The following is a 144,179-nucleotide window of genomic DNA, read 5'->3' on the forward strand; positions in this document are numbered from 1 at the left end:
AATAACTACATATCTATGAACAATTACTTTAAATGTAAATGGATTAAATGCTCCAAACAAAAGACACAGGGTGGTTGAATGGGTAAGAAAACAAAACCCTACATACTCGTATGCTGCCTACAAGAGACTCACTTCAGATCAAAAGACAGACTCAAAGTAAAGGGATGGAAAAAGATATTTCATGGAAATAATAAAAAAAAAAGGCTGGGGTAGCAATACTCATACCAGACAAAATAGACTTTAAAACAAAAGCTGTAACAAGAAACAAAGGACCCAGTAATCCCACTTCTGGGTATTTAGCCAAAGAAACCCCAAACACTATTTCAACAGGATGTGTGCGTCCATATGCTCATTGCAGCATTATTACAACAGCCAAGATATGGAGACAACCTGAGCATCCATCAATGGATAAATGAATAAATAAGAGGTGATACATGTATACTTGAAAGATTCTTCAACCATAAAAAAGGATGAAATCTTGCCATCTGCAAAAACATGGATGGATTGTGCTGAGGGTTCTTGTGCTGAGTGGAGTGAGACAGAGAAAGACAAATGCCGTATGATTTCACTTACATGTGGAATCTAAAGAACAAAATAAATGAACAAACAAAAGAGACTCATAGAGAATGTTTTGATGGTTGCCAGATGGGAGCGGTTTTTTTGGGGGGGGGTGAAAAAGGGGAAGGGATACAGAAGTACAAATTGGTAATTACGAAGTAATCATGGGGATGGAAAGTATAGCATAAGGAATATATTGCAATAACTATGTGTGGTGTCAGATGGGGAACTAGATTTATCAGGGTGATCATTTCATAAGTCACATAAATGTCTAATCACTATGTGGTACACCTGAAACTAATATAATATTGTTTGTCAATTGTAATTGGAAAATTAAAAATTATTTTAAAAAATAACCAGAAAATCAACCAATTTTTTAAAAAGCATGAGACCAGTTGTATAACAAAACAGACAATTCTGATTAAATAAAACCCTGTTTAGTTATGGTTTTACAACATAAAATAGATTTAGTATTGAAATGACACAAACTTGGAATCATTAACTTTATTTGTGACTCTATAGACATTGGTCCACTTCCACATGAAAAGTAGGGAGCATCTACTTTCACTTAATATTCTACAGCATGATGTACCACAAACCATAGTAACTTACACAGGGGGGAAAGTTATTGAAATAAAAAGATTTTTATATCCATGCCCCAAATATTTGTTTTTGTGTGTATAGTTATGAGCATCTACAACTCCACAAAGCTAGTTTCTTCTTAGATCACTGTAGTCTTTTTACACTAGACCATTAGACCAATAGTCACACTAGACCATTTCAGATCACCCAACTTTCAGAACAGGTTAGAAAAGAGCTATCCTCTGTCAATCAGATGCAGTGCCAATCTAAGCGACTGTATATGCACATTCATATTTTAGGGCTGTTCTAAGTTAAAAACCTTTTGTTTCAGAGATATTTACAACAAATTAAGACATTTACAAATGGTTAATAGTACATAACAGCTCAAATATCATTTTAGCCTATCCTGTGTAGGAAATTAAGCATTCATATGTTTCTCTAATAAATTCAGTGCATTTTCCCAACATAAATAACACAAGCTATTCTAAATGTTTTACATTTATTTCAGTGCATTATTTTCAAATATTAAATGGAATGAAATTATATTAAATGGTTATATCATAATACTTGAGCATATTATGGAATCTACATCACACAAATCAATTACTGTCAATAGTATAATTTACTCTAAAACAACTTCACAGGCACACACAAAATAGAGAACAAACTTTACTTTTTTAAAAAAATTTAAAGTATACTATTTACTTTAAACTACACTAAAAGTTTTATTTTAACAAAACGGCCAATTTCCAAACCCCTTTTCTAAGTTAGGCATAAGGAAAATTCAATCCATTCGAATCTTCTGGTTTGTCATCCTATAAATGATGCTATCATATCCAGGATCCATGTTCCAAATATTGTAAGAGGTGATAATCACAGCCAAGGCCAAGGCGATCATTATCCAAAGTACCATGTTGAAAATCACTGGATACTCCAAATTATACTTATATGCAAGGTTATAGGGATTTGGTGGGTTCTTCTATAATGAAGAAAAGGAAGAAAATCAAGAGGGAAGAATTTTAAGGTAGGAAATCATTCCAATGTAGTAGCTATGATTCATTTATCTATAGCTATGATTCATTTATCTAACAGACACTTATTCATAAGTGGCATAAGAGCTTTTATTGGGAGGAATCGAGAAGGGCAGCCTTCATGGAGAAGATAATGGGTACTGCTGGTGAAGTATAAACCAGTTCAACTGCTTGACAGAATGTGGCAATACCAGTAAAGCTGAAGCTGTGTAGTGTGCATATCCTATGACCCAGGAGGTTCATACCGTAGGGGAAACTTCCGTATGTGTATCATGAGACATGGTCAAGGATATATGTACAACAGAACGGATCGCTGTGGCATATCCACACAATAGAACACATAGCTGTAAAATGACTGAGCTACAGATATGTTTATCAGTCTGCAGGACTCTTACAAAGAATACTGAGCAAAGAACACAAAAAATGCATATAGTGTGATTCCATTGATATAAAATTCAAGTAACATGCAAAACCAAACAACACTGTTTAGGGATAAATACTTTATGTAGTCCAACTGTAAAGAATAGCAAGCGAATGATTAACAATATTCAGGACAGCAATTATCTCTAGACAGTGAGAGTAGAGGGAGAAGACAGAGCTTCAGAGGAACAAGTATTCTCTTCATCTATATAGTGTTCAAATTCTTTTTACTCTTTAACTAGTATTACATGTTATACAGTCATGTGCTGCCTAATGACATTTCACTCGACAATGGACCGCATATACGGTGGTGGTCCCGTAAGACTGTAATGGTGCTGAAAAAAATCCTATTGCCTAGTGACCTCATGGCCGTCTTAACGTCAGAGCACAACACATTACAACAGCCTACAGTATCCAGTACAGTAACGTGCCGTACAGGCTTGCAGCCTAGGAGCAGCAGGCTGTACCATCCAGGTCTGTAGAGCGCACTCCATGACGTTCGCACAATGCCAAAACCACCTAATGACGCATTTCTCAGGACGCATCGTCGTCAAGTGGCGCATGAGTGTATTTATGTATGATCTACTTAAAATTGTTTTTTCTTTCATTTTAAAAAGGGAAACAGGCCAAGACATGGAAACAACCAAAATGTCCTTCGATATATGAATGGATAAAGAAGTTGTGGTATGTATACACAATGGAATACTATTCGGCGGTAAGAAAAGATGATATAGGAACATTTGTGACAACGTGGATGGATCTTGAGAGTATAATGCTAAGCGAAGTAAGTCAGACAGAAAAAGCAGAGAACCATATGATTTCACTGATATGTGGCATATAAACCAAAAACAACAAAAGAACAAGACAAACAAATGAGAAACAAGAACTCATCGACACAGACAATAGTTTAGTGGTTACCAGAGGGTAAGGGGGTGGGGGGTGGGAGATGAGGGTAAGGGGGATCAAATATATGGTGATGGAAGGAGAACTGACTCTGGGTGGTGAACACACAATGGGATTTATAGATGATGTCATACAGAATTGTACACCTGAAATCTATGTCATTTTACTAACAGTTGTCACCCCAATAAATTGAAAAAAAAAAAAAAGATTTGCCCCACTTGAAACTAATACAAAGTAAAAATAAGAAAGATTAAGAAAAAAAAAAAAAAAAAGGGAAACAAATGATGGCTCCGTTAACCCCATCTCTGTTTTGAAAAGCCATGTGCTGGGCCTTGGGGGAAGTGCAGCTGATTCCAGGCCGTGCAAAGGCATTGAGAAATGTAATCCTTTCTGGCAAAGGCAGTGTTTGAGAAACTTAGTTCATTCAAGTAAAAACAAGTAGGAAAATAGCAGGAGCTGAAGCTAGAGGCCGGGAAGCTATGGAGAACCTGGCCTTCAGTCTATGGGCAACAGGAAGCTATTGACCACGTTTCAATCAGGAAGTAACACGATCAGGTTTGTCTTAAGAAAACTTGGATGATCGTGTGCAGGAAGGATCTGGAAGGGCAGGCTGGAAAGCAGGGAGCTGAGTTAGTGAGGTGAGAGAAATGAGGGCAGCGAGTATGAAGAAGAGACTGTAACCCCACAGCCCCAGCGCCTGGCATGCTGCAGGCACTTCCTGTTTCCCTTTAAACTAAAGGAAGACAGTGATTTCAAGTGGAGAGGACAGCTACACAGACGTGTGTGTTTATATGCGGGGAGCTAAAGACACTCATGAAAGAGGACGTCCACTACTGCTTCAGAAAGTGGCAAGAACGATGGGTTAGAAGCGAGGGGAGTGTTTTGAGGGGGATTAATGGCAATGTGTCTTTCACTGTAACAAACTTTTTTACTTAAACATTCACTATGTTCTTTGATCACATCTCATACAATAATTTCAGAAATTTTCTAATAAACTCAACTTATCCATTAAAGCCGCTGATTCATAAATTCAACCTGACGCCCCTGAGAAGACCAACTAATTCAGCTCTGCAAAACTGGTCTGTCAAACTCCCAGAACAAGGGTACCTTCTCCGGATGGCTGCACTTCCCTCTGGAGTCACTTCACATAAACTACCAGCCCTAACACGGTCAATGGTGAAACAATCTACTATTAACATTTAAAAGTATCCTGTTAAATTCAAATCTGTATCTTGTTCTTTTTCCTCATTTGACTCCGTTTTAATTTCTTAAATCGGTTTAAATGATTATTTTATGTCCTGTACCCATATTCTATTACTTGAACTTCTTGGGGGTCTAATTCTACCATTTGATGCTTTAGCTACCACACGTGGTAGTTGGCTCCACCTGTGTTTTACAATGTTCTGAGCTCACATTTGGGGAGACTGTGGGGGTCCCCTCTCCACTATGGCTTGTGTGGAGGGTTGAGGGTTTTGGCTTGTGTGGAGCCAAAGAGGTTTTATGTTTACTTCTGGGCACCACAGGTCTTACCAGCCTGGGACCAGGGTTGGAGGATATGTGTTTAATTTCTTGGCCTGGGACTTGCAGGAAATACAAAATTGGGCCCCAAACCCACACAAAGGTGGTCCTGTGGTTAAGAATTTCCTGGGAGACATTCCCACCCCCAGTACCTACTGTGACTACACAGAGCCCACGCTGCCTGTCTCCCTTTGCTGGTGGGCAGGTTATTTTCTTACTGAGGGCACACTCCTTTCAGGGTCCCAGCTTTATATGGAGGTGTCAGTTCCAAATCCCTCACCACCACCACATTCAAGGACCAAAGACCTTGTTTCCAGTTATTTGATAACCCAAAGAGAAATGTCCCTAGGGCTGCCTTATTACTACAGTTTTCAAGTTCCTCAAGAATTTCCCTTACTTTCTAGAGAGATAAACTATGCACTCAAAAGGATATTTATTTTTATCCAGCATTTCTGGATGCTCTATAGTAGGAAAAATTTTCAGGTTGTCTAGCCTGACATGGTCCTTCCACTCCAATTGAGAACGAAACAATCTCAAACTAGTCATGCCTAGATTATCCTGAGCAGGCATTACCTTTGACAGTCTCATTCTAAGTCCCACACCGCAATCAGTAAACCTGGGCAGGGTGAGGGCTGCAAATGGATCCAAAGGGGAGTGTGTATAAATGATTGGGAATCTGCTCTAAGAGATGAGGCCAACTATAAATAATGTTCTTTGTTTGCCTCAAGATGTTTTAGGGTATCTACACTGCCGCTCTTGTGTATGTGCATGTGTACACACACACACACTCATGTTGAACCATGGTTAGCACCCTTGCTTATAATCCTCTAAATGCTTAAAATCAAAGAAAGATCCAGGCCAAAAAATTGTAGAAGTAAATCAAATGATAGAGTGCACACGGTGGAGTTTGGAAATTGAGGGGCTGTACGCAGAGACAGAGGAGCTCCGTCCTGGGAAAGCAGATCTGCAGGCCGCGAGAGCGCACCGCCCCGTCACATTCACGGCGGACGGCGGCTTGTAATACCAATATCTGAATTGCATTATCGGCTCCGACAGATTTGCTTTCATCCGAACTCGAAACTCTTGCATTACCTGATTGCAGCCCCACGGAGCGAGCATCACTGGCAAAACACACACACACCTACGTGACCAGGAAAGCTTGTTTTAACTGACACTGTTTTGCAGAGTCCCTGACTGCTCATTCATGCTGCCCATATGTGACATAGGACTCACTGGGTTTTTAAAAAGTTAATTTTCACAATTTTAAAGCAAGATCGACAAATGTGCTCACCTGGTCCTTTGCCTCGAGGATGGTCCTTGTTTTCCTCACCAGGGACGTGTCAAATGATCTGACCGTCACCAGCTCTACCACGGCGTTCCCACCATAAAGACTATACATGTCATCTGCAAACTGAAGGGACTGGCATTACTATGAATTGCAAATGCCTATTTATTGAAATTATTTGGAAAGCTTCTGTGCACCTACAAGAACGACCTACACTTCCCTGCTGACTCATGAACTACGCTGTCTTAAAATAGGCCAGTCTTAAAGGTTTTGATTAAAATACTCAGAAAACTGTTAAGCTTCAACATACATTGAAATGTTCAACATAGAATTACTCTCAGAAGAGCCTGGATTTGTTGGCATATAAATTGGGAGATGGGAAGTAGGAAAGGGAAACGGAACTTCCCAAGTAGTCTCTGGCTAATCACAAACATCTACAAAGATTTAACTGTAAGTCCTCACTGAAGAGTTGCAGGTCAGAACCTCAAAGACAGGAGAAAATCATCATTTATTACGTATCTGCTAAATGTCTGGTACTGTGCTAGGTGTTCCCCTTTGGTTATTTTATCGTGTTTAAGGGGGACAGAGTTTCAGTTATAGAAGATGAAAGTTCTAGCAATAGATGGTGGTGATAGCTGCACAAAAACATCAATGTACATAATGCCACAGAACTATACACTTAAAAATGGTTAAAATGTAAGTTTTATGTTATATATATTTTACCATGATAAAAAGAAAAAAAGTATTGTGCTGGAGTTATCCATCATTTCCTGTGCTGCCTCTGCCAGCACTAGACATGCCAACATCCGTCACTGGCCGACTTCATTCTTGGTCACTAAAATCACAGGTCCTCCAAAGCAGTGAGCAAGACTTCCATCAATAGTATTTCACTAAGTAGATTTTTCCATTAAGAGGCTAAAAGTGAAATGGTCATACTCTAACCTTTCATAACCCATTGATAATTTACCTTTTGCAGAACATCAACAAGGATCTTAGAAGCATCTCTGAGTTGTTCAGAGTCTTCCCCATAATGTTTTCCAATTTCATCCAAACCCGCCAGCTCCAGTGAATATAAATCAGGAGAATGATCCTTGGCTAGATGCTTATGTCGAGACAACTTAAGAGAACAAACAAAAGGAAGTAAACCATGTCAAACGCAGCTGGCTGAAGTATGATGCCTCAGTAAAGTAGGATGAGCAGAGCCACACCAGTGCGCCACAATACACAAATAGTCTACAAATGGTGGCAAATGCAAGTTTCCAATACAACAAATGCAATATCGATTTCATTTTTAAGAGCCCTGATAGGACTCCCTGAATATTTACTAAAAGCTTTTTAAAAAATTCCTTAGTTTAAAAACTTCAGATAAAGGCCAGGGTAAGAAAGAACAGATGGTTGGACCAGTCTGATCGCAGGAGAACATGAGCCATTGCTGCTCAGAGAGCAGACCCCTTCCACACGCCCCCCTGGAGCACTTCGCCTTTCCCCAGCACTGCGCTACCAGACTTCCAAACCAACCCCACTGAAAAAGTTGGGAAACAACTTTAGTAGAGAGCAAACTGGTAAGCTTTTCTATTTCAGTCACAGGAGGATTTTTTAAAAAAAATAATTCACCAGAAAAAAAAAACCCACAAAAAAACCCTTCAGGCAGATTTATTCCCTTCCTGACTTGGTCAATAGCATTATTAGTTCAAACTGTTATTTCTATTTTAGATATAGGAGTTAAGTCTTAATGTCTGATAGGAAATGAACAGCCAAGTTGGGGCTACAGCTAGGGTGGCCCACCCAAGGCCTGAATTCTTGGAGGATATACTTACTGTTTCCTAAGAGTAGAAATGCAAAGTAATTTCTACTTCAAATGAGTTCAAAATTCCCAACACCATCACTAATTCCTGAACTTTCATGGGATCATAAATCTAGGGCATACCTGATCAAACTTTTCAGTTGGTTTCACTATCATTCAAAGATTCTCTAGAAATGTCTTCTGGAACCAAAATAAATAGAACTGAAAAATTAGAGCAGCCTACTTACCAAACTTGAAATATCATGTAGAACTTGCAGTTCAGAAAGAAAGAGCAGATCAACCTGCAGAGAGTGGAAAGAAACGAGCATTACTTTATATATGCACCAGAGATCTGTATCTGCCATGTATCAAGTAAGGCAAAGGTATTACAAATGTTAAGCACGTAAGTGAAGTTATGCCACAACTGTCCTCCACTTGGTAGGTTCATTTCAATTGGAAATGCATATAAAACATTCTTTCCTAAAAGGTGATGGTCATTCCCCAGCAGTGACTACCACTCAACAGCCACATTCCCGGTAAGGCTATGATAAAACATCCAAACTCTACAGTGGTTTTTCCTCAGGGCATCAGAATATTCTAGCACACTGCAGTGAGCTTGTCAATGGCCTAGTTTGCTCACATCCCTTGAACATGTTCCACATCGGAGAATAAAAGACAGTGGTCCTAGACAACCATAGTAGGTAGAAGGGAGGGTGCCAGAAAGGTGGCATGCCATGTGGTTAAGAGGGTGCATGAGTAAGGTGGTGAAGATGCCAGAGTCAAAAGTAAGGGTGGCTTCCTCCACTGTACTGTCAAAGATGAACGAGAAAAATGAGGCAACACATCAGAAGTGGCGGTGAACGACAGCTCCCACACCATTATTAGGTTGGTGCAAAAGTAACTGCGTTTTAAATGGTTAAATTGCAAAAACTGCATTTACTTTTGCACCAATGTAATAGATCAACACAGCTCCACCAGCCACTAAATAAATGCTGTGATTTCTGGTTTGTCCTGATTAACTGGTGGCAACGCTCATGTCAGGATGTAATATTATCTACACTACTATAGCTCAACTCACAGAGAGTCAATTCATTCAAGAGACTCACAGGAAAATTACACTAAGGGAAAAAAGAATCTACTCCAGGAATAAAGCTGTAAAACTTGTCATCTTCTAAAACACAAGTTTGCTCTAAAGTCAGGAACACAAGAAATGGGAAACTAGTAATATTAATGTATTCATTCAATAACTGTACTTACTTCATTGTTCCTACTCAGAGAATTGAGGGGAAGAGAACTGAGCACAGAGTTTTCTTGAAATAGGCGATTGCGGAGCTGTCGTAACGTTACTGAAAGATCTTCAAAAACTGAGTTTGCCTTCCCCACCATATACACTCTCTGCAAGAAGAATCCAAAATTATAAGTTATGTTCTACAGATTAATTCCAATATACAGAGGTCTGACAGCATTTTTCATATAACTGGTTTTAAATTTTCATTAAATAATGAAAGCTTATTTTCAAAGCATCTTAAATAAAAACTGTATCACTTACTTCCTCACTGGGAGCCAACTGCAAAACCACAGGAGTTTCTTCAGAAAATAAGGAGTGAATGGAATTTGCAACGCTGTCAAGACTAAAAGGAACTGCCTAAAATTTAAGAGTAAGACCTTAGTTATTACCTGAACCAAGTGGGAAGAAAAATCATTCAGATAGTATTTAAAAAGGAGCCTTAAAAAAAAAAAAAAAGGCACCAGCATTTTCTATAGACATTCAAAAGACCCAAATCATATCCAAACACAAAGAGCCCTCTTGAGGGCACAGAAGATGAAACAGCCTCCTAGCAGTCCAACTGAGTGTGAGTCTCCCAACGTGCCTACCTAGGAAATAAGTCGCAAACATGAAGGACACAATACTACCTTGCACAAGCCATCATTTTCTGGTGGTCATTCGTGCATTTTAAGCAGCAGTACATTTGGTTTCAATATTAAACATGCCACAATGAATGGACATTCTACAATAAAGTATTAACTTGCATGTAAGAGGTCAGAAGAATTTGAAAAATTAAATTTAACTGAAACAGATCTCAGTTTTCATTTTAAAATTTAAAAATGTCTAATAAGATTTAGGGTTTGTCTTCAAATAGGCTGAAGACTCTTAGACACGGCATAAAATACGTCACAGAATTTTGAAGCCTTTATCTTAGGACCACATGATATTACTAAACTGAAATTACCGATTGTGCTAAATCTATTTTTTTCCTGGAATCTTTTTATTCAAGTGTAACATACAAATCTTGGCGTAACAGCTCAAGGAATGTGGACAAATGGAGACACTCATATAAGCCATCCAGACCAAGACAGAATATTATCAGAACCCTAGAAATCACCCCATCCACTCCCTCTACCCCTAAGGTAACCAAAATTCTGATTTCTATCCCCATTGATCTGTTTTTGCCCCACATTATTTTTAACAATAAATTATGGTAATTTTTCTCCTCAAAAATTATTTTATTCTCAATATTGTATTAAAATAAGCAGTATAGTAATGGTTGTAACAGAGATTTCTTAGAGATTTTTTCCCCCCAGTAATTCCCTTTACTATTAAAAGGTTCATGTTTATAAGTAGCAATTAATGCTAACATGGTACAGGCAGAAATTAATGTGATTATATAAATCTTACTGATGAAATACCACCATCAAAATTAAAGTTTCTCAATTTCATGATACTATGAAATTAAACCAATTTCCTTCTCTTACTCAAAATGCATATTAACTCTTCCCAAAATTCTCTTAAAATGAGTTAATGAGTGAAGAAGGGGAAAGAGCTCAAACTTGCAAAATAATATACAATCAGTATCATATGAAAAAACAAACCTGTCACCAGCTTCCTGAGTCAGCCACAAGACTCCGTTTGCAATTATACAGTTCACCTCCTCAGGCTTTGGAGGGAATAGGAGAACATGTAACACAAACTCTCCAGCCTCATTTCAGCTAGTGAAATGGCACTCATTGCAGGCAAGTTGAAGATTAAAGGTAACACTTCCCTAGCAATCAAACTGGAGAAGCGACTGAGTCAGATGAGCACCAAACTATAATACGAAGGAAAAGAAAAAAATTCTATAGACCGCTAAGCTCAAAAACGAAAAAGCTCAGCTGCTTAAAATCTAGTGATTGGTTTTTTTCCCACTGTATTATAAGGATACGCATTGTTTGTCCTGGAGAAAATGGAATTTCTGTATCTGTGTGACTTGAAATTATAATGAAAACAGCTAGCTAATCAAACAGAAGCTTCACTAAGTGGAATTCTAAGACATTCTATTTTTTTTATATTTTGGGTTTTTTGCCCTCTGAGCCTTTTATCTCACTTACCACCTACTGCCAGGAAAAGTATTAGGAGCAGTCAATCAGAGTCAAGCTATAACAACATGAGCCCTTTTCACAGCTTCTACTCAGGTAAAATGAGGCTAGTCTGTTTTAAAATGTTTAGTTTTGGATTGTATGCTAATGAAAATCTTAACATTTTGGAATTTTATATTCTTATTTTAAAGGTAACTTCGACAGTGATTTTCACAGAAATCACACAATCACATACTTAATAATCCTTGTGAAAATTTTAAAAAATAATTTTTTTAAACCTGTCTTGCTCCTTTCCTTCCATTTATTCTGAATTCTTCTGGTTTCTTCAGTTCATAAATTTCCACCTTTTAAATTATCTAACATGTACACTAAAGGCTATAAATTTCCGTTTTCTTACCACTTTAGCTACACCCCACAATTTTTTTAATATATATATATATAGTACATTCATTGATATTCAGGTCCAAATCATTTTGAAACTTCCACTGTGATTTTCTCCTCAACCCATTAATTACTTAGGAGTGCATCGATTTCAAATATCTTTCCGAAAAATTTTTTCAAGAGTTACATAGAAAAAAAGTTAATATATACACATGGTTTAAGGAGACAAATAGTTCTATAAGACTTTTTATACCTGAAACTAATAAAAAAAAGGCTTTTTTATAAAAAAGTAAGTTTGTCCCTCCTCTCAATTCCTGGTCCTCACTTTCAAATCCTTTGTTTCCTTTTCCTTTTACCACCATCTCTATGGTTATATTACTAAATCTTGATTTTTCAATTTTAGGCATTATCTATGTATCTCCAATTATAGAAAACGAGGATTTAGCTCTCCCACAGCTCCATACACGCACTCCACTTCTCTATCCACCCTCCCAACAGTTGTCATAATTTTCACCAGATCAATATTATTTCTATATTATGACTATGTAAACAGTATTCTCAGCCTTGCCTTATACTATACAAATTACTGCTTTTCTGTTCTTGCTTTTCTAGTCTTTTAATGGCAACAGATAAGAAATCTGCTATCATTCTACTCTCATTCCTTTGTAATGACAAATGTCTTTTCTCTAAAAGCTTTTAAGATTTTCAGTGTCCTTGATGGTTCTTTAATTTCAATATGGCTAGGTGTTGATTTGGCCATAGCCTATAGGGTGTTCAGTGTGCTTTAAACCTGAAAGAAAAGTCCTTTTTTTTTTTTTTTTAACCATTTCCTAACACACTGTTAAGCTATTGTTTCTTATTGTTTTCAGATTTAACTGCATGGTTGTCAGAGACGGTGGTTTATATGATATTGATTGTATATTATTTGTTGAGATATACCTTGTGGCCTAGTACATGGTCATTTTTTGTAAGCATGTCATGTGTGCTTGGAAATAATCTATACTAGATCACAGGAAAGTTTGAAAAAAATCCCCCAAAAATCAGCATCATACAGACCACAGTTTTACAATGCAATGAAATTAGAAATTGAAAAATTAAAAGATTTTAAAAGAACCCACACTTTTAACACCTCTAAATAACTCACGGGTTAAAGAAATCACAATATAAATTATGAAATATTTACGAGGGAATATCAATGAAAGCACCATATATCAAAATGCCTCAGTTTCTATCCCTTCCTTTAACTCTCACAATTTATTTATTTATTTATTTTTCCCCCCACAATTTTAACGTATGTATTTTCAAATCTCTTTGAGACTAGTCTGTTACCTGTAGTTCTAGGGGGCATGAATTGTTTGATGCACCTGCCGACTCTTGTGGCAGTTTTTCCTCCAAGTGCTTTGTAAATTTGACTCATCTTCAGTTTTCTTACCAAAGGAACCCTGGGCTGTGGAGGTATCCATATGGGGTGGGTCGCGTAAACTTGGAGCACAGCACAAGCCTGTAGTTCCGATTCCTCTAGGGGAAACTAAGGGTCCCACAGCCAACGGTGCAGCCAGCTCCTCTCTGGTAACCCTGGGGCAGCTGGCGTTTTACTAGTCCTCCTTTCAAGAATAAGACAGCATTCTGCAGACCCTGGCTTTCTGCAGGGAACACAATTCCAGCTTCTGTTCCTGCTTACCACTGTGGCTTTTGAGTTCTCTATTCAAATCTGGCCCTTGTGTATATCCCTTCTTTGCCTTTGTTGAGTTATGCATATAAAAATGTTTTGCTGACTGCTATCCGCGTGCAGGGAAGGGGGGCCTCTCACAGTCACTCTGTCAGCCTTATTGCTTGAAGGGCTAGTGAAGCAGTAAGTGAGCCAGCCAGACAGCCTTCAGTCTTCTTCTTCCACAAAAATGACATAAAATTCTGAAGGGAAAGTAAGAATATAATGCCCAGGAAAGTGTCAGCTGAATACACTCTCAACTGGTTTCTCTTTATCGATCCTCTGACTATTCTGAAAGTGGGGCAATTTCTCCACCTCTTACCTTAGAAAGTACTCCCATCCGTAGGAAATGGACAAGTCTCAATAAATTGACAACTACATTTTTTTTTAATTGTTTTACTTATCAATCAGTGCATCAAAAAAAAAATACAGGAGAAGTGTGCTTAGAACATAATTCACAATGACAGCTGACAAAACAAAATTTAAAATGCACCCCTTCAATTTCTTATAATAAATACTCACATTCTCCAAAGGGTATGAAATGACACTGCCTGGGGGCAGAGCGAGCTTGTCCACTCCCTTCACCATTACCATAATGGTAGCCCGAGGACGATGGAACAGGTTACCCACCGCAAGTCCTGGCCAAGAAAGGTCCTAAATATGGAAAAACAGGAAATGGTGCTGAATTATCAATTCAGGAACTCATACCCCAAGAACACCTAATATAGCAGAGTTAAGGAGTTCTGGGATGACACTGGCAATGAAAATTCACAGGGAGAGCAAATGTTTTACTTAAGGCCGTAGTTGCAATCTCCTCATCAAGGATGCAGATTTCTACCTTCTTCTTTTTCTTAAGCTTCTACAGATTTGAATAACAAAGCTTAATAGTAAGTCATCGCATACCTTTGATGGAAAAAAGCAGGCAAGTAAACATAAAATATAGGAACTTTTCAAATCCCAGATTACCAACACTCTCGTCTTCTTGTACCCGGGACACCTTCTCCCCCATCGTTTGCCCTGATTTACAGCGTCACTTTTCTCTCTCAGTGACATGGCAAGACTGTCACTAAAACCTTCTCTTTACACTAAGCTCTTTATAACTAAAACAAAATTCCTGCTGAAAGTAACTCATATTAGTTTACTAATAATTATTTCTAAAGGTTATTTTAACAGCCATTTGCAGTTAAATTGAAGTCTGTAAAGAACGAAGCACAAATTTCCTCCTTAAATGTAAAGAACCAGTCATGTTCACGCCAGGAGCTCAGGGGCTCCTCCAATCGGCCCAACAGAGACAGTTCCCCGGCACTGCTTCTGGTTTCAAGGGCATCAGGACCTCGGAGGAAAATTCCTTGGAGTGACTGATATCTAGAGACCATATCAAAAGCACCAAATTTGTAAAACGGGAGGAGATAATGATAGGAAGACAGAGCAAACTGCATCCCCCTTCTTCTAACCTTTAGCTTTAGCGCTCCCACATACTGACTGGATCTAGCCTTCTTCTGCTCCGTCACATAAGCAGCCAGTTAACTACCGTACAACAGGTTACAGCTTAACTGCAGGAAACCAAGGTGCTAGGCGATCCCATAGCTACTGACCACACTATCTTCCTAAACTCAGGCAAGATGCATATACATTTTCTCATTTACAACAAATTGTAATGGACTGAACGTTTGTGTGTCCCCCCTCCCAATTCATACGTTGCAATCCTAACCCCCAATGTGATGGTATTAGGAGATGGGGGTCCTAGGAAGGTCATTAGGTCCCGAGGATGGACTCCTCACGAATGGGGTCAGTGCCTTTATAAAAGGGATTCTAGAGAGCTCTTGCCCTCTCTCCACCAGTGAGCACACGAGAAGTTGACAGTGTGTAACCCGGAAGAGGGCCCTCACTAGAACCCGCCCAAGCTGGCACCCTGATTTCAGACTGCCAGTCTCCAGAATGGTGAGAAATACATGTCTGTTGTGTATAAGCCACCCAGTCTATGGTACTTTGTAATAGCAGCCTGAACTAAGACACAAATCTAGCATGTGTAAATGAAAAAAAAAAACACGCCAAAATTATACATCCTATTAAAAAAGGACAAATGCATTCTCTTATATACAAAGGACTTCACTACTATAAATAAACTATTACACGGTTAATGATTTATAAGGATTTGGTTTCATAGCCAAGCTTGAAGCACTTATCCAAAATCTCCCAACTACAAATGAGCATTTTTTACTTTTGTAATCTGTACCAGATACACCTGTACCAGATATACCTAGTTTGCTTGTTGCTTTCTTGGGCTATTAGCAGAAATCATCACAACTACTTTCAGAAGCAGCCCCAAATATTATTTTCAAAAATATACGTACTTCTTTCACAGAGAAGCCCATGGATAATGCAGCCACGTCTGGGATTCGCTCTCCTGGTATAGGCCAATTTCCATCCCGGAAAACAACAGACCCTGGTGATCTTAATACACTAAACTCGTTCCCCAAAACACCTGAGAAGAAAACAGATTAGTAAGTAAATGATCAGCATCAAAAATCTTTTGCATCCACGTTGAAAATTATGAACTACAATGTTTCCCGATTCCCACTGATTAGCATACTAAATTATGATTGGACAAAACGCTGAATCCTAAATACACATCAATGAATTCTTTTTCAAGGTACCACTCTTCAAGAATTTAAGTCCATACCTTCTGCTGTAACAAAGGTATAACCATGAAACAGAATTCTCCCAATGATCTAGTTGCCTTCCTACGAAAGGCCCTTAAACAGAGGCATGTGGCAATTTGTCAAGAATTAGAAATCAGTGGCATTTCTCCAGAATTTAAAAACCAAAACCCTGTCAGACTATAAAAAGGAAGAAATTTAAACTCTCTAAATTATTTCTGCCATCGACCCTCTCTTCAAAATACAAATTCATAAAATTCCTAGTATTTCACTTCAAAACTTTAGCAGGTTAGTGTACAACGTGTGATCAAACAATATGGTGAATGTTTAAATTAAAAAAAATGTATTACAGTAAAAGACTGTAATACAATGATGCCCTGAATCATTTTCACTTTAGGGAAGAGCCAGAAGTCACACGGTGTGAGATCCAGTGAATGAGGAGGATGAGGACACACTGTAATGTTTTTATTTGACAGAAATTGCTGTACCAGAAGCGATGTGTGACAGGGAGTGTTGTCATGATGGAGGATGATTTACAGCACAATTTAAAACACACCTTATCTCAACTGTAGCTCCACCCAACTGATTGCACTGAACAAGCTGAAACTTGTCACACACTGTTACTAAGGTTCGATGTGCCACTTCCCATATTGAAAATCCCTGCCTTTCTATTGGATGGCACTCGGCAGCAGCACTCACTGTATTTTGTGATCACAAAGGAAAAGCTCCGTGTCAGACATCGCTTCTTGTACGGCAATTTCTGTCGAAAACACTATGATGTGTCCTCATCCACCTTATTTACAAGATCTAGCATTATGCAACTTCTGGCTCGTCCCCAAAATAAAAATGACCATGAAAGGTAAATGTTTTGAATCGATTCAGGACATCGAGGCAGCCACGACAGCACAACTGAAGACACTCATGAAAGAGGACTTCCAGAACTGCTTCAGAAAGTGGCAAGAATGATGGGATAAGTGTGTTCGAAGCGAGGGGGAGTATTTTGAGGGGGATTAATGGCAATGTGTCTTTTACTATAATAAATCTTTTTTTTTAAAACTTCACCGGATTTTTTAATCACACCTTGTATCTTAGGGTTGATCATATCTTTCCTTAAATCCCACAAGCAAACCTAGGGACATGAGGACTGTCAACCGGATACATGTTACCAGTCAGAATACAAAACATTTCAGACTTTAGAAACGAAATCCAGGAAATGGTATTTCCAATGGACATATCAAGAGGGTAAGAAAAGGTATTCTGTAATAATAAAGTCTACTAGTCTAGGGGCATGGGGCCTGGGATTAAAAAGTGAAGGATGAGAATAAGGGGACTATTTTATGGGCCCTCCAAGGCTATGGATGAGCTATCTGGCCTCTTCACCCATCATGTGTTAACCCAATGATGTCTACACGAGGACAACCAACTAATGGAAACTTTCCGGGTTCCTATGGAAAGATAAGCTCCAAGTCAAAACAAATCTTGTTCATGCCTAGTATGGGAAATTAGACTTTAATAAAGCATCACTGTTATTCTCCTGACCTAAGGAAAGTACCACTTACTGAGTATGGGAATAAAGTTAGAAGCAACAGTAAATGTTTTGGTGTTGCAGTATTGACAGTAAATAAAAGGCCTCAGGATGGTGCTGATACAACATGAAGAGTTATGAGTTTCAATTCAGCACAGCCACCAGAGCAGGAATTTCCACATTGTTCTAGCTGAAGGCAGACCAAAAAAAATTAGCAGAATGGAATGGCCGTTTGTAACTGATAGACGTCTTGGCTCACTAAAGTAGTAGTTATTGCAAACTCTGAGGAAAACGGGGTGGCAAGAGACACATACTTCCCAAGTATCATACACATTTAAAGAACCATATGTGGATCTGGAGACAGCCCTGTTTTGAGACATGGCCCTGCTCACTCAACCCCAGCAAAGTTATACTAAATTACTTTGCCCCCAACTTTATAGTTCGATTCCACTTCCGTGCCTGCACAAGTCCTTCAGGAGTCTAGAGCTTTAGAAAAGCTTACAGACGTGGACTCCTATACCAAGAAACTGCTGCTTAATGCAGGTGTTCCTGGCAGACAGTCACCCATCCTTTACCTGAACGGGGACACCAGCAAAGGGGGACACCACCTCAACTTACGAACACTACGTTTGCCAGCAATCATCTCCACTGTCCAAACACTGTAGTCCTTTGAACAAAGTTTCCCCTTGTAGTGAACTGAAATGGGCTTCCTTATTTTTTTCAACTTCCTGTTTTATCACTCCTGACTCAGTCTCACCAGATAACCTGCTTCAAGAGAAAACAGAGGAATTCCTCCAGCTACCTGCTTCCTCTCCCCACCACAATTATCTATCTGCACCACCCCTAGCCTTATCGCCTCTCCCTCCAGATGTTGGCAGAGGTGCCCCTCCTCCAGTCTAAAACAATCCCCTGGCTCGGCCTTCTTAGGGACATTCATTCATTCACCTATTAAATTATGCATTTAATGCTTACCAAGCCACTGTTCTGGGACAGACAACGTTATCAAGAATTAGGTGCCTACATGGTTGTAGGCATACAAAGCTAGCCCTGCAGAACATAAGCTCCGAGAGGGCAGGGATTTCACTTTGTCTTGTTCACATAAGACACAAGCCCTGGGATGTCGCAGGGCTGGAGAGCAATCAGTGACACACTGGTACTCAATAAATACTTGTCGACCTAATGAATGAATGAAGCCACACCTTGTACTAACAATTTTCCACTCAACTGGCTCTTTCACTTCAGCATAAAAATACGGTTAGGGTGCTCCCATTCTAAACGTATCGCCACAGAAAACCTTCTTTGGTCCTCCCAACCTCCACCAGCCTCTGCTTCCCTTCTTAAGAAGACTCCTGGCTGAGCAGTCGGCCACATTTGCTTCTCTACATCTTCATCTCACATTTACCACCTACCTCGTAGCTTCTGACCCCACCAGGCCATTGAAACGACCCACCAAATCCAAAAGACAATTTTCAGCCCTTACCTTACTTACCCTCCCAAAGCGTCTGATACTGGCAACTCCCTCCTTGAAAACCTCCTGCCTTGGCCTTCCTGAGGCCAGCCCTCTGGTTTTCCTTCTAATCCCCTTGGCTGCTTCTCCTCAGTTTCTTTCCCCTCCCGTCCTGGAAATCCGTGATGTCCCGACTTTTTAGATTTCAACTCTTTCAGTACAAAATTTGAAAGTAGTCCCACTATACATATAGTTATTTATAAAGTATACACTTGTACGAGTATACTTGTATACACTTGTAGTATAATCGATTATATATTCGTGATATATTACAAAGCACACAAAATAGACAGTTTTAAAAAGGATGAGATACCTGTGTAGTATTCTTCCCAATTTAATCATGAGAAAATATCAGACAAACCCAAATTGAGGAACATTACCATACAAAAAAAAAAAAAAAGAGAGAGATTAAAAAATAGATAGAGGGGGGTGGGGGGTGGGAGATGAGGGTAAGGGGGATCAAATATATGGTGATGGAAGGAGAACTGACTCCGGGTGGTGAACACACAATGGAATTTATAGATGATGTGATACAGAATTGTACACCTGAAATCTATGTAATTTTATTAACAATTGTCACCCCAATAAATTAAAAAAAAAAAAAAAAAAGATAGACATGGAGGTTCTAACGCCTTCTTCCGCAGCCCAGCAGACCACCTAGCACACGCCACACTACGGCCACCTAAGGGCTCGATCCCTGGGCCGCACTGCTTTCCTTGCCTACGACTCTCTCCCTGGCTGGGCCCACCTACTCCTAAGGCTGCAAACACCAAAAACACACTGATGGCTCCGAGATTTTTATTTTCAGCCTAGATTTCCCTTGAGCCTTAGACCTATATGCCCAACAGTCGGCTGGGCCTTTCCTTTAAGTCCCATGTGTCCTTCAAACTCAACAGGTTCAGAACTAAACTCACCATCTTTCCACACGCTCCTCCTGTATTCTCTCTCTCAAAGGACAACACCACCCTCCACCCAGCGGCTCGAATTGGTCCTTGTCTTTAAATCCTTCCTCAGCAGCACAGCTCATCAACAAGTGAATTCTGTTGATCTTTTTTTTCTAATTATCACACAGATTCTTTCCCCTCCGCATCCAGGGCACACTCTTCAGGCCCTCGCCAGGCTTGCTGGACCTACTACCTTATGACATGTCCTGCTACTCTTTGATCCAGCCTTCCTCTCATCTTTTCAAAATACAGTTCTGTTCATCCTTCAGCGTAACCACCTTTACTCGTTGCCCAGAGCCTTTGAGACAAAATCCAAAACATAACAGCCAAGGCACCCCACCAACCCTACTTCTGGATCTCCCAACTTAACCCCTATACATTCTGGCCCCACCAAACTCTTTGTTCTTTGCTCTCTTATCTCTGTGCTTTTACACATGCTGTTCTGTCTAAAACGCCTTTTCTTCCCACCCTACCCTTTCACATTTGTCCCGTGAGGCACCCTCATCCCTGGGGGAAATTTCTCACAGCCTCTCCAGTCTGGGCTAGAGGCTAAGTCCGCCGCCCTTTGGGAGCTCCCACCATACTATGCAGTGATCTCTGAATGATGGATGGAATCAATAAGTGAAAAAATAAATAGGTCCTACCTTTCACCTCCGAGGCATCAGTGCCCAAATTGAATCCCTCTTCAACAAGATATCCCTTCGAATTCCATGTCTTTGCCCTTGGCCTTTCCTCCCCAGGCTAAACAATTTTTTCAAATACTCCTCATGGCATGGTATTCATAACCTTAGTTCCCTTCCTCTAATCTCTCTCTGGTTTGGTGACACCATTTTAAAGGACTTAACATCTTTTTCTCAAATAGAGAAGTCCATTAAAGATGTTTTCCATGAAATCACTTTTAGTCATCATGGAAAATAGTACTGTAATCTCAGCTGACGAGACCAAGCAATGCAGAGCTGACAGGATCAGATTCTTGGTCTTAACAAACTGGACTACTATTCTAGTTAGGAAAGCATGTTCAAACCATGTACCAAACCACAAACAAAAACCCCTTCACCTCACTGAATCAAAATAATATCACTCATAACACGAAACATGGAATTTCAGCAGATGTTCAGTTAAATCACAGTATCAAAGGGAAGATTTTTAAATTTCAAAAGCTGAATTTAAAATATTAAAAAATTCCCCCAAAGTAACTTCCTAGATCAGAATGACTTTCCAGAGACAAAAACAGAAGGAACACAGAACCCGAAAATTTGGGGGGCATAAAAAAAAGTGTAAATATCATCAACACATAACACGGGCACCCCAGGGCTGGAGAAGACCTGCAGATTTCAGTGTCAGTGGTCTACACCTTGCAGAATTAAACCACCAGTCCAAAAGTGGGACATCCGAGCACCTCACACAGCAGAGGCACAGGCCTCCTATAGATTTTTAACCTATAGGTTTTAAACCAACACACTGGGGAAAAGCCCCATTCCTCCAAATTGTTTTCAACTTGGCTTCTTGTTGGCCACTCTCTGCGCCCACGGCCCAGCCCCCAACGTTCCCACATTCTCACAGAGAAAGGAGTAGCACTTCCACCATACGTCAAACAACATATTTAATAGAAAAGGCCCATGCTTTGGAGCCAGTTGATCTGGGTTCAACTCCAGCTTTGCTGCTTACTACTCGTGTGGTGTTAGGAAATTTAGTTAGGCTTGATCACTCTGTAGAAAGAGGATGATATCCTCTACTAAGGACTGCTGTAAAATTAAATGAATTGCATGATACACAGGAAGAGGTCAACAATTAGGTGACTTGCACTCCCCTTGCTGAATGCTAGGGAACCTAGGTTCCACTCAGAAAGCTACCATTATTTGACATGTGACCCTAAGGACATGACTCACGTCTTAGTTTCCAAATCCTTAAAAATGGGAAACTACGACAAACTACTGAGAGGTACTTTGAATTCGCCTTCAGAAATAATCTTACGATTACTCCACCTCCAACTTTTGTATCCTGAAACACAGAAGGAGGGGAGGGGATTTCACCAATCACTGATGACAACAGCTAGAAACGAAGACACCCGAAAAATGCAAAGACATGCAGCAGCTGACGGCAGCTAAGAAATCGGCCTTCCCTTCTTCGCAGAGGGCTGCGGTTCTACAGATAATTGAGAAATGCATTCCCGTCCTCCGAAGCGCCTCTCGAGCCGGAAGAGGCCGGGCTGACCAGAGGCTGGAGGCAAGACGGGCGGACGCACCTTCCACGAAGAGGCGGAGGGTGGAGCCGACCCAGGTGCCCCCCACGCAGCCCAGCTCCGCCCGGCCCCGCCAGGCCCCGCCGCCACGGGCCGGTCGGGGAAAGGCCACGGGGGAGGCGACGAGGCTGCCGCCGCTTGACCGCACTGCGGCACCCGCCCCGCTGCCGCCCCCGACCCCGAGCCCTGCAGCCCAGGGCCTCCCGGAGCGCGCCCCGCCCGTCCCCGGGTCCTCACCCGCCACCAACAAGGACAGCAGCACGACGAGCACAGCCATGGTTCCGCGGCGGCAGCAGCAGTGCAGGGCAACACCGAACGGGCCCACAAGACACGAGCGACCACCGCAGCACCAGGGGGTGACGCGCTTTGGCTCGTCCCGACTCCCTGAGACCGCCCCGTCGTCGCCTCCGCTGGGACAGCTGCCGCCTTCTACACCAATCGCCAGCTACGCCGCGGCCGGCGGGAGAGGCGTAGCCAGGGCAACGTCAGCCTGGTGGGCGGAGCCTAACTGATGGATGGAAGGCCCTGCCAACGATAGGCAAGGATTACGGAGCCGGGCACTGCCGCCCCGCGGCCGGTGACGACCGGTCACGAGATGGAGGGTAGGACGGATGTTGGGGGCGGGGGAAGATGGATCCTGTCGAGGGGTCCGGCGACCCGACAGAGTGGGGCTGCCTCCCAGGTAAGGACACTTTAGCCAGTCTCGGGTGACGGTCTCCAACTGAGGTGTCTGTCTTTCCCTGTCGCGTGGCTCCGCCCCGCCCCCGGTGTAGCTGTGGAAGCTGCGAGGCTGGTTTGAGTTTCGTTCTAACAATTACACTGATGCTGAGCACGTGCTGGGAGGAAGCCAGGCGCCTCGGGGAACCCCTGTCCTCCAAGTAGGGCACGACGAATAAGTTTTAGTATAAATACGTCGTGAATATTTCATGGTACATACTTATGCTAAAAAACGAAAAAAGTATTCGTTGTTTGAAATTCACATATACCTGGATGCCCTGTATTTTGATTTGCTAAATCTGGCAACCCTACCCCCTAAGACTTTCCGATCTACCAGGAGTGATGTGACAAGAACATTAGTTACTTACTTTTTGTATCGATTCACTCAGTGTTATGTGAGGGCTAGACATACTAATTAAACCAGGATCCTCCCTTCCCACAGCTCATCATTTTTTGCCCATGATTGAGGAATGAAGTGACACAGTGTAGCATCTGTGGTCAGAAAGTGAGGCCCCAGCTGATGACCTTGAAAAATGGATGTGGTTTCAATATGCAAGCATAGGCAATGGTAGCAAAAACTAAGTTGTGGCAGGGAGAAAGCCTTGTTAGGTTGAGGGTTAACTGTCTAACCAAAAAAGAGATTTATGGGGAAGGGGGCACATAAAGCTGAAAATTTCAATCAGGGACATGTTTATTGAGGATGTTGAATTTCTTTTTCAGTTGTACAAAACAATGCAATAGTTAAACATTTATCATTTATATCCCTCACACAGTGATAACCCCCCCAATCTACTACATCGCACACAGCCATTACATTTCCACTGCCTCTATTCCTAATGCTGTACTCCACTTCTTGTTCAGCATTGTAGTTGACATTCATTATTGTTCAGCTTCAGGTGTACAGTGCAGTGAACAGGCACCTACATCATCCTTGAAGTGGTCTCCCTAATTAGACATGTGTCCATCGGATCCCTACAAAATCTTTACAACATTATTGATTACATTCCCCAAATTGACTTCCGTATCCCCGTGGCAATCTTGTGGTTACCGATAGTGCTTTCTAATCCCCTCACCTTTCCCCTTATCCCCACCCTTTCTTCCATCTAACAACCCTCAGTTTTTCCTCTATGTCTCTGAGACTGTTTCTGATTAGTTCATTCATTTATTCTTTTCTTTAGATTCCACGTATAGGTGAGATCATATGGTATTTGTCTTTCTCTCTCTGGCTTATTTCACTTAACGTTCTCTAGGTCCATTCATATTGTTGCAAATGGTAAGATTTCTTTCTTCTTTATGGCTGCGTAATACTCCATTGTATAAATGTACCACAGTTTCTTAATCCAGTCATCTACCAATGGGCATTTCGGTTGTTTCTATGTCTTGGCTATTGTGTATAGTGCTGCAATAAACATAGGGTGCTCACTCAACTCAATTCCAAAAAACAAACAACCCAATTAAAAAGTGGGCACAGGACATGAAGAGACATTTCTCCAAAGAGGAAATACAGATGGCAAACAGACATACGAAAAAGTGCTCAACCTCACTAACCATCAGAGAAATGCAAATAAAAACCACAATGATCTACCACCTCACCCCAGTCAAAATGGCCATCATCGATAAATCAACAAACAACAAGTCAGGCGAGGATGTGGAGAAAAGGGAACGCTTGTGCACTGTTGGTGGGATTGCAGATTGGTGCAGCCACTATGGAAAACAGTACGGAGGTATCTCAAAAATCTGAAAATGGAACTACCTTATGACCCAGCAATTCCACTCCTAGGTATCTACCCGGAGAAATCCAAAACTCTAATTCGAGGATGTTGAATTTACATAAAAGAACTACACTTCATTTGGTAGGAAAATGGGAGCCATTGAAGATGTTTAAGCGTTGTTCAGTGCACAAATGTAAGACTTGTTGGGGAAAGAATGCCCTGTTTCCTCAGTTTCCACTCTCCATTTTCTTGGGATTAACTGAGGGAGAAAAAGGAGAGTGGGTTGAAAACAGTGACCCCAGGAGTTTCTCAGGTAGCAGATCTATCCTAGCAAAAACTTGCCCAACTGAAAATTGGAATTAGAAGAACCCTCCCCAAATACTCAGGTTTGAACTTTCTGGAACCTACTGTGCTCACCAAGGCCACTCTCAGTTTAGGAATGGAATCTGAATTTCCTCACTCAACTTCAGGCAACTCTTATCTCTCAAACTTGTTCTTTCAGAGGAGAATTTGCACAAATGTGACTTTAAAGAAATCTGAAAGGGGAAAGGATTTTTTTCCATTAGGAATGTGAAACTATTGGGTTACCAAAAATGTCTAAAGCAGCTAATTTTCTTACCCGCCCCTTTCTTCCGCCTCTCCCCAGTCCGGTTCAAGCTGTTGTTTCTCAGTCTAGTTATGTAGGACACAGCTCCCTGGCCCATGCTGGTATTATGAGTCTTGCGCTCCCCCCCGGCTGAGGCAGTCGGTTGCCAGTTATCGGTTGGCTGCTCACAGCAGCCCACAGCAGCCCACGCTGGCTGCCGGCCACTCACGCTGGCCGCTGGCCATTCACGCTGGCCACCAGCCACTCCTGGCAGCACACAGCAGCCCATGGCAGCCCACGGCAGCCCAATTCCAGGGAGAGCCATTGTTCACAATCTTAGCTATAGAGGGCGCATCTTACTGGCCCATGTGGGAATCGAACCAGCGACTTCAGTGCTAGGAGCACGGCGCTCCAACCACCTGAGCCACTGGGTTGGCCCAAGAGCAGCTAATTTTCAAAACATCAATTCTGAAATGACTGGCTTGAAAAAAATAAATATCAAGAATTTAATCATTTTTTTAAAATTCATTTTTTAGCATGATAGAGTCATTTCTCTAAAAATCAACTAAAATTTCATTCTTTGCCCATCTTGCCGCATATCCTAGAACAGGTTCTAGACCAAAGGCCCTGAAAGAGCTTGTCTAAATAAACCTTATTTAGGGGCATCATCAGCTAAAAGTGGAGCAGAGCTGCAGTTTTATCCAGCCTAAAGAAACGGAAGGGAGTGAATTTTTCTGTTCTTGAAAGAGTTCTAGGATATTGTTATTTTGAAGAAGAACAAAAATATTGTAAATGGGTTGGAATAAAATAAATCCCTCCTCTGAAATTAGACAAACTTCTCAGTGATTTGAAGAAATCTAGATTACACATTATCTATTCATAATTAAGAGGGAACTGTATAAAATTGAATAAATAAATTTATGTTGAAAAAATAAAATAAAAAAGTAAATCCCTCCTCTTTCCCCTCCAAGAAAACTTCAAAATCTCACAATCTTTCATACTCTATGTCTTGAGAAATAACATCCTTTTCTGAGCTAAGGGTGAATCGCTTATTGTTTAAATCTAAAGCCCCTTTTCTTCTGAGGTCTTAAAGGGGCAATGTTGCTTTTTATAATCTTGGATTCCAGCAAGATAAACATTGTAGGAAGCCTTCTCCTTATTTCATAGATTGAGAGATTGAAACCTAAAGGAAGGTATATGTACTCAAAGTCACATTCTGGAACTAAGGATATACAGAATAACCCATGTCGAGACTGAAGAAAAAAAATAAATAACATCGTAAAAATAAAAAATAAAAAAAGCCATATTCTGAATCATCGGTAGTTCTGCTTTATGAATGCAGCCATTCGGATTCACACTACAGCACTCAGTAAACAATCGGTGATGTGTGGTTAACTTTTCCTTTGAAACATTGAGAGGTGGATATGTGTGTGGCAAGATAATATTTGAAGGAATGAGCCGTATGTTAGCCTAAAAGAAGCCTCCTCCCCCACCCTCACCACACCTCTCCACTTAAGCCAAGTAGCCAAGACTTGAGCCATCCATTGCCCTGAGGGAAGGACTCTCAGAAGAACCCCAAAACAAAAATGTCAAATTCTTGGCTCTCTTGAATTCAAAAGCAGAGGTTCAGATATAAGATCTGAAAGAATATGTATGTAATTCAGTTTGCTTCCCTAACTCTCCCCTTGCCTACGTCCCATTAATTCCAACAGTAACTTCTGAGCGATCGCAGATAGAGCATGGTAAGGTGGGCCTGATGCCCTGCAAATTGGCCATCAGGAAGCCCTGTGGAGGCCAAGATCATTTCATGCCCCCAGACCATGCAGCCCCCACTCAAAATTAAAATTATTTCTTTTCAAAAGACACCATATACAGAAGGGAAAAGTGAGGGGAAGGAGGGAGTAACTTGGCAGTGGAGAAATCTAGCAACCATTACCTCGGCTGGGTGATCAAAGTCAACATCAACAGTGACAAACCATATTGATAGTATGTACCCTGGATATGATGTGATGAAAATGGCACTTTACCTCTGTGGCCTTCCTCCCTAAGCCCATAACCCCAGTCTAATCATGAAAAAAACATCAGACAGATCCCACTTGAGGTGCAGCCTACAAAATATCTGACGAGTACTCAAAACTGTCAAGTTCATCAAAAACAAGGGAAGTCTGGGAAACTGTCGCAGCCAAGAGGGGCCTAAGGAGACATGACAACTGAATGTACTATGGGGTCCTGCAACAGAAAAAGGAAATCTGAATAAAGTATGGATTCTACTATAGTTCATTATAATGTAGCAACACTGGTTCATTAATGGTGACAAATGTGCCATACTAATGTATAGATGTTAATGATAGGGAAAACTGGGTGTGAGGTATACGGAAACTCTGTACTAGCTTCTCAATTTTTCTGTAAATCTGAAACTGTTCTAAAAAATAGTCAATTAAAAAAAAATACCATAAAGTGAAAATACAAGCCACAAAATGGAAAAAGAAAAGTTGTGTCCAGAATATATAAATCACTCCTACAAATCAATAAGAAAAAGACAACCTGACAGAAAAATGGGTGGCAGACTTGAACAGGTGCTTTACAGAAGAGGAAATCCTGAAGGCCAGTAAATAGATAAAAAAATGCTTAACCTCATTAGTAGTTAATGGAATGCAAATTTGAAACCATGAGATACCACAACACACCACTAGCCTGGCAAAAGTCTGACCATGGAAAGTATAGGCAAGGGTATGAATCAGCTGAAACTTTCATAACATGCTTGTAGGAGTAAAAATTGGTACAATGATTTCTGAAAACATTGTTTATTAGTTTAAGATACACATATTCTATAACCCAGCAGTTTCCATTCCTTGGAATAAAGACTACAGGAATATGCACTTATATGAGCCAGAATGCATGTACTAGAATGTTCGTAATAGCCAAAAACTGGAAGAAATTTAAATGTCCGTTAACCATAGGATGGATAATAAATTGTGGTATATTTCATATAATGGGATACTATAACAATGAAAAGGAATAAGTATAAATAATATAATATCACATACGTTATATATCATCTAGATTATACTATATATCACTTATACATTATATGTTATATATAAATATAAATAAGAAATGAACAGTATGATTCCATTCATATAAAGTTCAAAAACAGGCAAAAAGAAACTATATTGTTTATGGATATAGCATAGGTGGTCAAAGTATAAAGAAAAGCAAGGAAATGATTACCATAAAAATCTGGGGGGTGGCGGAAAGGGGGATGTGTCTGAAAGGGACATGCAGAAAGGTTTGGAAATGCTGGTCATTGCTGAGGTGGAGGTCGTTACACTGGTGTTCATTTCATAACTACCCATATTCTGAACATTGATGTTCATTGTGTGTTATATTTTACAATAAGGTTTTTAAAAATCTAGTTTGGTTTTTTGTATCCTGAGAAGGCATATCTCCCTTTGACTACTATTGCATGTGATTTCATTTTATGTTTGGAGAATCTTATTTTACAAAACATGTCTTCAGTGAGTGTGGAAGTTTCCAAAGGCCAGTGTTGTGGTTGGCATGTTGACAGCTGTCTTCCAAGAGATCTTGGGCATGGTATCGACCATGGGAATTCACCACAGGGCACAATGCAGGCCTCAGCCTTCCCGTCAGAAAGCCCCAGGTCCGTCAGGTCCTAGAGTGACTCTGACTCCATGACACTGACCCAAAACAATAAACTCATAAGATCTTAATGTTGCAAAGAGCATTTTGTTCATTTACGATGAGCTGTATAAGTATGTGGTAGTCTACATATCCATGTCAACCTAATCAATGTACTGTCTCCCCAAATGCAAGTGACACGGGAATCCTACTTACTCGAAATTAACTTGGTGGGTATAGAATCAGAGCAAATATTTAATGCGTTAGGCTCTGTTGTACACACCTGCACCGCTGGAACTACTCCCCCACCCCAGGCAGACCGGATATTTGTGTCAGACTGACGGGGCACTGGAATAAGCCACTTTTGGGGGGTGACTGCATCTACCTCTCCATTCATGAGAGCTTCCCAGTCGCTTCCGTGGTCCCTGTCATGTTTGTTTTCCTGATTAAAGCCTGAGTGAGACAGAGGGCAATCTTATTTCTAAGTTTCAGTGGGCACTTTATCTCACTGAGCCACTGGATACTGACTTCTGTGACTTTGGGATAGTTCTCTCCAACCCCGCCCCCCTGAGAAACCCAATCGAAAGCACCGTGTCCTCTGACTCTATGATGATAGAACCCAGAATATTCGTTATCTCTGAGGGTGAGAGAGGAAAACTGAGACGGGACACAGGGGAACTTTCTCAGGTGATGGAAATGTTCTGTATCTTGATCTGAATGGTGGTTATATGGAGGGCTATACATAGATGAAAACACAACAAGCTCTTCACTTAAGATTCGTACATTTTACCATATGCAAGTTATGCCTAAAAAGTTTCAAAAGTAGAGTATTCTCAGTTTGCACCTAGTGGATGAGCATATTTACACTAACATGAATAGAAGCCGTCATGTGTTTTAGTTTGTTCATTCACTCACTAATTTATTCATTCATGTATCCAATGTTGTGTGTTTACAATGTGCTCTGTGAACTCTGGGCCCTGCTAACTTAGAGCTGAACCTCGGAAACATAGCTGAGCGTTTATGTCCCATTTGAAGGGGGAAAGAGGGGAAAAGCTTCTTTTCATATGCTTCACCTCCAAGTTAGCAGGGGCCAGTGATCACAGAGCACATTGTAAACACACATTGGATAGATACATCAATGAATAAATGAGTGAATGAACAAATTAACAAATGATGGCTTCTATTCATACATGAAGAACGAAATGGAGGGAACCTGCTAGTGAAGTGATCACAGTTAAGTTCAATTGCCAGATAATAACAAGGTCAAGAACAGAGCAAGACCATGCCTCAGCCCCAACTGTTTTTAAGTCAGAGTCATCTGAGCAGGCCCTCTGCCCTCTATTTCCCCCATCAGCTCCCCTTCTGTCTTCTGCCTTCCCCGTTCCGCTTTGGACCCATGGCCTACCCACTCTTTCTCCTAACCACACCCTGATTCCCTTTTCTCTCTGGTCTTCTCTTAGAATTACTGGGCAAAACCCTGATCCTGCAACCGTATGGCTGCCCACTTTCTCTTCCTATAATAGGCTGCTGATGGCTGCTGTGAAAACTCTTCTGTCCCCACAGGTCGGCTCTCAGCTGGGTCCTCAAACCTTCCTGACCATCCTTTCTCCTGACCTAGTCGCTGCCTCCTCCCTTCCTCCCCTGCCCGCACAGCTATTTCAAGCTTCCAGCAATGTCTTCAAGCCCCTAGCCGCGTCTCCCCCTTTAGGAGACTACGCGCCTCTCCCCAGCCAGCTGTTGGGCATCCATCCTGCTGACCTTAAGGGGAAAGAGTCTCGACTGGGGAGCTGCATTGGTGATTACCGATCCATTACCAGCATCAGGAAACCAACTGTGCTCCCTCTTCTCTCATCACCTCTGACAGCTACTTCCCCTTCTTATGAATGAAAATCTCCCTTCTCCAGATACCCTCCCTTATCCTTGGGAGGGCCACCCCAGGAACTCTGCACACAGCAGCCTGTGGGGGCGCCTTGCACTGACCCATACCCAGCCAATAGTGAGATTAGTGAGAGCAGAGAGGGCAGCGTCTCAGTCTGGCTTTGTGCTGTTGCTGGCAATCCCCCCCCCCCGCCCCCCTTTCTCGCTTCCTATGCTGGGGTTGAGGAGAGAAGCCTGGAACAGACTCAACCTCCTGTTTGTAACTCACCCGTTGTTCAGATGTCTGGTCTGACATTTGTTCTCTTTATCCACTGTCAGACTGTCTCTTGGTGCCCAGATCAGCCTTCCACTTGCAGTTTGCTTGTTTGCTTGTTGTAATACACTTTTTAGTTTAGAATAGTTTCAGGCTTACAGACAAGTTGTAAGACAGTACAGAGTTCCCACATACCCCACACCCAGTTTCCTCTATTGTTAATATGTTTGCATGGTATATATTTGTGATAACGAATGAACCGATAGTAATGCATTATTATTAACTAGAGCCCATACTTTCTTTGTTCAGATTCCCTCGGTTTTTACCTAATCCATCTGGCGTTTTGATTCATTTCCTTCCTTTCTCTGCTCCTGAACTTGCCTTGGCCTGGGCATGATCCACCCCCCCCCCCCCCCCCCCCCCCCCCCCCCCCCGGCAATGGCAGCACCAGCAGGTGAGCCTCTCAGCCCTGGAATCCCCAGCTATCTGCAGTTCTGACCTACCCGGCGCTCTCACAGTGTTTCCTGCAACCATCGCATTCTTCCCTCTGGTACTCATGTTAAGTCAATTTCTACCGAACTGAAATAGTTCGATACATACTTGGCTTAATCAGAAATAATTTGGTTACAAGTGACTCATTCACTTACCTTAAGACCTTAACAAAAACAGGGATCCTTTATTGGCAGGACCTAAGGGTATATAACAACAGTGTTGCCTAAGGAGCTCATAAGAGCGCTGACTCGGTTATCCAACTACCCGTGTGACCTTGGACAAGTTACTTTACCTTTCAGGGCTCAGTTTCTTCATCTGTGAAATGGGGATAATGACAATAAAGGTGTCAACCCCATAGATCCTATGAGGATTACAGTTAATACACATACAGCACTTAGAATAGTGCTTGGCATAGTGAGTGCTCAGTTATCCTCAGCTATAATGATGGTGAGGATGAGGATGATGATAAGGGTATCTCAAGGAAGAACCAAGGGGTAGGAGAAGCATCAGAAACAGGAAAGAAAAATTGGAAAGGAGTTTCCTCTCATTCTCTTTTAAGGCTACAGGGTCTCTCTCTTTCCTGCTTTTCTCTGAGTGAGTCCTTTTTCTATCCTCTGCAGGCTGGGACACAGGGTAGAAAATGAAGCTGGTGTCTAATGCCCCCGAGCTAGGAGGCTCAGTGTTGGTGTTCACATTCCAAATTTCCAGAAGAGAGAAACAGAGAAGCCCCCTGGGGTCAGGCAACCTCCAGGGGTCCCGTCACTGTTGACATGTGTGGGTAACTGTACTTATTTTACTTTAAAATGTCTCAGCTATCTTGCATGGCAGGAGGTAGAGATGTGTCATACTCTTTTTAATAGGTGCATAATATTCTGTTGTCTGTGTTATGATGTCTGTGATTTACTTTCGAGACGGGCAGTGTGTTAGAAATGTGTATGTTATTTAGTTTCAGCTATGCTTTTGCACCAGTCAGTTATCCTTTACAGGAATGCACACTCCAGGAGCGGTCAGCTAGTTAATCAGAAAAGTCACCCTCCAAATGCTTCATCCACTTTTATCTCCAGTCAACATCAGATGTTTCGCTAATTGGCATAATGATTGGTCAAGTGAATATGCACAGTGATATTCAAAATGGGCTTTTATTGCTGAATTGAGAAGTATTCAAGGTATATGGACTGGCTGAACTCTTTCAGAGATACTCCTCACATTTGCACAAACAGAATGATTGAATTTAGACAGACATGTAACCTGTGCTCAATGGCACCTGGGGCTAGATCTCTAGTGGGACCTTTGTCCAGCCATGAATTTGGACATTCTAGTTGCCTGATGCCACCTACAAGACTAATGGGATCCTGAATCTAGAATTCTGTAGCCTTCCCCTCAAATGAATCTTGCACACGAGGACAGAGTTCAGACTCCTTTGCATACACAGAAGAGCTTGTACCACTGTTGCTGGACCTGCTTGTTAATGTATAGCTGGAGGACTTGGACCTGGGAACTGCTTTCATTATCACCTGGTGGCAAGGTAGGGAGCAAGTCGGCCTCATCTACCTGGGACCAATGGCAGCTACCAGAGAGCCTCATAAGAATACCGGATCAAACTGGCCTTGCTCAGTTTGTGAACATTATGAATGCATCATAATTTAGCTTTCCGAACCTGTTTCAACAGACATTTAAAATGCTTCCAGTGTTTTGCTTTTACATGAAATGCTGTAGGACCATCCATTTCACAAAGTACCTGCATACATCTTTTTAATAATTGCATAATATTTCATTGTGTGGATGCACCCTAATTTATTAATTTAATCCCCTATTTTTGTATCTTGGGTTTTGGCAGAATCTAGATCTGAACCCAGGTCTGGATGAGGCCAAAGCCCAGGTCTTTCCCAATACTTCTAGACAGAATTTTTGGGAAGATTGAACCTGGGAGTGAAAGTACCAGGAGTTAATTGTGGATGTTGCCCTTTTCTCAGTTCCTGTTTGGCTGGGGACTCCATAGCAGACCTCGTTTGACTCGTTCACCTCTCTGGGTCAGCTGAAAATGATTCTCCACCCTTGTGACAGCTATGATTTTCTGAACAAACACAAGAAATCCTGTTGTTACAAATCTAATTTTCAAACCCAGGAAGGTGCCAAGCTCAGATTGTCAGTATATGAAGTTAAATATAACCTCATGCACTGAGAAATATATTTAACATCCTAATTAATAATTCAGAGCATCAAGCGCAGTGTGGAAAGATATTATGTGTACACTGCTTGTTTGTGGGAAAATTTGCTACCTTAACTGCATTATACTCCCCTTTCACCCACCAACCAAAAAGCAAACCAGAGACCTTTGCCAAGAAGTGGCAAGCATATACTAATAACAAAGGGCAAGAAGAGTATTATTCTAATTTACCAGTGATAATGCCACTAAACAGGGAAAAACGTTTTCAAATCCCATCTTCTGAGACAATGGAGATTTTGATGTGGATTTTTGCCTTCATTATAGTGTTTTATAGTCTGTGTGCCTAAGAACTGGGTCAGATTTTGCATTATATCTGTAATTTATTTTCGAGTGCCTGATATTTACATTCCTAGGCAAGCAGTATATATAAAGACGTTTTAATACTGGAGTTTTAAGTTAGAGGAGTTTTTTTTTTTTAATTGAAATAACAACTCACCCCCTCCCTACCGAACATTCTATACATAGTTCAATGTAACAATTTTTTCTAAATGAATTCATCTGCGATTTCCCCTCCCGCAGATTCAGTCTTTCCCGCTCCACACATCTCTTCTCTCCTGCTCCCAGCCAGCCAAAAGTAAGTTCTATTTTTTCTGATCCTCCAGAGTACTTTATAATTCTTTATCTTATACAGCAGGGTGCCTCCTTAGTTGGAATTTTAATTTGTTTCTAGGCAAGAGAAGTTGCTTGTTAAAAGCTGTCTGGGTCCTGTTTATAAGTTTATCCAGTGCAGTGTTATTTGTAATTGGAAAAGATTGCAAACAACCGGAAAGTCCACCAAAAGAAGACTTTCGGTTAAATAATTCACAGTCCATTCATACTTTGGAGTATTCTGCAGCTGTAATTAGAACAGAAAGCCCTATATTTGTAAAGATATACTGTTAAGTTAAAAAAAAAATCAAGGAGCAGAACATTGTGTACTATATGCTACCATTTATAGGTAAAAAGGAGGAGAATATATGTAGATATACCGGGGTGCCAAAAAAATGTTTACAAGTGGACACTTTGGTCCACGTTGCTCAAGCAGTAGTTCACCGTAATCAGAAGTGTCTGGACACTGATGGTAACCACTTTGAACAACTCTTGTAATTGCAGAAGTCAAATGTGACTTGTATTCACCCCTTTTTATTGGTATATATTCGGTATTGCAACTTTAATACAGTTTTTTCTTTCTTAAAATGTGTGTACACTTTTTTTGTCACCCTCTGTATGTGTATTGGCTTGTGTAAACAAAATATTTCTGAAGGAAACACAAGAAACTGATAAAATTGGTTGCTTTTGGGGAGAGGATCTGGGTGGAAGGGAGACTTTATATATCCTTTGGTATCTTGTGAATTTTGAACTATGCAAATGTATTACGTGTTTAAAAAAATAAATGAACAAAATGAAAATTAAACAACAAACACAAAGAAGGCAAAACAATGACACTGGCTGTCTAGGAAGAGGCAGCAGGTTACCTAGAAGTTGACCTTGGTTCTGAGAGGTCCTTGGGCCACCTCTCTTAGCTATGAAAATGCACAGTGACAGACAGCCCAGGGGAGGGGTATAATAAGATCTTCCTTTGTGGCTGGATGTGGCCTGCCTCTCCCAGTAGGCCTTGGTACACAGTGACTGTCGCAAGGTAAATTTGGGTGGGGACAAAGAGATTTCTAAGATTATAAGGAACTGGGCCCGAGTCCTTCACTTTTGAGGAATCTCCCTTCCCTGATGAGTTGAGAGAGTCCTGGTGGGGGTCTGCTGACCAGAGAGGGGAATTGGGAACCCCTGAGGTAAATGCACCAAAAAGGAAGAAGTATGGCTCAATACCTTGGTGTTGACTGTTAATGAAGGTGGATTCTGGCCAGGGGTGCGGCTGGGCCTGCAAGCCCCAGCCCTAGGTGTGTTGTGGAAACAAAGGCTGTTTCGAGGCAGAGTAAAAAGTCATACACTTGGCATCCCAGCTCTTAGTACCTTATCCCAGGGTTCCCCAGACATAGGGAGTCGGCCTTCCTTGGAGAGCCACTGGGGCCTAGACAGGTGCTGGACTAGCAGTGAATTAGGGTGGTTGGACCGAACAAGACCACTGGTTTTCATCAGCAAAACTCGGGGGCAGCCATGGCAGCAAAAAGAGAGGGTGCCTGTTGGGAGACTGCTCAGATTCTCTAGTTCTTTCTCCTCCAGGTGTTTGGAAGCAGGACTGGGATGGAGTTGGACCAGCACTTTGGATAATTTACCTGGCGAGGAGCCCCAGGAGAGAAACTGGGCTTTTTATTAATCCGGGTTATATGGACCCTCAAGCGGTTAATTTGAAGGGGAGCAGAATTTGCCACCCCAAAATACGCCTCTTCGGCACAGGATTATTTTAGGCTGATTATTTTTCAGAAACAGTAGACATAGGAAAAGCTCTGAAAACTGAGTAGAAGTTAGTCTTCTGTAAGGGACATTTACATGTATAGGGGAAACATTTGTAAGGGTGTCTCCCTCTCTGTACCAGGACAGAAAGAGGAGGATGACTCAATCTGTAGAAATTCTTATTCTCGGAGACTGAGACGGCAACGACCTAAATTTGCTTAACAACCTTACCCTTGTTTATTGTGTTTTGCCTGATAACCTCCCAGTAACTGGCTCCCTACCTCCAACATCTTTTGTCTTCGACTAAAGGTGTATGCAAGGTGGTGGCTTCGGCCATTTCTGGAAGTTACTCAGTTTTCCTGGGTCTCTCCCTTGTGTATAGGAGGTATACATGTTATTAAATTTCTATTTGTTTTTCTCCTGTTAATCTGTCTTTTATAACGGGGTGTGTGTGGGGGGTGTTCTTAGCCAAGAACCTAGAAGAATAGAGGGGAAGTTATTTTTCCTTTCTTACAGACTAAATTATATTAAGATATCATCGTTAATTATTTTGGGGGTGATAGTGGTATCGCAGTTATGGCTACAAGGATTCCTTCTCTTTAAAAGATACATACTGAAGTATTTGTGGATAAAAGAATATGATGGCTGGTATTTGTTTCAAAAAATCAGTAGGAGCACTATTTACAGTACCAAGATGTGGAAACAACCGAAATGATTGTTTCGGTTAGATAAAGAAATGTAGATGATTAGATAAAGAAATCGTGGTACATATATACAATGGGATATTACTCTGCCATAAAAAGAATGCACTCTTACCATTTGTGACACCATGGATGGACCTTAAGGGTATTATGCTTAGTGAAATAAATCAGACAGAGAAAGACAAATACCATACGATCTCACTTATATGTGGAATCTAAAGAACAAAATAAAGGAACAAAACAGAAACAGACCCATATATACAGAAAACACACTGATGGTTACTAGATGGGAGGAGGGTTGAGGGGCTGGGTGAGAAAGGTGAAGGGATTAAGAAATACAAATTGGTAGTTACAAAATAGTCATGGGGATATAAAGTACAGCATAGGGAACATAGTCAATAATGTAAAAACTATACATAGTGTCAGATGGGTAGGGTGGTAGACTTATTTGGGTGATCATTTCATAAATTGTATAAATGTCTAATCACTACGCTGTACACCTAAAACTAATATAAAATAATGTTGAATGTCAATTGTAATTAAAAAAAAATAGTCATGGGGATGTGTAGTGCAGCACAGGGAATGTAGTCAGTAATGTTCTAATAACTATGCAAAGTGTCGGGTGGGTAGTAGATTTGTTGGGGTTATGACTTGAGTTATATAAATGCCTGATCACTGTTCTGTACACCTGAAACTAATTTAAAAAATAGATGTAAAAAAATCCGTAGGGAGGAGGTAGGGGAAGGAAAAAGTGGGTGGGGTATAGATACACTGACATTGGCCATAAATTGATACTAGTTACACTAGGTGTTGGGTACATGGGGGTTCATTATACTACTCTCTCTCTCTTTGTGTAAGTTTGAAAACGTTAAATGCTTAAAAAAGTGTTTTTAAAAGAAGGCCACGTGAACTTACTTAACTCCAAACCGATCAAATCTGTCTACCAAGTGTGTCTGTGCTGTTTGTTCCTGGGGTCCGCTGATCTCTTCAACTCCAGTGTCAACTCCCTGAAGTGCAGAGCTTGTCTTAAACATCTCTCCATTTCAGCGCTTGAGTTTCTTGCTGAGCACATGGAGGCAGCAGAGGACAGTGATTAAAAGGAAGAATACTGGACACAATGCCTGGAGCTCACGTTTGGGCGTGGCCACTTAGTAACTGGGCAAGTTACTCAGCTTCTCTCTGCCTCGGTTTCCTCCATCTGTGCAACAGGAATAAAGAAAATAATATACCTTAAAGGCTGTTAAAAGGATTAAACAAGATTGTATAGAATAGTATAGTACCTGATGTATAAAAAGGCTCAAAAATGCTTGTTATTATCATTATTAGTATTAGGCACTCAAAGAGTATTTACGGAATATGAATGCCTGGATGAATAAAGGTATGTGAGATAGTATGATTACAAAATCTATAATTTTGTAATTTGTCTTATTTTAAAAACGTATTCAATGTTTTCTAAGGTCCTTAGTTTTCTAAGAAAACTTTGAAATTAGTTAAAATTGGCCATCTTTTTTGTGATTTACCGTATTTAATTTGGGGTCTCATTTGCAATAATAATGGGCATCCAGAAGAATTCATTCTGAAAATTCATTATTTAGCATATACTTATTGGTATTCTAAAGCCTCTAACTTCAAGGATTTCTTCATGAGAAATGTGAAGTTTATACTTTCAGCTAATTTATTTTTGAGAAGATGAGATACTTGTTCAACATAAAAATGGGGATATACTTTTCTCCCATACTTTGTTAAGAAAACAAATTAATTCAATTAAGCCTCAACCTGGGGGAAGGGGGAAAATGGGGAGCTGCTCATCAATGGGTATTAAGTTTTAGTTATATAAGGTAAAGAAATTCTAGTGTTCTGCTGTACAGCTTTGTACCTAAATAACAACACTGTATTGTACACTTAAAATTTTGTTGAGAGTATACATCTCATGTTAAGTGTTTTTATCACAATTTTTTTAAAAAAAAGACTCAACTTTAAAGCTTCCAGGCAGAAGTCTGTCCGTCCTTAAGTTTTGCAATAAGCAGTAAGCACCACAAAAGTGTTGAGCTAATGAAACTACTTTTGCAAACATAAGCTTTCTTAGTCTTGGCCAAAATGTTGCAGCTGAAGAAATGCAGTTTCACAGGGAGGCCACCCACCCCAGGTGGAGTTGGGTAGAGTGGCTGGAGTGGGTCAGGCCTTAGCTTCGAAACCCCCAAATATGATGTTATCAGTTTACCCAGAGTGGATGCAGCTCTTGGGGCTGAATCATGTTAGGTAAACTTGGAGACCAGTGGGTATTGAGGGGACCCACTGGTTTTGCCACCCAAAATGTGCCTGTTAGGATATTTATTTTGTCGCCATAAGAAATGTCCAAACCTGTAGAAAATTTCTGAGTCTGAGCCAAACTGACAATTGGCAGGAAGCAAAGCCTCAATGGATTGAAAACATGCTCCAGAGAATGGCAGTTTTGCATCTTATTTTATACATTAGAATCAAAGGAAGAGACGTAAGGAGGGTTGCATGAAATCCATTGGTGGTAGATTAAGGGGGCGGGAGAAAGCAAAGTGGGGACATCTCTGGGATTGGATTAAAAGTAAAATAGAGAGATACACACTTCTTTTACATTGGTGGGTACAGGACAGCTAATAAACATTTACAGCACACAGAGAGGGTATTGGGGGAACAAGGTAACTATGAGGGGTTCTGTGGCCTCTGGCTCTGGTGTGGTTGGGTGTGCCTTGAGGGGTCTGGAGAAAGAGATAACTTGACATTTCACAAGTAGGTTATCTTAGATGCAGAAAGACAATAGACAGGCTCACTTACAGTAAACATTGACCTTTGTCAAGGAAGCTACAGGCCTAGGACGTCACAACCCACCATGACCCGCTTTTAGTTAGAAATTTTTATGTTCAGACCATCGTATGTGGTTGCTTCTGGTCCTTGAGTTCATAGGGCCCGCCATGCTGGCCTCCCCTGAGCTTGTCAGGTTTAGTGTGTGACCCCTTTTTTGTCCAAAATTTTAATCTGGTTATTAAGAAACAAAAGACTCAGAAAGAACCTTTGACCCTCCCCCTTTCCTGCCGAAAGAGATTCTGAGGAAAAAACCTGCTTCAGGAAGGGAACCTTAGCACATTAACTTTAGCACATATGCCACGGACAGGAAGAAATCTAGCAAAGCATGTTTCTTCTCCTCTGTCCCATTGTTCCTGGATTGCCTAGCAGGAATTTGTTTGCCACATGTTCTGCTCTTTCTCAGCTACCTGTGAATTGCCGATTTCCCCTTTGAAATAAATCCCCTTTTCTCCTTTGCCCGGCATGGCACCTAAGCCTCAACTACTCGCTGCATTTTGGGTCTCAGATCTATGACACCCCCTGCATGTACATTCATAATACATTTTGTGCATTTTCTCTTGTTAACCTATCTCTGTTAATTTGATTATTAGTCCAGCTAGAAGAACTTAACACAGGGGATGAAAGATTTTTTTCACCCCCACAATGTAATAATAGCCACAATATGGTTCTCAGTATGGAAGATACACTGGCGCTTGGCTTCCACTAGACTGTTTGCAGAAACCTATATTATCTTTCCTAGATACCCCCCCACCCCCAACCACATGCACAAGCTTGGAACTTCATCCCTTCTGGTTGACTAGGAGAGCATCCCTAGTCTGACCTTTGAGCTAGGAAATCAGTCTTCGAAATAAGAAAGTGGTTTTTGGTGACCTGTTACTGCCTATCAAATAATCTCAAAATGTAGCAATTTAAAATAACAGCAATCCTTATTCTCCCTCATGGTTCTGGGGGTTAACAGGACTCAGCAAAACTGGGTCAGTAGGAGGGTTAGAATGTACAAGCATGACTATAGGGGGGCAGAATTTCGGAATGAGGGCAGAGTTGGCTACAGAAGTGATATGGAAGCCTGGGAGATTACAAAGAAAAGCCAAGGGATTAGAGGTAGGGACATAAACACATTCCCATGTTCTTTATGTTCTAGACATGATAGGCTGGTGTGGTGGCTTTTAAAACAGGTTTGAAAATCCTTTGACACATCAAGAGATGCAGTCTAATTCCTCTCCATTTGAACATGGGAGGCCTTAGAGATTTGCTTCTAATGAATAGAATATGGTGGAAGCGATGCGTGACTTTCAAGGCTAGATCACAAAAGGCAGTACGACTTCTGCCTGACTCTATCCCTTTTGGAACACATGTCTTTAGAGCCCTGAGTCCCATATAAGAAGTCCAGTTACCCTGCAGCCACTATACAGAGACCATAGAGGGATAGAGGGACACCCAATGAGGCCAGTCATACCAGCTGCCAGCTGCGCTGAGTCTTCTCAGCCCAGGCATTAGACATCTAAGTGAAGAAGTCTTCAAGATGTCCCTAACCCCAGAGAATATATAAAATGTTGTGCCCAACAGAGAATACATATTCTATTTAAACAATTGTGGAAAATTTATAAAAATTAACCAAGACTTAGCCTTCAAAGAAAATCTGAATATATTCTTAAAAAAGGTATCATGTAAGCCATATTATCTGACCATAATACAGTAAAATTAGAAAATAACAAGAACAAACAACCCATATAACTCTATCCTTTTGGAGATTTGAAAATATCCTTTCTCTCACATAAATCAACAAGAATAAGCAAATATTTTATCTAGGAAGGGGAAGATGTAATACTAATTTCATGATGAGCAAAAAGGAATCCTTAAAATAGGGAGAGGAGTACTAAAACATGGATTGTATGAAAACAAACAAACAGAAAGCAATAAGGAAAATGTATTATTTAAACACTATAATGGTTGGTTAATTTGGAGGTTCAGTGACGCAGCTTCTTTACACATTTCTGCCCTGCCATCCGCAGTTGTCAGTGCCTCCCCTCATGCTTACAGTATGGCTGCATCAGCTCCAGGCATCGCATCCTCACATAACACCCCAAGGTCAGAGGGAGGAATCATATCTCTTATGCTCCTTTTTTGAGAGGGAAACCTTCCTTGAAGCCTCCCAGCAGACTTCTCCATCTTAATCTTTGGTCAAAACCTCACACTTCCTTTCCTGCACCAATCACTGGCAAGGGGGAATGGAATTATTGCAATTGGCTATGATTCCTCAGGATTCACCCTAGGCTCCACCTCCGGCTGGGCAAAAGCCCAGCCTCTCCTGAGTCACAATGCCCTTTGTGACTGAACAAAATCTGGGTTTAGTAAGTAAGAGAATGGCTGTGGGGTAAGGGACCCGTAATGTCTATCATAACCTCCCACTCTAGAGACTGCTACCTGCAGCAAAATTTAATATATTCCCTTTCTTTTTAAAATATTTCATCAGTTTGAATGAACAAAACTCTCTCAAATATTAATAGATTTATTAAATAACATAAATTGAACAAATTAAACTTTTAAATCTAGTGAACTTAAAATTCTCCTGAATATTCTGGTACCCTACATAGACAGTATAATTTAAATTTAAAATCCTAAGTCTATATCAATGACTTATTTTTTTTAAAGGTTTTTATTAAAATATAGCTGACATACAATATTATATTAGTTTCAGGAGTACACCATAGTTATTCAACATTTATATACCTAAAGAAGTGATCACCATAAGTCCAGCAACCATCTGACACCGTCCATACTATCACAATATTATTGACTATATTCCCTATGCTGTGTATTGCATCTGCAAGACTTGTTTGTTTTATACCGGGAAATTTGAACCTCTTATTCCCCTTCACCTCCCCCCCTTTTTAATTTTTCAATTATAATTGACATTTAATATTATTTTATATTAATTTCAGGTGTACAGCATAGTGGTTAGACATTTATATGATTTAAGAAGTGAGCCCCCTGACTGGTTTAGTATCCACCTGGCACCATACATAGTTATTACAATATTGTTGACTATATTCTTTATACTATACCCTACCTCCCCATGACTACTCTGTAACAACCAATTTGTGCTTCTTAATCCCTTCCCCTTTTTCAGCGATCCCCAAACCCCGCCCATCTGGCAACCATCAAAATGTTCTTTGTATCTATGAGTTTGTTTCTGTTTCATTTGTTTGTTTATTTTGTTCTTTAGATTCCACATACAAGCAAAATCACATTGCATCTGTGTTTCTCTGTCTGACATACTCTACTCAACACAATACCCTCCAGGTCCATCCTTGTCACCCCAGATGGCAAGAACCCATTGCCTTCCATGGACAAGCAATATTCCATTGTACAAGGTGTGATTTAAAAAAATACAGGGAGGGGGCCAGCCCGGTGGCTCAGGCGGTTAGAGCTCTATGTTCCTAACTCCAAAGGCTGCCGGTTCGATTCCCACATGGGCCAGTGGACTCTCAACCACAAGGTTGCCAGTTCAATTCCTCGAGTCCCGCAAGGGATGGTGGGCTCCGCCCCCTGCAACCAAGATTGAACACAGCACCTTGAGCTGAGCTGCCGCTGAGCTCCCGGATGGCTCAGTTGGTTGGAGCACATCCTCTCAACCACAAGGTTGCTGGTTCGACTCCCACAAGGGATGGTGGGCTGTGCCCCCTGCAACTAGCAACAGCAAGTGGACCTGGAGCTGAGCTGCGCCCTCCACAACTAAGACTGAAAGGACAACAACTTGACTTGGAAAAAAAGTCCTGGAAGTACACACTGTTCCCCAATAAAGTCCTGAACCCCTTCCCCAATAAAAAAAAATCTTTAAAAAAAAAATACAGGGAATGTTTAAATAAATAAAAAAGTATTACAGTAAAAGACACATTGCCATTAATCCCCCTCAAAATACTCCCCTTCGCTTCGAGCACACAGTTATCCCATCATTGTTGCCACTTTCTGAAGCAGTTCTGGAAATCCTCTTTGTGAGTGTCTTTAGTTGCACTGTTGTGGCTGCCTCGATGTCCTGAATAGATTGAAAACGTTTACCTTTCATGGTCATTTTGACTTTGGGGAAGAGCCAGAAGTCACATGGTGCCAGAAGTCGCAGTGAATAAGGTGGATGAGGACACACCGTAATATTTTTATTTGCTGTACCAGAAGTGATGTGTGACATGGAGCGTTGTCATAATAGAGGATGAAACTGTTTGCCCATTTCATGTTAATTCGTTGTTCGTGATCCATGATTTATGGCACACTTTAAAACACACCTTCTCTGTTTTTGTTTTTTATTGGGGAATATTGTGTTTCTCCAGGGCCCATCAGCTCCAAGTCGTTGTCCTTCAGTCTAGTTGTGGAGGGCACAGCTCAGCTCCAAGTCCGCTTGCTGTTTTCAATCTTTAGTTGCAGGGGGCACAGCCCACCATCCCGTGTGGGAATTGAACCAGCAACCTTGTTGTTGAGAGCTCGCGCTCTAACCAACTGAGCCATCTGGCCGCCCCTCCAGAAGCTCAGTGGCAGCTTGTTGTCTTCAATCTAGTTGTGGAGGGCGCAGCTCACTGGCCCATGTGGGAATCGAACCAACAACCCTGTTGTCCAGAGTTCGCACTCTAACTAACTGAGCCATCCGCCTGCCCCAAAATACACCTTCTCTCTTGACTGTAGCGCACAGCCAACTGATTGCACCGAACAAGTTGAAACTTGTCACATACTGTTACTAATGTTCGAAGCACCGCTTCCCATATTGAAGATCCCTGCCTTTCAGTTGGATGGCACTCGGCAGCAGCATTCACCATATTTTTTTACCACAATGGAAAGGCTCTGTGTCACACACACATCGCTTCTGGTACACAGCAGTTACTGTCAAAAACATTGCGGTGAGTCCTTATCCATCTTATTCACCGAATCTGGCACCATGCGACTTCTGGCTCTTCCCCAAAGTCAAAATGACCATGAAAGGTAAACGTTTTGAATCGATTCAGGACCTTGAGGCAGCTACAACAGCATAACTAAAGACACTCTCGAAAAACTTCCAGAACTGCTTCAGAAAGTGGCAAGAATGTTGGGATAAGTGTGTTCAAAGCGAGGGGAGTATTTTGAGGGGGATTAATGACAATGTGTCTTTTACTGTAATACATTTTTTTCTGTTAGATATTTCTTTTTTTTTTCTCCTTCCGCCTCCCCCCACCCCACTCTGGTTCAAGCCGTTGTTTCTCAGTCTAGTTGTGTAGGACACAGCTCCCTGGCCCATGCTGGTATTATGCGCCTTGCTCCTCCCTGCTGAGGCAGTCGGTTGCCAGTCATCAGTCGGCCTCTCAAAGCAGCTCACGGCAGCTCTCACCGGCTGCCGACCATTCACGCTGGCTGCTGGCCACTCACAATGGCCACCAGCCGCTCGTGGCAGCACACCGTAGCCCATGGCAGCACACAGCAGCCCGCAGCAGCACACGGTAGCCTGCGGCTCCTCATGGCAGCCCAGCTCCAGAGAGAGCCATTGTTCATAATCTTAGCTGTAGAAGGTGCAGCTCACTGGTCCATGTGGGAATCGAACCGGTGACCTCAGTGTTAGGAGTATGGCGCTCCAGCCACCTGAGCCACCGGGCCGGCCCGTAGTACATTTTTTTATTTAAATATTTACCATATTGTTTGATCACACCTTGTAGATATGTACCACCTACTCTTTATATACTCATCCATTGATGGACACCCAGGCTGCCTCCACATCTTGGCCATTGTAAACAATGCTGTAATGAACATATGAATGCACATATCTCCTTGAAGTAGCATTTTGGGTTTCTTCAGATAAATACCCAGAAGTGGGAGTACTGGGTCCTTCTTTGTCTCTTCTTATAGCCTTTGTTATTAAGTCTGTTTTGTCTGGTATAAGTATTGCTACCCCAGATTTTTTTGTTTTGTTTTGTTTTGTTTCCATTTTCATGAAGTATCTTTTTCTATCCCTTTGCTTTCAGACTGTGTATGTCTTTCTATCTGAAATGAATCTCTTGTAGGGAGCGTATGTAAGGGTCTTGTTTTCTTATCGATTCAGCCACCCTATCTGTTGCTTGGAGTATTTAATTCATTTACATTGAAAGTAATTCTTGGTAGATATGTAGCTATTGTCATTTTATTCATATTTTTTTTCTTTTTTTTTCATCTTAAAAAAGTCCCTCTAAGATTCCTTGTAATTCTGGTTTGGTGTTGGTGAACTCCTTTAGCTTTTTTTTTTTTTTTTTTGTCTGGGAAGCCCTTTATCTGTCTTTTGATTCTAAATGATAGCTTTGCTGGGTAGAGTAATCTTGGTTGTAGGCCCTTGCTTTCCATCACTTTGTATATTTTGTGCCAATCCCTTCTGGCTTGCAAAGTTTCTGTTGAGAAATCAGCTGACAGTCTTATGGATGCTTCCTAACTAACTGCTTTTCTCTTGCTGCTTTTAAGATTCTTTCTTTGTCTTTACCCTTTGGCATTTTAATTATGATGTGTCTTGGTGTGGGCCTCTTTGGGTTTATCTTGTTTGGGATTCTGTGTACTTCCTGGGCTTGTATATTAATCTCCTTACCAGATTAGGGAAGTTTTCCATCATTATTTTTTCAAATAGGTTTTCAATTCCTTGCTCTCTCTCTTTTCTTTCTGGTAGGCCTATGATGTGGATGTTGTTATGCTTGATGTTGTCCCAGAGGCACCTAAACTGTGCTAACTTTTCGTATTCTTTTTTCCTTTTTGCTGTCCTGTTTGGATGTTTTCTGCTACCTTTCTTCTAAATCTCTGATTTGATCCTTTGCTTTTTCTAATCTACTATTGATTCTCTGTAATGTTTTTTTTCATTGCAGTTACAGTAATACCTTGGTTTTTGACCGTCTCCGTTGACAAACATTTCGGTTTATGCACGCCGTAAACCTGGAAGCAAATGCTTCGGTTTTCAAACACGCCTCGGAAGTCGAACATGTCATGCTGCTTCTGCTGAGGGCAAGATCCTGAGGCCTAGCTGTCGGCTGTTTTCAAACCTTTCAGAACTTGAACGGTCTTCCGGAACGGATTACGTTCGAAAACCGAGGTACCATTGTATTGTATTCTTTATTTCTGACTGGTTCTTTATGTTTTCTATCTCCATTTTTATGTTTCCTATCTCTTGATTAAAGTTCTCCCTGAGATCATTGAGCATCCTTATAACCAGTGTTTTGAACTCTGTATCTGGTGGATTGCTTGTCTCCATTTTGTTTAGTTCTTTTTCTGGAGCTTTGTTCTGTTTTTTCATTTGGGGCATGTTTCTTTGTCTCCCCATTTTGGCTGCCGCCCTGTATTTGTTTCTCTGTATTAGGTAGGGCTGCTAGGTCTCTGAGTCTTAGTAGAGTGGCCTTGTATAGTAGGTGTCCTGTGGCGTCCAGTGGTACAGTCTCCCTAGTCACATGAGCCATGTGCTCCAGGTATGTTTGTTGTGTGGGTTGTGTACCCTCCTGTTGTAGTTGAGCCTTGGTTGCTGTTTGCACATCAGTAGGAGGTATTGACTCTCGGGCTGATTGGTTGTGAGGACTGGCCATGACTACAGTGGAGGAGCTGTTGGGCAGGGGCTGACCCTATAGAGCAGGGTTCGCATTAGCAGGTCTCTAGTGCTGCTTGCCCAGCCTGCCCTTTGGGGATGATGTCCCTGGACACAGCCAGGTGATGCTGCGGCTCGGTCAGAACCAGCCACCAGACATGCCAGCACTGGGCCTCCTAGGAAGGGCCTCGCCACAGGCCAAGTTCAGCCATAGCCTATGCCCTGCCTGGGGCCACCTAGCATGAGCCACAAAGCAATCTGCAGATGGCCGCCACCTGTGCTTGGCTTAGAGGTGCCTCAAGAGGCCAAGATGCAAATCGAGGGCGGCTACTGCTAGCACGAAGCTTGGGGTTGTTTAGCAAGAGGTACAGGACATGCTGAAGCCAGATGCTACTTTTTTAGGGTTTGTGAACCTTTGAGAGATTTTAGGAAAGTCTGCAGAATGAGCCATGACAGGCCGTTTATGCAGAAAAGCCACTAGAAGTAGCTTGGGTCGGCCTGAAAGTTGGGTGAGCAGGGTCTCAGAGAATCAGAGCCAATGAACAGTGTTAGCCAATCAGTGGAGGTCAGATATGATGGCCACCCGTGTCTGTACGCTGGGATGGGGAAGGGCTCAACAAAGAAACAATGGCTTCCACCAGTTCATACCTCCAGGACAAAGCTGCCCCTCTAGCCCTCACCCTGTAGCCAGACAACTGAGTTCCTCCCCGTATGTCCCTGGTGCCTTTTGAGCTGCTACCCCAGTGCTAGAGTTCAGAGCAAGTCCGTCAGCAAGTATGTCCATGTGCGGGCCCTTTAAGAGGAATGCCTGGGACTTTAGCTGCCCTTCGTCTCACTCAGCCACAGTCTCCACTGGTTTTCTCAGCCAGAAATTATGAGGAATTCTCTCCCTGGCACTGAAACCCTGGGCTGAGGAGCCTGGTGTGGGGCTGGGACCCCTCACTCCTCCAGGGGTTACCTCCGCAGCCAAGATATCCATCCCTATTTTTAATGGTCCCATGTGAGTGTGAGACCAGCCTGTTCTGTGTCTCTGCCCCTCCTGTTAGTCTTGAGGTGGCTTTTTCTGTATGTCCTTAGTTGTAGGACTTCAGTTCAGCGAGACTTCAGGAGATTCTCAGTGATGGTTGTTCTGTAGTTTAGTTGTAATTTTGATGTGGTCATAGGAGGAGGCGAGCACAGTGTACCTACTCCACAATCTTGACAGGAAAATCTCAGTTACATATAGTCACATGGCCGTTACTTGAATAGGCTAAATCTTCTTAAACATTACAAGTACATAATATACCCAATTTGCTTAGATTTTTTTACAAGAAAATATGGGCCACTCCTAAACATTTCTAAATTTGATTAGAAATCTTTCCTGAGTCAAAAGATGTTACCCGCCAAGGTACATGGTTATCATCCCAGTGACACGAAGTTACTTTTGACCAGAAATTTTGGCCACACATGAGCTGTGGAGGTGCAGAGAGCCGAACAATTCCTCTCATTCCCACTAAGGAAACCGTTATACCATCTTCTCAGCCTGCTTGAGGTTGCAAAGAAACCCGCATTGACATTTAGAGTTGCTATGTCAATGCTTCTGTAACTTCAAGAGGTAGTCATGGGCCCCTGACATTACCTAATTCCTCAGTCTTCTCTCTTAAGTCTGCAAGACCCACGCAGGCTAAGTAAGCAATTGATTCTTCTGAAAATTTTAATTTAGCCATTCTTCTGTCTTTTTTAAGTTATTGGGGTAACATTGGTTAATTGCATTATGGAAATTTCAGGTGTACAACTTTATAATATGACATCTGTATAATCTATTGTGTGCTCACTACCCCAAGCCTAATCTCCTTCCTGCCAAATGATTCTTTATTTCTTTGACTTTTAAAAGGTATTGTACCTGTCTATGTCTAAAGACGTTTGAACTTTATAGGAATTCTGCATTTTTTCATGGTCTCAGGACCACTCGATACTTCCAGATATTAAAATGATATTCAACTGAATTCTGGAAATCTCACCTGGTTGTGTCTGTATAAGGTCTATACTACATTGGATTTCATGGAAAATGTTTTAGAAAGGTGTGTGAATAATTCTGTGATCAATTAGAGTAGGTTTAGTGTTGTATCATAAACAAGGAAGAAAGCAGGAAGAGAGAGAGGAAGGGATGGGGAGAGAGAGAGTGACAGACACAGGGTTTCTGCCTGGCAGTGTCTCACCATCCAGAAATGGAACTGGGGCTTGATTCTGAGCACATCAGGAACAGCTTGGAGAAGAGAGAGATGCCACATCTCCTTACAAGATGTGATGCCACAGCCTCCTTACTTAAGGCTCAAAGGGTGTGCTTGCATGGATGGGCAGGCCACCCACCATTCGTCTCTGATTGTAGGGTTCTGATTGATCCATTTCTCTTGCCTCCCTGGAGAAAAGTGCCTTGCTAGGTGTTCTTTGTCAGGCTTCCTCTGCAGGCCATCCTCCTTGTGATCCCTTACTGTGCTAGCCAGGGGTCATTCAGGTTTTCTGTTATTACCCAGGAATACGTGCAGCCCAAAGAGAGAGCCTCCACCTTGCCACAGAGAACCTGACTCTGGGGGTGACTGCCAGGCAAGCTGCATGATGCTGTGGCTGTGGTTGCTCTTTCAGCATCATAGATAGATGCTGCTGCTGAAATGTTCCTTCGTGCATCTCTGACTTTCCTTCCTTCTTCTCGAAGTACATCCCTTAAGGAGTTCCTTAAGTGAGGGTCAGCTGCTGGTAAAACCTCTCACTTTTTGTTTTCCTGAAAATGTCATTATTTCATCCTTTTTCTTGAAATACAGTTTATCTTGGCATAAAATTCCGAGTTGATGGGTATTTTCTCTCAGCACTTTAAAGATAATATTTGGTGACAAGATAATTCAATGAGGGAAGAAGTCTTTTCAACAAATAGTGCTGAGACAACTGTATACCAATATGCAAAAGAATGAAGTTGGACTCCTACCTACTACCATATACAAAAATTACTCAAAATAGATTTCAAAATCTAACTGTGAGAGTTAAAACTATAAAGCTCTTAGAGGAAAATGTAGGGATGAATCTGCATGACTTTGCATTTGGCAATGGATTCTTCGATGTAACACCAAAACGTGAGTAACAAAAGAAAAAAATAGATAAATTGAACTTTGTCAAAATTAAAAACTTTTGTGCTTCAGAGAACACCATCAATGAAATAAAAAGACAACATATAGAAAGGGATAAAGTATTTGAGAATAATATACTTGATAAGGGTCTAGTATCAAGTATATATAAAGAACTCTTACAACTCAATAATAAAAAGACAACCCAGTTTAAAAATGGGCTAAAGAATTGGCTAAACATTTCTCCAAAGAATATATACAAATGGTCAATAAGCACATGAAAAGATTCTCAACATATTTAGCCATTAGGGAAATGCAAATCACAATGAGATATTACTTCACACCCACTAGGATGGCTATAATAAAAAAGACAGATAATAAGTGTTGACACGGATAAGGAGAAATTGGAACCCTCATACATTGCTGGTGAGAATGTAAAATGGTGCAGCTGCTCTGGAAAACAGTTTGGAAATTCCTCAAAATGTTAAACATAGAGTTACTATATAACCCAGCAATTCTATTCCTAGGTATATACCCAAGAGAAATAAAAACATATGTCCACACAAAAACTTGCACATGAATGTTTGTAACAGCATTATTCCTAACAGCCAAAAGGTAGAAACAACCCAAATGACCAAAAACTGGCAAATGGGTAAATAAAATGTAGTATATCCATACAATGGAATATTATTTGGCCATAAAAAGAATGAAGCACTGATACATGCTACAATGTGTATAGACCTAGAAAACTATGTTAAGTGAAGGAAGCCAGTCACAAAGGACCACATATTGTATGATTCCATTTATATGAAATGTTCAGAATGTGAAAAATCCATAGAAATAGAAAGTAGGTTAGTGCTTGCCAGGGACTGTGGGGAGAAGGGAATAGGGAGTGACTACCAATGGGTAGTGGGTTCCTTTTGGGGGTTATGAAAATGTTCCAGAATTAGATAGTGGTAATGTTGCAAAAATTTGTGAATATACAAAGAGCCACTTAATTGCACACTTTAAAACAATGAATTGCATGGTATGTGGAACATATATACATATACATATATATATGTGTGTATATATATATATGTATATGTATATATATATATGATCATTTGCTGTTTTCTGGTTTCCACTGTTGCTGTTGGAAATTATGCTGAAATTCTAATTGTCATTCTTTTATAGGTAATTGTGCTCCCCTCCTACCCCAGCTGCTTTAGAATCTTTGTTTTTTCTTTGGTTTCTACAGCTTCACTGTGTGTGATGTGGATTTGTTTTTATCCTATTTGAATCTGTTGGGCTCTGGATCTGAAGATTCATGTATTTCATTAATTTTGGAAAATTGTCAACCATTATTGCCTCAGATATTGCCTTTCTTCCATTTTTTTTCCTTCAGAGACACCAATCAAACATTTATTAGACTGGCTCAGTCTATCCTCCATATCTATGAGTCCCTCTTTTATATTTTTCATCTCTCTTTGCTGCATCCTGGATAATGTCTTGGAACTTTATATTAATATATTTAACCGCTGTCTCCATTTTTCCACCTGCATGCCTAATAGGATCTCACCTATAGCATGTCTAAAACTATACTCCTACCTCCCCCAACCTGCTCCTCCCCCTGCCTTCCCCATCTCAATAAATGGTAACTCCATTTTTCCAGTTGCTCAGACCCAAAACCTGGTGTTATCTTCACCTTTGCTGTTTCCTTCATGCCTTACATTCATGTGTATCAGCAAATGATGTCACCTCTACCCTTATATCTTATATGTAGAGGAGAAAAATGCAGCCATCTGTTCCAGAAGGAAGAACATCAGCCAAAATGTGAAATTGAGACCCAATTCCTTAGCAGCAGAGTAAGAGAGAAAAGAAGCCTGTGTTTTTGACTAGATATTCCTCTCTGGGTCCTGAACACAAGCCTTTGATCTGCAGAGGACATTCTTCCGGGAGCATCGATCTCCTCCATAGACCAAACTATAGACCAGAAACTGTTTAAGCAGAGAATTAGAACAAATTTCCATTAAGCTACAGAGGCCTCATAGATTGGGTTCTTCACTTAAGGCCTCGTTATAAAGAACTCAGGCCAATCCTCCAGAATTAGTCACCCTCAGGCCCCCATCCCAACATCGAGCCCTTATGCCCTAAAAATTCTGCTTGAATCTGCTCTCTGGTCTCAATCCTCACCCCCAGACCTTGGTTTGAGCCTCATTGTCCCTTTCCAGGGACACACGTAATGGCCTTCTACCTGGTCTCCCTCTAATCTTTCCCCTGCCACTTTATCTTCTACCCTCCCACTGGAGTAATTCTCCTAGGAAGACTTTGTCTCACACTACTTCTCTGCTGGAAAATCTCCCTTGGTTCTTTAGGTTTGAGCATCAAATCAAAATACCTTAGCCTGTCATTCATACTCCACACACCATATGCTCCAGCTACTCTGAACCTCTCTCCACAAGCTCTGCACTGTTTGATGTCCTTGGGAGTATCGCTTCCTCTGCCTGAAAGGCTTTTCTGCCGCCTGTCTGCTTGGTAATCACATACTTGCTCTTTAAGAGCTAGCTCATATGTCACCTCCTCTAGGAAGCCTCTCTGGATTCCTGCAGTCAGCGCTCCCCTCTTCTATAGAAATGAATACAGTATAGTGCATTTATTTGCTTGCACCTACCTCCTCTGTGACATGTGGAACACGCTGAGGGCAATGACCCTGCTTATTCATCTTTTAATCCCAAGAACCTAGCACAGTGCTGAGCTCATGCAAGGTGCTCAAAAAGGATTTGATGAATGAATGTATGCATGGAGTAAATGAATGATTGTTTGACCATTGTGGTAGACTCCATTTGGTGATGCCTAATGAATCTCGCCCCACTGGCGAATGACACCTGTCATTTTAGCTCACAACTCAGTGGGCAGAACTGATCACATGGCCTTGCCTAACTGCAAGATGCAGGGGAAGGGGGAGGCAGGAAAGTGTGACGCTGTCAGCAATGTGATTGGCAGACAGCCCTCAGCGCTCGGCCCCTTCAGGGTCTGCCTTGGCTCCAGAGAGCACGTCACCAAGGTCATGGCCTTCTGTGGTGGGCCCTATCCGTTGACCAATGGCTACTGAAATGTAAAAATCTGGCCATCGAGGTGCAACTCAGAACAACTCAGAAGGGCCATTCTTGCTCTAGAGTGTCCCGTGGGGGTGGCCGAGGCTGTCACTAGGCCCACATCACAGCTGACTTGGCCCCCTGCCCTCCCTTCCCTGCTTCTTTCTCCTCCTTTCCAAGGGGACTTAATAAACATCCTGCGTGCTCACCTCTGCCTCAGAATCTTCCGGGGAACACTTAGGTGAGTTCATTTGCCTCCCCGCACCTGGCTTCCTTCATCTGTGCCATAGTTGTGGCAACACCTTCCTGGAGGCTTGTGATGCAGATGAAATGAGAGCCTGTCTGTGTAGTCCTGTCCCCGGTGAGCCACCAGGACATGGGAGTGAGTCTCATTAGTATGTTTACGGGCTAGACCTTGCTCACTGGAAATGACAGCAAATTGCTGCAAGGGATTGTTTTTGTGCTTTAAACCTGCACCTCACTGAGTGCTGCCAGGCCACGCTTGTTCCTCTGAAATGTGTCCTGTGTCTGCCAGAGTCCCTCCTGCTGTGCCAAGGCTGGTAGTTCAGCTGTGCTAGCTCAGTGTGTGGTGTGACAATCTACAGGGTGGCCGGAGAAGCCCACTGCAGCCCTGAAGGGAAGGGGTGGGGAAGCTGTGTCCCCTAGCAGGGAGCTGTCTCTGCAGGACACATTTCTAATTTTTTTTTGAGCCCCAGGGGTTAGTGGTGCGGAGTGAGGGCAGGTGAGCTGTCTGGGGGAGCTGTGTCTCCTCAGGGGGCCCCAGCAGGACCTCTGCTTTCTATAAGCACCAGCACTGTCTTTAATGCTTCCCTAATCCCTTTAAATGTGGTGGCAGAGAAAATGCACCTGTGCTTGATGTAGAGCCCACCATTTTCCCTTTTTAGGGTGCCCCAGAAGGGGGCGTCCAGAGGGGCCTGCAACTCTTCTGACCTGGGTGGGTCACCTCATGGTGGGCTAACACTGGCTTAAAAAATTATTTTTATATTTCAGAAGTAATGCCAAATTCACCTCCAGGCTGTCCATTGGAGAAACACATAAAAAGAGAAATAAACGTGTGCACGCTCAAACACAAGAAAAGAAGACAAAGGAAAAAAAATAATCTGTTATCCTGACTAGAGATAAAAACATAACATTTGGGGGCATACCCTTACATACTTTATTCTCCCTATGCACATGTCAATATGCAGCGGGGTCACGCCATATGTCCCTTAAAGTACTATGTCGATGGATCCGTCTACACTTTGCAGAGCAAGAGAAAACAATGTAAATAACAGGGATGATTCTGTCCACTAGTTTACTCAAAGAATGAATGTGAGATGGAAGCCATGAATCTTCTATTTCCTCAGTTGCTTTCAATTCAAATGTCTTTCCCATTTTGCTAAGTGATACTTGTGTCTAGGGTATGCATTTTTCACACAGTGTGACCCCTACACGCAAGTAACTACTCCATCAGGGTTCACCCCCAGAGACGGTGACCCCGCTGGGTAGGATTTAGTGCTGAGCTTCCAGTATGTTGTTGTCTACATTATTTTCAAGGGCGATTTGACTATTGGTGATTTCCTCTTACTGCCTGTTTTTAGAAGCCACCCCCTCCAGAGGGTACAGTTTCACTGCACATCTGTTTACAACATTTAGGATGTTTTCAATTTCCCAGTAAGAACGAAGGATGCTGAGATGAACATCCTTGTCCATAACACACTGGCCCTCTTGTCCAATCATTTCTTTAGGATAGATTTCTAGAAGTGGATGTGATGGTTCATTTTATATGTCAACATGACTGGACCCTGGGATGCTCAGACACTTGGTTAAACATGATTTCTGGGTGTGTCTGTGAGGGTGTTTCCAAATGAGATTCACATTTGGATTGGTGCACTGAGTAAAGTAGATTGCCCGCACCCCCATGTGGGTGGGCCTCATCCAGTCTGTTGAGGGGGAAGGAAGAATTTGCTCTCTGCCTGACTGTTGGGTTGAAACATCAGTTTCCTGCCCTTGTATTGGGACTTACACCACTGGCTCTCCTGGGTCCTCACCTTACAGACAGCAGATCGTGAGATCTGCTCCAGAATCTTATGAGCCAATTCCTTATAATCAATCTCTTTTATTGGACCACCTGTGTTCATTTCTTATCTTTATCTGCTAGCTTTGAAGTCAGACAGAATCCGCTTAAATTCAAGTACCACCTCTTACTAGCTGGCCAGCTTCTTAACCCTCAGAGTCTTGGTTTCCATGTTATAAAATGGAGTCCACAACGCTTTCCACCTTGAGGTTTTTGTGAAGATCAAAAACAATTATCACAGTGCTGATAATCATTTTAAAAATATTTTTATTAAAATATAGCTAACATTCAATATTATACTAGTTTCAGGTGTACACAGTAGTTATTCAACATTTATATACCTAAAGAAGTGATCACCATGATAAGTCCAGCAACCTTCTGACACCATACTACGCTATCACAATATTACTGAAAACTATTCCCAATGCGATACGTTACGTTCCCATGACTTCTTTATTTTATACTGGAAATTTGAATCTCTTATTCCTCTTCATCTTTTCCCCCCTTTTTAAAATTTTCGATTACAGTTGACATTCAGTATTATTTTATATTAATTTCATGTATACAGCATACTAGTTAGACATATAATTTAAGAAGTGATACCCCTAACTAGTCTAATACCCACCTGACACCATACGTAGTTATTACAATATTGTTGACTGTACTCCTTATGCTATAGCCTACCTCCCCATGACTGCTTTGTAACAACCAATTAGTACTTCTAAATCCCTTCCCCTTTTCCACTCACCCTCAACCCCCTCCCATCTGGCAACCATCAAAATGTTCTCTGTATCTATGTGTTTCTGTTTCTGTTTCATTTGTTTATTTTGTTCTATAGATTCCACATATAAGCGAGGTCACATTGAATCTTTCTTTCTCTGTCTGACATACTCCACTCAGCACAATATCCTCCAGGTCCATCCATGTCCCCGCAGATGGCAAGAACCCATTTCCTTCCATGGCCAAGCAATATTCCATTATACATGTGTACCACCTACTCTTTTATCTACTCATCCATTGACGGACACGCAGGCTGCCTTCACATCTTGGCCATGGTAAACAATGCTGCAATGAACATATGGATGCATCCATCCCCTCAAAGTAGTGTTTTGGGTTTCTTCAGATAAATTCCCAGAAGTGGGGTTACTGGGTCCTTCTTTGTCTCTTATTATAGCCTTTGTGTTTAAGTTCATTTTGTCTCGTATGAGTATTGCTACCCCAGCTTTTTTTTTTCCATTTTCATGAAATATCTTTTTCTATTCCTTTGCTTTCAGGCTGTGTGTGTCTTTCGATCTGAAGTGAATCTCTTGTAGGGAGCATATGTAAGGGTCTGTCTTCATATCCATTCAACCACCCCTATCTATTGATTGGAGTATTTAATCCACTTGCATTGAAAGTAATTGTTGATAGATATGTAGCTATTGCCATTTTATTACTCATATTTTTTATCTCTTTTTTTTGTGTGTGTGTGTCTTAAAGAAGTCTCTCTAAGATTCCTGGTAATTCTGATTTGGTGTTGGTGAACTCCTTTAGCTTTATCTTGTCTGGGAAGCTCTTTATCTGTCCTTTGATTCTAAATGATAGCTTTGCTGGGTAGAGTAATCTTGGTTGTAGGGCTTGCTTTTTATCACTTTGAATATTTTGTGCCAATCCCTTCTTGCCTGCAAAGTTTCTGTTGAGAAATCAGCTGACAGTCCTATGGGAGCACCCTTGTAAGTAACTAACTGCTTTTCTTTTGCTGTTTTTAATATTCTTTGTCTTTACACTTTAGCATTTTAATTATGATGTGTCTTGGTGTGGGCCTCTTTGGGTTCATCTTGTGTGGGACTCTGCTTCCTGGGCTTGTGTATTTATTTCCTTCACCAGGTTAGGGAAGTTTTCCATCATTATTTCTCCAAATCAGTTTTCAATTCCTTGTTCTCTCTCTCTTCTCCTTCTGGTACCCCTATGATTCAGATGTTGGTATGCTTGATGTTGTCCCAGTGGCCCCGTAAACTATCCTCACATTTTCGGATTTTTTTTTCTTTTTGCTGTTCTGTTTGGGTGTTTTCTGCTACCTTATCTTCTAAGTCACTGATTTGATCCTCTGCTTCATCTAATCTACTATTGCTTCTCTCTAATGTATTCTTCATTTCGGTTATTGTATTCTTTATTTCTGACTGGTTCTTTGTTATGTTTTCTATCTCCATTTTTATGTTTCCTATCTCTTTGGTTAAAGTTCTCCCTGAGATCATTGAGCATCCTTATCACCAGTGTTTTGAATTCTGCATCTGGTAGATTGCTTGTCTCCATTTTGTTTAGTTCTTTTTCTGGAGCTTTGTTTTGTTCTTTCATTTGGGGCGTGTTTCTTTGTCTCCCCATTTTGATTGTCTCTCTGTACTTGTTTCTATGTATTAGGTAAGGCTGCTATGTCTGCTGGTCTTAGTAGAGTGTCTTTATGTAGTAGGTATGTTGTGGGGCTCAGTGGCTCAGTCTTCCTGCTCACCTGAATTGGGTACTCCAGGTGTGTTCCTTGTGTGTGTGTGTGACCTCCTGTGGTAGTTGAGCCTTGGTTGCTGTTTGCATGTCAATCAATGGCATTGACCCTCGGGCTGATTGGTTGTGAGGACTGGCCGTGACTACAGTGGAGGAGCTGTTGTGCAGGGGCTGTCCCTACAGAGCAGGATTCGCATTAGCAGGGCTCTCGTGCCTGCCCAGCTGGCCCTTTGGGGGTGTCATCCCTGAAGGCAGCCAAGTGATGCTTCTGCTGGGTCCAAAGCTGGCCACTGGGTGTGCCAGCCCCAGGGCCTCTGGGAGGGGCCCCACTATAAGTTCAGCCACAGCCTGTGCCCTGCCTGGGGCCACCTGGCATGAGCCACAAAGCAATCTGCAGATGGTTGCTACCTGCACTGGGCTCGGAGGTGCCTTGAGAAGCCAAGCTGCGAACCAAGGCCAGCTATCACTAGTGCCCGGCTTAGGGCTGTTCAGCCATAGTTACAGGTTACACCAAAGGCAGTGCTGCCTATTTGGGTTTTGTGAAACTTTGAGAGATTTTAGGAAATTCTGTAGTATGATCCAAGACAGGCCATTGATACAGAAAGCCAGTAGAAGCGGCTTCAGTGGAACCAAAAGTTGGGTGTAGCGTGGTCTCAGGGAATCAGGGCAAATGCAGTGTTAGCTAAGTAGATGGAGACTCAGATATGGTGGCCACCTATGTCTGTATGCCGGGAGAGGGGAGGGCTCAACAATCAAATAATGGCTTCTGCCAGCTCCTCCCTCTGGGAAAGAGCTGCCTCTCCAACCCTCGCCCTGAAACCAGACAAGTCAATTCCTCCCCATGTGTCCCTGGTGTCTTTTGAGCTGCTACTCCAGTGCTGGAGCTGAGATCAAGTGAGACTATCAGTGAATAAGTCCATGTGTGGGCCCTTTAAGAGGAGTGCCTAGAACTGCAGCCGCTCTAGTCTCACTCAGCCACAATCTCCACTGTTTTTCATAGTTAGAAGTTATGGGAATTCCTCTCCCTGGTACTGAAACTCTGGGCTGGGGAGCCTGATGTGGGGCTGGGATCCCTTGCTCCTCTGGGTGGGAACCTCTGCAGCCAAGCTATCCATCCCAATTTTTTTTTTTAGGATAATTAATTTAGCCATTATGTTTAATTTTTTTTTTTTTAATTGTGGAAGGGGAACAGGACTTTATTGGGGAACAGTGTGTACTTCCAGGACTTTTTCCCAAGTCAAGTTGTTGTCCTTTCAGTCTTAGTTGTGGAGGGTGCAGCTCAGCTCCAGGTCCAGTTGCCGTTGTTAGTTGCAGGGGTCGGAGCCCACCATCCCTTGCAGGAGTCGAGGAATCGAACTGGCAATCTTGTGGTTGAGAGCCCACTGGCCCATGTGGGAATCGAACTGGCAGCCTTCGGAGTTAGGAGCATGGAGCTCTAACTGCCTGAGCCACCGGGCCGGCCCCCTATCCATCCCAATTGTTAACAGTCACATGCAGGTGTGGGACCAGCCTGTTCATGTTTACGTCCCTCCTACCAGTCTTGAGGTGGCTTCTTCTGTATGTCTTTAGTTGTAGGGCTTTGGTTCAGCTAGACTTCTGGTGATTTTCAATGATGGTTGTTCTGTAGGTTAGTTGTAGTTTTGATGTGGTTGTGAAAGGAGGTAAGCACAACATTTACCTATTCTGCCATCTTGACCAGATATCTTAAATGTAATTTAAAGAAATAATCTCCTATTGGTTCTGTTTCTCTGGTGCTCCAGAGAAAGCACCAGTCCCCCCAGGAACAGTGATGTGGGCATACACTTCCACCAGTAGCATAGGGATGTGCCTTGTTTCCTTTTGCTTGCCAACACCTGTTATCACCGAAAATTATCAGGGTATATGGTCTTTCTTTCTTTTTTTAAACATGCAATCCATATACTTGGTACATAATTCAAACAATACAAAAGGGTTTATGGTTAAAAGTAAGGTAGCCATCCCTATTCCCCAGTCTCTTAGATCTCTTCCTGAGAGGCAACCCCTGTTAACTGCTTCTGGAGTCCTCTTCAGGAAATACCTTAGGCCTGCACTGTCTAATATGGTGGCCACTAGCTACATGTTATTGAGCTCTTGAAATGTGGCTATTCCGAATTGAGATGTGCCATAACATATAGACTGGATTTCAAAGACTTGGTACACAAAATAGAATGTAAAATGTGACATTAATAACTGTTCCCATGGATTATATGTTAAAATGATAATATTTTGATACTGTGTTAAATAAAATATTAAAGTTAATTTCACCTCTTTCTTCTTACGTTTTTTTTTTTAAATGTGGCTACTAGAAAAATTTTGAATTATACCTGTGGTTTGCACTATATTTCTATTGACCAGAGCTGTTCCATGCATATTGAAGTGTTTGCTTATAGATCTTCCTTCTCCTTTAATTTACCCAAATGGTGACATCTCAAGAATATAGCAGGAGAAACACCCAACCAAGGCTGTGATTTGTACATTGCTGGGTGCTATTGGGCAGCCCCACTGGCCAAAGCTAAACCTCCATGGGCTGTGTTACAGGCAGAGATCAGTAGGCCACAGCATAGGGGGTGGGGGAAAGGGAGATATCCTTTTGTCCTTGGGCCAGAGGTCACCAGGGCCACCTGTCCCCCTCCTCGGCTGGAGCCTCAGGGCCGAGGTGAGGTGCAGTCTTGCCTTTGGGATATGCCCTAACTCATGCCTTTCCTTTAAAAACAAAACAACTTTAAAATCTGTATTGACCTCTGGGCCACTAAATTGTCAGCCTGAACCTTCGGGTGTGGTGGGCTTTCATATTTTCTGTCTCACCTTGAGAGGTTTTGTTAGGCCAAGTCTCTTACATCCAGGAAGGCCAAAGTCAGTTTGGTCTAGGACTATGAGGTGAGCTGTACATGCAGATCAGCGAAATGGAAAAACAAATGATTGTTTTGTTATAATTGTCAGTGCTTTCTAGGTTATATTTTGTCCTCAAAAATACAGACCATTGATTTTTACCTCTGTATATACAAATCCATTTATGATCATACTATTGCAGAAAACTAAAAACTTAGAAAAGAAAAAGGAAAAAGAATTTGGCAACCAGGGAAAAGATACAGGAAACGAGAGCATGTGAGGATTCCACTAAGTTCCAGGATGGAGCAGGGCAGGTTTGGAGTGTTAATGCAGGAGAGACTGGCAAGGAAAGATCAATTGAAACCATCTGCTTCTAGAAGAGGGCCAGGTGCCACCCTGACAGATGGGCACGAATGCTAGCCTGGCATGGGGCCAGCTGTTGCTCGGCCTAATGGTAGAGAGCAGAGTCTCTCCTCAGCATGTGTGGCCACCACCCAAACCTGGTCAAGGCAGGGCCACAGGGGCCTGTAACTCCTGTCCTGCTTTATGAGGTGGAATTCTGCACAGTGCTTCAGGCTGTAAGTGGAGGTTACCATAAGGAGACAGGCAGGAGGGTGCTGTGGGCTACCCACCTATGTGTTGTGTATAAAGGGATATGCTTTAAAAAGCATTCTTTCTTCACACTGTGTCAAAATTTGCCCATTGGAGCTAGTCAAAAATTTCCCATGACCTTTGACCTAGGAACTGTTCCAAGAGGTGAGGATAGGAAGTGAGTTGACATTAGCTTGGTGTTGCCAGTTGGAAACCTTTCCTCTCAGTCAAAGTGGATGTATACATTGATGACATTTATTGTTTTTGTCTTTCCTTTCCTTTTCCAGAAAATTATTCTAATCCGTTCTCACCTGTGGTAGCCCACACAGATGGCCACAATTCTCACCCCTCCTTTCATCTGTGCCCTTGGCCATGTGACTTTGCATTGCTTTCCCAGTGTGTGGGTTGATCTACCCCAGCTGTGGACACTGGCTCAGCCACGTGACTGGCTTTGGCCAACAGGCCATTAGGCGTGACGCAGAGGCTCGAAATGGCTTGTGCATTGGAGCTTGCTCTCTCTTGGGCATCTGCCATCTCCATGATAATATGCTTGGGCTAGCCTGCTGGACCCTGAGAGACATGTAGAATGGAGCGGAGCCAGGGCCAGCCTAGATCAGCCACCAACCAGCCATGAGTGAGTCCAGCTGAGATCAACCAAGTTCCCTAGCCAGCCATCCGGATGTGTAAGTACTTATTGTTGTATGCCACTGAGCTTTGAGTTGGTTGTTAGGCAGTATTGTTGCAGCCGAAGCTAACTGATATATCCAAAAGGTGAGAGGGCCTGAATTTGACTTTTGTGTATATGGGAAGGGAAATCTATTTTTCATATGCTTTCCAGCCAATGCTGCCCACTGACAATGTTTGTGCAAATTTGTCTCCACTTGCAGCGGTCTCAACAGCAGAATCCTGGGAGATTTCAGTGACCCAGAGCAGTCATAAATTAAGCTGTATTGGAACTGTGTATGATTTTATAATACGATCACCCATAAAACCTTAAGAGTTCCTTTAGAAAAATGTTCAAAACTCACGTGTGGACAAAAAGCCCCATATGTGTAGCTAGAGCCAGCTAATGTTTGTTTTAGAAACTTCCCTATTTCCTGACTTGCAGAAGTTCACCCCTGCATACTCACCAGGGTAACAACTTTGGTGTCTGCATTAATGTCCTGAGCCTGTAACGAGAATCTCTTGCATCCACGTAGCAGGTAATTTCAGTAGTTCTCACAGCAGGGTCGTAATTCTTAAATACTTAAAATATTAGTATATATGTTGTCTCTTCTGATGAATAGAACCTTTTTCTTCATCTTGCTGTTAACAAAGTTAGATTCCCTCAAGTGATTGAAAAGCACTCTGCCAGCCTAAAGTTCTATAAAAACTCTAAGTAATAGCAACAATAAAACCTTATTAGCCATTTCAGGCTCTGAATCAAGATTTTCAATCCTTGGCACCTAATTAAACGTTTTACATTCTAAAGAAACACATAGCATTAGACCTCTCTCCAAACGCTTCCTTTCCTGATTGGGATTAGGAAATTGGTCAAGACTTTGTACGAGGCACACACATGCAACTCGAAATAAAGATGTCTTTGGTAATGCTTTCAAACAGTAAGAGCCTCAGATCTGGCTGATGTCATTAACTGCTGGTGGGGTTTGGGGTTTTTGGCGAGCCTACAGGCATCTCCGGGGCTTTAAGGATGTTACCTTGTTATAGTCTCACACTTGCGTTATGAGGCTGGTACAGCATTACCCCTAATTTAGGGAGAAATGACAGATGAGTGCCAGTAAGAACCTTTGAGTTCAGGCTTAAACTCATCAGCCCTAGAAGCAGAAGTGCTCAGCTTCAGAGTCTCAGTCTCTCATATGCCTTCTTCTGCAACTCTCTTCACGTAGAATCTGTGCCTACACTGGCCAGTACGGTCACCACCGTGGCTGCTGGATGCTTCCAGTGTGACGAGTCCAAATTGAGAGGTTGTTATGTCAAATACACTCCAGAGTTCAAAGGCATATTATGAACAAAATGAATTTAAAATACCTGGTTAGGGCGGCCAGTTGGCTCAGTTCGTTAGAGCGCGGTGCTCATAACACCAAGGTCACCGGTTCGATTCCACGTGGGCCAGTGAGCTGCGCCCTCCACCACTAGATTGAAAACAACGACTTGACTTGGAGCTGATGGGTCCTAGAAAAACGCACTGTTCCCCAATATTACCCAATAAAAATTTCAAAAAGACCAAACACCTGGTTAATGATTTTTATATTGATTACATGTTGAGATAATATTTTGCATATATTTGGTTAAGTAAAGTATATTATTGCAATCAATTTTCCCTGTTTCTTTTTACCTTTGTGTGCATAGCTATTAGAAAATTTAAGATGACATATATGGCTTGAATTTTCTTTCTATTGGACAAGGTTGCCCTATAGGAAGAGAGATAGCAAAGGTTAATATTGGACAACCTCTAATGGGAGTGGACAATCTCCCGGGCCTGTCTCCAGGATGGAGGTACTGAGTGGGGAAATTATTCCGTAGAATTAAACAGCAGGTGGGCTCAAAAATCCAATATAACAGTACCCTTTGAATTGGGGTTGAGAGCTACAGAATCCCAGCACTGCTTGCTAGCCTGCCTCAGGAGCAGCCACTTCCGTGTGTGAACATATCTTTGTAATTGGTTCTCAGGCTTCCAACACTTTGGGTTCTTTGGTGAGTGTAGTTGCCAAGAGCTGATAGGATCTGCAACGGGCAGCTGCACAAAATGAGCACAAAGGGAGCATGGGCGTGGCGTTAAACATAGCGCCACGGCTTTGGATAGCCTCCTGACAGGGTTCAGAAAACGTATTTACCTTTCCAACATCACTGTCTCATGCTGGGTTCCCCAGGAAGAGGACTCTGAGATGGAACTTAGCATGCAGGAGGTGTCTTAGGGAGAGCCCTCGGGATCCACCCCTGAGGAAGGGAGCAGAGAACACAAGAGTGGGCAGAGGGAGACGTGGAGCTGTGCTGTAGTCCTCAGGGAAGCCCTAACCAATTCTATGGGAGTTTGAAAGATAGAATGACCTACTTTTGGAGCTGTCTCAAGGTAGGGCGAAAGGGCGGGGCTTTAATACCCCCTTGTCAATCAGTCATTGGAGGTAGTCTGCTCTGGGAAAAGAAGTAGCCTTGCGTGGAGGGCCTGATAGCTGGGGGTTGTCCGCTGGTGGCACTCCCCACAGCTGGGGGGGAAAGAGGTGTCGTGCGGGGCGGCCTGCGGGGTCTCTGCTCCTGCTCCCCACATAAGAACGCAGGACATGGTGAGGCCAAACAGGAACACCCATGGAGCCATAGGTAGGGGAGTCACACCACTATACTCTTGCTGGCGGCTGGGTTGGAGACACAGGAACCAGGAGCAACACAATTCTCAACCCTCTCTACACCGCTTGCAGGCTCAGCCACCATTTTCTTGCTAGCTCCCCCCTTTTTTCTGCTAGCCTAGCCATGGCAGTTATATTAGTGCCCAATGGCTCACTGGTTACAGCTGACGGCCAACTAGCCACAGCTGATGGCCATTTGATCATAGTCGATGGCCATTTACTACCTGAGCCAGCACCTTTCTATGTGAGGCCGAGAGCCTGGAAACTGCACTCCTGGCTCTGTCCCCACAAGAGGGATGCCACTGTCACAGAGCTGGCATCTGAATCTAGGCCCCCTAATTCCTTGTCCAGCACTAGTTCTCCTGTTCTGCCCAACCAGAGAGAGATTCTTCCACAGAGCAAAACAGAATAACCAGGATCTGGAACCAGAAACACTCTGCAAGGGAAACAGGCCATGATTCTGATTCTGCTCCCTCCACCCGCTTCAAAAAAGTGCCCATTGTCACATGGGATATGTCAATCCTGGAGCGTCAAGGAACAGGGGAGATTTACTAAGGGTGTAGCGAAAAGCTGCTGTGAGGATGGGCCAGTCAGCTTTGCCGTATCCTGTTACACAGCTGTACGCTCCAACCTCAGCCAGCAGCGTCATCACTATAAGCCAAGCTTACGCTCATCAAAGACAAACACTGTAGTCTTGATTGCTGGAGAAGCAGGAGCTCATGCATCTGAGCACTCAGGATAGCGACATGGTGGCTCTTGGGCATTGTCAGCATGGTTTTCCAGCAAGAGCCCCCACCAGTATGCCAAGTACATGTCCAGGTCAAGGGCCCTCGGTGATGGCAAAGCTCTCAAAAGAGGTCAAGAAGGTGATCAGTTCTGGTCACTGTCTGTGCTTTCTGTGCAAAGTTCTAAGCTAATGGTGTTGGCCCAAAGAGCTGAAGGCCTGCCAAAACCTTGCAGGGGCGGAAGGTGACAGTGTCCAGTGTCAGCCTGGAAAATGGAGGATTGGATCCAGGAAGCCTGACTGTTTTGATCACTGTCTTTCTTACACAAGTCTCTCCTGTGGTTAACATAGGAGTAATTTAGCTTTCGCAGGGCCCCCAGTAAAGCTAGATGGAACCATATCTCTCTCAGACAGATGGGGTGGGGGGTGGTGTCTCAGACAGCGCTCCTTGGAGAGTGCCGACTCGGCGTATGGAGAAATGCACGTGAAATAGAAGCCAGGTAATGAAAGTTCCAAGCACAGCAGCAAATAATCAGGCAATTATTGAGCTAAGACTATAGCTTTAAGTCCTGAAACTTCTGAGTCAGAAAATTCTTGTAATAATAGTTAATAAGAACATAACCCTTAACCATAAGAAGCAGGAAAAGTTGTCTAGAAGACGAACTGCGGGCTACAGCTGAGTTAACAAACAAAAATGCAGATTTGTGACGACTTTAACCAAAAAGAATGGAACAATAGTAAGTGCACTGAGGCTTGGCAAAGGGGGGAAGGCATCGGCAGGAAACATGAAAAACCTGCTTTACCTTGATTAGCTCTTAATGAGTTTTTGGCTGAATGGAGGGACCACTCTTTTACCTCCATCTCGTGGTTAAACACAGAACTGCAGGATACTCTGAGTCTTCTTTCCCCCCTTTTCCTATTTGCCAAACATCCCTGTGCCTCAATCCCCAAAGTGGGAGTCGGCTGATTGAATTTGCCCCACCGTTTCCCCTCTCTCATTTCCAAGTCCCAGCTCTATTATATGATAGAACCATAGCTTTTTTACTTGGCCCTTTCTTCCCTCTGTCAAGTAAGAGAATATAAGATTACAGGTACAAAATTAGTTACTATAATGAGAAATCATAAGAAATTCTGAATTTTAAGGAGTTGATAAATACTTAAACTTCACGAAATCCAGACAAGGTGACATAATGTATATTTTTAACTGCTTAACACACCTCTATAGCACTTTTTATCTTACAACTTTTGGCTGCATACTCGGTGATCGATTTTTGGTTTGATCAATAATTCCGAAAAAAAAATATATAAAGTTAATCTGAAATTAGGGCATACAAGAGCAATTCGAACGCCTTCTTAAATTGCCACTACATGGTATTGGGCTACATAATTATGTAATCGAATTACTCTTATGGGATAAAAATTGACTCATTGATAAATATGTTTCTTCAGGGTATTTTGCTGTGTCAGTGGCAATTTTGCCTGCCGTTTCGTCTGGAACTGCCAGAATTCATCAGAACAAGAGGCATCAGATACTCTAAGATATGGTCCAATTCACTGGGGTGGATAAAACACGTGACTTCACAGACAGACCTACTCACTGTTTGTTATACTGTTATAGGTTTGTGCCCTACAACCCAGGAATTCTGATAAATTCTATTCCACATACATTCCATGAGAAAGAAAAAGGAAATACATGGTACATTCATAACATTTACATTGCTTTGCTGAATATATTCCTGACAGGAGAGAATTTCCTTTGTCTAGGGATGAATAAGAACTAAATCCCCTGTTTATAATTTTTCATGTCTGATGATTGGAAGAATTTTCCACAGAGTAGCTTCTGACTCCATAACTTTCAAATCTTGTTTCTCTTCCACTACTCATATGCTTCTGGTTCCGGGTACCATAGGACATTTTTACATTGAAATACAACCTCTGGGCCTGGATCTCCAGGTTACGTCAGCTGGGACCTCAGCCCATGGGCGGTGAGAGTGTTCCTGGAAGCTGTTCCTACACTGGCATAGCTGGCAACGTCTTACAAACACTCACAAAATACCCCACTAGACCCAAATTAAATATGTCCTAACTCAATTTCCCCTTAGCTGGATATAAAAAAATTCTCTTATCTACTTCAATGCTACTAGATCTGAGGTGAAGTATGGCTGACAGGAAGTAGGAATAAAAGGACATTGGTTATAAACAGATAGATGAATAAGATACAACACTGCCCTGAAGAAACTTGCTGACCAGGAGGGCATTTAAAGATGGCATCTAAGCAGCTACATTACAAGATGGAAATTGATGAGAGCCTTAAGAAGGGTAAAGATAAACAACAACAAAAACAATAATAAAAAGCTAACAATCATTGAGTACTTACTATGTGCCATATACTTTTCTAAGCATTTTACATGTGCAAAATCTTTTAACCCTCACAGCAGCTCTACAGATTAGGTGCTTTTATTAACAGCTCATTTTACAGAAGTAGAAACTGAGGCCAAGAGATATTCGATGAGTTATTCAAGGTTACATGGTTAGTGGAGGGCAGAGCCTGGGAGTGGGGAGACTGATTGGCGGCGGGGGTTGGGTTTGCACCAGGACAAGAGAGTGGTAATGTGGCGATGGGGAGACAGGTAGGAGGCTGGGTGAATCCCAGAGAGCTGGCTTTGGAGACAACAAACAGTGATACTATTTGCTGAGAAGAGGAATGTAAGAGGAGAAGCTGGCTTAGAAAAAGATGATGAGTTCAGTCCTGCCATGTTGATTTGAAGCATCTGTGGGACATCCACATAGAGAAGGCCAGGAGGCAGTTGGATATCTGAGTCCAGAGCTCAAGAGAGAGAGAGAGCTGGGTAGGAGACAGTGTGGGTCATCCCTGTGTAGTGTTTGATCTACTCCAGGAGAGTGACTGAGTTCCCCTGGGATGTGTCAGGTGTAGGAGGAAGCTGAGCTGTAATCCCCTCTCTGAGGCTTTGTCTCCGCCTTATGACTTTGCCTCCTGTGGCTATGGCTGACTGATCCATGGAAAGAAACCTGACCAAGGCTGGACCAATCAGAATTCTCCCCTCGATTTTCAAACTGGAGCTAAGGGGAACCATTGGGTAGGAGGCTCTGGAGCAGATGGGAGTCACGTGGTGGAAAGAATGGCATCACTCCAAAGAGAGAAGCTGGGAGAAGAGAGTATGGGGGCCAAGAGAAAAAAATCCCAGGGGTCCTGATGGCCCAGCTGCATCCCTTTTGTCCTTTTCTTCCCACAATCGGGTAAGAGTCCCAGCATCCTGCCAGTAAAATTCCCATTGGGCTAGGCGAAGCTGGGCTGAGCTTCTAGTGTTGGAGTGGGGAGTTCAGAATTGAGTGGGATGTGAAGAAATACCACGAGTGCAGGCAACTTCCAAAGAGCTCACGGTGAAGAGAAGGGAGAGAGAGAAAAGGCCAAAACTCAACAAGAACGCAGGGTCAAGGAAGGGTTTTTTATTTTATTTCAGGTTTTTAAGCTGTGGCAAACTTAAACATGTTTATGTGCTAGGGTAAAGAGCCAGTAAAAGTAGCATAAATCATAACAACAGAATATACTAAAATGAGGCAGATATACCAAGCTATAAAAGCCTTAAAGATAAAGAAAATATGCCCTCAATAAAAATAAAGAGAAAAAGCAGAAGGAAAATAAGCCTTGTAGTGGAAAGCAGGCGTTGGCATGAGTACCCACACATAGTCCTGGGCAAACCCTGACTCTGGTCAGGAAGCAGTTCCAAGACCTTAACCTCTTGCTTTTTTCACCTCCAAGGGCTCGGCCAGGGCACTGGGAATGGACTCTTGAGAAGCAGCTAAGCAGCGATGATTAGGACGATCCGCCCACTCAGTGCAGTATATACAGCCTTGGGTGTTAACTCAAGACCACAGTCGGGGAGGAGCCGCTGGAGAGTGGAAGATGCAGGAGGGAAAGGAGATGACTGCGGAGGTCTCTGCATAGGGGCGGGGCTGGTGTCCGGAGGCCAGGGAGAGATTAGCTTCAGATCGGATAAGAGGCCTTTGGCTGTGAGACGAGAGAAGGAGAACACCTGTGTGTCAGGGGAGCGAGGGGCAGGAAGTGCACTCCATTTTCCCTGCAAAGTTGAAGGCAAGAGCATCTGCTGCGAGTTACCAGGAATGGGCGAGGTGTGTCACTTAAGAAGGCTTTTGGCTTCAAGTACCCCAAAATCCAAGCAATAGTGGTTCAAATCTTAAGGACCTTTACCTTAGCTAGCAGGAAGTCTGGAGGCAGGCAGTTCCAGGTTTTGTCCATGGTTCATTAATTGCATGGAGAATCTGGTTCTGTCAGCCTCTCTGCTCTGCCATCCTTAGTTATTGGCCTTTTCTTCTCTTTCTTGTCACCTCATGATGTCAAGATGGCTGCTGTCGCTTCAGGCATCAAGTACCTGCTTTAGGAGAGGAAGTCGCGGACAGTCAGGCAATAAGAAAACTCCCCATTCCCACCTCTTCTCAGGAAGAAACTTCTCTTCAGAAGCTTCCAAGGAGGCTCCCTTATTAGCCAGGAGTAGGTCACAAACCCATCATAGAACATATTCCCCCAAATTAAGAGATCTTTGCCTAATACCCAAACAAAATTGGCTTCTGTTAGCAGGGAAGAGGTGAGGGGGTGCCTTCGGTAGACAGCCCTAGGGTCTGCTATAGTCAAGTAGGGAGCTCAAGTAGAGGGAAACAGTTTTCAAATAGCTGTCAAAGGGGAAGGAGAGAAACAGAGCATTGCCCAACGGCAGTAGGGGTCCAATTGGGTGCGAGGCTGAAAGTGGGCAGATGGGAATAATTGCCAAAGTCCCCATTTACACAAAAGGCCCCAGCACAGCCCTAGAAAAAGTTGAAGAGGTTGGGCTCTAGCAGGTTCCACCAAAAGGTCACATGATGGAATGATCAAATTCTAAAGCATTGACTGGCCTGACCATCACGCATGATTAACACTCAGGGTTCAGTTGCAGGGAAAAAAAAAATCAGTCCAGCTATTGTAAGTAGAAAGGGATTTAGTTCAGGGTATTGAGTATTTGCAAAATTGTAAGGATGGGAGGATCCAGCTTAGGGCTGACCCTCCAGGAGTGACTCTCAGAGCGACACCACAGAACTACTGGCCTGCCGAGGGCAGCTCCTCTACTGCTACCTTCACCAAGAAGGTAGGACTCTAGCAGGCTTGATGGGGACTGGCAGCACCAAAAGCATGCTGCCTTAGCTGTGATCCGGGGCTCAGGAAGACTCATGCTGTTGCTGCAACTGCTAGTTGACACCCGTGAGGCTAGTTTGGGCACTGGCAAACTGCTGCAGAAACCATGCTTGTCAATGGCACATGGCCTCGGCCTTACTCCCCTCCTCCGTGTCGCACACAACAACATCTTATTGGTAAAATCCAATTAGAATTCAGAACCCTAGCTTTCTAGGCTCCATAGTATAAGAAGGCACAGAGAAGGATAGATGTCAAGAGAGCAAATCTTCCACGTCTACTACAATATTCTAGTAACTTCCTACCCCCAAGGCTGCTTTGAAGAGCTTTTTCGTACTTCAGATCACAAAAAGTTTTGGTGATTCCTTTTTTATTTAGTTTATTTTTATTTTTAACTGTGGTAAAACAAAAAACCACACATAACATGAAGTTTCCTATTTTAACCATTTTTAAGTGTACAGTTCAGTAGTGCTAAGTATATTCACATTGTTATGCAACAGATCTCAGAACATTTTCATCTTGCAAAACTGAAACTCGATACCCACTAAACAGTGATTTCCCATTCCCCCTCGTCCCAGCCCCGGGGCAACCAATATTCTACTTCCCATTTCTGTTAATTTGACGGCTCTAGATACCTCGTATGAGTGGAATCATACAGTATTTGTATTTCTGTGACTGGCTTATTTCTGGTGAATGATTCTTTTAAGAAACTCAGGCTATCAAAATTTGCAACCACCAGATAGAAACCCAGAATATATTATAAATCTTTGTTGTAATGAGCTGAAGCAGACCTATTCCACAGTCTCAACAGCCTCGCTATAATGCATCAGCCCAACGGCATCGCTTTAAGCAGATTTTTAGAACGATATGTCTTTTTCTTATAACCTGGGATGGGCATGGAGCTCTCAAAATGAGTGGTCAAGGAAGCCTTGTCTACAGTGGGGAGAATGCGCTTTCTGGCACATTCCCTGTGGTAGGCAGAATTCTGAGATGGCTCCCAGGGTCCCCCACGCTTCATAGACTCCCTTCTCCTTGAGTGTGAGGGGGACTTATAAATATGGTGGCATAACACTCCTGTGATTAGGTTATGCTGTATTACATAGTTGACTTGAAGAAAGGGAATTATCCTGGGTGGGCCTGGCCTAATCAGGTGAGTCTTTTAAAGGGACTAGGTTCCTCCTAATGAAAAGGACCCAACACCTGAGACATATTTGGTGTCAGGGAGATTCTCCATTTCTGGCTTTGAATGGTGGGGGCCACATGGCAAGGACCTGAAAGTGGTCTCATCTCAAGGAGCTAACAGTGACCCCTAACCTATAGCCAGCAAGAAAATGGACACGTCAGTCCCACAATGTCAAGGGACTGAATCCTGACTACAACCTGAATGAACCTGAAAGGGGACCCTGAACTCCAGGTGTGATCGTAGCCTTGGCTGACACTTTGATTTTAGCCTTGGGAGAACCTGAGCTGAGAATCCCGTCACACAGGGCCCCGACTTCTGACCTACAGAATTATGAGCAATGAATGGCTGTTGTTTTAAGCTGCTAAATTTGTGGCGATCTGTTACATAGCCATGGAAAACTAACACATCTCAGTTCTAATACTGGTCCTGCCTCCAATTAACTGTGTGACCAAGGGTATGTCACTTTACCTCTCTGAGCTTCAGCTGCCACAGTTAATGAAAACAATAACTCATTTCCTGCCTACAGAATTAATGTGAAAATCTAATCAGTTAATGTATGTGAAAGCACTTGGAAAGTTATAAAGTGGCTGTAGGGACAGAGTTCCAGAGAGCGGTTTCCAGGCTCTCGGCCTCACGTGGAAAGGTGCTGACTCAGGTAGTAGATGGCCATCAGCTGTGGCTAATTGGCCATCAGCTGTAACCAGTGAGCCAATTAGCCACTGATATAACTGCCGCGGCTGCGTTGGTTAGTCGGTTGGTTGGCAGGCAGAGAAGCGGACAGCAGGTTGCAGGTCTTGTGGATCCAGCCTCCAGTGAGACTATAGTGGTATGGCTCCCCTATCTATGGCTCCGTGGGTGTTCCTTTTTGGCCTAGCCATATCCTGCGTTCTTATGTGGGGAGCAGGACTAGAGGCCCCGCAGGCCGCCCCGCACAACAAATGGTGCAGCGAACAGGGTCTCCCGCACGACAGTGGCTTATAGGTGGAAGTTTATTATTGTCATTTAAAAAATAACCTCCCCGTCAAATATATGGTGATGGAAGGAGAACTGACTCTGGGTGGTGAACACACAATGTGATATGTAGATGATGTATTGCAGAATTGTACACCTGAAATCTATGTAACTTTACTAACCATTGGCACCCCAATAAATTTTAAAAATAAATAAGTAAATAAATATTAAAAAAATAAAAATAATTCTCCAACTTTGACCACAAGAAATGATTTTGAATCAACCAACTCAGGGCTTTGGAGTTAAATGATCATGGGTTAAAAATCCTGGTTCTGCCACTCAGTAGCCATTTTTTAATTGGGTTATTTAATCTCTTCAGGACTTAGTGTCCTGGGAATACAAATATGTACCTCATTAGGTGATCCTCAAATATCACAGTGCCTAGCACAGAATAAGGGTTCAAGATATCGTACTATGTCATGGGTGTACCGGGCCTGGAGGGCAGCCGGCTCAGATTGGGAAAATCAGAGGCTCCAGAAGAGCGATTTCCCACAAGATGAAATCGATCTAATACTTGACGTCTGAATGTCTTTGGAGTAGATTTAGATATCTGGCAAAGTTTACAGCTATGTTACTGATAAGTATGTAGAGAACTAAGAAAACCAGAAGCTAAACGACTATTAACTCCAGGGGAAGGATTGTGCATGAAAAAAGGATAACCAGGCCAGCCCAGTAGCTCAGGCAGTTGGAGCTCCATGCTCCTGACGCTGAAGGCTGCCGGTTCAATTCCCACATGGGCCAGTGGGCTCTCAACCACAAGGTTGCCGGTTCGACTCCTCGAATCCCACAAGGGATGGTGGGCAGCGCCCCCTGCAACTAACAACAGCAACTGGACCTGGAGCTGAGCTGCACCCTTCACAACTACAATTGAAAGGACAATTTGACTTGGAAAAGTCCCGGAAGTATACACTGTTCCCCAGTAAAGTCCTGTTCACCTTCCCCAATAAAATCTTTTTTTTTTTAAAAAAAAAGAATAACCATAATTTACCATGGATCAGGTGTACAAAATATTTACAAAACATTTAAACATTTGATAAGACAAACGCTAAATCATGATCCAATCAAAAGAATAGTATAACCATTGGGAGCATGGGGGTGGGGTGGGTATGTGAAGGCACACACGTGTGTGGAAAAGCAGGAGGAGAAATGAAAAATATTTAAGGAAAAAAGAATAGATTGATAGATTAAGTATTATGCTCTAATTTGACTATCATAAGTGAAAGATATTTTAGTCCTTTAAAAAGATTGTATTTTAACTTGTGGAGACAGAGTCCCAGAGAGCAGTTTCCAGGCTCTCGGTCTCACGTGGAAAGGTGCTGGCTCGGTTATTAGATGGCCATCCGCTGTGGCTGGGTGGCCATCAGCTGTTACCAGTTAGCCATTTAAGCCACTAATATAACTGCGGTGGCTGAGCTAGCAAGAGCAGATTGTAGTTAGCAAGGGGGTTGGTCGGTTGGTTGGCAGAGAAGCAGCTAGCGGATTGCGGCTAGCAAGTGTGGTTAGCAAGCGGATTACATTGTGGATCGTGTTGATCCTACTTCCTGTGTCTCGCCTGGCCGCCAGCGAGACTGGGGTGCAGGAAGACCCCTCATTGGGGTACTGGCAGATGTTTGCTTTTGTGTCTCAACCAGCCGCCTGCGAGAATATAGTGGTATGAACCCCCTACCTGTGGCTCCGTTGCTGTTCCTTTTTGGCCTCACCATGTCCTGCGTTCTTGTGTGGGGAGTGGGAGCTGAGTCCCTGCATTACACTTGTGAAAAAAAAGATATACTGATAATATTTTAAGAGGGCAGCAATCATAGGATTTGGGGCTAGCTCACAGTCTCCTGGACAGAGCAATATTTCCCTGTCAGAGGGAGAGCTGCAGGGCTCTAGAAGGCATGGAACTTTACAGTAAGAGAAAAATAAAATTCCTATGTGTTTTACTTTGGGAAGGTGTAATGCAGGGTCTCAGCTCCTGCTCCCCGCATAAGAACGCAGGATATGGCGAGGACAAAAAGGAACACCCACGGAGCTATAGATAGGGGGTTCATACCACTATATTCTCACTGGCGGCTGGGTTGGAGACACAGGAAGCAGGCTTCACACGATGCGCAATCTGCCGTCCGCTCCTCTGTCACCCAACCAACCAACCAACCAACCAACCAACCCCCACGTAGCCACAGCAGTTATATCAGTGGCTGATGGCTAAACTGGTAACAGCTGATGGCCAACTAGTCACAGCTGATGGCCATCTACTACCCGAGCCAGCACCTTTCCACGTGAGGCCGAGAGCCTGGAAACTGCTCCCTGGGATGCTGTCCCCACAGAAGGTGAAAAAAAAAAAATAGTAGTAATAAATGTGAAGGCATCTGCCTGTGTCAAATTCATGACAGAGACAAAATGGTATGCAGGTGGCAGTGTTCAGAAGGAGTGTATTTGACATCATTCATTCCCCAAGCTCCCCAGATCCAGTGTGGAACACACCCACTTGCAGCTGACATTACGGCTGAGGGCCTATCACATAATTGGAGCTTATCAGCCCTGGGTTGGTTGATTCAAAATCATTTCCTGTGGTCAAAAGTTGGGGGCTTATTTTTAATATGACAATAATAAACTTCCATTTATAAGCCACTTACTTTCCAAGCGCTTTCACATACATTAACTGATTAGATTTTCACATTAATTCTGCAGGCAGGAAATGAGTTATTGTTTTCATTAACGGTGGCAGCTGAAGCTCAGAGAGGTAAAGGGACATACCCTTGGTCACACAGTTAATTGGAGGCAGGACCAATATTAGAACTGAGATGTATTAGTTTTCTTTGGCTTTGTAATAGATCACAAATTTAGCCGCTTAAAACAACAGCCACTTATTGCTCATAATTCTACAGGTCAGAAATTGGGGCTTTCCCCCCAATACTATGCTAAAGTATAATTTACGTGTAGGGAAGAGCACAGATCTTAAGTAGATAGCTCGATTCCGTTTTCTCTGTGTATATACCTGTGTGACCAGTGCTGAAATCAAGGTATGGAACAATTTCTATCACCCCCAGAGAGCTTTCTTGTGTCCCTTTCCAGTCAACACAACCCCCTTTGCCTCCCACAGGTAACTGCTATTGTGACTTTTACTACCGTAGATTAAGTTTTGCCTGTTTTTAAGTTTCATATAAATGAAAGGGTGTAGTACTTCTTTCACTTAGCAGAATATCTATGTGATTAGTCCATGTGGTTTTGTGTATCCATGCTTTGTTCTTGTTTTAGTGTTTTAATTTTTTTATTGAGATATAATTGACATGTAACATTATGTTAGTTTCAGGTGTACAACGTAATGATTTGGTATTTGTCTATATTGTGAAAGGATCACTACATTAAGTCTAGCTAACATGTCACCATACACAGTTACAAAAATTGTTTTCTTGTGATGAGGATTTAAGATCTACTCTTCTGCTTTATTCTTTTGTATCCCATTATATGACTATCCATTGCACTGTGGACGGACATTTGGGTTGTTTAAAGCCTGTGCTCTTGTTTTTTGTTTTTTTTTAGGCGGGCGCAACTTACAGTGTGGCCCATGCTGGGATCGAACCAGCAACCTTGGTGTTATTAGCACCACGCTCTAACCAACTGAGCTAACGGGCCACCCCTGAAGCCTGTGCTCTTAACCACTACTCTATGTATGAGATCAGTGTCATCTTCTTGCTAATTCCTTTCGTGTGGATGACACTTACTAAGGCTGGTAGGATTGCTGGAATGGATTCATCAACAGGGAGCAGGCGAGGGCCTTGGGGTTTGTGGGGACAGAGTCCCAGAGAGCAGTTTCCAGGCTCTCGGCCTCACGTGGAAAGGTGCTGGCTCGGGTAGTAGATGGCCATCAGCTGTAACCAGTTAGCCATTGGCCACTAATATAACTGCCGTGGCTAGGCTGGGGGGTTGGTTGGTCGGCAGAGAAGCGGATGGCGGATTGCGGCTACCAAGTGGGGTTGGCACGCACGGATGGCAGGTTGCGAATCGTGTGGGTCCTACTTCCTGTGTCTCGCCTGGCCGCCAGCGAGACTGGGGTTCAGGGAGACCCTCTGTTGGGGTACTGGCGGGTGTTTGCTTTTGTGTCTCGACCAGCCGCCATCGAGAATATAATGGTATGACTCCCCTATCTATGGCTCTGTTGTTGTTCCTTTTTGGCCTCACCATATCCTGCATTCTTGTGCAGGGAGCGGTAGCTGAGACCCTGCATGACAGGGTTTCTCAGGGAGTGGGCCCTGGACCATGCTGGTGAGGGCAAGAGGTAAACCACCTTTGCCTACCATCTGAATGCTGGCTCATCCTTCAAGGACAGCAACAGTTTTCCCCGAGGTAAATTGTTTTACAATCTCCATGGAGATCCGAAAGCCCCCCCAGTTTCCCGAGAAGTCCCTGAGCTTCCACTGATCAAGTAGTCAGGGTTAGGAAGGGTTGTCTGGCCTCAAAAGCCATTTGTAAAGCTAACAAACAAATCACAAGGCAAATTGAGTCCAGTCTGTTTCTGGGTGAACCCAGCAACATTTTCATTGTGGGCTTAAGGGTGGGATTGCTAAGGCATAGGCCGGTGGGGTCATCTGCACAAAGCCTGGGCAAGTTTTATGGGCCCTTGGTGGACTTGCACGCCTGCTAGAGTGAACATGCCCAACAAAGAGGCCCTTTAAAGGAGAGAGGTTTTATGGTCTTCAACAGCAAGCTAGGGCTTGTTCTCTCCGGCTTTGGGAAGGAGGCAAGGGAGAGGGTGATTTACAGCAGCTGGGACACCTCCCCTCCTGTGAACTTCTTTGGGTTAAAACATGCATTTGGTGGTCTCCAGAAGCTTGCAGGCTGGTCTACAGTGAGCAGCTGGGGGTGACAGATTACCGCTGTGAAGATGATTAAAAGCTTGGAAAACAGGACTGATGGGCCCTCTTTAAAAGAACCTGGATTATTCAGCCTGGAGAAGTAAAGATTAATACCCATGCTTAAATATATAGGTGGTTCTCACACTGCAGTTGGTGGTCAGCTATTCTCCATTTCTCAGAAAACGAAATCATAAGATGATGAAGTGGTTTTAAATTCCAACAGGAGGGACCAAGGGTTGAGAACAAAACGCCAAGGTGTGGCAATGAGAGTTGAATGTTACACTGAGTTACCATGGAGGCTGCTGGAACCTTTTCTGCATAGCTGTGCAAACAGACTGGAAGTGCCCAAAAGTCAAGAAGAGACGGGATGGCTTCTAAGGTCACCTTATTTCTGCACTGTTGTCTTAATGCGAGTTCCCCAAGACACAGACCCTGAGACAAGGATGTGGATACAAGTAGTTCACTTGGGAGGAGGTCCCAAGAAGCGTGGCGATGGACTGGGGAAGTGAGCCAGGGAAAGGAGGAAGGGCAGTCAAGGGTCAACTAAACAGCAGGCGACCTCTGTGGGCAACTGGGGCACAATCGCACTGGGGACTCTCTGGGAGATGTTGTGGAGCAGAATATTCTCCCAAATGAGCAAGGAAGCTGGGGTACTTAGCCATCAACTCCCACCTCTTGTTGGTAAAGGCTCATTTCTATTCCAAAGAGTCTTATGGCCATTTGTGTGGGTAACAGAGCCTTAGAAAAATGAGACTGTGCAGACTTTTCAAGGATTGTTGGTACAGACATGGCTACCAGGGACACAATCCTAAACCATGGGCCCCCTTATTAAAATGGGAAGCACATGGCGACCAGGTAATAAATGGTGGTGATTCCATTGGGTCCATGAACCTACCAAGTGGTCATTTCTCTGGTCCCTGAATGTCTATTGGAATGGACACACTTAGTGATTAGCAGAACCCCCATCCATACTGGTTCCTTGGTCTATTGAGTAAGGGCTACCGTCGTAGAGAAGATGAGGCGGAAGCCTTTGTAATACCTTCCTCATACACCAAGCCAAGAGAGTGAATCTTAAGCAGTATCACATCCTAGGGGGTTGGCAGATATTAGGGCCTCCCTCAATGATGTAAAAAATGCAGAGGTGGTGGTCCCCAACATATACCCATTTAATTCACCAGTCTGGCCTCTAAAAGAACTGGATGGATCATGGTGAATGAAAGTAGATCACTTAGTCAAGCAAAAGCCTCAATTATAGCTGCTTTGCCTAATGTGGTATCTTTGCTTCTGGCACATGGCATGTGGCCATGGATCTGGCAAATACTTTTCTTTTCCATCTCTAGTAGCTTGCATTTTTGTGGGCTGGACAATGGTAGACATGGATGGTCTTGCTCCAGGGCTATGTTAACTTTCCCACCCTCTCTCATAATCGGAAAGCCTCTGGACCATCTGGACATTCTGCAAAACATCACATGGATGCACCATGTTGATGGCGTCATGTTAATCAGACCAGATGAGCAAGAAGTGTTGGAGGTCTTGGTAAGACATATGAGTGTCAGGGAGTGGCAGATAAACCCTATGAAAATTAGGACCCAACCACATCAATGAAGGTTTGAGAGACCCAGTGGGCTGGGACATGCTGGGACATCCCCTACTAAGTAAAAAAACAACTTATTGCATTTCATCCCACCACTAAAAAAGGAGCACCGTCTTTGGTAAGCCCCCTCAGGGTCTTGGAGTAGCGTGCTCTGCACTTGGGGATACCCATTAACTGGGTGATACAGAAGGCCGCCAGCTTTGAGTGGGGCCCAGAGCAGGAGAGAACGCTGCAGGAAGTCCAGGTTGTAGTGCCAGCTGCCCTGTGGCTTGGGCTGTATGGCCTAATACTTGAGATAAGTGTAGTGGGTAAAGATACTGGATGGAGTTTATAGCAAGCCCCGATGTGAATAGAAGAATCACAATGTAGCTGCCTGGATCTAGCTTCTGGAGCAAGGCCATGCATGCTATTCAGAAAGCAGCTCTCTGCATGGAGCATCTAAATATGGGGTATCAAGTGACCATGTGACCATAACTGCCCATCATGAGCTGGAACTGTAAGACCTACCAAATCATAAGTTTGGGTAGGCTCAGCAGCAATCCATTGTGTGATGAAAATGGTACTTCTGGATTGGGTAAAAGTAGGACCAGAGCGCACAAGTAAGCTGTACTAACAGCTGGCCTAGATGCCCATGTCATCCACCACTGTTGCAGCAGCATCTTTCCTTCATCTGACGTCAAATAGCGACATTTTGGGGGGTCCCTCATGACCCCCTCATGATGAATAAGGGGAAAGGCTGAGCTTGAATCACAGATGGGTAAACTTGGTACGTCGGTGCAAGCCAAGAATGGATTGCTGCCACACTCCAGCCTCGATCGGAGATGGCCCTGAAAGACAAAGTTGAGGAGAAATGTTCTCTGTGGGTGGATATCTAGATGATGCACATGATAATTTACCTTGTGCAGAAAGAGAATGGTCTGAAGTAATAAAATATATAGACTCAAAGGCAGTGGCAAATGGCTAGGCTGTTTGGTCAGGGAACAGGAAGGAGAAAGATTAGAAGATCAGGGACAAACATCTGGGGAAGAGGCATATGGAGGGACCTATGGGAGTATGCACAAAATATGAAGATCTTTGTGTCACACATAAATATCCACCAGAGAGCAGCTAGTACAGAAGAGGCACTAAACAACCACGTAGACAAAATGACTCTGCCAATTGACATCAGCCATCCTCTGTCATTGGCCACCCCACAGCACGATAGTATAATAGGTATGTGAAGGAAGTAGTCATAGCAACAGTGATGGAGCTTACTCATGAGCCTAACCACATGGGCTCCCCCTCATTAAGGCTCATCTAGCTACTGGCACTGTTGAATGTCCATTCTGTCATTAACGGACCAATGCTAAACCTCCAGTATGGCACCATTCCTCAAGGCAACCAGTTGTCCACTTGGTAGCAAGTTGATTTCCACCCTGGAAAGGGCAATGATTCATCTTGACTTGGATGAATACATATTTATGGTATGGGTTTACCTTTCCTGTCCGCTGGGCCTCAGCTAGCACCACTCCCTCAGGGCTTACAGAGCACTAGATTCACTAACATGTGATCTCACATAACATCTCCTCAGACACAAGGATCCTCTTTATAGCAAATGAGACATGACGGTGGGCATATGACCACAGGATGCTCTGGTTCTGTCACATACTGCACCACTCAGGAGCTGTTGGCATGATAAAGTGGAGAAATGGCCTGTTAATGGTGCCACTGACACACCAACTTGGAGATAATATCCTGTAAGGATGGGATGCCATCTTCCAGGATAGTGTACATACTCTAAACCAACAATGATCATATGGTGCTATAGCCCCAATAGTAGGATATATGGATCCAGGAACAAAGAGGTAGAAATAGGAGTGGCCCAATTAATATCAATCCCATTACTCCACTTGGGGAATTTGTGCTTCTGGCTGCTGTAATGTGGATCTACAAGTATTTGTTCTCAGAAGATGACTGCTAACATTAGGGGATACAGTAGGTTTTTCATTATACTTTAAGAATCAGTATCCCCCACCCCAGTCTCTTTGGGCTCCCTGTGCCAAATGACCAGAAGGCAAAGAAAGGAGTCACCATCCTGGCAGTGGTAATGGACCTCTGATCATTAGGAGGCGCTAGAGCTGCTGCTACACAACTGGGACAATGAGGAATCTGGTTCCCAAATAATTCTCTTAATGCCCAGTGTTAATGGTAAGTGGATAAGTACAGCAATCACAGCCTAAGAAGGCCATGGCAACCCTGGGTTCAGAACTTTCAGGGATAAGTGTCTTTATCACCTCACCAGGAAAGGCAACTAGATAACAGGGGTGCTAATGGAGGGGAATCTAAGATAGGTAGTGGAGGAGGAGTATCTATTATGGCTTCAAAATCCACTGCAGCAGTGACAGGAGCTATAACTAACCCGTGTCTTTGAAGTTTCCCAGAAAACAAGACTCCAAAATCCTGAACAAGCTCTTCTCAAGTAGAATAAACTTGTTACAAGAAGGAAGTGAATGAAGTGTCTCAAGGGGTGGACTGTAGTAGACACTGTCATGTGTTACCCAGATCCCTCTTCAGGGCCAACCTACACAGCTCCCAGCTGCTGATGGCTCACACCTGTGTCTCTTCCCCCCTTCCCCCCTCCCACTATCTCCTCCCCCCCAACTCCGAGTCAAGCCTTTGTTCTCAGTCTAGCTGTGGAGGACACAACAAACTGGCCCATGTTGGTATTATGAGCGTTGTGCTCTACCATGTTTCCCCGAAAATAAGACCGGGTCTTATATTAAGGTTTGCTCCAAAAGATGCATTAGGGCTTATTTCAGGGGATGTCATTCTGAAAAATCATGCTAGGGCTTATTTTCCGGTTAGGTCTTATTTTGGGGGAAACACGGTACTAAAATATAAAGCTTTTCCCTTTAAAAATGTTTTATTACTTGTAAAACACAATAGGGGTATAGTGATACATGAATAACAACAGAAATTTACAAATTGCAAAACAATTATTTTTGGTGTTATTTTATGTAATACAATAAATAATACTTTCTTAATGTGATGTCTTGATCACATTTTTCAGGTTCACTTATCTACAAATTCATTTATTAGGTCATCAAAATTTATCCTTTTAGCAATTTAATTTTCAATCAATGTAAATTGAAAGAGACTCAGTCGCTCTTGGCAAATGCAAGATTGCAGGTAACTTTGATAATGTTTAATTTTGAAAAGGCTCTTTCTGAGGATGCAACTGTTACTAGAGCTATTAAGAGTATTTTTTTATTTTATTTTATTGGGGAATATTGGGGAACAGTGTGTTTCTCCAGGGCCCATCAGCTCCAAGTCATTGTCCTCCAATCTAGTTGTGGAGGGCGCAGCTCAGCTCCAAGTCCAATTGCCGTTTTCAATCTTTAGTTGCAGGGCGCACAGCCCACCATCCCATGCGGGAATTGAACCGGCAACCCTGTTGTTGAGAGCTCGCACTCTAACCAACTGAACTGAGCCATCCGGCCGCCCTTAAGAGTATTTTTATAGGCTGTGACAACCTTGGGATAAATTTCTAATAGATTATTTTAAAATATATTGTGTTTTGAAATTAAAATTTTTTAGTATATCTGGAGCTAATGATTCTCACGAAACAATTTTTTTAAAAAATTTAACTGTATAAATCAGTTTCATGTAAGTCTGAATTTAATTTTAAATGTAAATTTATACAATGGCATTTAAATATTTTCTCTGACATTTCCTATAACTTGTAGAGGTCATAGAAGAAATTGAAAGTGGCTTCATGATTTATATGTAATCAAAATGCCCGCTTATGCATTCTATTACTGTACCTTCAATTACAAGGAAAAATCAATTTTAAAAATTGTCTTCTTTGTTAATAATTGGTCCATCTGAAGCTTCCGATGAAAATAGTGTTCTTTTCAGTTGAATTTGACGATCTTTAAATTTAATTTCTATTTCTAAGCCTGTGGATATTTGTCATGCAATGTTGCTGTAGTTTTCAAAACCCAAGCTTCTAAACTCTGAAAAGCTCTACCAACTCCCCGATATGCTTTGTTGCAACATCCATGTGTACGCTTTGATTTTTAAAAATAATTTCCTGACAAAAGTATACTGTCTGAGCTCCAGCAGTTTCTGTCCAGGCGCTCAGGCTGGAGAGTTAATATTTGTGCAGATGTCACAGGGATGGGGTCCAGGCATTGATGGGTAAGCTGGCCTCCCACTGCGGGTCCCAGTGCTAACCCCATGTGGAGCCACTCCTCTCTCCTGCGCCTCAGCTGCTACTTCTGCTGCCATGACCACTGCCAATCTGGGCCTTGGGGCTCTGCAGTGCCCTGACTGCCCCAGGCGTGCATGTGCGCCCTGGGTTGCCAGGGAATGCTTTGGCTGTGCTGTGTGCAGAGCCCAAGCTGCCACCCAGTGTATCTGCTGCTCACTTGCATGCTCCATTGTCCTACCAGATGTTATTTACGAAACACAGGTTCAAATGTAAAATTATGAAGAATTTGCAGACAGAGGCAGCAAAGCATTAAACCAAGCATGGGGCCCTTCGGAGAGCGGACCCTGTGCTTTTGTGACACTGTCCGCGGGCTTCAAGCTATACTTTTAGACTAACTCACTGGTCAGCTGGTGTAAAACTCCCTGTGTTGATTTGAGTTCCCCTCAAAAAAGAGGGATCCTGAGGCCAGGATGTAGGCGCAAGTTGTTATTTGAGGGTGGGGAAGTGAGAAAGGGAAATGGGAAAAGCCCATTCAGACCTGTTAATAGGCGCCTGGGGTGCAATGCTGCCTGGGGTCCTCCGAAGGACTGTGTAGAAGATACCAGAAACATCCTTCTACTGAGAGGCCAGGAAGTTGGGGGTATTTATCCTTCACTGCCCATTCCTCACTGGTTGAGGGCCACTCCTAACTCCTGAGGCATTAACACAACCTGCTTCCCAGTCCCCAACCCACACCACACATGCCTCCCTGGGCCCCTGGGCCCGGGGGATGCCTTCTGGAAGAAAGACACAGGAAGCCATAGAATACTTGTCTGCGTGCAGATGACCTCCGGGGCGGAGCTCCGAGAGATGGGTGCAGCCATACAGGCCCAGACCTTTCCTCTCAACTCTCCCACCCCTGCCCCCTAGCGCGCACGAACCGCGTGGGCCTTTTCATTTATCCTTAATGCTGTAATTAGTGTTTAATTTCCTCCTCACATTAGTATTGCAAGTGTCTCCAACAACTTTATTCTCTTGCTTTATTTATACTAGTGAAAAGGCACTTAGAAGCAAAGGATGCCCACCTCTATATATCTCTCTACCTGTTTATTTCTGTGTTTACGGGGTGCCTATCACCATGGTATCTGGTCATTAAGACAGCCCCAGTAGATCAAATTCATTACCTAAGAGAGGAGGAAAAACCCGCCGCTCCTCAGCTCCGTGCAGAAGGCATGCGGTAGCGCACCCAGGGCTCGGGCTCAGGGAGACCCGCCAACCTGGCGGAGCCTCTTGTTTTCCAACTCAAGGAGAGGAACATTTTTGGCAAAGAAGTGAATCCCCTCCTAGAGCTAGGCATGGAGAGCTTGCAAACTAATTTGGAAGATCTATCAGAGGGTGGGAGTCAATATGTTGGGCATTTAAAATTTGAAATGATTTCAATTTCATTGCTCTCCAAATATCAAATTGAGCCTATTTTTCACAAACGCAGCTTCGAGCTCTGAGCAGCTTCCACTGGAAGATTCTGGATGTTAACTCCTTCTTTCTCACCCTGGAGTTACAGAGGGTGCCAGGCTCAAACAGCAAGGAGCAGCTCTTTGTGCCCAGGCCTGTGTGGCTGCTTGAAGGCTCCAGCTCCCCAGGGCAACCTGGGAATGACGTGGAGACCTCCGTCCGGTGCTGTTGGTCACAGCCTCGGTCCTCCTGCCCTGCCCTCCCTTCCAGCCTCTACCTTCTGCCCTTAGGACTCCCTCTGAGTTTATGGCCTTGTGATAGAGCAGGAAGAGAGTTCAGCGTTGTTGTCACCCCCTTACTCCCCACAAACACACACACACAGCAGAGCCAAACACTGAACACCGAGTTTTTCAGTGGAGAAATTAGGGTTGCTTCATCTTCCAAGTGCTAAGCAAGGAGAACTGGAAGCTGTAGCACTTAAAATCTGACCTTTTCCAATCAGTTTTAAGGGGTTAGGGGGAATAGGTATGTGGAAGTGCTGGCGGGGCGAGTTTTAATTGGCGGACCTTGGAACTTGGCCATTTATGGTAAGGAGCTTCAGCACCAGATCTTCCTGGACAAAGGACCCCTCACCTGAAATGGTTTGGGTGTTCAAATTCCAGTCATGTCGAGATCCTTTGGTTCCGTGGGGAGGGGCGAGTTTTTGCTTCTGGGTGCAACTGGAGAATAGGGGTGGGTGGCACATGCTCAGTACTATCTCTGTAAAATAACTCAAGGATTGTATTAATTACCAATCTGCTTTAAGGGAACGGAATCAGTTTAAAGCTCATCAATGTGACTTCTGTGCTGTTTCAGCCCGGCCTTCCCTTCAGAGAATAGTGACCACCATGACTCTCCTTCACTACAGCTACTGTGTTTCCCCAAAAATAAGACCTAGCCGGACAATCAGCTCTAATCCGTAAAATAAGACCGGGTCTTATATTAGTTTTTGCTCCAAAAGACACATTAGAGCTGATGGTCCAGCTAGGTCTTATTTTCTGGGAAACACGGTAGGGCTTTGTCTCATGGTCTATATGGGCTGTTCAGACCAAACGTCTTGTCAGCCCAGGACTCTCAGGGTCCCCACCGTGGGCATTTCTCCCCAGGGAGCTCATGCAGGCCCAGATAGGAGAATCCAAATAATATCATGGGTGAGAAAATACAGGTGATGTATTTCCTTTTTAAATGACATAATGTTAATGATATGTTAATAATGACATGTTAATGTTGGTCCATTAAAATCGTTTCCACCCCACCCCTCTGAGTTCCTCTGGCTGGTCTAATAATCAAATCAACATGAGACAGATTAGCAAGAGAAAAACAAATTAAAGTTTAATAACATTTATACCTCTCGTACACATGGGAGAGACCCAGGAACACTGAGTAACTCACCAAAATGGTGGAAGCCATCACCTTAAATACCCCCTTCAGCTAAAGTCACTTATGGGAGGTGACCAGGAAAAGCTCAGTAAACAAGGGTCAGGTTGTTAAGCAGATTTAGTCCCCGCCTTCTCCATTGTTGGTGAAGGCAGGCCTGGTACAGGGAGGGAAACACTCTTACAGATGGAGATTTCCTTACAAATCTAAATGTCCTTTTACAAAGGGTAACTACTACCCGGTTTTCAGAGCTTCTCCCAGGTCTGCTGTTTCTTAAAATTTGCCCGTCTAAAATCATATCTAAAGGAGGCATATTTTGGGGTGGCAAACTCTGCTCCCCTTTAATTTCATCATATTTTCGCCTCTGCAAATATACATATAAACATATTTATTTAAACAAAATTAGGGTATGCCATATGAGCTAATTCAGAAACTGCTTTATTCACTTAAGAATGGATTGTGAGTATTTTCCTAAATAAAAATAAATCTACATTGAGTTTTTTAATGGCTTCCCAGTGTTCTGTTGTATGAAAACATTTTCGCTTATTAAGTGTACCTCCTATGGTTCACTTAGGTCTTTTCCAAGTTTTCACTATTATAAACTACACTGTGATGAGTTCACCTGTGTCAGGTAATCAACTGTGAGCACTTTTGACACCTGCTAGGTCAATCTGAAAGCTTTTGAACCATGGCCGAATTGCCCTCCAGAAAGCTCGTGTGTATTTACCCTCCCACCAGGGTGAAGGGAAGAGATCACGGGCAGCAGGCACACCTCCAGTCTCCTTTCTGTCCTCCAGTCACTGTCTCCCCCTTCTTGAAGACCTCCATGGCTGGCCCCTGCAAGCCAGACCAGCCCCATGCAAAATGGAGGTGGCTGCCTGGGGTGCTGTCCCCCTCCTGGCCTGCAGACCTGCTGCTGTCCTGTCTGGGCCACTGGCTTGTGAAGGATTCCTGCTGCCATGGTGGAGCATGGCCAGGGCTTTGGGCATGCGAGGCCAGGATTGGGGATGGGCTCAGGGTGTAACAGAGTGAAATGCTCGGCCTCTCTGACTCCATCTTGTTCAAGCCTGCTTTGTTCCCATGACCTTCAGGCTAATAGCTTCTGCTTAGTCGTGCATATTGACATGCTAATCATTAGAGGAATTCTGCTTGTGGCTTGAGGAGATAAGGGAAGTATGAATTGTTTATCAAAGATTTGCAGGAAGCTCATGACCAGACTCACATCAACTAGCACAATCTCCCTCAGACCCCTGCTGGCGCCCCGATGTCAGTGGTGGTCATTCACTTCTTGCCCTCCCATTTGCCCTTCCCTTGACATAAAAGAAGGCTGAACTCTGTCCTTTGGTAAGATATATTTGAGGAACCACTAGGGTGCCCATCTTCTAGGCTGGCTCCTTCATGATCCATAAAACTTTCTTCACTCCAAACTCTGACATTTCAGTTTTGGCCTTTTGAAGCATTGGGCACACTTGTGGACTGGTAACAAGGGGCCTTCCTCTGTGACCAGACACAGGGAGTTCACCTAGATAACTCCTTACTGGGACTCTGCAAATTCCTTCCTGCCACTGCCTCTGTTTCTGTAATTTTCCCTGAGATCCCCCTGCTAACATTCCCACATGTTCTTGTTGCTAATGCCACTTCCTCCATGGAGCCTTCCCTGATTCCAGACAGAAGGGGTCCCCCTGGCTTAGGGCTTAGGACCCCTTTTCACATTGGTGAAGTTGTCTTATTCCTGCTTCTAGGCTGATCTAGCTCCTAAGGTGACAACCACATTTCATTTACCAAAGGCAAACATCACTCTGTAACCTGTAGTTTCCAAGCCTAGCTCTCCAAGGGGCCAGCCACATCGCAGACTCATTGGGTAGGGGGGAGGTGGGCGTCTGACCCAAACAAGGAAGGAGGAGAGAGAAAGAACAGTTCTAAAATCCATCTGGAACCTTCTATGTACCCCCCACACCACAAACAGGGCTTATCAACCAGCCGAGGCAGAGTTTCAAGGGCTCTAGGGAGTCCAGCCTTTGCAGTGAGCATGGCTGCTCTGATATTGTGATTTATAATAAGAAAAATATATTTGGTCTTTGACCCTGTTTCTGGCACAGAGTTTCTACAACCCTGGGAATTTCCTGTGTTAGGGTGATAAAGGTATCTTGTGTTATATGAGGTGACTTTTGGAAAGCCCTTAGGTAACCTAGCCACAGGGATGGGGTCTGGTTGCCAGGATAACCAATCTTACCATTAAAGTGTTGGAACTTTCAGGCCCAACTTCTGGGGAGGGGAGAGAGGCTGGAGGTTGAATCGATCCCCAAGGGCCAATGATTTGATCAATCATGCCTATGTAATGAAGCCTCTATAAAAACCCAAGGGTTCGGAGAGCTTCCAGGTTGGCAAACACGTGGAGAGTTGGGGAGAGTGGCGCGACTGAAGAGGGCATGGAAGCTCCTCATCCCTTCCGAGCACCTGGCCCTAAGCATCTCTTCCATCTGGGTGTTCCTGAGTCATATCCTTTTATAATAAACCGGTGATCTAGTAAGTAAATGTTTCTCTGAGTTCTGTGAACTGCTCTAGCAAATTAATCAAACACAAGGAAGGAGAAGGTCGTGGGAACGTTTGATTTATAGCCACTGGTCAGAAATACAGGGCTTGCAACTGGCGTCTGAAGTGGGGAGGGGGGCAGTCTTGTAGAACCGAGCCCTTAACCTGTGGGATCTGATGCTATCTCTGGGTAGATAGTGTCGAATTGAGTTGTCTTGTAGGACACACAGCTGGTGTCTGGAGCATTGATTTTTGGTGATGTAGGGGACCCCCCACACATACACACACACATTGGAACTGGGTTCAGGAACTCAAAGTAGCTGGAATTCTGAGTGACTCTGGAGCAACAAGGAGGTCTTCTGCGATGCGAGACCAAGCATCTCCCAGAACACTGGACCTCAAGGCCTGGGGCGTTGGTGCTATCAGAGTTGTGGCAGTAGTAACTATTACTACTGTTACCACGCTATCACAACTATGACAACTGTTACTACTGAGCCTTCGCACCAAGGTGGGTGTGTGTATGGAGGAGATGCAGTTCTGAGGCTCTAACTGCTGCGGCCAAAGGTGCCAAGGAGCACCTTTGTCCCATTTGGGGCAGTGGCTCAGGAATCCCCTTTCTGCAGACATTGGTTATCTCATTCATGCTTTTAGGCTATGATTTCTTTAAACACCAGTATTGTATTTTGTGTACCAAAGGCAAGGATTGTGTCTTGTTTGACCTTGTATTCCAACAGGTAGAGCACAGTGACTGGCTAATAGTAACTGTCTGATGAGCTATCAGCATCGATTTGACCGCTGTCCCCTTGCACTGCCTCCTGTGGTACATGCAACACAGCCTCAGGAAGAGACTCTGACTACCCTCAATTGACAACTGAGGAAACTGATGCTTAGAGAGGGTAAGTAACTTGCCCAAGGTCCATAGCAATGAATGGCAGAACCTGCTTATGCCCAATCCCAACACTTGTATTCTTAACCACTGTATGAGTTTCCAATGGCTGCTATAATAAATTACCACAACTTAATGGCTTAAAACAACACAAACTTCTCAGCTTATAGTTCTGGAGGTCTAAGTCTGAAATTAATCCGATGGGGCTATCATGAAGGTGTTGGCAGAGCTTGGTTCCTTCTGGAGGTTCCAAGGGAGAATCTACTCTTTGCTCCTCCCAGCTTCTGGAGGCTGCTGGTATTCCTTGGCTCGTGGCTGCATTGCTCCAACCTCTGCTTCCATGGTCACACGACCTCCTACTACTCTGACCTCCTGCCTCTCTTAGAAGGACCCTGGTGATTACATCGGGCTCACTTGAATAAGCCAGAATGATCTCCCCATCTCAAGATCCTTAACTTCATCACATCTGTAAAGTCCCTTTTGCCATGTAAGGTACGTACCACTTGCAAGTTCTGAGAATTAAGATGAGGATATCTTTGGGGCCCATTATTTAGTCTACTACAGCAACTCTCTGTGCTGTCTCTCTTATAAATGGTGATGGGATGAATTAATGAAGGAATGAGGGGTATGGAACAGTGTGCCCTTCTTTTGGATGCTCCCCAAAGCAGGTAAGGACTTGGGTACAGGTGATTTACTTGGTAGTGATCCCAGGAATCCCCAGGAGGGCAGTGGGGAAGTGAGACAGAGAAGGGCAAAAAGCCAATAAAGGTGTATAAATAACCTGGTTGCTCCTGTGGGAAACTGGGGCACAATCCTATTGGGGACCCTCTTAGGAACTGTTTTGAACACATCTGAGAATCATCCCACTGAGGGTAGATGTATAAGTGTCCTAGAGTTGCTATAACAAAGTACCACAAACTGCCTCGTTTACAACAGAATGTATTGCCTCACAGGTCTGGAAGATGGAAGTCTAAAATCCAAGTGTCGGCAGGGCGGCTTCCTTCTGGAGACTTTGAGAAAATCCATTCCATGCCTCTCTCTCAGCTTCTGTTGACTGTTGACAATCCTTTGTGTTCCTTGGATGTAGACACATCATTCGAATCTCTGCCTCCATCTTCATGTCACCTTTGTGTGTCTTCTCCCCTTCTCTTTTAAGGACACTTATCTTTGGAATTAGGATCCACTTGGATAGTTCAGGGTGACTTTATCTGGAGATCCTTAACTTGATTATGTCTATAAAGACCCTTATTCTAAATAAGGTCCCCTTCATAGTTTCTGGATTGACAAATCTTTTGAGGGCCACCATTCAACCCATGACACATGTGAGGCGGAAGTATTTGCCCACAGACTCTCATCCCTCACTGGCTAGGGTTGCCCCCAGCAGTGGCAAACCTTAGCACTGAGCCTGGCCCTCTACCAAACAAGCTCCCATGCATCCACAGAAAGCCCCAGGCAGGAAGTCAGAAAAGGATAGGTAGTCACTTTATGTGCGAAGCAGTCAGCAGCCTCAGGAACTGTCCACTGCGGCTGCGGGTGAACCCAGAGGTGGGTCCAGGGAACAAGGCTTGAGGCAACATATGGGGTTGTGTAGAATCTTCCTCTGAGAGATAGATAACAGAGAGCCTTCCTGCGTCCCAATATTTCCTTCCCTTTCTTCCCTCCCCTGACTCCTTAGGCTCAGCCTTTGGAATAAATGAATCAGCAGGACAAACTCTTGTCTGCCTAGAAAGTCGGAGAAAGATCGAGGCCCGGGGTGTTTCATGCCCCTCCCACACAAGCAGGCCCCGGGGGTTTGGCTTCGCAGTGCAGCCTTTGAGGCTGTACATCTTTCTGAGCAGGCCAAGTGGAAAGAGGGGCGGGTAGGGGCGGGGGTGGGGGAAGAAGTAATTAGTTTGATGAATCTTCTTTTTAAGTTGTTCTCTACATGGGCCTCTCACAGCGTTATAGGCTCAGTGATGCATTCTGCGAGTTTTATGAATCCTTAAACATGGGCCATTTTTCAAAAGGGAGAGGTGAAAGCAATCATTTGTTGGCACGAGCCCTGGGTGTCCCTGGTCTGGAACAAGGACACCTGATGATGGCCCCCCCACCCCACCCCCCCCAGGCCACAGAGGGCTTTGGAGAGTCAGGATGAAGCTGAAATATTCTTGCTGCCCACCTTGCTGCCAGAAGTGATGTGTATTCAATGTCCGTCCACACACTCGACAAGCCTCTTCGATATGGTTGCTTGGTGCTCGGATCTGGGGCTGGGGATATAAATGCCGCAGGGCCCTGTCCAGTATCGGCCCACAACCTGCTCCGAGGTGTGGCTCGGGGAAGACTGTACCAGCAGACCCTCCTTGACAAGCTGGGTGGCAATGCCTGCCACACTGCCTGTGGTACATTGCAAAACTGTCTCAAATTCTTCCTTGCCCTTTGGTTGTGTTCTCCCACACTGACCTTGAACTTGGCCATTGACTTGCTTTGGCGACTCACAAACATAAGTAGAGGCTTGAAAAGTGCTTACGTGGAGGTGCTGGTCCACTTGCTGATCTTGGAATCTTTGCCCACCAGGTGAACAAGCCCAGGCCACCCTGCTGGAGGATGACAGCCGTGGCCCCGTTAGCCCTTTGCTGTACCCGACAGGCAGTCCCCGGAAGCAGAGTTTCCTGACTGACCATGCACCATGGACCAGGATAGGAAGCAGTCAATAAAGAAAACACCATTGAGCAGGTCCCCACTGAGGGCACCTGGGGGACAGTAAGGACCTCATGCCTCAGAGTTATCCCCCTAAGGGGTTCAGGGGTTGCCTACGTATCCCCCAACTCCCTTCAGTCCTTGACTGAGGACTGCTCCTGGGGGCCATCAACTCGCCATTAGACTAACCCCGGCCATGGAGGCTAGAGAAAAGCCACAGTCCCAGAGTCACAGAGCCTGGCACATACTAGGTGCTCAGTAAACACTCCTTCTCACTTGTCCCTCATTCTGCCTGAGGGAGCCTGCTGAGTCCAGCCCAAATAACCTATCATCGCCACGTGAGCTAAGCAGATGGCGGTTGTTCTAAGCCACTAAGTTTTGGGGTGCTTTGTTTCACAACCAAAGTTTACTGCCACACTGTCTCAGCTTTTGGTGGTCCCCATGAAGAGCCCCAACCTGAGCTCCTGGTGGGGCTACATGGGCTGCTTCTCAGCCTAGAACAGGTCCCACCTTTGACTCTGATGCTCTGCCAGCAAAACTAAGTTCACTTTCCACTCCCTTTGGGGGCTTTTTGATGATGGGGACTAACGCGTGGAACTCAAAAACCTTTGACCTTCTTATTTCTAATTTGAGGTCAGCCTCCAGATTGTAAGTTCATTTTAATGGATGGGGACACCGCCCTGGGGTTGAGTTTACTGCAAACAATGGAGTAGACCCCCTGCCCTGGGAGGCAGCCAGGTATTGGACCAGTGCACAGACTGGTGACTTACCCTTCTGCCGGCCTGATGGACATTTGCCCCAAGGTGGCCCAATCTGACACATTCTAGACCCTCTCTCTACTCTCCACCTGCTGCCAGCCTGAAAAACAGAGTGTTTCCCCACTGCGGCCATCCAATAGGAGGAAACCTAGCACAGTTGGATCTGGAAAAGACAGCTCCTTCCATTCTCATTTACGATGAGACACCAACGTCCAGGGTCCTAAATCAAATATCCTTAGCCTCCCTTCCTCTCAGTTACCAGGATCTATCTCTTCCTTTGACCTTTGGCCAGCCACAGAACTGCCAGCCCCCAGAATGAAGACTAATTGACAATAAGGGCCGCAGGTGCTTTTTGAGCAAGGCTGACCTACCCATTGGATAAGGCGGGTGTGTGCCTGGCACCATTTGCCTGTGCTAAAGCCACCGTCACTGTCCATGTCTGGTGGGCAGACATGTTAACTCTGAATGTCCTGTGAAGAAGTGCACAGACGGTTGGTGAGCACTGGCCTGGAGTCCGCAGCACATCCAAGCCCAGAAGAGGCCTGGCCCTGAGCCTTGTTCACACCTTTCCCTCTTAAGCGGAGAGCCCCTGATGTGGAGCAGAGGGACCACCACCACCGCTGGGCCACCGGGTCATGTTCCAGGGGAGAAAACCTCACTTTGGACGCCTCCTGAACTGTAAATTTGTGGCAGAAATGACAAGCCAGCGCCAGGTCTCCTGACTAGCTCTTGGGGGTGAGAAGGAGGAGGCATGAAGAGAAGGGAGGGTATAGACCTTCACACAGGCAAGGCTGATTCTTGTGGAAGAGGTCACGTTCCCAGGGCTGTCCTTTAAGACCCTACCTGCCAGATCGGGTCACAGAACCCAGCAGAAATGAGTTTGTGTGGGTGAATGACTGTGTATATGTGTGGGTGTGGGTGCCTGTGTGTTTGTGTATGTGTGAAAATGTGTTGCATATGTGTGAATGTGGGTAATTTGTGTGTTGTATGCAGACATATTTGTGTGTGTACATATAAGTTTGCATGTGTCTGTATTTGTATACACTTGTGTGTGCACGTGTGCGCCCATCTATACTAAAATCTCTGCTACTGAGAGGAGACTAATCTTGGACCACAATCAGAAATCTCCAGGCCTAGGAACTAGAGGTAAACATTGCAGTGCGGAGCCTAGAGTCATTTTGTATCTCTATTTCCCCCTCGAGTCACAAGCACGGGCTGCTTCCTTCTGATCACCTTACTTTTGTTCTTCCCCCTTCAGCTTTGCCATGTCACTGTTGTTTTGAGATGGGAATGCCGAAGTACCGGCATCTCCATTGCTATTAAATATCACCTGTCCCCAGCCCATCCCCCAAATAAGGGACAGCCAAACTGCCACATCCTGGGGTCACCCATCTCTACCTGCAGAATGAGGGGTGAGCGAGAATGATTGTTTACTAAGCACCTAGTCCCTGCCAGACTCTGTGACTCTTGGCTCATGGCCACGTGTTTCCTGGAATCCCCTCCCAAATACCCCACTTGCACTCACATGCTTATCGCTGGGGCTCCCTTCAGGAACCCAAATGAAACAAGTGACTTATCTGATGAGCTGGGACGAAGAATCCAGGCCTAGAGGGCTCAGCCCTTTCTGGGCCCCCTTTGGGAAGCAGCCTGCCCGGGAAAAGCACATCATCTCAGCTCCCTGTGGTCTTCAGCTCTGCCTGTCGCTGAGTGGGTCAGATCAATGCTGGGTCAAGTGTCAGCAAGACAATTGTTGTGACAGATCTTGAGACACATCCGCCAATACAACCTTTTCTGTAATAAAGAACATTTTGAACTCTACCTTTTGGACATCTATGTCTGCTTCTCAATTGGTTGGGAGGAGAAGAAAGGAGTGTTTTTAATTGACCCTCCTGAAACCCCAACATTTATCACTGTATCCCAGAAGCGAAAAGTGCCAGGACCATAATAGGGACTCATTCACATTTGTTGAATGGAGAAAAGTGACAGAGGGATTCAAACCCAGGTCTGTCTTCCTCCAAGATCACGCCACTTTTTCTAGATCCTGTCCCAGAGGGGAAAGCTGCGGAGAGACTGAGGGAGCCCAGGGAGCAGTAGAATGGCCCTTGATGCCAGGCTCTCTTGCCCTTCTGCAAAGAGAATGTCCTCTGTGGGCCACAGCCCAGGGGCGAGGTCAGACAGCTCTGCCCTCTGGAAGCCAGAGCTTGGCCAGGGATGTGCAAATCCCTGCGCATTCTCCTGCCAGCCTCATCTAATCACAACCCTGTGTGTTTTGACTGAAAAGCTCTACCTGCCTCTCGGGATTGATGAGAAGATTAATGCCTGTTTAGCAAATTACGGCTTCCCCAGCACCTCCTGCTCCTGGGAGAGAAGGAGCCTTGGAAACGGAAAATAAAAACAAACCTCACCGCTCCGTGTCAAGGCTTGGCCACAGCAATGACAGCTGGGCCCAACTCGGCAGAGCGTGGAGGCTTAACAAAGCGAGGTGAGGTCTGGGGCCTGCCAAAGAGAAGGCTGAGGGAATGCCAAGCCCACCCTAGGGCTGTCGGGCATGCAGGGAGAATGCAGAATGGGGCAGGGACGTTCTGGAAAGACAGCCAAGGGCAGCTTGCAGCCAGGGCCTGCCTCCTCTAAAGGCAGGAACAGGGGAGAGAGGGGAGTCCTATCCACAAACAAGAAGGAACGGTCTGCCCTTCTCTAAGTTATTTCTGCCTTCTCCATGGCAGGGAGGCTGATTCTATTCCTTTGTTCCCAGCAACTCAGAAGGAGAATCGGGGGGATTATGGCGACTTTTGCTCATTTTGAGTTTCTTGAGAAATGGAGGTAGAGTGTGGCAAGTGACTCCTCAGCTGATCATGTGTGAATAAAGAGCTGAGAGAAAAGGCAGAGAGACAGGTCTGAAGGGAGGGAAACTGCAGCAGGCACAGGTGTCACCCTGCCCAGATGTCTCTGGCACTCCCAGCTTCTGTGTGTGCCCACGAGGTCCAACTGTGAGCTCAGGTGACCTCCACTGGAGGGCTTGCTAGCGGCCTGCATGCAGGCCAGACTCGGCCTGAGATGACATGAGTTTGAAGATAATTATCTCTGCTCCCTTGCCCCCAGGTTAAGAGAGTGAGACAGGCATGGCGCGGGGTAACTTTCTTAATAAAGCTTCCTTCCTGTCCCCGTCTCACCTCCTCTACTCCACTGTGTTTCCTCCAAATAAACCTGTTATGCTCAAATTTTGTTCTCAGAGTGTACTTCTGAGGGAGTCCAAACTAGGTCAGAATGGAAAGGAGGATCTGGGGAAACAAGGAAACAGGGAGTGGAAAACACTCCAGGAAGAGCGGAAACCTCGTGGCTACCACTTACACAGAAGAAAAAAAATGTTGTGTTATGTTCATGTCCATCAAAGTCTCCTTTAAGAAAAAAAATCGGCAACCTCCTAACTCCACCCTCTCTCTCTTATGAACAATCTCTGTTTTTCCAAAACAGGAACAATGTGCTGACAGAACTTACCCATCTGTGAGTGAAAAGATTTCCTGATGACAGCAGGCCTCCAGGCAGGCCCACCCAACTCCACCCTGCCTGCCCAGCAAAGCTTGGAAAGTGTCTCTGGTTGCCACGCGCTGCTGACGCCCCTGGGCTGGGTCTGGGACAGGGTGGGCACCCAGCAGGTAGGGGAGACAGGGCCTTCCCTATGTTTCGGGCTCTTCCTCGCTCCCTCCACCCCTCCCCCCTCTCCCAGATCTGGAATTTTTAGATTCCTTATACGAGAGGGGCCCTCCCCAATTTGTGGTCTTTGGCCATCTGGAGGACAGATTTGAAGGGGCCACCATCAAGATTGGTTGTGGTTTGTTTGAAGGACTTTTGATTGCTTTACTTTATTTCCTGTCCTAGCCCCATCTGACAACTGTTTCAGCGGTGGCCCAGGGAAAAAATGGAAAACCCAGAGTCCGAAACACTACCTGCTAATTCTGCCAATCAGAGGCCTGTACCCTGTGGCTTTTGATAAGAGAGCACTTTGAGGGAGCCGGTCTGGGCTAGGGGATGAGCAAGGAGAAGCTCGTGGACCCCAGAGAGCACCCAGAAGGGTAACTCAGCGTCATTTCCGGTGTTCCCACAGGCCTCTTCATTCCACCTGCCTACCACAGCAACAGCACAGAGTGAGGAAGCATGAGAGAGGGAGACTGAGTGGGTACTCCCTGGAGGGGGTCCTGTGTGGTGACGTGGAAATGGCCATGGAGTGGGTGAAGGTGACTCTTGTGCTTGCCAGGGCTGTCCCATTATGCCATCTCATGTAACTCTCACATTAACCCTATGAACGGGGATCTGTTGTCCCCATTTCACAGATGAGGAAACTGAGTCATTCAACCAAAGCCAAGAGATGAAGAAGTCAGGTCTTGAACCCAGGCTTTGCTGGTTTCTGAGCCCATGCTCATGATTTTCATACAGAGCCTCACACTGCCCCTTAGGGATTGGAAGAGTGGAACACCAGGACCTGCCCTGGACCCCAGGGGAGCTGCAAGTTTCATCTCAGAAGCTCAGCGTCCTTGTCTGTAAAGGAAGGTGAGCAGGACTCCCCGAAGTCTGCTACTTCCAACTGTGGATGTACGGAGGATGCTGTGGGCTGGCAGATAAGTGACCTGTAGTGGGCCAGACGTGTAGACCCCACGTGTGGGCTGGGCATTATTTCCAGAGACTTCAGGTATTTTGTTTCTTATAGATCAGCCTATTTTACTTGGGAGTTCCGAGCCCCTCCCAAGCCCACGCCCAGTTCCCAGAAGTATCTGTATCATCCATCTGTGAGGCCAGTTCTGGGCACATGGCTGTTCCAGTTATCTATTTCTGCGTAATAAACGACCTCATTCCTGAGTGGCTTAAAACAACTATTTTCTTATATTTTGCAATTTCATAGGTCAGGAATTCGGGCAGTGTTTGACTGTACAACTCTTCTGCTCCTCCAGGCATTGAGGGAGGTCTTTCAGTGGTATTCAGCTGGCAGATGGATTGTTCTGGAGGCTTCACTCACATGTCTAGAACCTTGACAGGGATGGCTGGCAGGCAAAGCTCTGAGTGGTCTTTCCAGCTTGTAGTCTCAGAGTAGTTGTACTTCTCACGTGATGATCCAGGGCTCTAAAAGTGAGTGTTCCAGAGAACCAGAGGGAAGCTACATGGCCTTTTATGACCATAATGCCTCAGAGATTACATAGGGGGCTTCATCCATCCTCTAGTTGTTGAAGCAGTCACAAGCCCACCCAGGTTCAAGGGGAGAGGCTATAAACCCCACCTTTCATTAGAAGGAGTGTGAAAAAATTAAAGCCATGTTTTGAAAGTGTTACAATGGCCCAGCTGTCCAAGTTTGCCCTCAGCTCTCCATGCCCCCACCCCTTCTTCCATAACTCCTTCTCCCCTGCCCCCAGCCAACGCTTACCTCCTCTCTCAGGAATGATCTGAAACACTCATTCATCATAAGTGTCACGGTCTTCACATGTTACTCCCCTGAGGGGCATTTTCACTTGAAAATTGTGGCCTGAGAATGGCGTGGCATAACCAAAGGAATGCATTGCTAATGGTGGAATTTCAGGCATTTACCACAGGCCAGTAGGGGATATATTTTTCGGTCAAGGGACTTTTCCTGCTGTAGACAGCTGGCTGTTCAGTCTACCCTGAGCCTATAAACACCAAATGTAGCCACTGGGATTCTAAAAGCATCCTGGACAGCAGCTTCCACAAAGTGGTTCCTCAGCCGTTACTGAGAATCGGTATCCAGATGATGCAAAAGGGGAGGAGGTGATGTTTCTGGGCCATGCTGGTGTCCAGGTCAGAGCTACACAGATTTGGTTCTTTATTTTGGTGCTTTATAGCGTGAGAATGAAGAGAGTGGTGTCTACAGAATTCAAGTCTGTTTGGAAGTTAAAATATTTATGTAGGATTGGCTCCCTCAGAGGATTCTACCTTTTTTCCCTCATTTGTTTATTTCTCAGCACTAACCTATATGTTAGAAACAAAGAACACGTAAAAAAAAAAAAAGATTATGGAATAATGACCTGATCTAGAATAACGCTAATTTCGAGCAGGGTGGGAAAAACCCACAACTCTCTCTCTCTCTCTCTCTCTCTCACACGCACACACACACCTCATCAGGACTTTGTCTTACTAGTTTTCATGGTTTGATTTAGCCTGATGTCAGGATAAAGTGGGTATGGCCAGTATATTTTAGCTTTCCAGATAAATTTCAGAAATTTCCACACATGGTCTTTTTAATGTACTCCCTTTTTATTTTTATAAGGAGGGTGCAGCTCACAGTGGCCCATGCAGGGATCGAACCAGCAACCTTGGTGCCATCAGCACCACGCTCCAACCAACTGAGCTAACCGGCCACCCCCATGTACCCCCTTTTTAAACCAGAGCTCTTAGTGCTTAGTTTCAGGGGGAGAGGTGAAGAGACATCTGGGAGGTTCTGAAAGGAGGCACCAATGGCATTATGGGTAACTTTAAGTGAGCACTTACTATGTACAGCCACTGTTCTAAGTATTTTCCTTGTATTGACTTCATTTAACTGTCACAACAATCCTGGAGGCAGGTGCCAGAATTATCCCCACCTGACAAATGAGGATTCTGAGACACAGAGAGGTTAAGTAAACATCCCAAAGACACAGAGCTGGGAGGTAGCAGAGATGAGAATTGAACCCAGGCAGTCTGTTTCCAGTGCCCGTTAATACACTAGACCACATATTAATTTTGGTCCTCTGCCTTTGGCCTATACTTCTGGGATAAATTCAGATCAAATTTAGACAAAGGCTGATCTCAAATAGGTAAGAGGCCCTTGTGCTGGCTGGTGAGGGAAGTAACTAAGAAAGTTGGCTTGGTGGGTATGGTCAATGCTAGCTCTGCTTTTGAAGGATGAGGGGCTTCAGGCTGCTTGGAAAATAAAACTAAAGCCTCTTGTTGCAAAATTCAGGAAAGGCGTTTGTCTGGAGTGTGAAAACAGCAAGCTTTGCTCAGGTCTCTTCGGCCTCTATACCTTGCAGACCCTGTAGCCATAAGGGGAGCTCCAGGGCCTCCGTTTCTAGATCAAATGCTTCTAGGAACATTACTCCCACGCTATACAAAGGCTGCCTGTGTTATTAACTCTGGAAGGGCCAGACCCCTCATACAAGTTCATGCTCTGAGTTTAGCAAAGCAGAGAGCTTCTGTTTGAACTTCACTTTGCAAACAGTGCTCGTGTTTGATTGAGAGTTATTTATGGGTCTTGGTGTGGCATAATGCAAAGGACATTGCTAGGAGCCAGGAAATCTGTGGTTTGGTCCCAGCTTTGCTTTAACTTGCTGTGGGATCTTGGGCATCTTCTCTCTCTCTCTCTCTCTCTCTCTCTCTCTCTCTCTCTCTCTCTCTGCCCTCCCCCCACCTTTGCATTATTTAATCTCCAAGTTCCCACCAGACCTGAAATCTTATGATTCTTAGATGAATCATAAAGGTGAGTCAACAGAAACTCTCAAACCCTGGGATCATTTTAGACTGGAGAGAGTAAGAACGCACAGAGGGAAGAAATAGCCTTATACTGACAGTTTAGAAACAAGACTGGTGGATGAAGTTGTGGGATTTGCAGTCTGTGGAAGCACTGTACCCCCTAAAATCCCTCTCGGCTTTATGAGATTACGAGTCAAAATCCCTTTAATGGGGACAGTCTCTCATTGCATAGCGATTTCCATCCAGAAAGATTTAAATGAAAATCCTCCTGGGAGAGAAAATTGTTTCATTGACTTAAATTCATACTAAGGTGTAAATGACTCACATGAGGTTTATTCCAAAAAGTATGTTTTCTTAGGAGGGGAGCCTGGGTCTGGGAGCCTGAAGACAGAGAAGAAGGAGCATTCCAAAGGGCAGGGGCTATAATGCGATTAGTCTACAGCCCAGTGTTGCTTTATCCACCACTCTTCCCTGCTCCCCCCGCTTCTGACAAGAGCCACGTTGGTGAGATTTCTGGTTTCAAGAACCAGCAAGGAGAGGCCAGTCAAGCTGAGGTGTTGAGGAGGCACCTGGAGGAGCTGTGTCTGCCCAGCCTGCCTATGCCCAGGTACCCAGCCGGAAGGATGACCTTGTTTCCTCAAGGACTGGGGAGGGAGACATGGAACCCAGCTGGCCTGGAGCCCGAGGCAGAGGGGCACGCACAGAGAAGCCAGGATGTGCTGAGCCGGCAGGCTGGGCACTGCCCATGTTCAGCCCTGCATACATTTTGTGCCTTCAATTCCTCATCTTGTAGAAAAGTAGTAGCTTGTGTTCTAACCAGCTGTCCCTGGGTGTGATGTTTCACATGATTTCCTAAAGGGGCAGAGCATTTGTTTCTCAACACAGACGTCCAAGAGAGGCCCCTGATGAACGGCAGAGGATTCAGCACAGGGGCTCTGGGGCACCTAGCCCTGATGGCGACCTTAATGCCCCGAGCCTCAAGGAGGGAGGTAAGAAAGGGCCGGAATCCAGGTGCCACAGAGGGGAGACAGAGCCGAGGTGGAGGAGGCACAGAACTGAACCGTCTGTGCTTGTCCCCACACCCCATCAGTCCAGACGTAAGTGAGGGACCCGCACCATCAGCAGGTCTGAGACATCTGTAGGGGAGCATCAGCCACGGTGGTCTGAGGGAGCACATGGGACTCAAACCACATTTTCTAACTGTGGGGAGGTCACTCAAGCTGTATGTCTCAGTTTCCTCACCTCACAAGCAGGAGTAACTCGTGCTGCTGTGAGGCCTGGTGTGAAGCTGCATATCCGGCACTTACTACACGGTGAGCAGTCGGCAAGTGAGAGCCACTGCCACTAATTGTCCTTCCCACAGGAGGTGAGATTCTGGAGGACTGAGAGCTGTGGGTGCTCCAGGGGGGCTCCCCCCATCTTCCTCACCCCCCACCCGAGCCCTTGGCTTCTATTTTTTGCCTTTGTTCCTCTGAACCCCCTTGGAAACTCTGGCTTTTCTCCACCTCCTGGCTGAGTTCCAGGGTCACGGCGGTCACCCAGTCCTGGGTAATGCTCAGGGGTCATGGGGCTGGTTTCCAGGCAACACTGTCCTTTCGGGAGCAGTCTGGCTAGTGGGCAGGGGTCTGAGGGAGTCTGAAGGCTAAAGTTTTATATGAACCTCTGCCAATGTTGCTGTCAGAACCAGAGCTGGGGAGTATCCAGATGGGACAGTGAGTGTGGCCAGGCCCCAAGCTTTAGATGCTTTCAGCCACCACCTCAGCAGCGAGTACTGGGAGAGCCAGCCAGACAGATGTCAGGCGCCCGGCGTGGCCTGGCCAACGGAGGGGTGTCCCCCTGGGAAGTAGAAGGGTGGGTGGCAGCAGGGCCCCAGGCCTGATGAGGGGATCCAGGATCAGGATTCTGAAGTCACGCAGAAAGTGGACCGTTTGGTAGTTGCCAGGGGATGAAACAGAGTTTGTTCAGGGTCCCAGGTCCACAGTGAGGGCTTGGTCATGAAGACCCATTCCCAGAGAGTTGGGCTCAAGGTAGGAGGGACACAGCTGGCCTGAGCCACCAGCAGCTTCGTGACTCCCTGTCCTCTGCCTTGCCCATGTTGATCGCGCCACGTCAAGAGCTTCCCAAGGGCCCAAATGGGGATGGACTTCTCTCCGTAAAGTCAGTGGCAGGAACAGCTCCAGGTGTACACGGCATGCTTAATAAATAACCATCAGGGGGCCGGCCCGATGCCTCAGGCGGCTGGAGCTCCGTGCTCCTAACTCCGAAGGCTGCCGGTTCGATTCCCACATGGGCCAGTGGGCTCTCAACCACAAGGTTGCCAGTTCAATTCCTCGACTCCCGCAAGGGATGGTAGGCTCTGCCCCCTGCAACTAAGATTGAACACGGCACCTTGAGCTGAGCTGCATCCCGGATGGCTCAGTTGGTTGGAGCACGGGCTCTCAACCACAAGGTTGCCAGTTCAATTCCTCGACTCCCGCAAGGGATGGTGGGCTGTGCCCCCTGCAACAAGCAATGGCAACTGGACCTGGAGCTGAGCTGCGCCCTCCACAACTAAGACTGAAAGGACAACAACTTGAAGCTGAACTGCGCCCTCCACAATGAAGATTGAAAGGACAACAACTTGACTTGGAAAAAAGTCCTGGAAGTACACACTGTTTCCCAATAAAGTCCTGTTCCCCTTCCCCAACAAAATCTTAAAAAAAGAAAAGAAAAGAAAAGAAAAGAAAAGAAAAGAAAAGAAAAGAAAAGAAAAGAAAAGAAAAGAAAAGAAGAGAGAAGAAAAGAAAAATAACCATCAACACAGACACCACCGGGAATTTATCAAGAAGCACTGTGGTGATGTCACCATTCACTAGCAGAGATTTCCATGGTTTTGATTTTGATTCCCAACACAAAGGCCACGAGGTGCTATAGCGCTTGGGCTTAGGAACTCCCCGGATGAAACAGATCCCACTTGGGTTTCCATAGAGCGGAATTTACCCATCCTGGTTTATGTGGTTACGCTTGCAGAACGAAAGAAGGATTCTTCCACAGCAATATCATTTCAACAGCACAGTGGTAAGAGCAGCAAGAGACCGTCTCCAGCCTCCTATAGATGAAAACAATAGCTCAAGTTTATGGTATTAACAATAACCACAGCCATTTCACTTCTGCCGACACCCTCTCTCCACACACATATAAATACACACGCACAAATAAATACGCGCACACAATTAAATCACACACAGAAACACATACACTGAAACGCACACACACACACATCCAAACACCAAACACAAACACAGAAATGCACACACAGACACACACATGGAAACACAGAAACATGGATTCAGAGACACCCATGTACATACACCACCCACATCTCCATAAAAATGTAGAATCCTGGTTTGGAGAAAGAAAGCTGACCGAGACAACCTGTTCTTTCAGAAGTGACCATGCCAGGAGCCTCTCACTAACATTGCGGTCAAGATTCTCAATCCTGTCTGGTGGTTTCCAGCTCTGTTTTTGGATTCTGTGGGATAAAGGGACAAGAGATGGGTGTCACTGGGGCCTGCCTGACTCCATGTTCCCAGACTGTGGAGATAGTGGGCTCTTGGCAGAGGTGAGCCAGGGTTCTAGCTGCAGAATAACTTAAAGTAAAAATAAACTCTTGCTGCTACACTGGCAATAAGAAGAAGACTGTCAGGACCAGTGTTTTTGCTTGTGAGGCTGACAGCAGAACAATGGATGGTACCATTTTATAAGCCTCAAATCTGAGTATGTCCCTGGGTCCTACTTGCAATATGTATCCTGGCTTGCTTGGTCTTCCATTTCCAGAATGGGAAAGGAGTTGTACCACTCAGGGTTCAGTGCAAGAAATAGAAACTGCTCCAGATATTTTAAGCAGAAAGGGATTTAATACAGGGAAGTAGGTGCTTACAGAATCATTGGAAAGTGTATTTGTTCCCTGATCACCATAACTAACGACCACAAACGGGGTGGCTTAAATAAACAGAAATGGATTCTCTCATCATTCTGGAGGTCAAAAGTGTGAAATCAAGGTCAGGCCACGTTCCCTCTGGAGGCTCTAGGGGAGATTCCTTTGCCTCTTGCATCTTCTGGTGGCTGTCAGTACAGTTTGTGGCTGCATTACTCCAGTCTGTACCTCGGTCTTCACACGATCTTCTCCTTTCTGTGTTTTATCCTCTCCTGTCTGTTATAAAGACACTTGTCATTGGATTTAGGACCCATATAGGTAATTCAGGGTGATCTCTTCTCAAGATCTTAAATTAATTACATCTTAATTTTGCGAAATAAGGCCCCATGGACAGGTTTCAGGGGTTAGGAAGTGGACATAGCTTTTGAGAGGCTACCACTCAACCCACTACAGAAGGGCTGTTGTGAAGACTCTAGGCTGGGTCTCCAGGAATGACTCTCAGAACCCTGCAGAACTGGCCTGCCAGGGGAGCCACCATCTTTGCAGGAAAACCAGGTGCCACCAATGGAGTAGCTGTGATTAAAAACTTGTTGCTAGATCTGTGAGCCTGGGATAAGGAAGCTGCCTCTGGACACAGGCAAAACTGGTCAGTGGACACTGGAATGTTACTACAGAAAATTCTGTGCCTTCTTGAGCTGCTATCAGTAGGTGATTGTGGTGAACTCCTGTTGTTGTCTATGTAGTATTCACTAATTTAATTTCCAGGAAAACCTTCTGATTTTCATTTGGGAAGCCACTCTGTATTACCTATCTATGGCCGTGTAACAAATTATCCCCAAACTTCATGACTTCAAACAATAGCAATTCATTATTTCTTACGGTTCTGTGAGTTGACCAGGCTCAGGTAGGTGATTCTTCTACTCCTCGTGGTGTCTGGAGGCCCAGTTGGTCTGAACTGTCTAAGATGGCCCCACCCACACAGCTGGCAGATGGTGCTGGGTGTCAGCTGGGAGATCAGCGAGGGGTATTGGCCAGGGTTCCTCGATTCTTCCCTACCTGGGCCTCTCCACGTGGCTGCTTGGGCTTCCTCAGCATTTCATGAGGGTGTGTTTGTGTTCGAAGCACACAAAAGAAGAATCCACAGATTTGTTAAGGTCCAGCCTTGAAATTTACACAGTGCCATATCTACCGTGCTTTCTGTTTGTTTATTTGTTTGTTTTTGGTCAAAATAAGGCACAAGGCTTCCCTAGGTTCAAGGGGAGGGGAAATGGACTCTACTTCTCAATGGGAGGCATGGCAAAGAACTAGTGGCCACCATCTTGAATCCGCCATTCACCCCTAACTACTCTCAAGCCACGTGGTTCTGGTGGAGCTGACACCTCTTCCTGGAGTGGCATGTGGCCCACGCATGGCCTATCAGAACATCTTTTCCCCAGCATCAGTGATTGGATCAGAGATGGTCACATGATCCAAGTGAGGTCAAAATGGTAATCAGACTCACTTTGGGGACTTTGTGTTAGAGCTCTGTGGAAGATATGATCTTTACTTTCCATGCCAAACTTGAACCAGAGTGAATATGAGGAGATGCTGCCGCCATCTTGCTATCACCAGGGAGCCTAAGAATGAAATCAGTGCCAAGAGGAAAGAGGGAGAAAGTGAGTCCAAATGACACAGTTTAATTCCTGAATACAGGAAAGCCTCATCCATCTTGGACGGCTTGTGGGCCTCCCTGAGCTGATCCTGCTGCCAGGGAAATGGGTTGGGACTCTACCTGTCCTTCCCCACCACCCACTGCCAGGTGGCATATTAGAATGAAAGCAAATCTCAGATGGAATTCAACCAGCTGTGTGATCATTTATTAGGAAGCAGGTCCAAGGACAGTGATATAACCTGTTTCTGTAGACTTGATAGTGTCCCACCGCACCCTCAGGCCCTCCGATAGGCGATTTGCACGCAGGGTTTGCTATGAGATGCAGCGATGTTCTCTTGACAGGGTCAGCCAAATTTCTGGGGGAAATCAGGCACCACAGTCCTCAGACAATGGGGAGATGATAGAGGATCAAACAAAGCTCCAGATTAGAGTGTTGCTCTGAAGGTACCAGGTGGCTGCACTGGCCTCATTCCTGCCCGGGCAAGGAGCCTATAATCTTAAACCATGTATCTTAAAGATTATTTCTAAGATACCTATGTTAGTTAGGGGACCCTCTGATGTAGATTTAGATAAAGATATTTGAAGCACTTGAGTAACCACTTCTGGAGTGTGGTTCCTGATTAGTTTCCTCCAAATGCTAGCTAATTGCCCCCCAGGTCAGTACACACACACACACACACACACCCCACTCTGTACATGTAGAGATGTTTTAGAGTGAATTGTCACACAGATCATATATCAGCCTTCTGGTAGGATGAGGCACCACATATGGCCTTTTTATAAGAAGCTCTCCCTTTCCTTGATTTCCCTGGGAGGGAAAGCAGATGACTAACAACAATCTTTCATCCAATCAGGGGAAGCTCTGCTATTCGAAGTCTATAGGGAATCTCATTCTGGGGTCCTTGGAAGACCATGGAGAGAACTAGAGACCAGGGTATCTAGGACTCCTCCGAGTCATAGGAAAATGATCTGTGTCAATGAATATGTGCAAGGTGTGGAGGTGGGGAGAGCATGGCAGCTTCTATCAGATTCTAAAAAGCGTTCTGAGACCTCCAAAGCATTAAGAGTCTCTAAACTCCACATGGTTAGGGAGAGGAGGTCTAAAGAAACATCTTGCTTAGGGATGCTTGGGGGAGCTTTAGCAATTTCCTGGTAGAGTCGGATCTACCAGTCCAGGACTTATATTCTGCAAAGGAGATTTCAAAATCATGGAAGGTCAGAGAGTGGGTTAAACAGTGAGCGTTTCAGAAGCAATAGTGTTTTTAAATTTTTAATTTTAAAAAGTTTTAAATTGTACTAAAAAACACACAATATATAATTGACCATCTTAACTATTTTAAGTGTACAATTCAGTAGTGTTAAATATATTCACATTGTTGTGCAACAGATCTCCAGAATTTTTTCATCTCAAAAACAAAAACTCTGTACTCATAGAACAACTCCTCTTTTTCCCCTCCCCCAGCCCGTAGAACCACCCTTCCACGTTCTGTCTCTATGAGTCTGATTACTCTAGGGACCTCATATAAGTGGAATCAGGCAGTATGTGCCTTTTTGTTACTGGCTTAGTTCACTAACATAATGTCCTCGAGATTCATTCATGACGTAGCATGTGTCAGAATTTCCTTCCTTTCTAAGGATGAATAATATTCCATTGCATGTATATACCACATTTGTTTATCCAGTCATACATTGATGGACAGTTAGGTTGCTTCCACTTCTTGGAGACTGTGAATAATGCTGCTATGAACATGGGTGTCAAAAATATCTCTTCGAGTCTCTGGTTTCAATTCTTTCGGATAAACACTCGAAAGTGGGATTGCAGGATCATACACTAGCTCTATTTTTCAGTTTTTGAGGAACGTCCATACTGTTTTCCATAGTGGCGGAAGCAATAGTGTTTTTACCTGAACCTAGAGCAGGGTCATTCAGAGAGTAAGGCACAGAAATTCTGGTCTCCTTTAAAAGAGCTTTTTTTTTTTAATTGTATGTGAAGGCAGTGTGGGGTAGTGGTTAGGAGGAGTTAGAGCTGGATTCAAATCTCAGCTCCAAGACCAACTAGTTTGTGACAATCTCTTTAGGCCATTATCTACTCAGCTATGAAATGGGTACTAGCAATACTCAGCTCACAGGGCTGTCAAAAGGATTAAATAAGATCACATATAGGTCGCAAAGGTTGGAGACCCAGAGTAGATGGTTCTTTTGTTCAGGAAAACACATCAATGTTTTCATGAAGAAGGATCACAGCAGGGCAGCATCCAGAATAGAGAGGTTGGAACACAGGATGATAACTGGCTCTGGGAACAAAGTAATACGAATTTTAAGTTTTCCATGGGTGGGCTGAGAATTCCCCAAACTGGGGCAAGAGAATTAAAGGGGGAAAGGTCTCAAGAGGGAGAAGAAGGAAATTGCAAAATGGTGGCTCCTGGAGACTTAGATGAGAGAAGGCCAGAATGGATGCCTAGTGAGGGGAATCAGCCAGAACATTGTAGGAAGTTCAATTTGTAGTTGCTTCTTACCACAAGCCCTTTAAGAGGTGTTTCTCAGTTTGCTATAGCCCTTTGGGTCTTGTGGGCATGAGCCCTGTTGGTTTTCAAAGCCAGATGTTTGCGGGTTGGTCTCTCAGGCGCGGGTCTTAAAAGGTGAGGTTCAAATCTTTCTCTCCTCAGGGAGAAGCTTATGGTTTTGAGTTCCCTCCTGATTATGGGTCACCATGCTGGAGGGGTGGGGTTGGGGTTTTATAGTAAGACCATGTCTCAGCCTTTACTTCCTGTTTCGATGTGGCTTTTTTCTCATTTGCTGATGTGAAGGAGCTGCTCAGCTAGTTTTTAGGTCTTTTTCAGTGGAAATTGTTCCATATGTATATGTCGATTTAGTGTGTCCGTGGGAGGAAGTGAGTTCAGGATCTTCCTATGTCACCATGTTGGACTGCCTCCTGAAGTTGCTTCCTGTCCTTAACTGACTATAATTATCCACCATCACTTCCAAACCTCCAGTAAAAGGCTGCTACCTTCCATAGGCAAGGGAGACACGCAATCATTTTTATTTAACAAACATGTATTCAGTGCTGACCATGTACCAGGCACTGTTAGAATCACTTCCCAAATATTGACTCTCTCTCAACAACCAGATGAGGAAACCAAGGCACAGAGCAGTTAAGTGACTTGTCCAAGGTCTCAGAGCTGGGAGTGCTGGGATTCTAGCCTAGGCCTTCTGGCTCCAGAGTCCTTGCTCACAGCTCCTCTGTTATGCTGCTTCTTGAGACCGGGGAGGCAGGAGTATGAAGGATGGGCAGGAGGTACTGAGGGGATGGAGCCAATAGGAGCTGGGAAGGGAGGTGATTTGCAGTTACCTGGATACCATGCATGTCTGAGAAGCCTCAGATGCATCTTGCAGGCACCGGAGCCTCACCTGGATATGAAGAAAGAGACCTTGGGGCTATCTGTACCCAGGCCTGGCATGGGGTACGTGCTCAATAAATAGGAACACTGGTCAGCCTCACTACTCCTCCCAATTGCTTCTGACTACATCCCTCCTTTGAATTGCACACCTTTTGCAACAAGGTCAGAATTCAGAGTCCTACTTCTGCTGAGGTGCCTGGGAGGACCAGTGCCCTTTGCCATGTCTCTCTCCAGACCCCGTCACTAGTACCTCCCGGAATGGGATTGTCCCCATGCAGCCCAGAGAACACCCCTGGAGGCCAGGTGAGTCCTGAGCCCTCCCCAACAGCAGGGAGGGCAGACCTCTTCCTGAGCCACCCCTCCGAAGTGTGGTTGCTGAGGTGGCTGACAAACTGTCCTGCTTTTCCTGGCTTGATACCCATGGTAGCCTTGGAGTTGGAGTTAGTTGGGGTGTGGGCTTCAGATGCTCAATAAGGCTCAGGTCCAGAACTGGTGCTTTGTGTGTGTGTGTGTGTGTGTGTGTGTGTGGAGTTTTTGCCCCTGATCCCCATCTCCAATGACAAAGGGAAAATAAGATGAAAAGGGAAAGCAAGAGAAAGAGGAAAAAGGAAAAGAAAGGGAAAGAAGAATCCCTTCCCTCCTTTTGGTCAATAACCTGGCCTTTCTGGGTGGTTGCCGCCATTGCTGCTTCCAGCCTTTGTTGTCTCATCTCCCCAACAGTTCAAGTGCCCCGAGCAAGGTCAGAGCACCTTTCTCTGCATCTTAAGGTAATATCTAGTAGGCAGCCAAAAGACAACAAATAACTCTAGAGAGAAATGAAGAAGTATTTTAATGATTTTACATTTGTTTTCAGAATGGGCTGAATGATCAAGTAAACACTGTAAGTATCCGTGAACGAGGAGAGCGACCAAAATAGGGACCTGCTCCCAGCTTCCTCACCAGGTCCTCCTACCCTAAAAATTAATTTCTTCTCAACAGTCAGCCTGGAGGAAGAGCCTAAAGATCTCAGGAGTGCATACTCTTAAAACAATTTGGTTTTCATCTGAAAATTGGAGACTTTTGCTTGAAAAACAACTATCTATAGCACAAATGTGGCCGCGGGGTGTGGGCATGTGAAATGGAAGGTGAGGGTTCTCCTTAAGGACAATGACTTTGGCGGGAAGGCCCTTCTGATGCAGTCGGGCCTCTGCCCAGCACACAGTCAGAGCACAAAGAAGGCCCCCTCAAATACAGAGGCTCCTGTTTATAATCTCTGGGCGGGTAGGCTCTCTTAAGGCATGCTGGCTCCTCACTGTGAAGAGTCTCCTCAGGCTTCAGCCACTCTGTGCCTGTCACCTCCAATCTTGAGCTCCAGAGCCACCCCTGGGTCCTGATCAAAACTGTTCCCTTAGCTTTTGACCCAGCAATTGAACTTCTAGAAAGTTCTCCTTCTGCTCTATTGGCCCATTTGCAGATAGGGATGTGCACACGGCTGCTCCTTGCTACACAGTTCATAACAGTAAAAACCTGGAAGCAACCTAAATGTCCACCAGAAGAGGACTGACTAAATTGAGTATGGCACATCCAGACCGTGGAATAATAAATAGTCCTTTGATACGTGCCCATAGGAAAAGATCTGCGAGCCATACTGCTGGCTGATAAAAGGTTCGGTGCACAGCGGTGTGTGACAGTATTGTCCCAGTCTTAGCTGGGTTTCCCCCAAAGCAGACCTGGAGACAAAAATCCAGCTGCAAGTCATTATTTGGGAGGTGACCCAGGAAGCGCAGGGAGGGCAAAAGGAAGTGAGACAGAGCAAGGCAGAGGCCAATAAAGGCTGTCAGTGAGTGGTTTCCCACTGGAGGCAACTGGGGCTCAGTCTCTTGAGGACCCGCTGAAAGCCTGTGTGTAGCCTGGCTCAGGCTGCCAAGGGGCAGGGAAATTGATCTACCAACTCCGGCCCTTCGCTGGTTGAGGGACATTCATTTTCTGGCACTTCTGGCTGGCATGGCGTTCCAGTGAGTGTCTCCTTGGCCAGAGAGCATGCTCATACAGAGAGATGCAGGCAGAGGTCAGTTTTGAGCCAAATGTCTGCAAGTGCCTCTGGGGGTGGGTGGGGTGGCGCAGGTGATGTGAGTGATTACAGCAGAATCTGCTGTGGTCCCATAGGTGTATACAAAAATAATCAAATATATAGATATTATAGATATGTTTGAAAACATTCTAGGGATGTGGGCCTAGAGCCCTAGGGCATTACCACAGAGAGGTACTTTTCACCTTGAACCTGTGTACAGTGTTTGCATTTCAAAAACCGTATTCACATATGACTGAAATAATTGAGAAACTCGTTAATCATTTTAAAGCTGTTCTCTCTACAGCTACTCAAACTCTGACTTAATGTTTCTGGCCCCTGTGAGTTTCTTCCAAGACCAAGCAATAATTTTTTGCATGTCCTATGTGCTGTCCATGCACCAAGCACAGCACAATCCACTTTTTAAGACGGGGAAACTGAGGCTTAAAGAACCTAACTTTAACTTGCTCAAGGTTATACAATGAGAGTGGGGGTCCATGGGTGGAATCAGAATTTGAAGCAAACCTGTCTGTCCCCTGAGCCTGTGCTGGCAGCCACAATTATGTTTCCATAGCTTCTCCTTCTATCTTGGGAAACCCTTTAATTCTTCTTCAGGCCAACTTCTTTCCCCTCCGCATGTGCTTCAGAAGCTGCTGGTCCCTCATCAGCCTTTTCTAGCTGATGTGCCCCAGACATAATGGTGGTAGCGGGGAGACAGAGCTTGGAGTTGTCATTCCCCTCTGGTATTGGGCAGAGTTATGTCCCCCCAAAAATATATGTTGAAGTCCTAATCCTCCAGTACCTCAGAATAGGACCTTATTTGAAAATAGGGTCTTTACAGAGGTAACCAAATTAGAATGAGGTCATTAGGGTGGGCCCTGGTCCAGTGTGACTTGTGTCCTTATAAAAGGGGAAATTGGCGGTCCATCGATGGACACCTGGGTAAAGAAGAGGGGGCACGTTTGTACAATGGAGTGTTGCGCAGCCATAAAAAGAAGGAAGGCTTTTTGCGATAACGTGGAAGGACCAAGAGAACATTATGCTAAGTGAAATAAGTCAGACTGAGAAAGAAAAATGCCATATGATTTCACTTACATGTGGAATCTAAAAAAACAAAAGAAACAAACTCACAGATACAGAGAACAAATTGATGGCTGCTAGATGGGAGGGTGTTGAGGGGCTGGGTAAAAAAGGGAAGGGATTGAGAAGTACAAATTGGTCGTTACAAAGTAGTCATGGGAACGTAAAGTACAGCATAGGGAATAGAGTCAATAATATTGTAATAACTAGGTATGGTGTCAGATGAGTATTAGACTTATAGTAAGGTATATAAATGTCTAATCACTGTTATACACCTGAAATGAATATTATATTGTATGTCAATTATAATTGAAAATTTGTTTGTTTTTTTAAAAGGGAAATTTGGAGACAGACACACAGAAACTGCCACGCGAAGCTGAAGACAGAGACTGAGGTGATGTTTCTACAAGCCAACGTCTGCCAAAGATGGCCAACAGACCACCAGAAGCTAGGGAAGAGGCCTGAAACAGATTCTCCCTTCCAGCCCTCAGAAAGAACCAACCCTGCCGACACCTTTTCTTGGACTTCTAGCCCCCTGAACTGTGAGATAGTACATTTCTGTTGTTTGTGCCACCCAGTTTATGGTACTTAGTTGTGGCAGTCCTAGGAAAGTAATACACCCTCTGTCAAGGCTGTCACCTTGCGTTCTTGCAGAAATTAGCACCCCCATCCAGGAATCTAGGGGAAAGGGAGTGGAGGCAATTTTTATAGCAGTGGTGGTCCCCACTCCAGCTTTGACTTTCCCCCAAGACGGGTTGAAATGTCCTGTTGCTGATAAGAGAATATCTAGAAATAAATAGTTCTGGCCAAAATTTTCTAGAATCACATAATAAATAATTCTTCCTGTCTTTGATGACATAAAGAATGAATGAATGAGTGAACGAACGAAGTTATAAATATCTAATGCCTTTGGCCTGACTCTGAATAGAAGCTTCTCTACTTGTGAAATTTCGGCCCACAAATTTCTGTGGAAAGTTAAGCTCCAGAGAAAAATGGACACTAACTCTGCTGCCATGAACAGGTGGAATGCATGGTGGTCCCTTTGGATTAATGAACAAATGGATTCAAGGACAGTCAGAATCCAACCCGTTCACAAATTGAGGCATGTTTGTGTTTCCCTTACTCCTCCTCTTCCCCTCCTAATTGCAAATCTTTTTTGAAGCGTAACATAGGAGGTGTTGAGACAGGATAGTTAGCATGTTGCTAGGTAGACAGGGGGTCCCTGGTGGAATAAACAAAAAAGCAGCCATATCCTGAAACTCCAGGTCCTGGAATGTCTCCCTCACTCCAGGACAGGGACACGAGAATACACCTTGAGGTTAATAGATAATCTCAAATCCCTTTTGGCCGGACAAAGGAGCAGATCTGATAGATAGGAATGGGTTATTTCGTTAATCCCTTCAGGATGGGCAAACAGGACAAACCTGATAGACGGATTCAATCAGAAGGCCCCAGCCCCCCACCCCAAACAGGCAAGGGAAGGTATAAAAGGAAGAGCTTTTGCCTCAGTCACGGGGCACCCCCCATCCGGGATCCCCTCCCACTCAGGAGCTGCAACCTCTTCTCCTGCCTCTAATAAACTGTCTTCCTTTACAACTCTTTGCCTCTCCTGGGTCCATGTTTCCGTTCTTCGGTCTCACGAGACACGATCCCAGCCCACACCCAGAAACTGCCGGCAGATCCAACATCATTTACATCATTTGGGGACTCACAGAAAAATATTTCTACTTCATTGTGATCAACACATATGGTGAATGTTTAAATTTTAAAAAATGTATTATAGTAAAAGACACATTGCGATTAATCCCCCTCAAAATACTCCCCCTCTCTTCAAACACACTTATCCCACCTTCCTTGCCACTTTCTGAAGCAGTTCTGGAAGTCCTCTTCCCTGAGTGTCTTTAGTTGTGCTGTTGTGGCTGCCTCGATTCAAAACATTTATCTTTCATGGTCATTTTGACTTTGGGAAAGAGCCAGAAGTAGCACGGTGCCAGATCTGGTGAATAAGGTGGATGAGGACACACTGTAATGTTTTTATTTGACAGAAATTGCTGTACCAGAAGCGATGTGTGACACGGGGCATTGTCATGATGGAGGATGAAACTGGTTGCCATTTCATGTTAATGCGTTGTTTGTGATCCATGATTTACGGCACACTTTAACACACACCTTCTCTCAACCGTAGCTCACACCCGACTGACTGCACTGAACAAGCTGAAACTTGTCACACACTGTTACTAAGGTTCAACACGCCACTTCCCATATTGAAGATCCCTGCCTTTCTGTTGGATGGCACTCGGCAGAGGCATTCACCATAGTTTTTGATCATACCTCATGTGTATGGTAAAGTGCACACATCATGAATGTACAGCTCATTGAATTTTTAAAAATTACATATTTATTTATTTATTTTTAATTAAAGTTTATTGGGGTGACAATTGTTAGTAAAGTTACATAAATTTCAGGTGTACAATTCTGTATTTTTACAAAATACATTCACGTGTATTCAGCAACAAGATCACGATATAGACCATCACCAGCACCGCAAATGGCACCTTTCTGCCTCCCAGCAGTAGGTAACTGCTTTTCTGATTTCTGTCACTATAGATTACTTTAGTCCTGGTTTTGGACTTTACATGGATGAAATTATACAGAATGCACTCTTTTGTGTCTGTCTTCTTTCACTCCACATTCTGTATGTCTATTTATTGTATGAAGAAGTCGTTTGTTCTTTTTCATTGCTGCAAAATATTCCACAGTATAAATGCACCAGTATTTATTTATCCATTCTACTTCTGATAAATATTTAGGTTGTCCCTAGTTTTTGGCAAATCAAATAGTGTGATGAACATTATTTTGCAGGTCTTTTGGTGAACATATGTGCTATCTATGGGTATTTACCTTGAAGGGGAATTACTGGGCCATAAGGTAAGCATCCGTTCAGCTTTAGTGGTTACTGTACAGTTTTCCGTAATGGCTCTGGTAAATTACATCCCATCGTCAGCATATGAAGTTCCAGTTGCTTCACATCCTTACCGGCACTTAATACTAGTTTTGGTTTGTTCTGATGTATTAGTCATTCTATTGGGCATAGTGTTATCTCATAGTGGTTTGAATTTACATTTCCCAGAAGACCAAGGTCCTTGAGCACCTGTTCTTGCACTTACCATGTTTCCCCAAAAATAAGACCTAACCGGAAAATAACCCCTAGCATGATTTTTCAGGATGACATCCCCTGAATATAAGCCCTAATGCGTCTTTTGGAGCAAACCTTAATATAAGACCCGGTCTTATATTATAAGGTCTTAATATAAGACCTCGGGGGAATATAAGACCCGGTCTTATATTATAAGGTCTTAATATAAGACCTCGGGGGAACACGGTACTGACGTTTTCCTTTTAATCACTGCTGCATTCCTCCCTCTCTTACCTCTTTTTTTCTTAAAGTCCCACTTTTTCTTATTTAAAAGCCAGTCACGAAGCACAGGGAGAGGGGCCTCCTTGGAGCTTAGCAAAGGCAATTGTGTCCCTTTGTCTGTGTCTGGGCTCTCTTATGGCCTCGAAGTGCCACAAATGTCACTGCCCCAGCACAGATGGGCCCCAGCAGGGTTGCTGCGCGTGTCTATAAGGAATGCGGTTTCTGGATTCTGGCCTTGTCCTGTCTGCCTACTTTGCAGAATTATTTTCCATTACATAAGACTCTGCAAAAGGCCTTGAGTTGCCGAGAGGAAAGGCACCGCATGAAATGCAAACTAACCAAAGCATAGATATCAAAGACAGAGGAAAATCCATTGCCTTTGTCTCTGGAAGAGGCACATTATCTGATGGTTCTGGCCTCCTTATCCCCACCTTACCTAAAAGGCAAGATCTACAGGCTAGAAACAGCCTCCATCCCCCCATCCCACCCCTCAATAATTTGCCTATCAATTAAGTCCCAGGAGAGTGGGTGTGAGCAAGAGAGAGGGGAACTGGCAGGCAGTTGAGCATAAACTACCGGTTTGTCACAACCTTATCCTAGGCTCTACCAAATGACTCCGTTAGAAATGGTCAGTTTGTCCATCCATGAAATGGGCCTAACTGAACCAAATAGAACTTATCTCACATAAAGATAGATTTCATAAAAGGCATAAAGCTCTTATAGTTGCTAAAAGAAGCAAGGAGGCAAAAACAAGATGCTCGGGTCAGATTTAACGCTAGATCTGAGACTGGCATAAGGAACCTGTGTATTCAGAGTGCGGCGGGGGAGATGGGAGCCTGGGAAGAGGATGAGATTGATGGGCTCCCCAACTTCCAACCTGCTAAAGGAACCTGAATCTAATTCACATGTCCACTCTTAAGAAAGAGGACTCCATCCCCAATTCAGAGGCAAATCTTTACCGTTCCAACCCAATCAGTGGAAATCCCCCAGAAATTGGTTCTGAGGATGATGAGGTCATGGGACCCAGTGCTGGCCAATGAGCTGTGAGCTAATTCTACACTTGATCTTAGCCAACAGGCCGAGAAGCGATGTGTAAGCTAATTCTGTTGGGGGCTTCCTTACTCTTGGGAAGGCAATCCCGGAAACACTCCTGATATTCAGCAGGCCAATACCAGTTCGGTTAGAGTTTTTCTTACTGGTCAGTGCCCTGCTGTGCTGGTTGCTGAATGTTTTGAAATATTATCCCTGGCTGGAAGGGACAGTTCTTTGCTACTAGAGGTTGTGTGTCTACATGTGATGGCTGGAATTACAGCAGCCCTTTTGGGACCAGTTGGAGGCTGAAACCGACACACATACCCAGAAAGGCAGAGCTGAGAGGATCACAGAAGAGAGGAGCTTTGCAGTACCATCTTGGGGGTTTCTGTCACTTGCAGCCAAAAGCATTCTAAGGAGGCAGCCTAGAGATAATTTTAGAACCAGAACAGTTGAAAAGCACCCCCACCCCCAACCGAGGGCAGCTGGAGCAGTAAGGCCTGCCTGTCTCAACACACAATCACCCATCAGAGTCTATACAGAATAGGGTGTGGGCATGAACTGGTGAATGGCGATCCCTGTTGTGTCCACTCCTGGCTGAGGCATCTCCTCCCCCTGTCAAGAAGAAACCACTGAAAAAGCAGTCTCTCAACATAGGTTTCAGGGAGTAACTAAGGACAGGCAGATCCTGCTGGGGGTTGGGGGCAGGGCAAGGGTGCATGGGTCGGGGCAGGGGAGGGAGTTCCTACGTGAGGAGAATAAACCAAGAAACAGGCTGTTTTCCACAGAGCACTCTGGAGTGCCATAACAGCCACAATCCTGGGAAAGCTTTCAGTTTGTATAGTGCTTTTAACTCTTCAGTGTTCACTGATAAACGTATCATCTCACTCTTTCCTCAGATTCACAAATCACAGCCTGCTAGGGTTTAAGAGACCTGAGAGATGATCCTAGATGGAGAGACAGAAACTCAGAGGGGTCAAGTTACTTACTCCAGGTCATACAGCTAGGGAATGGCAGAGGCAGCCTTCTAAACTAGGGTGCAGGGCTTGACATCCAGTGCCCCTGCTGATCCCCACGTTGTCAGGAGGCAGGAGGGCTATGGGGCTGGCTGACAAAATGGATCCCACAAAGGGTGAACAACCCTGCTAACTTCGTGTGGTCTCAGTGGACCACAAGCACCTCCCTGTGTTTCTTTCTTTCTTTTTCTTTTTTTTTAATTAAAGTTTATTGGGGTGACAGTGGTTAGTAAAATTACATAGATTTCAGGTGTACAATTCTGTAATACATCATCTATAAATCCCATTGTGTGTTCACCACCCAGTCAGTTCTCTTTCCATCACCATATATTTGACCCCCGCCTTGGAAGACCCAAGGGTGAGTCCCAGAGGTTGGCCTCATGTTTCTGAGGGTGCTTCCTTCCCCTTATTCCTGTCTCTGGTCTGTAAGAAGACAAATATGTACAGGGTAACTGCAGATGCCACTTATCCCTGCTTGTGACTTTGTTTTGGCCCAGAGCTGACCTTAACTTAGGACTCAGCATTCTTCAAGTACCCCAGAGAGAATCTGCGGGCTCCCAAAGCATTCCTGGGCCGTGCAGGTTGTAATGATGAATTTGTTAGAAGGTGGAGGACGTGGGTTACATCGCACAGCCGGAGGGGCATCTTTCACGTGGGATACAATACGACAGGCGCCCCCTGGAGGTGCGTGAGGCAGAGGTCCTGTGCATATCCCGCTGCAAAGGGAATAAAAGTTCTCATCATAAACTGTCTCAGCAGACACTGTCAGGGCTCCGCCCAGACCCTCCAAGCCACCCTGGAAGCCACCAACAGGCAGCTCCTGGACATAATGACTGTCCTTGGGTGGTCACTGGTGCAGAGTAGGGCAAAAGTGCTGGGAGATCAACACCCTAGGAAAACCTCTTGATCAATGAGGGGAGAAAGTTCGTACATGAACAGCACCACCTTGCTGCTCTTCCGGCGACAGCGCCGGAGTAGGTTCCCTGGAGTGTCCCGGGCTCCAGCACAATCAAGCCCCAGATGCCCACCTGCTCCTCAGCATACGCTTTTTTGGTTTCCTTCTCCTCCCTGTCTCACTTCCCCAGCCTCTCCCCATGCTTCTTGGGGTCACCTCCCAAATTAACTACCTGCACCTAAATCTTCATTTCATGTTCTGCTTTTAGGGGGAACAATCCCCTGACAGCACCTTCCTGTCTGCCCACCCTCCAGCCCCAATAGTCTGAGCTGCAGTTTCTTTTCTCCTGGATCTCACCTCCAGTCAGTGTTACCTTCTGAGAGCAGGCCTGCCCTGCCCAGATTCTGTCTCCCGTCCTGCCCCTCTTCTCACCCCCATCACAACGTCAAACAATGTTTGCCTGTAACTTAAGGAAATGTGAAAGCTTGCCCCCAGATACGGACTTAGCCCAGAGGAAGTAAGAAGGGAACAAAATGGCAGTACTCCTATCATTTACTCTTTTATTTAACCACATCTCTAGCAATTCCCAGCAGAAGTAGCAGATTAAAGATGGCTATCAGTGATTTCACATGCCTCTTATTGAGAAGAGGGAACATAGGCACCCCCTTTCCTTAAACCTGGATGGGCTCTGTGATTTCTTTGACCAATTGAATATGGAAGAAGGGATGCTGTGCCAATTTTGGTGCCAAGGCCTTAAGAGGTTGCCAGCTTCTACTTCTGCTTCCTGTCTCTTGGAACACTCACTCTTAGGGCCACTATGGGGACAGAGCCAGGAGTGCAGTTTCCAGGCTCTCGGCCTCACATAGAAAGGTGCTGGCTCAGGTAGTAAGTGGCCATCAACTGTGATTGGATGGCCATCAGCTGTGGCTAGTTGGCCGTCAGCTGTAACCAGTGAGCCATTGGCCACTAATATAACTGCCGTGGCTACGCTAGTGGGAAATGGGGGGGCTGGCAAGAAGATGGTGGCTGAGCCTACAAGAGCAGATTGCAGCTAGCAAGTGAGGTGGGTTGGCAGAGAAGCGGATGGCGGGTGGCGGATGTGTGGCTCCTGCTTCCTGTGTCTCCAACACAGCTGCCAGTGAGACTATAGTGGTATGACTCCCCTATCTATGGCTCCGTGGGTGTTCCTTTTTGGCCTCACCATGTCCTGTGTTCTTATGTGGGGAGCGGGACCAGAGGCCCCGCATGTCACCCCACGTGACAGCCACCATGTAAAAAGTCCCACTCACCCACTAGAGACACTAGGTGGAGAGGCCTTGAGGGACATGAAGAGGAACAAAAGCCCAGGGAGCCCAGCCTTCTAGGCTTTCCTGCCAAGGCATCAGACATGGTCCACTTTGACCTTCCAGACCAGCCCGGCTGCCAGCGAATACCACTGAATGATGGCAACAGGTGACATACGGAGCAAAAGGATCGCCCAGTTAAGCCCTGCCCAAATTCTGCCTCCTAAAATTGTGCAATATAATAAAATGGTCTTCTTTTGAAATCACTAGATTTTGGGGATCATTTATTACACGACAATAGATGACGGCGAGAGCGGGCACTGAAGAAACGTTTATTGAATGAAAGAGAAAGGTAGGAGGGGAGAAAAGAAAGGGGTACATAGAGGAGAGGAAAGACATTTCCCAGTTGTCCTCGAGAGGCTGCAATGGGGCTGATTGAATAGCAGGCACTTGCAAAGCTCGTAACTCCATTTTGAGGAGAGCCAGATTCCTTTTGCAGAAGTTGCCACCTGTTTTGTGTCATGCAACTCTGTGAGCCTGTTACCATTGATTGGATCAGGAATCTGCACCCTGGGAAAGACAGGAGGCACCCTGGCTCACTCTGTGCAGCCCAAGCAAGGCTGGTGGGGCCATGCAGTGTAGGAGCCCACCCAATCAGATCTGCTCTGGGGGAAGGTTCCCGATTGAGAGGGAATGATAGAAACATGAGAGAAGCTGGATCTCGAGAATGGAGGTAGCCCTGGAGTCTGGAACAGCCACGGCCAAGGTCAAATGACAAGTACGCCCATGGCTGCTGGCCGTCTCTAGAACCAAGACGGAAGCTCTTGCTCACACTCGGCCCTCCAGGGGCTTCTGTAAACCCCAGCACCTGTGCTAGCCTCATTGTATCTCTGTGCCTGATCACCCCAGAGAGCCTAATAGGATGAAAAGCTGGTGAGTGAGGCGTCTGCATGCATGTGCTTCCAAAGTGCATTTGTGTGTGTGTGTCTGCAGATAGTGTGTGTGAACATGGGAGTGATTAGTTTTCTGGTATTAAACCTAGGAAATAAAATACTGCCTCCCTCTACATTTCCTCTTGGAAAAGACATTTTCTTTACAATTTCCCCTGTGGTGGGCTAAAGAGCTGGCTACTGTTATTAATTGAAGGGTACAAGATGAAACAGTGGTTGTAAAGAATTTTAAAGCCTCATAGCCTTTCGCTTCAAACAGAATGTTAGTGAGAAGCCAATAAGGTCAATCAGATAAAAGCCACGTGCTCTGATTTGGGTGAGGTAAGGGAGGCAGGCACACAGCGTCCAATCATTGGCACCCTTGCCCTTGAGGGGGTCCCAGGAGTTCTCTGAGATTCTGTAGAGTTCAGAGGCTGAGAAGAGTGCTCTGGATGAAATTGGAACCCCTGGACTGTAGCCCCTCTTTTCCACTAATCAGCTCTAGGACCTGATTTCTCTGAGCCTTAGCTTTCCCAATTATTAAATGGGGATTGTACCCATTAAGATGCTCTCAGCAGCATATTCAACCAAAAGAATTTTAAACAGTAAGGGCATATTAATATATATGACAAGAAGCCCAGAGGCAGGTAGTCTTGAGTTCGGTGGCCAAAGAGGTCATGAAAGACTCAGGCTCTTTCTATAATACCTTTCTGTTCTGTTATCCCCTTCCCAGTTACCAAATGGCTCCTGCTGCTTCAATATCTTCTATCCTTAACAACATTCAAAGGCAGGAAGAATGTAAATGGGTGATGATGGCAGTGATCTCCTTAAACATTTCTCTTTTTATGGGAAGAAAAGTATTTCTGAGAAATGCCCCACCAGGACCCCTGTTGGGTTCTATTGGCCAGGACAGGGTCGTCCCTAAACTAAATCATCAGAGAATGTTTGCACCTTGATTGGCTTCAGGTAATTATGAATCACCTCCTGGGGTTGAGCCCACCTTCCATAAACACATTGCCAGCCAATATCAGAATAAATCTGGACTTTTGTTGGCAAGGAACAAAGGAGATCCTGCATCCCTCATTTTCCGCAGCTGTAAAGGTCATATTGACACTGAAAATGCTTTGTCAACTAAAAGGGCCGAAAGACACTCGGAACCGATGTTGTGCTCTAAGGTCTTGAGCATTGGGGTTTACCTCACACAGGTGAGCAAATTACTGCTGGCTGAGAACCTTCTGTTCCCCAGTCACTTTGACTCCACCCCTCAGGGCCAGCCTACAGGGAGAGTAGATTTAACCCAAAGGGAGAATGTAACTCACAGCCCTGGTTCTCTTCCTCGGTAGGCAACCAGCATTCCAAGCCATCAGAGGTATGTATCTAATCTCCTGGTCAGTGTGTTTTGCCTTGATTACCTGATTGTGTGCAGGACGCGTGTACAGTTGGTGACTGCTCCTAATCTAACTTCACCGTAGCATCGTCCAGCCTGAACTGTAAACGTGGAGACACGAGGGAGCATATCCATGCAATTCGCTCTGTATTATGCCTGAACCCGGGCACATGCATACTAGCCTTTAATAAATGCTTCTATTGATTAACGAATGCCAGGGGTTTCCTTGCTGTGACGTTGACAAGTACTAGGAAAGCTGTGGACACTTCTAAGCGCTGATTTTTTTAAAACTCCCCCAACATCCCACCCCCCACACCAAGACATCGATCTCCAAGTTGTGGATCCAGTCTGTTTTGGAAGGGTTTCAGAAAATCATATTTTTAGTCCTTACAACTTCTTATGACAGAAGACACAAGTATTAGAACCCTATTATTCCCGTGAGAAAACATTGGGGTACGTGGTGGTGGTTGATGTGGGGAGGTGGGAAGTCACAGCTGGTTGAGGTTTTATAGAGGATCTGGGGTGGGGTTTTCAGCTGTCACAAATTGACCTAAGCCAGTTCCGTCTTGCAAAAACGATTAGGTTCTTTTTGGCAAATCTGCGTAGCCATCAGTAATTAGAAGTGGGTGAGGGCGGAGGGCCCCTCCCCACAGCGTGCCACCAGGCCACTGTGAAAGGAAGTCCTCAAGTCAAGTTTTGAACAAGCTGCGCCAAGCAGTCCTATAACTTGTTCAGTAAATTCCATGAAGTTCCAGCCCTCTGTCCTTTTCAGAGCTCCAGCAACGCCTGGCAGGAAAGTTTGCCTGAGGGATATGGGCAGTGGGATTTTCTAACCTTCTAGTCCAACTCCAGGGGCACAAAAACCCACCAAATCAGCAGCCAGATGCTCACAGAACCACTTAGGAATCACACCCATGGTGCCATTCCTACAAGAACAAACCCTGGGGCATGCCGGGATTTTCCTACCCTGTGCCTGCAAGAGCTGGGGTACCGCTCCTATTCCTAGGCAGTCCACCCCTCTCCAACGCCCAGTGAGAACTTATTTCTAAGGCCCTTTATGCTAATGAACAAAACCTCTGGTGACGATTGAAGCCCAGGTCATGGTGAGCTCTGCACCATGGACTTGTGATAAAATGCTAACTGACCATTTCTAAGTGCATGTCCCCAATTAGGCCCACTACCTTCTCCTAAAGCAGATTGAAAGCTACCACACACATGCCAAATGACCCACTGGAATTTACATTACAGACCACATCACAACTGTCCGTTTCCTGCCCCTGTTGACACAAATAAAACAGAAGCGCCAATGACAATTTAGCACCCCCTGCAGTGAAGTTTGGAACCGCCCAATTAGAGAGAAAAAAATGCTCCTTGTTCAACCAGCCAGCTCTTTACAGATTACAAAGTGTTTTATAGCAAGACCACAGTGGCCAGAGGGAGGGGCTCCCTGGCCTTCCGCCTTAATTAGGGCAGTTCCGCTACCTTGTAAACTTGCACCGGCCTACCAGATTGGACGGCCTTTAAAACTTTGAAAACCTCTGTGTAGCCCCTTCAGGGAAGAGGGAAGAAAAGAGGGATGGTAGGAGGGATGTTTGTGCTGGTGGGAGGAGGGGTAGCAGAAAGGTGGGAGGAGGGATGTCAGGAGAGTGGGAGGTGGCCCTGGCAGGAGGAATAGAAGGCGAAGTGGCAGGAGGGTGGGAGGAGGTGACAGGAGAAATGGGAAGAGGGGTGGCAGGAAGGACGGAGGACATGCAGCAGGAAAGGAGGCCAGGCTGGCCTCTGTGGGGAGGCAGGAATCCTGAGGAACGCCCTTCTTGTGACTGGACAACCCTCAGTTCACCCATCCTCCAGGAGGCAGGGTGGTGTTCGCTGGGCTCCCCCTTCAGGAAGGAAGGACTTACACCTGCTGCTGAGAGTGCTGTCTGCAGCCTGCCCTCAGCTCTCAGCTCTTCCCCAAGGCCAAAGAAACCGCCATGCCCAGGGTTATGCCAGCTTCTGGAGCAGCCCACGCCCAAGGGCTGATCCCTGCAAGGCTACCGGGGCTTGCCCCGAAGGGTCACCCCAGTTCCCGAGCACTCCGAGGGGTCCGCTGAGGCTTCTGTCGTGCTGGCATTGTAGTTCAGTTTCCTCCCATGCTTGCTTCAGCTTCCAGCCCCTCCCTTCTCCAGGTGCTGATCCTAGAAATGCTCCCCAAGAAAACGTCCTGCATGCTAATCTCCGTCTCAGCATCTGTTTCCCCAGGAAACCCGACCTGCAACAGCACCGGTGGGTTACTCTGCCCACTTGCAGTTGTGGAGCTGGGACACATCGTGCTGACACTGGAGTCCAGGATCCCTAGAGGGCTGAAAAGAGGCAATAAATAACCAGCTTAAACAACCATCTAGTTTGCAGACCTTTCCTAGACCTTAGCTCCAGCTGCCTCTCCCTCTTCCTACCCCCGCAGGCCCTCTCTGAAGGCATTAGACCGAGGTTTCTGGCAGTGTGCATTCTCAAATCTTCCTTTCCCTATGAGCACAGTCTCCCACATCCTGTGGGTTTACCGGCTAAAAACCTGAGGGGGCAGGAGACCTGAAGAGAAGAATGCAGATGCAGAGAGAAGGAAGGGAAGATGAGGAAAAGAATGTGTCTGCATCTAAAACAGAAAAAAAGGCCCCTTCTTACATGCAAAAATGTGACAATTGACCCCCCAGCCAGCTTCCTCCGGCCCAGAAAGTGTTAATCCACCTCGCAGTGGGGAGGCTGGCCTCCCTACAGGCTATTTCCCTGGGCCTGCCTGGCTGGGGATCAGGCCCATTGTTAATAAGTAATGACAGCCCAGCTCCTCCACGGATTCCCCTGGGGTTTTGTGTCAGAAACGTCTTCCCTCGCTGCCGCTTGAGCTGACAGGCTCCGGCTCCCGGCAGGCAGCTGTGAACACAGGCCAGCCTCCGCCAGGATGCCCCACGTCATCGGGCCCAGAGCCCCAGGGCAACAGAGAGGGCGGTAATCCCATCCCTCCTCCCTTCTCAGGTGAGGATGACCTCAGCTGTCTGCAGGGACCGGGGCTGGGAGGGAACCTCGTGGCCTCCTTTAGCAAGGAGTGGGGCTGTGCCCTGCTTGAGTGGTAAATTCCTGAAGCCTTCAGCCTGCAGGGGAGGCTGCATTGCCTCAGCCCCTGCCTCTGCTCTATGGGGACTCGGCTGACGAACGTTGTTGTTGCTGTTGACAACAATGCGTGAAAGATGCTCCTAGAATCGGGTTATTCAGGTGGCTTTGCTTACTAGCAGGAAGTTCTTTTTTGTGTCTGACCTAAGTAACGCAGCACATTTAGCACTTCACATTTGCCCAGAAATGGTTCACGAATGAAAGCGTTCTGGAACCTTTGCGAGAAAAAGAAAATGTTTGTTCCACCTTGCCAACACCAGGTCCTGGTTTAAAATCTAGGCCTTATTGTTATTCAGGTATGGTGAGGCCATCAGACCAGGAGACAAATGCCATAGAAAGGTGATTGGTTATACCTACAAATCCCAGGAGAAGAGGGCACGCCAGGCCACAGGGGCTACACGGGGAAGCACTGAGGTCAGCGAGGAGGCAGAGGGAGAGGAGGAAATGTGGGCGAGAGCCCTTATTATGGTTTCCATGGAAGGAACGGGCAAGACAGGGTAAGCAGGCTTTGAATAATCTCAGAGGGCTCTGGGGCACAGAGACTGTCCCGAGTTGTCTGGGACCTGGCCCTAGGGTGATCAGCGCAGGTAGATAGAGAGCCAGATAGAGGAGGTTGCTAGGGGTATGGGCTCTGGTTTGGCTGCTTTTCACTTGAAAGTGCGCGCTCACGGGTGAGTTGTTTACTATCTCTAGGAATTGGCCAGTCCTGGGAGGTGCAGTCCATCCAGGGTTAGCAAGTCCCCGGATGTCCAAGCATCAGAACACAGAAAATAAAAGGCATGCTTAATACAGGTCCTCTTTTCGCCTTTTGCTGTGCTTGGTTTATACTGCCCGGAATTGTGTTCAGCTTATGATTGTTATTTGAAATCCCCTGATAGCACGGTCCCAGCAGTATTATCAATAATAATAGAAAGTAGAAACAACCCAAATGCCCATCCGTTTGAGAATGGTTAAGTAAACAATGGACTCACCATACTATAAAATATTATACAGGAAATAAAAATTCAGACATACTGAGGTGCACTGATATCTACTGTTCGTGGAGATGTGCTAAAATTTTAAAAGTTGTAGAATGACACATACACAATGCAATCCCATTTATGTAAAAACAAAATGAATAATAACAAATCTTTAGGTGGTATATATACATAAATGAATAGAAAAATGTCTGGAAGAAGACACCCAAGAGTTAGCAGTTTTTACCTCTGAGGAAGGTATCCCAGGTTGGGTTCTTTGGGAAGCAGGTGCTGAGATGAGTCAGGAGTGCCAAGGGTTTATTGGAGAGGAGAATGCATGAAAGGAGAAGGGCGGAAGCAGGACTGGACGGGCCAATGCCGATCTGAAAAGTCTCTGCCCACCCAGTGGGAGCCCCAAGCAAAGGGTGCCCATTACAGCAGCCCCAACAATGGGCAGAAATGACCAGCCCTGCGTGCCAGCGCCTTGCTCAGCCATTGTTCAGGGCCACCTCGAGAAGGGCTGGAGTGGACATGAGGCTGTCAGCTGATCAGACCCTGAGCGGCTCAAAAGGGATCGGATCAGAGCAGCTCAGCTCTGTCTGCCACAGAGGACATGGGTACGGAGAGGAGGAGGTGACAGAGACACTTTTATTTTCCTAGCACTTGACTTTGTACTTGGAGACTGTATTGGTATATGTAAGTTATAAACAGAGGGACGGACAAATCATATTCGAACTGGCTCTCATATCTGTGACTCCTGCCCCTTCTTATCACAAGTCTTCACATGCTCTCAGCAGCTGCAGTAGGGAAGGAATCCACCCAGCTGCAGCATTTACCCAGTTTTTGGCTTTAGCTAAGAAGACCATATGCTCGTATGCGCTTTCTCCTCTTCTGGCGATGCCTTCCTAATATCGTTAACATTCCTTTCTAGGAATGGTTTGCAGCACTTTGCAGACTCAGTGTATACCATACTAATGCTGGGGACAGAAGCAAGAGCTTCGGTCCTCACAAGGGAGATGGAGAGTCACATTTGCAGCTTCACACTTTTCAGGGCAGTGCACGCTCCTTGCTGAAGGATGGGTTCAAGTAAGGGGCATTAGCCTCCCAGAGGAGAGGGATGTGGTTCTAACCATCCCAAACATGGTTCACATCAAGCAAAGCAAGCTTCTTAGATGGGTGGCCTTGAAGAATGGAGACGGAGGAAAGAACATTCCAGCCAAAAGGAACAGCATAAATAAAGTCTGAGAGGTGGGAATATGCACTATATTCATAGGCTCTAATATAATTCTGAAGTCCAGAAGTCAGACTGCCTTCAGACAAGTCCCAATCCAGTGTCTTCCATAATTATCTCCCACGATTGGGTTTCTCTTCATCTTGCCATATGGCCTCCCATGATGTTGGAGTCATCCCCAAGTTCCAAACAATGATTCCCCTGCAGCTCCAGTCTGCTTACAGAATGGCTGCCATGGTTCCAGACCTCACATCCTTACACCATACTGGCCAGGGGCAAAGAGAACCACTCCTTCCAACAGCTACCAAGGAAGACACTGTCAGCATCACTTTCCCATAAGGCTCCAGCAGATGTCTCCTGATATTTCATTGGCTCTAGTTGGGTTATGTGCCTCTCCTTGGACCAATCACTGAGACCTGGGTGGATTTCTAGGCCCTGGAGGGACTTATTGGTTGGAGAGACTTTCAGCTTAAAGATAATGTCAATTCTTGTGGGGGCAAACAAGCTTCAGAACTTACCATTTACTCCTAAATCTAGAACAGGAGTTAAGATACGAATGTAGCAAATGCTTTCAAAAGCATCATTAGAGGAGAAGACAGGACAACGTAGAGATCTATAATTTTTTTTCCCTGCTACACTTTAATTGCCCTTCGCTGGCATGCACTGCATAAATTAAGAGCCAGTTAATGCTGTAATGCGTAAAACAATTTCATGCATCTTAAATATTGCACTTGTACTTTAATTCCACATTAAGTGGTCCCCTGAAATTTTTAAATTTACAAAGTCATTGCTGTGCTACATGAAAAAGGTGCTAATTCAGTGTTAATCAGTAGCCAGATAACCTTCCATGACCCTGCCCAAGGTCTCCAAAATGACCCATTGCCAGAGAATGTGATGTGATGGCCACAGAACAGAGAACACAGACACAGATGCGAAATGGTTTCTTAGCCACATCCATCCAATTAAAGCAGATTTGCCTATTATGCAGTTCTAATTAAATGACATCCACTATAGTGGACATGAGGCTAATAATAATAATAGTATTTAATAGTGGCAGAGCTTTCCATATTCAAAACACTGGGAAAACACTGGCTAAGTAACAAGTGGGCACCCCTCTCTGGGCAAGGAGAGGGCTTCGTTTGGGTGGTCCTCCGAAAAATTGGAAGGCATGCACAAGGATGGATACAATGAAAAGAAGTGTTTCCTCCTTTTAAGGAACTCACCATCTTATAGACCAGCGTTATTCATAGTGTGGTTCGTGGGCCGTGCTGGTCCACAGTAAGATAAGCAGAAATTGAGAATAACCATTCTGGAATCTTGAAAGCAACTTGACCTTGCTGTGACATCCAAGTGACTGATCAGTGGACTCTTGTTGAATGGGAAATAGGGTAGGTCTAACTTCCACGGTGAGTGGCATGTGGCGTGAGCTCCGTAACAGTCATACACAGCAGGGCCACATGTCAGTCTAGGATGGACTGGAAACACACACACACACACACACACACACACACACGTTCTTCACCACAGATGGTTTGAGAAGCACTGTCATAGACCTATTGGTGGAGACTAAGGGGAAATGAGTTTAGGTACATCCCCACAAATAAGGAGAGAAGGCTTAGCATTAGCAGTACGCTATTTCACACCTCTATATTTTCCCTCTGCTTAGAATGTTCCATATCCCCAGCTCCCCCACTTCCTGCCCAACCTCTTTCACACATGAAGCCCTGCTAAGATACTACTTCCTGCGGGAAGGCTTCACTACAGCCCCTCCCCCTCACACGCTCCTCTGCCGCCCCCCCCCCCCCAACAGAGCTGCCTCAGGCCCGCGCGCACTGCATCATGGCACTTTCCACAGGGCACTGGATACATTTATGTCACTTTGCCTGACAGGACTGATCGTTCCTTGAAGATAGGGCTGATACTTTATGGCTTCGAATTCCTGGTGCAGAGCACATAGTAGATGCTCATTAAATGTTTACCAAATTACATTTTAAAAATTTGTGTAAAATACACATAACATAAAATTCACCATTCATTACATTCACATAGTTCTGCAGCCGTTACCACCATCCATCCCCAGCACTCTTTTCATCTTTCAAAACTGAAACTCTGTCCCCATTAAACACTAACTCCTCATTCCTCCCTCCCCACCCAGCCCCTGGCGACCACCATTCTACTTTCTGTCTCTATGAATTTGACTACCGAAGGGACCTCATATAAGTGGAATCATACAGTATTTGTCCTTTTGTGACTGGCTTATTTCACTTAGTAGAATGTCTTTAAGGTTCATCCATGTTGTAGCATGTGTCAGAATTTCTTTCCTTTTTAAGTGAATTCAGTTTTAAAATCTTCAAAATTATTATACAGTTTTGCAATGAGTAGGGAGGGCATCCCCCCTACTTCTGCTTGTATTTGAAGCAGAGAAGAGCAGAGAGAAGAAAAGGGTGTTGATGATCCAGGAGGTGGCAGCAGAAAACAAAGGGGCCCTGTGCTCTGCAGTTTCTCTCCGCCAATTCCGGCTCTGTTTGCTCTGGTTCCCGCTCAGCTGTTCAGCCTCTTGAAAGTCGGAGTTCCCAAATCTGGACAGCGTGCCCAGCAAGGAACGGGCGTGAGAGGCGTTCTGACAATGGGCAGCAGACTGCAAATGACAGTAGAAATGGACTCGAAGTCCCACCAATACCTGCTGGGTGACCTCGAGCAAGTCACCTAATCGCTCTGAGCCGGATCTGCAAACCTGGGAAGATAATACAGTGTATCTTACAGGGTTGTTGAGGGGATCTGATGAGAGGAAGCATGTAAACCACTTGGTAAACTTTAAAGTGCTGCATGTGCCAGTTTTGGTGGTTTTATTATTACTATAAAGGCTGTTATTCGCACTTCCTGAAAAGGGAAGAATAGCTACAGCGTCATTCAGCCTTCATCTTTGGGGCTTTTCTGATTTCTTTTTCCTTCATCCACCCTCCAAGTCTTTGCATTAGGAGTTCCCATTCAGCTGAATGCCATTAACTGCTACTACACTGCTAATGCAAGAAACAGGCACCACGAATTCACTCAGGGCATCAGCAAACAGGCCGCAAGTGTGAGAAGTGCGTGGATAGGGTGCTGGTGACAAAAGGCGAAGGAGCCAAGTGGCTGGCCCTGGAGGAGCCCACAGTGTCAAGTGCGACCCCGACCTAAGCAAATGTTCACAACATCTTCCACTTGCCTTTCGGGTCCATGCTCCCCCCCCCCCCCCCCCCCCGTCCTCCCTGCCCTGTGCCCCAGGAAGCTGACCTGTCTGCACTCACCTCAAAGGGCTTCCTGTTGGCCAGTTCCAGCCACATAGGCTGACTGACCCTCCTACTGAAGGTCCCTGCTCCTTTTAAGGTGTTCTTCTCTACTTACCTCTGCCCCCTTCTTGGTTTGGGTAACCACAACCTCCCTTTGTCCCTTTGGGCCCAGGGTGGGAACAACTCCACTGTTAACAGCTTCTGCTTTTTGTGCTACTCCTGTGGTTCCCCTTCACCTACATCTTTGTTGACAGTCCCTTTGTGCATAGACATTTCTCGAACTATCTTAACTGCTTCCTGTTGAGCCCCTGCCAGATCCATGTACCTGTCATTAGGGCTATTCCAAGCAGGACAAGCGTTGCTCCCTCCTCTCCTGCAGCCCCTTTCAATCCAGCTCTGCTCATGTCAGGCTGTAGTTGAAGGAAACAAAGGAGTCGGGCTACATCCAAGGTAAAATTGAGGCTGTGGAAATCTGGATATCATGAGAGGTCCTGATAAGCTCGATGGGTGTTATCCCTGGGCTTGGGTATGTGGAGGGTGGGTGGGTGGAGGAGAGGGAAGGAGGCACAGGAAAGTCTCATTTCCAGGAATGCTGCTTGTCTGTGGAGGCACATATGTCACCCATTGTGGCCTCCATGGAGTTATTTATTGACCATCATTAAAGTGGAACCTGACTTCATGAGTCTTTCTGTTCCAGAAGGATCAGGGGCCTGCAGCTTGTCTGGAACATCAGAGTAGGACAGTCACCACATTCTCTTCTTCAAGAATCTGTTTGGGCACCTTTCCCAAATATGCTGCTCCTCAGCCCCCACTGAGGAACCTGGGGACACAAGACCCTCCCCTTGGCCACAGCTGATTGGATAAGGGATAGGCACCTGACTCAACTGGACCAATCATATGCTTTCTCAAGAATTGGGCTTTGGGACGTCTAGACAGTCTTTGTTGGCTGCTTGAACACTATGCTAGGCAGTTGTGGGGCGGGGTGGGAGCGACAACAGAAGGGAACAAACCAGGGAGGGCCACCTGAGGCAGCCATTTTCCACCATGTGCACAGAGTGGCAGAAAAAGCTGAGAGAGGAGAAAGAAGCACTCTCAGAGGAAAGCTAAGATCAGAGACCTCGGAGCAGCAGAGATCGAGAAGGAGAGGACAGAACTGCCAAGGTTCCTGCTGGCGTCCCAGTTGCTGGTTCCCGTCCGCAGAGGCCAGCTGTACTTCCTGTCCTTGAATCTCTGAGATCGCCTCATGTTCTTCCCATAAATTCTCCCTTTTTCCTTAAGCTTGCGCAAGTGGGCTTCTGTTTTGTGCCGCTAGACCGTCCCTGCCCAACGCACACCATGTGATACAATTAGCTCACAGTCCCGAAGGGGCAATTTATCCTTTTCGCAGACTCTCTGCCATAAATTTAAAATCTCCACCTGGCTTCCCCTTGCCAACCAGTGAGTGTCCTTCTGGGTTAACTTTTATTCGCACCGGCCACCATTGAGCTCGTGTCACCAGATCCAATGGCCTTTCTATGCCCCTCTCCCTCCTGTCCTCTCACTGCTCCACATGACTGACCACTCCTTCCTTCGTCACCTTCTCCCCTCACGAGGCTCCTCTGACACCCCGTCTCCTGCATTTGTTCCTTCCTCTCCTTCATTTGTCTCCTTGTCTATCTTTCCTGACGACTCCTATGCCCCACTTTGTTTGCCCCATAAGCCTCTTCTTAGCACTCTCTCTGGCTCTCTTGGCAATCCCCTCCCCACTCACCATGGTTTTCATCATCACCTCTTTCCAGACACCAGTTTGCACCTCAATTCGGCTCTCTCAGGTCCCCATTCCCATCCAGCTGCTGGAATCATATACGTGGGCACCCCACTGACCCCTCAAACTTTGTGTGCCTCAAAGTGATCTCAGTATTTCCCCTCCCAAACCTGACCCTCTTCTCGTGTTCCTTAGTTTGGTTAATGAGGCAGAAAGTTTCTGTGCCCTTCATCCATGACTCTCAGAGCCGGGAAATTTTGGCAGGGAATTTTGGCCAGGCTGCTCACCCCTTTGCCAGGAAATACCCACCTTGGGCCTCACTCAAATTGTGATTCCAATTTCTTTTACTTTCTCCTTGTTGCTCACATTAGAATGAGTCACATGAGCTCTTTGGTGCTAAGATGCTCCCTGTCCCTCGTGCTGAGGCCCGCTGGTCCAGCCCCAGGACTGTGAAGGAAGGAAGCCCCATGTGGCCTGTGTATTATCCACATGGAGGCCAAAGGCCATCACCTTCTCAGAAAGGTTGTTCTGTTGGCCTTTGCTCCCCCACAGGGATTCCATTCTCTTGTGGGCTTCAGTTAAAGACCTTCCATTCAGGAGAGCAAGGGGAGAGTGATTCTGTCAGGGAGGGCAGGCTGTGGGGAGCAGGAAGGCCTCACCCAGACTCGGTTTTGAGCTCAGCCCAGGCACCGAGCATTACTGCCTTTGCCCTGTGGTTTGCGATCTCAGGTCACAGCTGACAAGACCACAACCCCCACCTCACTGCACTGCCAGAGTGACCCCAATCCTCATCATCTGCAACATGAGGACTCATTCAGGGGGAAGTATGTTCCTGGGATGGGGGTGGGGGTGTAGTAGTCAGGAAAATGCTTGCTGCTGTAACAGATAACCCCCCAAAATACAGTGGCTTCCCACATCGGAAGATCATTTATCACTGAATAAAGTCCAAAAATGGGTGTTCCCAAAGGACAGGAGACTCTCCTTTCCAGGGATGATTCGGGGACCCAGGTTCCTTCTATCTTGCAGTTCTGTTGGACTCATCTGTACCGAGGTATGGAAGGGGAAAAAGCACATGGGAGGTTTCTGTGGGCCAGACCTGGATGTGATGTCCATCTTTTCCACTTACACGCCATTGGCTAGAATAAGGTCACATGGCCACACCTTGGATATTAAGTCTGAAAAACCAGTTTGGGAAGCAGCTAGCTCATTTCTGTCCTAGGGGCTAACACACTGACGGCTGTAAACCGCTGGTCTCAAGAGTTACCGTCTGCTGCTGCAGAGTGAGGTTCTGAGGAACTGGGGGGCGCAGAACAGGACCATCTTGATGGCGGGGCCTCTGGGAAAAGAGGGTGGCAAATAGGGGATGGGAGGCCCAGGTCACCAGGAAGCAGCGTGGCTGGATCTCTGAAGAGGTCCCTAAAATCAGAGAGGCAGTCCTGAATTTGAGGATATGACATGCTCCTGCTTCAGCCCAATCACCACACTTGTCCCTCAATTCCTGCTACACACAGGCCCTGCATGGAGAGCCTCTGAGGGTCTTCCTGGGCCTGCTGTTATGAGGAAGCAACTATGTACTTGACTTTCAGCAGGGGCCAGTCACCCTGTGCTGGGCAGTGAGCTGAGGAGGCAGCCACGAGGATAAGGAAGAGATGATCCAAGGCTCTTATACTCACAATAAGAGACTCATTTGTAAAAAGTGATAATGGATCAGATGATTGAAGAACTGTGCTGTCCACCTTGGCAGCCATTAGTCACGTGTGGCTATTTAAATTTAAATTGATTAAAATGAAATAAAATAAAAAATTAGTTCCTCAGTCACACCGGACACATTTCAAGTGCTTAACAGCAATATGTATCTGGTAGCCACCGTATCGGACCATATAAATATGGAACATTTCCATCATCACAGAAAGTTCTATTGGACAGCGCTAATCTAAAAGGTGCCTCACAGAGCTGACAGTCCATGACTTTATGAAAAACAATGCGCAGTAAAAATGTAATGTCTGGTTAGCTTGAGCACTAGAGAGTGAGAGAGGGAAATAAAAAGGTGAGAAGAGAGAAACAGAGGAAGACACACAGAGGAAAACATTTAGAAAGGAGAAATGCTCAAAGGCCATCGTAGACATTGAGGGTTGTTTACAAGACAAGAGGAGACTCAGGTGTCTCAAGAAAGAGGGCTTTGGGCATGAGGCAGTACGAGGTGTGAAATTGGACAGACAATGGGTGCTGAGGAAGTCCTGCCTCTCTTTTGGCTGTGAGGTGGTTCTGCTTCTCTCTGTTCTCCCTGCACCAGCCATTCTTTGCTCCTCACAACTTAACCAGCCATGGACAGACTGACGCTGTGTTCTTTCCATGGCTGAGTGGCTTGGATTCTTTGTGCAGCTAAATGAAACATCGCCCAGTTGGAAGAACCTGACTGGCCAACTTGTTTCTCCTCAGCGAACCACGCCATGCCGTGGCTCCCAGATCAGCCTCTGATTGGCTGGTCCTGAGTCAGGGGCACTTTCTAGCCCAATCAACTGCAATCAGTGGGGTGGGATGGACTACATGGAAAAGAATATGGCTACCCAGATTGCAGGGGGGCTTGGGGGCAGATAGATTCCCAAAGAGAGGAGCATGGGGGGCCAACATATGAGGCTTGGTTGGCTCAGGATAGAGAGAAACCACACACTCATCAAAGATGAGTAGACAAAGAGGCCCCTCCACCCCTTTCTTCCGACCCCTAATAGATATTGTGGCCTTACTATGGGCAGGATTTTATACTCAGCAGAATAAGGAATACCACAATGAATCAAAGATAAAAGTAGTGTTGCCTGTGCACTCCAGGCTCTTCCTGTTAGCTGTGTGACCTTGGGCAAATCACTTAACTTCTCCATGCCTGTTTTGCCATCTGAAATGGTGGATATTAACAGTATTTCTTTCACAGGGCTATTGTGAGTTGCTTAGAATAGTGGTGGGCACATAGTAAGCATTATGGAAACATTGGCTATGACTATTATTGGCCTTCAGGAGTTTATGGTCCTGTGTGGACCACAGATGAGCAATCAAATTGTAATGACGATGAACGTGATAATCAAGGTGGGTGAGAAATGTGCATGTTCTCAATCAGGCAGTCATTTCAGGCTTATGGAAAAAAAAAAAAAAAACCACAGCCCCCTTGGCTCTACCCCAATTTGCGGTATCCAGAAGGAACCACTTCGGACTCTCCGATCTGTTTCTTCTCATATTTACCTTCATATTTCTAAATAATGTGCTTACACTATTGTTTCTTGATTTATTCATCTCAGACATTATCCATCTATTATGGCTTGAATTGTGTCCCTCCAAAAGATGCTCAAGTCCTAACCCCCAGTACCTGTGAATGGGACCTTGTTTGGAAATTAGGGTCATTGTAGATGATCAAGGTAAGAAGAGGGCGTTAGGGCGGCCCCAATCCAATGTAACTGATGTCCTTATAAAAGGGGGAAATTGGACACAGACATGCACACAGGGAATTATGTGCACACAGGGAGTTATGCTGCCACAAGCTAAGGAGCCATCAGAAGCTAGGAGAGGGGATTGGAACAAACAGATCCTTTCCTTGTGCCTACAGAAGGGGCATGACCCTGCCACACCTTGATTTTGGACTTCCAGCCTCCAGAGCTGTGAGGTAATATACATTCTTATTGTTTAAGCCACTCTATGTATGATACTTTGTTATGGCAGCCCAAGAAAATGAATCCACCATTGATTTTTTTACTTGACAATCAAATTTAACTCCCCCCTCCCTACACCTAGACTGTCTCTTGCTCCTATATACGAATAAATTACATCACCATTTTTGGTTGAACCAATGTTCAGTGTTTATAAGTATGTAAATGCATTCACTGCCATCTTATGTAGAATGCTTGAAATATATGTCCTTTACTGTACACATTTTTGTTTTCCTTAGAGTTAATATGTATCTCTCATCCTCTTTTAGTTTGTTTAGCTATACTGAATTCTTCCCAAAGATGTGTACGTCTCTTCTGGGTACAATTCAAACAAATCTCTCAGTTTCTTTGATTTTTTTCTTTGAGACCTCATCCCAGGATCCTGCATGCTCCTGCTGCAGTCAGCCTGGGTTCCTCTCCGGGCCTGCTGCCCAGCGATCCCCATAGAATCTCCCCTCAGCATCCAAGTGAGAATTCTCCTCGCCTCTCTCCCATTTGTGAGATCTCTAGTTTTCCAAATCCCGTCCTTTCCAACTTAATCGCTTACTTTCTTTACTAGTATCTACGGCTCTGTACCAAATCACCCCAGAACTTAGTGGTTTAAGATGATAATAATCATTGGTTAGCTCTGTTTCCAGTACAGCACCTCCTGTTTTCAGTATGCACCCTTGCAGTCAATTGAGCACGGTGTCCCGAGTCTAGACTCCTATGTGTTCAGTCTTCCAGAGAGTGAGCCCCCAGGCCCCGATGGAGTGGGTGTGGGTGTGAGGTGGCCTGGTTGGGAGAGGTGAAATTTAACTGTTTCTTAAATAAATGTGCAAATAGCCCTGTTTTCAACCCATCTGTGCCTTCTGCAGTACCTGGTGTCTCCAATTCCTCGGACTATCTCAGGTTCTGCTGCCTGAATTGGGTTGCTTCTTACAGCTTCTACCCCTATAGGCACTTAGCTTCCAGCGTTCTCCGGTCTGCTAAGTCAGTTACTTTTTGTCCATTTGCTTTCTGGCTTCCAAAACGTTGACGTTGATGATGTTTTCAATAGCTGTGTTTTCTCTTCTCTCTCTCTCTCTCTCTCTCTCTCTCTCTCTCTCTCTCTGTTGTTTGTGGATTTAGATCATTTTTAAAAAATCCCCTAGTGTCATTTTAGTGGGTGCTTTGGGACAGACAGTGGAGGTATGTGAGTGTGCTCAATAATTCTATGGCTAATTGGAGGTCCTCTAGCCATTTTTCTCATTCAATAATGTTGAGGTGCTCCAGCAGTAGAAACTGTGTCCTATATTTCTTAGGTATCTCTCCACAATAAAATACTTATAAATTTGCACTGAATCCTGTACTGGTGGGATTACGGTAGTGAGATGGTCAGTATTGAGGAGACACTTAAGGAAGACTGCCCGTCTTCACCATCCCTCTCCAGGATGCCCGAACGCTGATAATCTGTTGCTCTTGCAAATGTCAGGCCAGCTCCGAAAAAAATCCCCTGCTTCCTAGTTCTGCCTTAGCTTGCAGGGCCTGTGGGGGGATCATTTGCTGAGTGACTCATTCACCCACGCCTTCGTTTTTAATCGTTCACTTCCTGTTGGCTTCAAGAAGCACCCGGGCCCTCCCCAAGCTGCCCAGGAACAGATCAGCCTGGAGTCCCTTCTGGAGAGAGTCCCTGTCTGTGTATGTTTGTGGATCTGTGTGTGTCTGCTGTGGGCAAAATATATAGAGGGGAAGGTAACTGAAGTTGAGAGGGACAGGCTGAAGAAAGTCAAGAGATTCGATAACAACAGCAAATGTATTCAGGAACCCAAATTAGCAAAGTTTAGGAGCTCCAGGGGAAGGCTGTGGCCATGTAGCTATAGGCAGCTTTTTGCTATGAGTGGGAAGTGGTGGAGAGAACACCCGGCAAATGTGGTGCCACAGAGCATGAAGACAGCCTTGGCTTTGGCCTTGGCCTTGGCCTTGGCCCCGTCTATGCAAATTGAGACACCTTGAGGAGGGTTAAGAATTGGTCCCAGAGCTTTCTAGCTGTTGCGCTCATGGGCAACCCCCCACTGAGTACTGCGGACAGGAGGAGAACTTAATTGAGGGACCAGGTGCCAGCAAAAGGCTCCTTTTGAGAATGTGGCTTGAAATCCTCCATTAGTGCAGCCGGAACCTGGCTCCCTGAATAGTCCCTGGGCTAATAAACACTTTCCTCTGATTTGCGCAGCAGTTGGGTGTGGAGGAGGTAAGCAGAGCTCCTCTTGGACGGGTCATTTTTTCTTTTCATTTTTTTCTTGAAGTGTAACATGCTTATGGCAACGTGCACAGATCTTCAATGTACAGCTCGATGCATTTGTATATATGTATAGATGTGTGTGACTGTCGCCCAGATGAAGAGATCGAACAATTCCAGCACCAGCCCCAGAAGGTTCTCTCATGCCCCTTCATGAATATTGCCCCCATAAGCATCCACTATTCTGACCTCTAGCATTATAGGTATGTTTTGTCTGTCCATGAACTTGTTATAAATGGGATTCCATAGCATTCACTGTGTTGCGTCTGCCGTATTTCACACAACGTGATGTCTGTAAGATTTGTTCATGTTACTGTAACTGCAGAGCCAGCTCAAACTGGTCTAACAAGTTGATGAGTAGTACTTATGAACGCTTAACTGTCCACCCCGCCACCACAGAACCAAAGGACGGGGACATGATTGGAACCTGAACATCAGAACCCTTTCAGAAGCAAAGGGTCCATTGTCCAGGAAGATCCGGTGCTAAAGCTCCTTAAATCTTGCCCCGAACCCTGGATCAGGGAGACAGAGTTGACTCTTATCTCCTGTCTCTTTGCCAGTCGACCTCAAAATAAAAGTCTTCTTTTCTCAAAAGCCGGTGCCATAGTATTGACTTCTATGTGTCGAGCAGTGAGTCCTTGCTTGGTAACATTACTGAGGTCTTAGTAGTTTGTTCTTTTTCACTGCAGCATAGTATTCCATTGTGTGACTATACCACAATTTATCTTTCCTTCTCCTGTGGATGGGGATGTGTAGTTTTAACACATGTATTCACAATTTCCACAGAGTCCAGGTGTGAAAGCTCCTCAGTCTCCTGGTGGTGTCTTTGCATGGCAAGTTTCTTCCCTCAAAACCCCACCAGACTTGCCGTGTGAGGAGAATTGTCCACAAGATGAGGCAGTTAGCTCCTTGCCTGAGACAGTGGAGCTCCCATATACAAATTGATGAGTCTGAAAGCCCAGAGACTGTGAAGCCAGGGCCTTCAGATCCTTCTCCTGTGTACCCCTCCAGCCCCCTGCCCCAGCCATGGCTCACCAGTCCATTGTAACCTCGGCCAAGGCCATCCTTGTCATCGCCCACTGGAGTTTCTTCTGCAGCTAACTACAGAGAGGCCCCCATCAAGTATCAGGCCTGTGACCAGGAACAACAAAAGCAGGAAAAGCCCCAGGGACGAGATTCTGAGCAGCTGACACTGGGCTTTAACCTCCTCACCCTGCTATTGTGAGGACAGCCAGGATTGCCCCTTCCTTAGCCCCAGCCTGCAGCTTGCGGCCCTTTATGAGATCTGCCAGGGGAGCAGGGCCCCAGACAAAGGCCAGGGTTCTGCTGAGCTTACTAAAAGGAGAAAGAGCCCATTGATGTACGTGAGAGAGTCCTTCTGCACTCCCCCAGCCTTCCTTCTCCCTCCCTCCCTCCCTCCCACCCCTTGGCCCAGAGAGGAGGTCAGTTCAGCACAGGGCAAGCTTTGGACAGGGCTGGACCAATCCTGAGGCAGCTTGCACTGACGCCTCCCAGCATCTGCTTTCCTGGAGCTCTGGATTTGACCTGTGCTCCTTCCTTCTTCACACCTCTCCCGCCCCAACACACACAGGTTGGCTGTGAGGGGACAAGTGGAAGAGTCCTGGAACTTCATTCTCAACAAAGGAAATTTCGTATCCCTGCCTCGGGCAGTGGGGCCCACCTCTACCAGACCCCTCAGAGTCCTCTGCCACTTTCCAGCTGCTGACATCCTTCTAAGAGCCCCCATTCAAGTTTAGCTTGGTTCGAACCTTGAACTTGCTCTCCCTTCAGCTGGGAATGTCTTTCCCCCTGCTCTTTGCTTGTCTGCCTCTCCCCGTCATTCACATCTCAATGGCACCGCCTCAGAGAAGCCTTCTCTGACCACCCTAGCTCAAGCAGTACCTTCAGATCTCCCTGTTTTATTTTCTTGATAGTATTGATAGGTTATCTACTTATTTGTTTATGGGATTATGAGCTGTCTCCTGCATTTGGTATGTAAACTTGCTATGGACTGAATGTGTCCCCCAAAATTCATATGTTGAAGCCCTACCCCACAATGTGATGGTATTTGGAGGTGGGGCTTTTGAGAGGTGATTAGGTCATGAGGGTGGAGCCCTCATGATGGAATTAGTGCCCTTATAAGAAGACACACCAAAGAGCGGTCTCTCTCTCTCTCTCTCTCTCTCTCTCTCTCTCTCTCTCTCTCTCTCTCTCTCTCTCTCCGCCCCCCCCCATATGAGGACACAGCAAGAAGATAATTGTCTTCAAATTAGGAAGGGAACTCTCACCAGAAAATGAATTGGCTGGAGCCTCGATCTCGATCTCTCCAGGCTCCAGAACTGGGAGAAATAGATGTTTAAGCCACCCAGTCAGTGGTATTTTGTTAATAGCAGCCCAAGCTGCCTAATACAAAACTCTATTGGGCCGTGGTCGTCTTGCTCAGCAGTGTATCCCTTGGGCTTCCATCGGGGCCTGGTGCAGGGTCAGTTATCGATTGCTATATAACAAATCACCCCTAAACATAGCAACTTAAAACAGCAACTATCTTTTGTTTTTTCAACCCTTCAAGATTTCTCTGTGTTATGAATTCAGGAGCAGCTTATCTCTGCTCTAGAATGCCTGAGATCTTTTTTGGGAAGACTCAAATGCAGGTGCTGGAATGATCTGAAGGCCTATGCACTCACCTGTCGGTAGGTTGATGTTGACTGTTGGCTGAGACCCCAGCTGGACTGTCAAGTAGAATGCCTAGACATGGCCTTTCTAGGGGCTCAATCCACATGGGCTCCTTTGGGCTGCCTCACAGGATGGCTGCTGAATTCCAAGTGTGAACACCTCAAGAGGGGTAAGCAAAAGTGGTGTCACCTTTTAAGACCTAGGCTTGGAAATCAAATAGTGTCACTTCTGTGTACATAGCCACCCAGATTCAAAGGGAGAGAACATAGACCTACTTCTTGATGGGAGAAGCCTCAACATCACATTTTAAGAAGGACATGTGGGTTGGGATATGTTGTAGTAGCTATATTTAGAAAACACAATCTACCGCATTTAAATATTTGTTGATTGAATGACGGCTTTGTGCTCTCAACTTCTTTTTCCACCTCTTTGCTTTGCCACTTACCAACTATATGACTTGGGAAACTTATTGTATCAGTAAGTTCTACAGAGAAATAGAACCAATAGGAGATATACATATATATGTAGATATATACTATGATCTATACTGTGTTTCCCCGAAAATAAGACCTAGCTGGACAATCAGCTTTAATGCATCTTTTAGAGCAAAAATTAATATAAGACCCAGTCTTATATTATATTATGTTGGATAAGACCGGGTCATATATTATCGTAAAATAAGACTGGGTCTTACATTAATTTTTGCTCCAAAAGATACATTAGAGCTGATTGTCCAGCTAGGTCTTATTTTCGGGGAAACACCATATATATATATATATATATATATATATATATATATATATATACATTTACATTGAGATTTATTTTAAGAAATTGACACACACGATTGTGGGGGTTGGCAAATCTGAAATTTGTAGGGCAGGCCAGTAGGCTAGAAACCCAGGCAAGGTGTGATGTTGCAGTCTTGAGACTGAAATTCATAGGGTAGGCCGACAGACTAGAAACTCAGATAAGAGTTGCTATTGTAGTCTTGACTTTGAAGTCCGCAGGACAGGCCAGCAGGCTGGAAACTCTGGCAGGATTTCTGTGTTATAGTCTTGAGGCCGAATTCCTTCTCTGGGAAACCTCAGTTTTGCTCTTCAGGCTTTCAACTGATTGGATGACACACACCCACATTGTTGAGGGTAATCTGTTTTCCTTAAAGTCAACTGACTGTAGATGTTAATCACATGTACCAAATACCAAACAACTGGACACTGTAGTTTAGCCAAGTTGACACATAAAATTTAACCATCACGCTTAACCTCTCTGAATCAGCTTTTCCCCTTTTGAAATGAAGAGAAAAGTCCCTTACAAGGCTGCTGGGAGAAGAAAACGAGAACTTATATGTGGTAGGCAGCCTCCACAATGGCTCCCATGCTCTCCTGGTATTCATCCCCTTGAGTGTGAGCAGGATCTGTTGACTCACTTTTAACAAATAGAAATTGAATATGGTAGAAGTGACGGGTGTCACTTCTGAGATTAGGCTATAGAGAGACTTGGTTTCCATCTTGCTCACCCTCTCTTGCTCTTACTCAATCACTCTGACTGAAGCCAGCTGCCGTGTTGTGGGCTCCCTATGGGGAGGCCCAGGTGGTGAGGAGATGATGTCTCTAGTCACTGCCAGAGAGGACCTGAGGCCACCAATAGTCACGTGAGTGATCTTGAAACTGGACCACCCCCCTCACGAAACCCTGAATTAGAGGTACCCGGTGAATCCACACCAGAAGTCCTGACCTGCAGAAACTGTGAGACTAAAAATATGTGTTGTTTTAAGCCTGTAAGTTTTGGGGTGATGTGTTACACAGGAACAGATAACCAGCATACCACGCGGGTGGTAAATGCCTAGACAGTCCCTGGCACACAGTAGGTGCTCAATAAATGTGATTAGAAACTGACTCTAACTGAGCTATGGCTTTATGTGAAAATTCTCCCAGGGAGAGAACTTTCCCAAAGGCATGATTTTGTCACGGAATTTTCCAGCAAAGTAATGGGAGGGAAGGCACTTCTGAAACTACTTGAAGTCATACCACACAGTTGGCCATCAGTTGGATTCCAGATAAGGCAAAGAGGTAGTCCTTTTCTCCCTCTTGAGAGTGGGACTACTAGCTAAGGATGTGCCTAATTCAGGGGCTCCGGAAACTTCCTCAGGAGAAAACATCTATATTGATAACAACAAATACCTATAGAGAGTGCACTAGAGATACAGCAGGAGCAAAAGCCCGGTGTCCCTGATCTCAGAGCATTTACAGGTCAGTGAAGAGGGTACTAATAATTACACCAATGCAAATACAATTATAAGCTGACACCACTACTCTACAGGGAAGGAATTTGTAAACTAGGAAACTGACTTAGACTAGAGGGGTCAGGAGAATTTCTTGCAGGAAGAGACACACAGGCTAACATATGAGGGTAAATGGGCATTAACTAGATGAAGAAGAAAGGGAAAA

General features: G+C 44.8%; 1 protein-coding gene, 1 long non-coding RNA gene and 1 other non-coding gene across 5 annotated transcripts; 1 reads left to right on the forward strand and 2 right to left on the reverse strand.

The window, feature by feature from the left end:
• Positions 1 to 1,047: 1,047 nt before the first annotated feature.
• On the reverse strand, positions 1,048 to 22,840 carry ATP6AP2 (ATPase H+ transporting accessory protein 2). Its single transcript, XM_033112826.1, has 9 exons — positions 22,639 to 22,840; positions 15,878 to 16,008; positions 14,046 to 14,177; positions 9,630 to 9,725; positions 9,338 to 9,475; positions 8,329 to 8,382; positions 7,265 to 7,414; positions 6,304 to 6,423; positions 1,048 to 2,119 (listed from the first exon to the last, which is right to left on the reverse strand). Exons 1-9 carry the CDS (start codon positions 22,676 to 22,678, stop codon positions 1,925 to 1,927), a joined length of 1,056 nt encoding a protein of 351 aa, XP_032968717.1. The 5' UTR covers positions 22,679 to 22,840; the 3' UTR covers positions 1,048 to 1,924.
• A 117-nt stretch (positions 22,841 to 22,957) lies between these two features.
• LOC117026224 (uncharacterized) lies at positions 22,958 to 114,155 on the forward strand. 3 transcript variants are annotated; one of them, XR_004423724.1, is made up of 8 exons: positions 22,958 to 23,083; positions 34,425 to 34,479; positions 89,677 to 89,838; positions 90,110 to 90,320; positions 90,782 to 95,744; positions 96,734 to 96,915; positions 97,365 to 97,807; positions 113,140 to 114,155. It is a non-coding gene; the product is annotated as an uncharacterized LOC117026224 (long non-coding RNA). The 3 variants fall into 3 exon arrangements; XR_004423725.1 differs by lacking the exon at positions 22,958 to 23,083 and adding an exon at positions 32,307 to 32,452; XR_004423726.1 differs by lacking the exon at positions 97,365 to 97,807.
• On the reverse strand, positions 76,484 to 76,557 carry TRNAI-AAU (transfer RNA isoleucine (anticodon AAU)). Its single transcript has one exon. It is a non-coding gene; the product is annotated as a tRNA-Ile (tRNA).
• Positions 114,156 to 144,179: the final 30,024 nt, after the last annotated feature.

Source organism: Rhinolophus ferrumequinum, chromosome X (assembly GCF_004115265.2).
Source record: "Rhinolophus ferrumequinum isolate MPI-CBG mRhiFer1 chromosome X, mRhiFer1_v1.p, whole genome shotgun sequence".
In the NCBI taxonomy this organism is placed as follows: domain Eukaryota; kingdom Metazoa; phylum Chordata; class Mammalia; order Chiroptera; family Rhinolophidae; genus Rhinolophus; species Rhinolophus ferrumequinum.

What these genes read in the sequence shown, in the direction of transcription:
- ATP6AP2 (XM_033112826.1), bottom strand. Translation starts at nt 22,678, where the DNA reads ATGGCTGTGCTCGTCGTGCTGCTGTCCTTGTTGGTGGCGG. An exon ending in CTCTGAGTAGGAACAATGAA is followed by an intron (nt 8,383 to 9,337) that starts GTAAGTACAGTT and finishes CACTCTCTGCAG; the next exon opens with GTTGATCTGCTCTTTCTTTC. An exon ending in TTGTTGATGTTCTGCAAAAG is followed by an intron (nt 6,424 to 7,264) that starts GTAAATTATCAA and finishes CAGTCCCTTCAG; the next exon opens with TTTGCAGATGACATGTATAG.